Consider the following 144,179-nt stretch of genomic DNA (forward strand, 5'->3'; position numbering starts at 1 on the left):
CTTTTAATTCCTTTTCACTGTTTTGAAACTATTAACGTGAATTATAATTATTTGTAATATATTGTTTACACACCATGTATTCATAGTAAACATACAAGTGCAAAAAAATTTAAATAAAAAAATCAGGAAGTAAGAATGGGAGTACTAAAAAGTAAGAGAACAAGGTAGGGGTGGGCGAGATAAATTTCAATACTTAGTGTGTTTTTTTATACGGTTCAACCTCAAATTGGGTGTTACCATCATTCCATCCATTCCTACTTCATGTGTTTTTGTAACTTGGTAAGTGCCCAAAAGAGATAATTTCTCTGTTGTAAGCTTTGTTTCAGCAATCAAGTAGGTATACATGAATATAATCAAATTACATGACTCTAACAATGCATGACATCATAAAGACTTTTTAATGTATTTAATGTCGGAAGTGAGACAGAAAGTTTCAATAGTAATACTTTGCTTATGAGAGACATTTTAGCTATCTGACTGGCAAGGCATGGGTCAAAAGAATAGAATAAAAATTACTGAATTTTGAAATTTCTTGAGTATTTAGAAATGATTAGTTACTGTTGAAAGTCAATTAAAGTCTGTAATTGGAATAAAGTTAACATAAAACACGAAGTAGGAGTAGGTGGAATGATGCCATACCCACTTTGAGGTTGATCCTGTCTTAAACCACCAAGTGTTATAATGTTTTTCCATCCTTTCCTATCTTGTTTGTTTTTATTTTACATTTTGGTACTCCCACTTCTACTTCCCAGTTTTTTTATTTAAAATTATTTTTACGCTTGTCTCATAGCTTTTTTGGTACCATGGATACTGACGTCTGAATTGCTTTGTTCAACACAAAACTCTCAAACAGATATATAGAAATGTAAACTTTACTTTTAAACATAAAAATCATAGTTATAACCTAGATCTTGATAATATACTTAGTCCACATTTCTTTATTTAGTTCACATAGCTGTAGAAACATCAAAGAGCTCATATGCATAAGCAATCTTGAACCCACGTAAGATATGAGGACAGGTTGTTACTTGGCAACTCACAGAGTATGCTCGTAATGATTGAATATGGCTAATGGTGTATTGTTAACTTGTTAATAGTGATGCAAAATGTGTGTTGGTATATTGTTACTTTGTAGTTTATTTGTTTATTACTTAACATTGCGTATAAAGTGCTTAAAAAGCTTTGTTTACGTGCTGTTTGCACTGTGTTTGAGATTTTAATTTGTATTGCACATATTACACATCTGATCTGTTTCTAGTCTAAATACTGCTGTATTAATGACACTTTCAGACTTTTGTACACTTAGAAAGGAAATGTTGTTGAGTGTAAATCGTAGTAAAACACTTTAATTGATATATCGAACAAATCTATCCAACAGTTCTAATGATAATTCAGTTCATCTGAATATACAATCTATGTAAATAAATGTTAATATGTGTATATGTATCTGCTTCTTATACGTTTTAAGATTTTTTGATCAATTTGCATCAAACTTTACAGAGTGATACATGATAACATGAAAAAGGTAATAAGGGGCTGGACTGCCCATCCCCCATCTAATTTCATATTGTTAAACTTTTTGAAAACAGCATAGTTTTTTTTTTTAGTATTGGTACTTTTATGTATTTTTGTTGAACTTTTAATATTTATTATGTTGAGAAAAAACTATAAATGTAGTTTCCTATCCTTTGTTACAAACGAGTTTTCATTTCACCCATCTAACTGACAGTTGCTCAAGTTATCTATGTAAATAAACGTCAGTATGCGCGTGTATATCTGTTTCTTATGTGTTTCCACATTTCTTGATCAATCCGAACCAAACGTAACTTAGTGGTACAAGATAACATGAGAAAGTTCATGAAGAGGAGGAAGTGGATCCTCCGTCTAATTTCATATTGGTAGAATTCTTGAGAACATCTTTTTCTTTTCAATATTGGCACCTTAATGTATTTTATTGTACTTTGCATGTTTATTGATAATGTTAAGAAAAAAATAGAAGTACATATTCTTATCTTTTGTTACAAGTAATGTTTATCTATATAAATAAAGATCAATGTATGTGTGTGTGTACGTGTATCTGTTCCTTATACATTTCCACATATCTTGACTAATCAGCACCAAAATTAACGTAGTGATATAGAATGACACGAGAAAGATCATGGGAGGTTGGACACCTAATTAATTTCATAAATCTACCAGTGGTATATGCCCCTCTTTTCAGTATTGGCATTTTTAATCGTTTGTATTGCATTTCCAATGCTTATTATGTCAAGAAGAAAGTAGAAGTACAGTTTTCTATTCTTTGTTACAAACGAATTTTTATTGCATCTGCCTAATGAACGGGTATTCCAGATAGTACGCAATACTGTGCAAAAGTGTTAGGACTAGAGAACATTTTGGCACTATTTCCATTTTATGGAACTAATTCTTCCATGGCATCACAGAATGTAAATTTCAACATTATGGTAACCCTTCACTGATCTCGTTGAACAATTGAATGAGGCAGGGTGAGAATACTTATCATTCTTTAGAGTTACCATATACTTTTACCAAAGGCATGCTATAAGGGTTCTACCTGAATGAACATACTTCTCAAATCTGAATCTGAAATATGGTACCTTATGCAGTGTCTTAACTATGTAGATGGTTTGTTTGTTTTTGAATTTCGTGCAAAGCTACTCGAGGGCTATCTGCACTAGCCGTCTCTAATTTACAAGCGTAAGACTAGGGGGAAGGTAGCTAGTCATCACCACCCACCGCCAACTCTTGGGTTACTCTTTTACCAACGAATAGTGGGATTGACCGTGACATTATAACGCTCCCACGGCTGAAAAGGCGAGCATTTTTGGTACGACAGGGATGCAAACCCGTGACCCTCAGATTACGAGTCGCACGCCTTAACCCACCTGACCATACCGGACCCATTATGTAGATGGAAGTTTACAAGGAACTAGCATATGGTACCGTTATATACTAGAAGAAATCAGTTTAACAGCACTTCACAAATACACTTTAATAAAAAGAATGTTTAACACTGTGTATTAATTGTCGTCATTCCACGGCCAGATAAACATAGAGCATTGTCAGTAGACCAGAGAGTTCGCATGAAAGCTTTACGTGATGCTGGTTGGACTTCTGACAAATCGCTGCAGACTTAAAATGACCCACGAACACTGTCAAGTACCTCGTAGATTGTGTGACAAGAGACAGGTAAATTTGAAAATATGAAGAGAAGAGGGAGGACACCTAAATTTAATGACACTGAATTTAAGTATCTTCGTTCATGTGGCATCGAGACAGAAGGAAGACTGTCTCTGATCTCATGCATGAGATAAACCACCATGTACCAAATGACAGAAAAGTGTTCAGATCTACAGTATCAAGAAGACTTGACGAAAATAGAATAGTTCATTGTGCAGTATTTACAAAACTTTTCTTTTATCTCTAAATATTGTCAAGAGACTGAAATTTGTTTAAAAGTACAAAAACGGGATTGTTGATGATTGAAAAAGGGTGTAAACGGGTGAATCCAAGTTTGAAATCGGTCCAAAACGCAGGTTGTACGACCAGAGGAAGAAAGGTGAAAAATTCTTACGTCAGTGCATAGCACCTACCATGTAACATGGTGGTGGCAGTGAGGTAGTTTAGATGAAATAATGGACTAGCGCAGCGCAAGTACTTTCAGATACAGATCCGTCATGATATACCCAATGGTTTGCGCATTATTGATAAAGAATTCCATTACCAATAAGATAATGACTCCAAACCCTCATCCAACCTATGCAAAAATTAATTAGGTAGGAAAGAAGCTGCTGGAATCATTTAAACGATCTAATCACCTCCACAGAGACCCAATCTCAACCCAGTTGAACAAATCTGGGACTTGATAGATCAAAAAGTTGAAAAATCAAAAATTAATTAACCAAAGAAACTTTAAGAGTGTGTTAGAGACCTTTGGAGAAAAATTCCAGAGGACACTTTGAGTAAATATATTGCAAAAATAACTGAAAGATATTTGCATTTATTAAAACAAAAGGGGGACACAAAATATTAACCGCTGAACTCAAGCACTTTAGAGAGTTTCTATTATACTAAATAGGAAGATCAATAAACTCTAGATGTTTCACTTGTGATTTACCTTCCTTTGTTCTTTGAAAAAAGCCTGAAATATATATATATTACTTTTTCCTGACAGTTTTGCACGACACAGATTACAGTAATAAAAATAAAATTTAAACAAATTAGTAATAACACTGGTAAATGTGACAAATAAGTAATTAATATAAATGTATCTGAAGTAATGACCTATTTTATATCTCTATAGGAAATTACTACACAATTTGCATTAATTAGAAAATTTTTAAATGAACAGGAAGTAAAGCTACTGGAGGGCACCATACGACAGTGGTTCATTATTTACTAACTCAAAACATTAGTTAGGAAACTAAGGTGCAGAGTAAAAGTTTTGGAAATATTGTAATATTTAAACCAATATCCATAACAAAAAGATTGTTGAAGTTCCTGCAGGACTGAATGAATCTTGCACACGTAGGACAACTACAGTCTCAGCATAACTAGACCTCAAACAAATTCAGAGTTAAGTCCTCATTTGCAGATTGAAAGCTATGGTTATGAAAGGTAGTCTTGCAACTGAAGAAGCCATTTTGATGAAATTGAACATGTCTCTTAGTTCTATTAATAACGTAATAAATAAAGATTTTAAGTTCTCAAGAACTCAAATTATTCTCAAAATCAACGTCTGTTTTCATGAGATACATTGTTGGAAAACTGGAAACAGCGATTTAACGTGATTGTTGCTTGTTTTTGAATTCTGTGCAAAGCTACACGAGGGATATATTTGCTAGCCGTCCCTAACTTAGCAGTGAAGATAGCTAGTCTTTATCACCCACCGCCAACTTTTGCGTTATTCTTTTACCAACAAATAGTGGTATTGATTATAACGCCCCCAAGGCTGAAATGGCTACCAAGTTTTATGTGACAAGGATTTGAATCCGCGACTATCAGATTACGAGTCAAGCGCTCTAATCCTCTGGTCATGCCGGGTTTTTATTGTAATTAGATACCTGTTAAGTCTCTAATGGAATTTGGCCAGGTGGTTAAGGCACTCGACTCGTAATCTGAAGGTCGCGGGTAAGAGTCTCCGTAACACTAAACTAAAAACTAAACTAACGTGGCAGAGGTTCAGTTTAGAGAGAGAGAAATCAGAAGAGTTCTCTCTCCAACTGGGGTGTTCAGGAACTTTGTAGTTCCTCTTCGTCCCCTTACGTGAGAAATGTTTTAAAATATCCATGGAATTTTTACTTTATTTATAACATTTCAAAAATATTTGTGAGTGAGAGGAAGGACGGGAGAACTGGATGAAAGCAGCGAAAGTGAAGTGAGCCAGACTTTGGCTCGAGGATGGAGAACCCTGGCGGCTGGCGAATTGGTTTTTAAAATTTATTGTAATTGATTAGATACCCTTGACTGGGTAAACGGCCCTTTTCAGAATGAGGCTGGGACCTACAGATCCGATGCCAGAGATTTTGCTGTGGGGGGAAACGGGAGTACCCCGAGAAAACCCACTTTCACGGCCTGGGCGCCGAATAATCTACCCAGACCGTGCCCGGAAGTAGCTAGAAAAAAACAAAAAAAAAACAAACAAAAAAACACGATGAACTATGTTGGTGGTATACTTTGAAACTGTTAGCTGCAGTCTTGTAGATCGGGTGGTAACTTCATCATGAACTTGTTTCAACACTTGAAGCCCATTGGTGCAACTGAGAAACGTGGTCTTGGTGGTGGAACTACTGGCTGTTCTTCGGTGAGTTGTTCTTCGCTGGTCTGTGATGCTTTGTTTCTTCTCGAGATTTTGGTTTGAGTTTTCTGCGTGGAGGTAGATTGTTTTTCAGTTTGTGCTGTCGCGTCGATGGTTATCTTCGTAATGGTTTGAGTCTGGCTGGTTGTTAAATTCTGTGGAACTAGGATTGAAGTCTGGCAGGAACTGTCCTTTTTCTTTCTTGAACTACTGGAACTTGGCGTGTTGCTAACAATGGGTGTTGTCGTCTTCTGAGTTGGGTTGTCTGAATCCGTCTTCATGTTTCTTTTAATACGGTCTTGACTCGGCGGAATTTTGGTATTTTCCTGTTGGAAGATTTCCGTTGGTTGTTTGCGATATCTGGGTGCTTGGTTTGAACCATTGTTGAGTGGTCGTCGATGTGGGCGTTCGGCTCTAAAATGAAATATATGATAATAACAGCCATCTCGTAAAATACAGTCGGCACTGTACTTCGATGTTGTCACTATCTTCATGAAGTGTGTGGGATGATTACTGTTCTTAGAATAAATTCGATGAACTGCGTATACCTTGGCTTGTATTTGGGGTTCTATGGTTTGTCTAATTTCTTCTGGTTGAATTGATGGGTCGACGCCCCCTGAGGAATACAGTATAAAGATTGACTGGACTTTTAGTAGGGGAACAACTTACTTTCAATTCAGTGTTCCATGGCTGGCACAGATAGGTTTGGTCTGCAGTAGTGGCTGGTTGGATGAGGATTCCTCCCCGGCGTAAAATACGGGTCCTGGACGGTTCGATGGTTGCCCCAGGCTTGGCTCGGACGATAAACGTGGCGACTTGGTACGGCGTGAGGTTCGGCGGTAAGCCGTCGACGATTACAGGCGGAACTAACGGCCTGACTGGCGAGGATGAACGTTTCGTTCTGAATAGCATATCGGCACGTCTGACTTGCTCGGTGACTAGCTCTGGACTCCCCGTAACACTAAACATGCTCCTCCTTTTAGCCGTGAGGGCGTTATAAAATTATGGTCAATTCCACTATTCGTTGGTAAAAGAGGTAGCCCAAGAGTTTGCGGTGGGTGGTGATGACTAGCTGCCTTCTCTCTAGTCTTACAATGCTAACTTAGGGACGGATAGCGCAGATAGCTCTTGAGTAGCTTTGCGCGAAATTTCAAACAAACAAGCCTAATGGAATTTTATGCTTTAACATATTCACATATGTTTTGATTTTCCGGACTTCAGTTCATTTATCTTTAGCAAAAACACGAAACCTTAACTCATCTGTAATTGTTCGCCAAAAACATAGTTGAATATTCTTGAAACATCATAAAAAATGTAAATCTGCTGTGTTCATAACTGTCTGTTATTGTAACCAAATCTAAAGTTAGGATCTCTTTCTTCACTATTAGGTGACTGACAGTCGCTTTAATTGCTGTGGAACGATGACTCCTAATAAGGTTTAGTTGAGCTTCCATACCATGATATTATCTAACCATTCTTCATGATTGGGATGATACTTTATATCTTAAGTATTTCTTAGGTTGCTGATGAATTCGGACTCGTCTATCTGTAATAAGCAGTCAAGGTCAGGATTAATCACTTTTTATAATTGCTCCATTCTTATCTACATCAGGTTTTAGGCTTAAGTTTCTATGAGCATTGACATTTTGCATTCATGACTGCGATACCCACTTTATGACCGACTCTGTTTTAAACACGAAACAGCAAACTGGAGTATCAGCATCGTGTCTTTTACAGGGATTGAATTACAAATGTTAGCATAAAAACCCTCAAACGTACCATTCAGCTACTGTGCAACATTTTAGGTTATGTCCAACTATCAAAATCCAGGAGCATGAAACTTCTTGAAATAATTCATTATTGTTCTTATTTGAAAAAAAAAGAAACAACAACCATGAAAAATACCATAAACTCATGATTTGATGCTGCCCAGTGTAATAAAGGAGCATTAACGAAAATGACCAGTTCTTCAGTTGTCTGTAGCTGAATAATATTGTATTGCTATGGTTATAAACCAGTAATAACTAACACGTTTAATCAGAAGGCTGCGAGGTGTACCGATCTCTTATTGGAAAAGAAATGTTCACTATAATTTCGAAATCGGTATTTGTATCTATACGAAATGTGGCAAGCCTTTACTAAAATACACAAAAAACAACAAAAACCGAATGTGTTACAAAAGTATTTGTACTCAGAATTTATGTGTGGATTGATGATGTTATTGTGACTCAAGGTCTGACAAGTCAAGGTGCAAGATGATGTTCGTGAGATGAATAAAAAACTTTTGTTCATAATGTTTCTGGAAATTAAATGAATGAGGAAACATTTGATTATATTAATAAAACTTTGATTGTAACTTGTTTCACGTAAGTATTGAATGATCTGACAAGCATTAATGTTATTTATTTTTAAGGTTTACTATTATTTCTCTAATCATTGAACTTTAAGTTTAATGTTCCATTGCTTACTGTGAAATACAATTGTTCAAAAAGGAAGTGGGTAATTTTATGGATTATATTTTAATTTAGGCTTTTGTTTGACTAGAGAAAGGTTTGAGGTAGTATGGTGGGTGTGGCGTAATTATTTGATCTTTCTTGAAAGCTTAGAAAACCTATGAGAGCATAAAATAAAACTCTACCTTTGTATCCTGTCGGAAAAATCTTTGTAAGTTGTATATTTTGTATTATGTGACGAAGCAGACAATATTTTTTCACCCGGCGGATTGGATGATGTATACAATTTACAATCTCTTTTTATTATTAATGGGAAGGATAAATAGTTTACATGGAAGATGCTAGTCTCCGTGGAAAAGTATAACTTTTTGGCTTATAAATATAATGTGTAAATTGACACACACTATTGATTTTTGATTATAACTAAACTATTGTTTATTGTTTTTATTGGTATAGTGACCAGTTACTTTCTTTTACAAACTCACTCTGTTTCAAAAAATTAAAAATTATTGTGTGACGTAACTTATGGTATAATCTTCTATTATTCTACTGGCTTAATTTGTAACTCTTTGAATAAATGAGTTTCAATCTCAGAATGCTACACAAATATCTCCTGTGTAGTTTTAAGTAAAATTCTGAAACAAACATTTCTTCGTCTGTACCAGAGGTGTACAGTTTGTTTGTTTGTATATATATTTAACTTGACGTACAAAGCCAAACAATGGACCATCTGCGTTGTTTCTACCACAAATGTGGAAAATAGATTTTTCGCGTCATAAATCCCTAGGACGCTGCTGAGCTAATGGGGAGCAAAATAAAAGAGAATCTCATGTGACGTTGTATCTTTCTATTCCAGTCGTTTGGATTCAGTAAGTTAAATGGCTGTAGTTTTTAACGTTTAACAGTGCCAGGTGCTTTGCGACTTGTTGCAACGGTAGTGTGCTCTGTAAGACTGTGAATATGTGACAAGAATGATTATCAGATCTCAATATTTGATTAGTGGAACCCAATAATTGGTGGTGACTGTTGCTAATTGTCTTTCCTCTGATCTACCAGTTCAAAATTAGGCTCGGCTAGAGCATACATCTCTTCCCACAAATATCCAAAGTAACTAACGAATCATAATTTGACATTAATTACACTAAACTTGAAGAACAATATTTAAATAAGGAAAATACACTTATATGAATAAAAATACTGATACCTAGTTTTTTAGAAAGTTTAAAGGTGTACATTTTATTTAATGCAAGTTTATTTTGATGAAGAATATTGTCAGCAGCTTAACAAATATAATGGTCTCCCATTTTGAGAAAGTAAATGATAATGCCTTATGATATTTTGGATTGTTTTCTTTGGTCGATTGTAGGATTCACCACTTCCAGCAACTATACCTTGAAGTAAAACAACGAGAGTACGAAGAAGTCGGATATATTTCTCCAAGCCCACATGAGAGTGGCATAAGATCTGTACAGAATGTCCCAAATTAATATGGAATGTTTAAGCAAACGTTAACTGCTCCTTTAATGACTTACATGCGTATGTAACTTCGTTCTAAAGTGGCCTGGCACAGCCAAGCGCGTAATGCGTGCGACTCGTAATCCGTGGGTTCGCGCCCGCGTCGCGCTAAACATGCTCACCCTGTCAGCCGTGGGAGCGTTATAATGTTAGGTCAATCTCACTATTCGTTGGTAAAAGAGTAGCCCAAGAGTTGGTGGTGATAACTAGCTGCCTTCCCTCTAGTCTTACACTGCTAAATTAGGGACGGCTAGCACAGATAGCCCTCGAGTAGCTTTGTGCGAAACTCAAAAAACAAACAAACGTTCTAAAGACTATTTGGAGATATATGCTCTTTCTTGGGGTTCATAATGGCTCTCGACATCCATTATCGGAATCCATAAAATAAACTTTTGTATTAAATATGTTCTATGTATCTTTCTCGGGAAATATCATCAAATTTAAATTTCATTTGATTTCACCTCACGTTTTTATCACCAGTAGAAAGAAGAGTGGCTACTGTCTCTGATCGTTGTCGGATTACTCCTAACTACATACTATATTTTTGTTATTATTTTTATAATTCAGGTGACCCTATCACAACATGGTTGTTGTTTTCTTCAAGACCTTTGTTATTTCATCTTGTCAATGATTTAATTGTACTTATTTCAGCAACCTATGGTTTTGTATTACTTATATTTTTAAGAACATTGACTCATTTAGAAAACTCTATAGTTCACCATCAAGAGGAACTTGAGCAGCTAAAGAATTTTATAGCTATAAGTAATGACAAAATGTTAGCGATCATTCACGAGAAGTGGAAGATACACTACTTTATTGGAACTTCCTTGATGAGATGTTTAAATTTCTAGTGACAATGTCTCACAGTTGCACTAACTATAACATATTTTATGTTAAACTATGTGCGCCATTTTCATAACCATTTTAAAACCGCCTCAACTAATTTATTGTATTACGTTCAGACAAAACATAGTTTCGCCCAATTAGCTTAAATCGTCTTAATTCTAAAATAACTTAAGACTAACTCTGCTTCGGGATTATCTATTACTGAGATGTCCTATACATTTGTTTCTTTTCAAATCATTACTTTCACTTGTTCCCACAATTTTTACCACTTTTAATTTTTTTAAATACAACTAGGCCTTTTCATGATTACCCCTTATCTAATTTCTTTTGTTTGTTTTCTCTGCTTTATTTGTATTTTTCTTCATACGATTCTTCTCAGGAAAAAATGTGAAAGTGGCCATTCTTTTCCCTCAAAAATCTTCGTCGTCTGCCAGGTAATAAAGTTCCTCAATACTGGAAAGAAAGTTTTATAAAATTCAAAAGGCAATCTAGCTTTTGATACCACTAATAATGACATACAATTTAGCATAAGTTATGAAGAATTTACCTCTTGTATTACATTATTATTATTATCCAATCATCTGTAGAAGAATTTCACAGTAGCCATGGGCCGCGAATCCCTCCTTACTCGATAAGGACAAAAATCTTGTCGAATATATTAACTTGTTAAATATATAATAATTTTTCATCATTATCCATTCAAAATCACTCCAGACTTTATTTTTTTTATTAGTGAGTTTTTGATCTCAGACCTGGCATGGCCAGGTGATCAGGACGCTTGTCTTTTTTGGATGCAAACTCCGTCCCACCAAACATGCTCGCCCATTTATACTTGATGGTGCTATAACGTTACAATAGATCCCATTGTTCGTTTGTAACACAGTAACCCAAGAGCTGGTGGTGATGACTAGCTGCCTTCCTTCTAGCCTTTCACTGCTAAATTAGGGGTAACTAGTACAGCAATTCAAAACAAACCAAACCTTGTCACCGGATTATTATATAAACTATCGTAGCACTAGTGACAGGAAACAATGTTTTCAACCTGCATAAACTTAGCTGAGACAACTACCTTCTTTATTTTAGTTGTGAATAGATAAATATTCATTTTGAAATTATGCCACTTTAATGGTGAATGAGAAATAACGTCGGCTAATAAAAACAATTGTTACCCTCCTTCCGTTCATCCAGTCACTTTTATTGTCAGAACTCATTCCGCATGGCTTAGAACAAAAGTGCCACCTGATGCCATTGATTCTTGTGGCTCTTCCTCACACTTTGTCATCATTAAATATATAACACTTTCAAGTCCCATGTGATCTATTATATAATATGTGTAATAATACTAATGCCATGGTTTGCTTTTTGATTCCCCTTCAAATGTCTAGATAAATAATGATGCACTGAAAAACTAATGATTAAGAACATTTATCCTTTATTAAAGAGTTCCAAGATTTATTTTTGTTATTTTTCTTCTACATTGCTTTTAAATTTTCAATATGTTACAGCCTCAACGTCTAGCACAAAGCATCAGTTCCTGATGTTACTGCCATAGTGGCTACCTGCTTGAACATCAGAGCTCTACTAACAGCAATCAATTATTTCCTTGTTTAGAGCATACACTGCAAGCGTACGCCAAGTCCCCTATAAGATAAAAGTTATTTATCATGTTTGGTGTAAGCAAAAAATGAATGTGGACTATGTTGAAACCCTGTAACTGTAGCTATAATTCTAAACGCAGTGTTGTTACAGGTAGTTTAAGGTTGAATCAATATCCCACAGAGAAAGGATGCTAGTAAAGTAAGATAAGATCATTTAATGGTTTAGTGTCAAATAACACAACATTTAAAAAAAAGGGAGTTTTCCATATTCTCCACTGAAGTAGAAAAGCTTCGAAAACAAACTCTTAGAAAGCAAATGGATCCGAAACAAAAACACAAGTTAGATGGAAATAAAAATCTAAGCCATCTTCTTCAAAATGAAGTTTACTCTTACAAAATAAGACTCATAACCAAAGTCATTTTCGTGAAGAAGGACATATCTTCTGGTAAGAAACGAAGAAGGATTTAAAATCGATGAAGGTTCACAAACGTCTGGACACAAAACGAAATTAATGAATGTTTCATGAGTAATGTGGATGAAGAAGAAACTGGAATCAAAGCAATATAATTCGATGACATTTACATATTCATAAGACTTTTGTGCCTGTAGTTTGCTAAAACGTGTTCCTGAAGTCGACACGAGCGGAAAGATTTTCAAGATGTGGAGTGTAATGCTAGTCTTTTCTCGCATCACATAATCTGTTACAAGGGAAACTACTTTTTCAAGCAATGTTGCTTAATTACGTCTGGCGGAACAAGTACAATGAACGGCGGACGAAATAGTTCCTAGGTCAGCACAGGATTAGGGACATTGTTCTAATAAATTGTATTAACCTTAAATTGTAGTGTAACGTTATACAAGCGGGGTACACTGCTGGCCAAAATTTTAAGGCCAATGAACATAAGAAGAAAATATGCATTTTGCATTGTTAGACTCAAAGACTTATTTGAATAGAGCTTTGAAAGACGAAAATAAGGAAAGGGAAAATAAAAATAAAAACCTTTTAGTATTTAATAGGGAAAATGTGAACAGTATGAAATTAGCCTAAATACTAGCTGGCCAAAAGTTTAATACCATACTGGGATGAAGCATTAATCGGTAAACACATAATAAAATTTATTCATTTTTGTTCAAGCATTAGCGTTGTCAACATCTCCCACTGACATCTTCTGTGCTACATTGGGTAAAAAACATGGCAAAGGCTAAAAAGTTGACAGAGTTTGAACGTGGCAGAATTGCCGAGCTGCAAAAGCAAGGTCTCTCTCAACGTGCCATCGCTGGTGATATTGAGCGTAGTAAAACTAGTGTTTCAAATTTCTTAAAAGATCCTGAGGGATACGGAACGAGAATTTCAAGTAGTCGGCCCAAGAATATTTCGCCGGCTTTAAGCAGGAGGATTCGATGGGTTGTCTAGCAAGACACCAGCCGATCGTTGAACCAGATTAAGGCCTTTACGGACGCAGAATGCAGCTCAAAAACCGTAAGACGGCATCTACGAGAGAAAGGCTTTAAAAACCGTAAACGTCTTCAAAGGCCACGCCTGCTTCCACATCACGAAACAGTTTGGTTAAACTTTGCTGAGAAGCACCAAATGTGGGACGTAGAAAAGTGGAAGAAGGTTTTGTTCTCTGATGAGAAAAAATTTAACCTGGATGGTCCAAATGGCTTCCAACGTTACTGGCACGATAAGGATATCCCACCGGAGACATTTTCTACACGACACAGTGGAGGAGGTTCCGTCATGAAGTGGGGTGCTTTCTCCTTCCATGGAACAATGAAGCTTCAGGTTATACAGGGGCGTCAAACAGCAGCTGGCTACATTGGCATGTTGAAGAGAGTATCCTTATTGACTGAACGCCCTCGCTTGTGTAGAAATGACTGGATCTTTCAACAGGACAACGCTGAAATGCCCGCACGACAAAGGACTTTTTCATGACGAATAACGTGATACATTTGGACCATCCAGCGTGTTCGCCCGAACTGAACTCCATTGAAAATGTTTGGGGTGGATGGCAAGGGAAGTCTGTAGAAATGACGTCAATTCCAATCAGTGCATGATCTTCGTGAAGCTATCTTCACCACTTGGAATAACACTCCAGCCAGCCTTCTGCATACGCTTATATCAACAATGCCAAATCGAACGTTTGCAGTTATTCGCAATGACGGCCGTGCAACTCACTACCGAGACCTCTTGTTGGACATTTCCTACCCTGTTTAGGTCTTCTTTTTGGTATGGTCTTAAATGTTTGACCAGCTAGTATTTAGGATAATTTCATCATGTTCACATTTTCCCTATTAAATGCTAAAAAAAATTTTATTTTTATTTTTCCTTTTCTTATTTTCATCTTTCGAAGCTCTACTCAAATAAGTGGTTTAGTCTAACAACGCAAAATGCATGTTTTTTCTTTATGTTCGTTGGCCTTAAGATATTGGCCAGCAGTGTATTTGCGGTCTCTACACTGAAGGAATTTTCACCCAGAATTTAACACTGTATGTCCATAAACTTATTGTTGGTACACGGGGAGTGGGGTGAAATGACCCACAGGAGAAAAGAAACATGTAAAGCTAGTCAGATAATGAAACATAATTTTAACCGAAGATTATGCATGCTATTTTTGAGATAACAGTTAAAAAATCAAACTAATACTTCTGGGTCTATGCATAAGTTATTTTACATATTTGTTTTGTAGCAATAATGTTGTTAACCTTCTACAGTAAAATCGATGTTAATGTAATAACACTTATGACTTGACTGAAGTAGTAACAGAATTTTTCTATTATTTTTATTTGAAACAAAAGCTTCCACTCTATGAAATTGTTAAGCATACACATAATAAAGATAATTTTGTAACTATAATACTAACTCAAGGCTGAGTAAATCTGATAAGTTTTGTTATGTGTAATTACAAAAAAGAAACCGTTTTATAGATAATATTAATTTGTACGTTTGCTAATCAACGTATGTTGTATACTTTGTCGACCAAGCATGTAATTACATGATGTGAAATTAGGCAATAATGATGCTTTCAGAAAGGTAAGTTGTTTTTTAATACTTGTGCTAGCCACTTTCGGCTGGATTTTACTAACTTGTTCAAGCTATGCAATGACTTTTAGAACAAAAAGTTTCACTTCTTTTGTACATTCTTTTTAAAATTAATAACATACCCTAATATCTAAGAGTCAGGATTTCCCCATTTTGTATTGTTCGTTTATCTGAAAACGTAAGAGAAAATGCAAGTAGTTTTCCTGTTAACATAATCCCTTTCTTTAAATAATATCTTAGATACGTGTCCTGTATTCGTAGTTAATAACTGGAAATGTGAATTTCTTCACTTTTTACAAGGTTCCCATACTTTTCTACTAAGAATCGTGTTTATAGGCGCTGTGTTTTTTATTCATATACTAAAATCCGGGTTTCGACTCCGGTGATAGACACGGGACAGACAACCAATTGTGTAATTTATGCCTAACTCCAAACAAACTAAATCTTTATTCGAGTGCGAGTATATGCTTTACGACAGAGACACATCTACCCTGGATGTTTTCGCAGTTTTCACTAAAGTGTGTTAAAAATGTTGGTTGCCATTATAACAGTGAGAAAAGTAACATTATAGATGTTTTTATAAAGGTATAGAGCATTGATAAATATGTGGAATGATCTGGACTGAACGTCTTCATTACTGTATTGCTTCTGAGGTTGGGCATTTTTAGCACTTTCTTTAAATTTCATAGACATTCAGAGAATGACAACAAACTTTTATGGCCTTTTAAGCACTGGGCATTTATTAGGAAAGTTCTGAAAAAACTGTTTTATACATAGAAGTGCAAAACAATAAAGTAAAACATGCAGATGTTACTATGACTTTAGAGGATACCTAACATTAATGGTTCTTTATAATATTTAGGATCACAAAGTTAGATAAATGACAATTCGGAAACATGAGGTTATTGGGATGGGGTGGGGTTGGACCAGTTTAGCTTTCCATTCAATAAACACCCTGGCTATCGAGTTGCTTTACGTTTTAAATATGATATCTAAGGGATATAAAATAATTTTTACATATTCCAGGCTAAATAGATTTAACCAATGCAAATTTATTCATGATAATTGTTAATGGGGCTCAATGATTACCTTTGGTGAACTCAGCAGACAGCCTGATGTGGCTTTGCTATAAGAAATCACACACACATAATTGTTAACTCTCAAGGAAAGCTTGTATTCATCTAACAGTTAGTTAGTAGTGATTTGAAACACTAATTGTGTAACTTCGGGCTCTACATTATAAATAGTTTTTATTTCATTGTAGCGTAAGATTGTTTCTAGTTGAAAATAAATTTTATGTGGATTTCACACACATTCATCAGTCAAACTCTAATGAATACAATTATTTAAATCAATAAATGTTTATGATAAGAGCTGTTAGTTTTATCTTCAATTAAAACACGTTATGTAAATATATATTACGTACACAAATATTTAACAAATTAATATATATATATATATATATCTGTTTTTAAATGTATTTGCGAAGCCTAACCTACAGTTAGGGGTATGCAGGAAGTCTGTCGGTTTGTAAAATCTAAGAATGATATTACCCTCTTTCACAGAAACTAATTCGAGGGTCGCGGGTTCGAATCCCCGTCACACCAAACATGTTCGCCCTTTCAGCTGTGGAAGCGTTATAATGTTTTGGTCAATCCCACTGTTCGTTGGTAAAAGAATAACCCAAGAGTTGGCGGTGAGTGGTGATGACTAGCTGCCTTCCCTCTAGTCTTACACTGCTAAATTAGGGACGGCTAGTGCAGATAGCCCTCGAGTAGCTTTGCGCGAAATTCTAAAACAAACAAATAAACACAGAAACTTGTTACAGCAGAAACTATTAAAAACAATTCCTAACATTTTATAACTACGTGCTTCAACGATTGGTAACTCAATGACCTCTGATAAGTACACGTTCAGAGAGTTTACTTATTATTTCGGCCACCCATAGTTGCTTACAGTTTGCGCAATTCTTGTTATTCCGTCGCACTAGATATTATCTTGTCAAGTCACGTTTCCATCAGGGACGAGCCGGTACACTTGGAGGTCCAATACCGGCTTAACGTAACACTTGTTATCAGATTTGTAAAAGTATAGATTGTATCTCGAGACATTACAGCAAAAACGTAAATCATTAATTGTTGAACATTCGTCTGTATCTCAATCGCTTCTTTTTTCCGCATTTTTGTTGGTGTAATTGAAGGAAACTGTTTAATTGAAACTTGTTTAGTTGAAGACTCATATTTCCCCGTTCTTAAGGTGACATTTTCAACAAAGAGGAATACAAATGTAATGTTTCTGCATATACAAAATTTTGTTGCATATAAATACACTGCTTAGAAAAAAGAAGAAAAACCAAACATAATTTTTTATTACCTGAAACTATTTATAATTTTATTTAGTTTTACAAAAGGATGGGGTGACAGTTCGGTCCTACCATACTCACGGACCTCTAAGAAATACCCTATTGATTTAGCTTCAAGATTCAATGAATGCTGCTGTTGATGGTGAAATAACACAAATAACAAAATTATGAGCAGTTTGTGTTATCTATTTGTGTTGCCAACTAGAAGTGAAAAATATTTTAATTCTGAGAAACAGTGCAATAAAACATTAAGGCTCAACACAGCATGCACCAGACGCAAGAAAAGACAGAGGTTTGTTTGCTTGTTTGTTTTGAATTTCGCACAAAGCTACATGAGGATTACCTGCGCTCGCCGTCCCTAATTTAGCAGTGTAAGACTAGAGGGAAGGCAGCTAATCATCACCACCCACCGCCAACTCTTGGGCTACTCTTTTACCAACGAATAGTGGGATTGACCGTAACATTATAACGCCTCTACGGCTGAAAGGGCGAGCATGTTTGGTGCGACGGGGATTCGAACCCGCGACCCTTGGATTACGAGTCGAACGCCTTAACGCGCTTGACCATGTCGGGCCCAAAATAGCCTGTACATTAAAGGTAACCTTTCAGTAGTTATGTTCAAATTAAATCAAGTTCCTATAGTGAGTGCCCGGCATGGCCAGGTAGTTAAGGCACTAGACTCGTAATCTAAGGTTGCGGGTTCGAATCCTTGTCACACCAAACATACTCGCCTTTTAAGCCGTGGGGGCGTTATAGTGTGATGGTCAATCCCACTATTCGTCGCTAAAAGAGTAGCCCAAGAGTTGGCGATGGATGATGATGACTAGCTGCCTTCCCTTTAGTCTTACACTGCTAAATTAGGGACGGCTAGCGAAGATAGTTCTCGTGTAGCTTTGCGCGAAATTCAAAAACAAACAAACAAACAAACGTTGATTATTTAACATATATAAGTCGCATTTTGTATAATCGATAATTATTTACATTTCCAACGATAGATTTGCAAGCTACAGTCTAGGGCAAAATGCTTGAATGCTGTTCTGTATTAATGGTATTGGCTACATGCATGGAGTAGTGTATGAGTAAGTGTCCGAGTAGCAGCAGAGAAGGTAACGTATGATGCGTTATGGAATTGTTATTCTGGTTTGTGTAAGTTCTTTTGAGAATTTAATAATCAGTGATGTCGAGAAAACGCACTTGCAGAAAAAATATATATGTAGAAATGGCTCGTTTGCGTTGAGAAAATTTTTTTACGTAGAGGAGCGAACAACGTTTCGATCTTCTTCGGTCATCGTCAGGTTCAGCTAAGCACGCCCTCTACATTTCGACACTCAGTTACAGAGCCCCTTTCAAACATATTGTCAGCTTCCGGTCAGTTACCTCTTCCTTTCTTTGTGAACCTGACGATGACCGAAGACGGTCGAAACGTTGTTCGCTCCTCTACGTAAAAAAAAATTTTCTCAACCCAAACGAGCCGTTTTTACATATATATCTTTTGAGAATTTGTTTGTCAAATCACACGGACGCATCTGTATAGTTTCAAAAGAACAGCCAACAGAAAACTGACCAAATAAGGTTATATTACAAGAAAACCTATTTATAAAGCAATATTAACCATAATTCACCGTATTACTTGGTCAAGATAGCACGCCGAGCTGCAGTTAGAACACTAGCAACATGCCATCTTTTCAGATCAGTCCTGTTTCCGAGTTGTTAAAGGTGATGGTATGATTCGTGTTCCTCGTTTGCTTGGGGCACTGATGTGGAGTGACTGTATTTTCTACAGAGGACAAACAGGAGGTATGCTGTGCATCATTAGGAAGCTATTAACAATTGTGGAAAATCTGCTCTTCATATCCTCCATGTAAACGTCAATGGCGCCCCCTACAGACATAACATTGAAAAACTATTTCTACTATATGCTAGAGTAAGGTTTGGTAATTACTTTGTGTTCCAGAATGACAATGTCACAAACCAGAATGTGCGTATTTTACAGGATTATGTCGACCGGGAGGAAGTTACAATATTACCACGGACAACAAAGTCTCCAGATTTTAATTCAATTGATAACTGCTGGGTGGAGCCGAGCCTGAAAGTTGCTAACCACGACTCTAAACCAGCTACTCTAGCTGAGTTGCATTGTTTTCTAGTGACAAGCTGGGATTAAATTATGGCGAATTACATCAATAACCTTATAGACAGTATGCCACGTTGCCTTGCTGAGGTTATTAGAATACAAGAAGAACCAACCGAGTACTGAATGTTTAAGATAAAGTGGTATAAGATTACAGACGATATTTATTATAATTTCATGTTATATGTTTTGGTAAGGTTTTGTTGTGATCGGTAAAATGCTGAATTACAGATTTTTCTACAGGTGTCTAATAAAATGGTTTACTGTTCTAATAAATTGTTCATGTTGTCCATATAACCTGTATCATTATACAAATTACAAATGAAGATCTTTAATATAAAATACTTTTTTCAGTTTGACAGCGCTGAGTGTATTCACGTTCCATCTTTATAATAATGATTTTCTTTGTTACAAATATAAAAATATTTTGGTCATGACTTTATGATTATGAAAAACCTGGAGAGGATATTTTAAAAACTATTAAATACTGGGGTGGGTGTTTTCTACTAGCAAAGCCACATCGGTGTATCTGCTATGTCTACGTAGAGAAATAAAACCCATAATTGTAGCATTGTAACTCTGTAGACTTACCGCTGTCCCAGCAGGTGACAATATTCAGGCATTTTGTTTTATATTTTGAATAGGTTTTCTCTTTCGATATCTTATAAGGATATGACTAGGTGTCACAGGTGGAGGTCTAGTCGGAAATGTTAATAATTTTAATTTGAAATTTTCATACTTGACGCAATGTGGGTGTATATTTTTCTTATAGCAAAAGCACAAAGACAATCGAACTCCTGATTCTAGAGTTGTAAATCTGAAGATTTAGCGCCGTACCAGCGGGGAACTTAACGTAGTGTAGTTACACTAGACAGTTTGAATGCTTGTTTGTTTGTTTTGTGAATTTCGCGCAAAGCTACTCGAGGGCTATCTGCACTAGCCGTCCCTAATTTAGCAGTGTAAGACTAGAGGGAAGGCAGCTAGTCATCACCACCCACCGCCAACACTTGGGCTACTCTTTTACCAACAAATAGTGGGGTTGACCGTCACATTATAAAGCCCCTACGGCTGAAAGGGCAAGCATGTTTGGTGTGACTGGGATTCGAACCCGCGACAGTCGGATTACGAGTCGAATGCCTTAACACACTTGGCCATGCCCGGCCATTTGAATGCTAAATAATAAGGTTGTTTTTAATACAAATCTGATTAATAATATATATAGAAAAATAATCCAAACAAATTAATCTTTTATATCTTGATACCATTCATCACTTTTATAAATTTCGAGTATTTCAGCTATCACGTATAAAATTAACTTTATAATTTCGTCATCTTTACAAACGCACCTGTATCAAAAGATAAGATAATTTTAACGTCAAAGGGCGTATTTTAAAAGTGGAATTTATTACTGCTTACTTATGAGCTTTATAATAAGATAAAGGAAATAGTAATATTCTTATACAATATAAAATGTATTAGAAATGCCGACTTAAGAATGGACAAAAGAAATATATGTGTATATATATATATTAATTTGTATATGTGCATGTTCTTTAATGGTATCTCGGTATTTATATGTATAAATCTCTGCGTTTCACTTGTCTTAATCTTAATTGTTTTGTTTATGAATTCGTAATAAGAGCTGTTAAGGAAACTTTCTGTTCCATTTCGTAATTCATTTAATCCTGTCCTTGAGTGTCGTACAAATATAATTTGTAAATAATATTTCGCATAAGCTTATTTTAAATATGTTTCAGTCTTGGTTTTGAAATTTATTATTCAGAAGTCGAAATTATAAGATTGTGTATCTGTTTTAGAATCTTGATAGTGTATGTCCTTGAAAACAGGTTAAGTTTGTAGGTATTTTGTGTTCAGGTTTTCTTAAAATTCGGAAGCAAAAAAGTGCTTTCCTGGATTTTAACATTTATTTAACATCGGTTTTTGTTCCCACTCCATTCATTTTCTAAAGACACTCAGAACATTTTTTTTTCCATTATTGATGAAATTACTCGTATTTTATTCTTGCGAAATTAGATAATTCTCTGAGTATTCAGGTTTAGAAAATATTGTGTGTCGTAAATACTGATTGAAAGTGTACAACTGATTAGCTTGGAAACAAATGTATCTGTATGAAGATATTTTACTATATCTGCTATTTTTGTTTTTATGGTTTCTATTGAAGTTATATAAACAAATTTTCTTTCTCAATTGTAATAACGATATTTGCTCCAAAATATTCTTTACATACAATGAACAGAATTACATTGAAATAAGAAAGCCCACGCTGACGTTATCATAAACTCAGTTTTCACTAATGTCCCTAAAATAAATATGATGTGATAATAAAATGATATCTACTGATCCTGACATTTGGAGCTCGTTCATTTAAAATGAAAGTTCATAAATATGTATCAAAAATAATAAAAACTTTTCATGATCTAACACAACTAAACCGGCAGAGTAATATTGCTTAAGAACGAAAACATGAAACACATTTCGACTTTTTAAGACTCATATCCTTTCAGATAACTTATAAATTAGTTATTTTTTTATACATCAATACGATTTTATAATAAAACGTATTCAATGCTTTCAATTTTGGTTTTATTACTCATATTTTCTCCATGTTTCGACTTTATAAACTGATATAAGAATTAATGTAAAGCTGTTTTTGATAGGATTTTAATCATTGATCTAATATGAGTTATAATTCAAAATTATATTGTTCAGTGATGTCGGGAAAGGTTAAACACTGTAATCAATTTGTATAACAATGTGTGAAAACAGCTGTTGAATTTATTACAAATAACATTATAATACAGACAATGTGTCACCTCATCTGTTTTGTTATATTGTTTTTTTGTTATCATTTAATCACTTGGTGTTTCTTTCATATACATATAACTACAAATGCTTAATCCTAAAATTAAACATTTTTTTTTTCAATTTAACACAAAGTGTTCAATTTCTATATAATTTTCTTGTAATCACTACAACTTTCAAGCTATATACCTTCTGTCATCCAGATAATAGAATTAATTTGTAAGATTTACGTACACATGTTTTAATTCTTACGTCTAATTTTACCCACAAGTTAATAAACTTGATGTGTTTCTTTTTCTCACCTGAACATAGCAACTGCAAAAAATATACTGTAAGGCAAAACCCCGTCATTTAAGTTAACTTTCCAATATAGTAAATTAAAATATTCTCACATTTGGCAACATTCAAATCATTAGAATTGGTGAAGTATTTAGTAATCATATAACAACAATTCTGTTTGCTGTTTTTTATTTACACATACAAGTCTAACATATATTTTCCTTTTAACTGAATATTAACCGATTGAACAAGAAGCACTATGAATTACAGCACAGTAAAACTCAGTTACAGAAATCTACAACAAAGTCGAGAGTGGTTAGATCTTTATAATGAGAACTTAGGATTTAATACGTTTTTGGAGAGTCAAATCTCATATATATATTCCAGTAATATCAGTTAAATTGTTACAAGTGTTCTAATCGTGACAGACATTTTGTTTGTGTAGATAAATATTTAAAGGCTTTTGTTTTAAACGACTTTGCAAGTGCGCCTAATCGTTTGCAAATTCAATATGTACAAAATAAAGCACACAATCCAAACTTCATTTATTTATATAAACATAATTAACACTACTCCAAAGACTGCATAAATGTGTTTTTTTTTTATAGTAAAGGCACATTAGGCTATTTGCTGTGCCAACCGAGGGAATTCGAGCCCCTGATTTTTTAGCATTGTAAATCACAAGACTTACCTTTGTCCCATCAGTGGACAACTGATTGGATTATTTTGTACGGGTGCTTTTTATTTAAGTTTTCTTCTTTGAAATCAAAATCACAAAATACAAAATAAGAACACTTCTCAATATCATTGGATATTTTTCACGTATAAAGTTTACTTTCAAAAACACATCCCAAAGAAAGACATTAATTCGTGTAACTGAATTGGCAAAAATAGTGTATACTGAATTTAAAACTTCCGATTAAATAATATTAAACGGTATATTAGATATCAATTAAAAATCAGAAAAATAGAAATAATTACATACAAACAAAAAGGGTAGTGGAATTTCAATTTATTTATATGCAACTCTGAAAGAGTATTTTTATGTTAAGCAAATTATATATGCTTCAATGATACAGATTTACACCGTATGTGCCAATACATTACATTCATTTCAAAACATCAAAGTCTCAAGCTTAATTTTACTAGGCAAATACCAACTAACGTCAATGATAAAATAAACAGAATCATAAATAAATATGAGCAAAACAAATTTATCTTTTATTTTATTTAAACCCTAACAATTTCCAAAACTTTGCAATGAAAATAAAAAGATATATATATACAGCCGTGTTAAAAGTTATATTGCAAAAGGTAGAAGCTATTTAAATTACGAATGGGTTATTTGAAATATTACTACTAAGAATAAAACAAAACAAAACTTCATTTTAAACTAACACATCTTATAATACTGTAGCGCGTACATAATATTGTATCACAAAGCCCTATTGAAATAACATTTGTGTAAATAATGAGGCTCTGTTTACAATAGTTATGTGTAATTAGTAATTGTTTTATATTATACGATTTAAATTTATCGGGTAAGCAAAGATCACACGTCGTAACATGGAAACATGTATCTTACATTAAATATGGTTTATCACACATCAGCTTCGATGGGATTTTGTTTGCCACACCTGTGTTGCACATAATACCTGTTATTCGTACTTTAAAGACGAGAAAATCTTGTAAGCAATGACTCTGAAATGAATACTTACGAGTGGAAGGTATTACCACATCTCTTGGTCGACATGTTGTGGCATCCGAAGGCCGAACAGCGAGAAATCTTGATCAGATTACTATAAAATAATTATCATATAATTACATATCAGTATTGACTTTGTATAGCTGTAACAAGATGGCCGTGAGTGGTCTAACAAGTGATCTAACTCCATACCATATCCAAACAGTAGCATGCGTTGTCATGTATACATGGCCCGGCATGGCCAAGCGTGTTAAGGTGTGCGACTCGTAATCTGAGGGTCGCGAGTTCGCATCCCGTCGCGCTAAACATGCTCGCCCTTTAAGCCGTGGGGGGTTATAATGTGACGGTCAATCCTACTATTCGTTGGTAAAAGAGTAGTCCAAGAGTTGGCGGTGGGTGGTGATGACTAGCCGCCTTCCCTCTAGTTTTACACTGCTAAATTAGGGACGGCTAGCACAGATAGCCCAAGAGTAGCTTTGTGCGAAATTCAAAAACACACAAACAATGTATACATGTCAGAAACGCTACGGGATGAAACCACGGTCAAACAAGATTAAATTGGCGAAATGTTAATTTGTTATCAATTTACATAAATAATCTATAAATAAGAACTGGCATAAGGATTAACAAAACAGTATTATTTATCTATATTTTTATCTTCCTTCTGGTTTTGTTATGAACTTAGATGTTTACTTTCATTACTACAACAAACGGCACAATCTAACGGCACATTGGCCTTAATATTTTGGCCAATGAACATAATGAAAAAAATTGCATTTTGCGTTGTTAGACTCAAACACTTATTTGTGTAGAGCTTCGAAAGATGAAAATAAGAAAAGGGAAAATAAAAAACCTTTTTTAGTATTTAATAGGGAAAATGTGAACAGTATGAAATTAATAAATACTAGCTGGCCAAAAGGTTAAGACTATACTGGGATAAAGCATTAATCGGTAAACACATAATGAAATTTATTCATTTGTGTTCAAGCATTAGCGTTGTCAACATCTCCCACTGACGTCTCCTGTGCTACATTGGGTAAAAAACTATGACAAAGGCTAAAAAGTTGACAGAGTTTGAATGTGGCAGAATTGCCGAGCTGCAAAAGCAAGGTCTCTTTCTCAACGTGCCATCGCTGGTGAGATTGGGCGTAGTAAAACTAGTGTTTCAAATTTCTTAAAAGACCCTGAGGGATACGGAACGAGAATTTCAGGTGGTCGGCCCAAGAATATTTCGCCGGCTTTAAGCAGGAGGACTCGACGGGTTTTCCAGCAAGACACCAGCCGATCATCGAACCAGATTAAGGCCTTTACGGATGCAGAATGCAGCTCAAGAACCATAAGACGGCATCTACGAGAGAAAGGCTTTAAACACCGTAAACGTCTTTAAAGGCCATGCCTGCTTCCATATCACGAAACAGCTCGGTTAAACTTTGCTGAGAAGTACCAAATGTGGGACGTAGAAAAGTGGAAGAAGGTTTTGTTCTCTGATGAGAAAAAATTTAACCTGGATGGTCCAAATGGCTTTCAACGTTACTGGCACGATAAGGATATCCCACCGGAGACATTTTCTACACGACACAGTGGAGGAGGTTCCGTCATGAAGTGGGGTGCTTTCTCCTTCCATGGAACAATGAAGCTTCAGGTTATACAGGGGCGTCAAACAGCAGCTGGCTACATTGGCATGTTAAAGAGAGCATCCTTATTGACTGAAGGCCCTCGCTTGTGTGGAAATGACTGGATCTTTCAGCAGGACAACGCTGCAATCCACACTGCTCGCATGACAAAGGACTTTTTCATGACGAATAACGTGATTCATTTGGACCATCCAGCGTGTTCGCCCGAACTAAACTCTATTGAAAATGTTTGGGGGTGGATGGCAAGGGAAGTCTGTAGAAATGACGTCAATTCCAATCAGTGCATGATCTTCGTGAAGCTATCTTCACCACTTAGAATAACACTCCAGCCAGCCTTCTGCAAACGCTTATATCAACCATGCCAAATCGAATGTTTGCAGTTATTCGCAATGAGGGCCGTGCAACACACTACTGAGACCTCTTGTTGGATATTTCCTACCTTGTTTAGGGCTTCTTTTTGGTAAGGCCTTAAACTTTTGACCAGCTAGTATTTAGGCTAATTTCATACTGTTTACATTTTTCCTATTAAATGCTAAACACGTTTTTAATTTTTATTTTCCCTTTTCTTATTTTCATCTTTCGAAGCTCTACTCAAATCAGTGGTTGAGTCTAACAACGCAAAATGCATATTTTTTCTTTATGTTCATTGACCTTAAGATTTTGGCCAGCAGTGTATGCCATTTTTTTTTATTCAAGTTTAATGTCATCAAAGTTGGTATAACATCTTTTGGTTGAATTAAAATAGATCTAAAAGTAACAAAAATATGTTTTTTTTTTTTGTAGAATTGAACTGTAGTTGTGTTCCTAAGTATCTGTCTTAGTAATAACGTGTTAATGTTGTGGAAAAGAACGTGAGTTCCAAGTGAATTAACTGGCAACATTAAATAGCAGTAGAATATACGAAATGTACTTCAAGAAACAATGACTATTTCATCATTCTGTTTTGATGTCATTACGCTTTTATGTAGCATAAGTTATTAAAATGAATTTTATTGACGTTTATTTGCCTAATGGCAATATTAATTTTCTTATATTTCTATCTAAGTTGTTTATCAGCAAATATTTCACCATATCCTTAAGGGCGCGGCAAGAGGATACGTATATAAATCTTTTAAAGTTATTAATATCTTTAGGAGAATATTTTTTAGAAAAATAACCATTAACATATTCTCAACTAATTAACTTACGGATTGTTTTGTTTAAATTAAAGCTTACAACGTTTCATGAATTAATTTACATGTGGTAAAATACTGAACGATAAATCTAAAAGTGGTCTAAGTGACAAGAAAAATACAGTTACATTTGTTGAAAAGCATACAGAAGAGATGAAGACATAATTAATAAATATCTTCATATATAATATATATTACAATGGAATTGTTCTTTATATGATGGATAATGCTTTAATATCAAGCAGAATGTATTGAGTCATACCCTTTCTAGCTTGATCTCAGAAATATCGGAATAATAATCAAGTCAAGACATATCCTTACATTAAAAAAAAACAGTCTAGAACGTTAGAACTTCCCTACTGCTATTTAAGAACATGCGTGGGTATTCTAGGCCACAGAATCATATCTCTGTCAACTTTCGTTATCTGCACGCAGAAATTAGAAGGTGGATGCTCAAATAATAAAATAAAAACAGTACTAAGAAAGATAATAATTAGAATACAACACATCAATGGGATTTATGGCAAAACTATCCTCGAAGTTAGCATTCGACCCTTCACTATAATATCTGGATATAAAACCAGGATATTAAGATACTTATATACTAAGCCCAAGCTTTTATTATTAGTGCTGTATATTATATTAGTATAATATATGCATATAACCAAAGCATCAATAAGATTCACTTGAGGATAATGATAAGAAAACACTGGAATATCAGACTTTTTCCTTCTTTTGTTAATGTCTTCTACCGGTTTCGTGACTTTAAAGGTCACTTTTTAGGAAATTGTTTCATTGATATTCCGTATCAAAAACCATACAAATACCACTTTTCAACTAAATATAAATAATAGAAATTAATTATATATACTTTCCAAATGTACAGATATATAATAAACTCTAGGCATAAATTAAGTGCATTACGAATCCTCAGAAATAAATAGAATTAGTCAATATTCTTTCCGTTTTGAATTAAAATATTATTATAATTTCTATAATTACTATTAGAGAAATGCAACTTATTTATTTTATAATTTCATGTTGTTGTATGTTTGCTTTTAACTTTGCGTAAAGCTACACGAGGACTATCTGCGCTAGCCGTCCCTAATTTAGCAGTTAAAGCTAGAGGGTAGAAAACTAGTAATTACCACCCACTGTCAACTACTGGGATACTTTGTTACCAACGAATAGTAGGATTCACCGTCACATTGTAACGCCTCCACGGCTGAAAGGGCCAACATGTTTGGTGCGACCGGGATTGGAATCCGCGTCCCTCGGATTACGAGTAGAGTACCTTAATCACCTAGCTATTCCGAGCCTAAAGACAGAGGAAGATATCAGGCAGTGTCTATTCTTTATTTTCTATAAATTTCCAATCTTCTAAGAATTACTGTTTCCTTACTCGCAGGAAGAAATATTTTGACTGCACAGTTCAAAGCAATGCGAAAAACTTGAGGTTTGGAATTTTTAACTTTCTCTAAGTGAGCAGCACTGACATAATTTATTAAAGGGTATAGCATACATTCAGACAAGTCAACAGACCGTTAATAACTTTGAACCCATGCCAATAACTAGTCTTTATACTTGCGTAATAACTGCATGACAAACCCGTTTAATTATGCATTACGTAGGGTATCAGATGTACAACAATATCTTGTTATTTTACTATTTTTGTTCATTGCGAACAATAAGTTTTGGGCCAGGTGATACAAAGTTTAAACCCGTAGGTGTTATGTTAAACAGAGGCAGTAAAGGTTGTAAATATGTTTGTGGTATGTAATTACAGTGTTGAAAAAAACTTGTAACTCTATATCAATGTCTTGTTTTATCGTATTTCGTTTTCTTGTGTTTCTTTGAACCGATTTCTATCTGAATAAATTAAGTTTTCTTCCGCATGTCACATTCGATTATTAAGTTTTTTTTTTATTTTCAATTTACTTTTCTTATGATCCTGCAAACATATCCTATAGTGTGAGAACTACGTTCAAGTAACGTTAAACTTGTTCCATCAACTACTGATAAAAATAATTTCGTAAAACAACCTATATAATAAAGGTAACCTTTTCAAAGTTACGTTCAAATATTGTATATTATATTAGTATGACATATGCATGAAACCAAAGCATCAGTAAGATTCACTTACGGATGATGATAGAAAACACTGGAATATCAGACTTTTTCCTCTTTTATATCTTCTACCGGATTCGTTACTTGAAAGGTCACTCTTTTGGAAATTGTTTTATTGAGAATCCATAACAAATACCATATAAATACCGCTTTTCAGCTAAACATAAAAATATAGAAATTAATTACATATACTTTCCAAATGTATAGATACATAATAAATATGCATAAATTAAGTACATTACGAATCCTCAAAAATAAATATAATTAGTCAATATTCTTTCCGTTTTAAATTAAAATGTTATTATGATTTCTATAATTAATATTAGAGAAATGCAATTTATTTATCATATAATATCATGTTCTTGTTTGTTTGTTTTGAATTTCGCGCTTAGCTACACTAGGACTATCTGCGCTAACCGTCCCTAATTTAGCAGTGATCTGAAAACTAGTAATTCCCACTCATCGTCAACTACTGGGATACTTTGTTACCAACGAATAGTGAGATTGACCGTAACATTATAACGTCTCTACGGCTGAAAGCGCTCGCACCTTTGGTGTAATGGGGATTCGAACCCGCTACCATCAGATTACACGTCGAGCGCCCTAACCACCAGGCCATGCAGGGCCTTTCACGCTCTTACTTACCTTTGCTTTTCTGTCACTTAGCAACTGTTTTCACGGTTTCATAATTCCTACTTACTAATATATACATGTACGTGTAATAATGTTGATATAACAAAGGCTTCCAAGAAAACTAAATTTATACAATTGGGAAATCTGGAAAACGATGAACAAACGCTTGTGTTATTTTAAAATGAACAAACCTTTGGGACATTTCAACTCACAAAGATGTCTTGTTTGAATACTCAAAAACTTACGTCACAGTTCACGTTCATTCTGTAACTGGCTAGTTTTACATATTCATGGTAAAAGAGGACACGATACAGTAAGACAGTTCTATGCTTGATCCCTGTTACAGAAGGTAATACCTAAATCTGAGTAGTACATGATTTAATTACTTTTAGTATGTTATAAATAAAAAGTAAAAAAGATGTAAATATTTGATAACACGAAATGTGAACGTTAGTGGAATAGTATTTACTGTGTATGTACATCACAGCCTGATTTCTTATTTTTGGATTGTTTTCAAGTCGACTGAGGTTAATGTAAATTCAATACCGCTTACAATGTATAATGACTTTTGGCACAACAATCAAAAGTAGAATATAGCCTCATGGCACACAGTACATAAAAATAACGATTTATACTAAAAATGGGCACACATATAAAAATTCCTTCAATGTATATAAAATCCCTTTGATATAAAAGTATAAAATGAAAATACAGTACTTTATTAAACACTTATATATGAATAAAGTAAAACTACAATAACAAGAAACATGTACTAGGAGAGGTGTGTAAATAGGAAGGACACATGCAACATTGAGAAAACATAAAAGAAGGTTGATCGTTGACTTTAAAAAATAATGAAAAACTAATTTCAGTCAGTAAATCAACAAAATCTGAAACAAAGTTAGTGGAATTTTAAGAAACGTTAAAAACAAAACAAAAACAAATAAAAAACCGGAAAAAATAACAATAGTAAATTCCTTAGAGGTAAAATATTACATTGCATAATTGAAACCACTCGAGTACCTAACAAAACAATATAATTAACCACTTAAACACAATTATTATACTCAAAATAACATACTTAATAAGCACATCTTAACATGGAAACGTAAAACGGATATATATATATATTTTTTTTTTCATATTTGCATACTTACATAACATCATAGAAATGGGTAACGCCAGCCACGCAAAACAACTATAAATGACAGTAACAAAAGATGAAAATAAAAAAGTAAATAAACAGAATATAGATATTTACAGCTCTGGCATATTTACTTAGTGATAGCTCAGAGCTATGATAGAGCGATATTCTTCTCAGAAGGGTTTACATACAAGTTCCATTACCTTGTAAGTTCTTATTTGACTCGCCAAAGTTTGTCAGCATCCCTGGGGACTTCCGTTTCCTGTTCCTGGTGGCGAGCCTCCTCTGAAAGCAAGTAACCTTAGTTAATGTTACAGTTTATTATCTTTGATTTACAATGATTTCGCTCTCCATGAATCATACTCTGTTGAGGTGTTGGTTGGAGGTTTGTCGTGAGATTCTAAGCTAGGACAGACTGTAGTCTTATGAAGGATATTGACGAGACTGTTGGAATAGGTCAGCGGTTGTTCACTCCTTTCCGCTTTGTCAGATGTGTGTTTCTACGGAACGTTTGGGAAGTTTCCAGATTACTCTTTCACATATCATCTCATTGAAATGTTTTTTGAACCTTGATTTACTAACTGTGAGCTTAGGTCTGAATTTCTTAATTTTTGGCATATTTTAAAAAGAATGTACAGTATACCTTCAAGTTTTAAAATATTTGTGTGTTCACTCAGTACTTGTAGTTGTTGTAACTGGTGAAGAAGGTGACATCCAAACTGCTGAAGGTACAATATCTACCATTGTGACTTTGGACGGTCAAGCTTCCATCAATTTCTGACATATCGTGGTCATCTTCAAACTTGAATAAGTTCAGAAAACTTAACTGATCAGTAGTAGGACTAAAAGTATCAGTTTGATAAACACAATTATAGCTAGCAGACTATAGTTGAATCACAGCAACAAAGGTTTTTCTGAAGGAAGTGTACTATACATGTAAACTGCAATATCACCTGTAATTTTTGTAGGTAACATCTCTATTGATTTTCGAGGGATGTGGTTTACTAACTGTGAGGTTAGGTTTCAATTTTTTTATTTTTGTCATATTTGGAGAAGAGTGTACAGTACGCTACATGGCCAGAAGTATGTAAACAGCCCTTCTTATTAGTGGATTCGGCTATATCATCCACACCCACTACTAACAGATGCATAAAATCAAGCATACAGCCATGCCACCTCCATAGATAAACACTGGCAAAAGAATGGGTCATACTGAAGATCTCAGTGACTCTCAACGTGGCACTGCCATAAGATGTTACCTTTCCAGCAAGTCAGCTCGTCAAATTTCCGCCCTGCTAGAGCTGCCCCGGTCAACTGTAAGTGCTGTTATTTTGAAATGGGAACATCTAGGACTAATAACAGCTCAGCCACGAAGCGGTAAGCCACACAAGCTCACAGAAAGGGATCGCCGAGTACTGAAGCGCGTCAAAATCGTCTGTGCATAATTGCAACACACATTACCGAGTTCCAAACTGTTTCTGGAAGCAATGTCAGCACAAGAACTGTTTGTCTGGAACTTCATAAAATGGCCTTCTATGGCCGAGCAGCTGCACGTAAACCTAAAATTACAATGCACAATGCCAAGTGTCGGCTGGAATAGTGTAAAGCATACTGCCATTGGACTCTGGAGCAGTGGAAACGCGTTCTCTGGAGTGATGAATCACGCTTCATCATCTGGCAGTCTGACAGACAAATCTGGGTTTGGCGGATGCCAGCAGAACGTTACCTGCCTGAATGTATGTTGCCAACTGTAAAGTTTTGTGGTGGAGGAATAATGGTAAGAGCTGTTTTTGTGGTTTGCTCTGGGCTCTTTAGTTCCAGTAAAGAGAAATATAATGCTACAGCACACAATGACATTCTAGAGAATTGTGTGTTTCCAACAATGTGGCAACATCTTAGGAAAGGCCCTTTTTTGTTTCAGCATGACAATGCCCATGCACAAAGAGAGGTCTGTAAAGACACGGTTTGCTGAGGTTGGTGTGGAATAACTTGACTGGCTTGCACAGAGCCCTGACCCCAACCCTATCGAACACATTTGGGATGAATTGGTACGCCAATTGCGAACCAGGCCTTCTCGTCCGACATCAGTGCCCGACCTCACTCATGCTCTTGTGGCTGATAAGGAGGTAATCCCCGCAGCCATCTCCCAAAATCTAGCGAAAAGCCTCTACAGAAGAGTGGAGGCTGTTATAGCAGCAAAGGAGGGACCAACTCCATACTAATGCATATGGTTTTGGAATGAGATGTTCAACAAGCACATATGGGTGTGATGGTAGGGTGTCCATATTCTTTTGGACATGTAGTGGTATTTCTTCAAGTTTCAAAATACTTGTCTGTCCACATAGTGCTCTCAGTTGTCGTAACTGGTGAAGAAGGTGACATTCAAACTGCTGACGGTACAATATTCATCATTGTGACTTTGGACGTTTAAGCTTTTATCGATTTCTGATATATCGTGGTCATCTTCATCCTTGAATGGATTTAGAAAACTTAACTGGTCAGTAGTAGGATCAAAAGAACCAATTTGATAAACACAATTATAGCTAGCTGATTATAGTTGAATCACAGCAACAAAGGCTTTTTTGAAGGAAGTGTACATATATATGTAAACTGCAGTATCACCTATAATTTTTGTAGGTGACCTTACAACTTACAGACTTCTCTATTGATTTTCGAGGATGTAGCACTGATCAGTAGTAAAATGACTTTGTTTGTTTTTCACCCATATCTGTGCGGCAATACGTGAAAGAGAATATGTTAAACTAAGTAACATAATATGTTTTTGTCGTCACACAGTACAAGACTCTATACTTGTTTTCTAACTTTGAAAATACTCCTGACTTAAATTGTTTATGTAAACTAAAAATCGAACATGTCAAATATGACTATTTCTGCATGATATATTTTGTAACTTCTGTAGTCATTTTTCGTGCTCAGAACTATGACTATTTATTTTATATTTCATTTAAATTATATTTTCTTGAGCATCGATTCTGTAATCAACTTAGCCGTTTTTGAATTATACTTATGTTTATATGTATACAGCTCATACCCATAGGTTTTGGTCAGTCGGAAATCTAAATGCAGTAGGAGAATGGTTTCAATGTTACACGTTTTCGTTGCCAGACATTAGTTTATTTTCGTTATTAACAACATTATGTCGTCATCTTTCGATATATGCCACAAAGATATAAACGAAACATAAAAGTACAGTTCAACACATTGAGCACTTTTGAAAAAAAAAAAAAACAAGTATCTAAATACTGTCTCTCTCTCCATTCTTCCAGCAGAAACCAGAATGAGTACAATGAGTACACAATGTGATTATGAAAGATACAAATATTATTCAATAGCTACTTTCTCTACCTCTTCCTATATCCCTATATCTTTCTTTACTCTGTAGATTTAATGTGATTATGAAAAATGCAAATGTTATTCAATAACTACTCTCTACCTTTTCCTATATCCCTATATTTTTCTTCACTCTATAGATTTGATGTGATTATGAAAGATGCAAATGTTATTCAATAACTACTCTATCTTTTCCTATATCCCTATATTTTTCTTCACTCTGTAGATTTAATGTGATTATGAAAGATGCAAATGTTATTCAATATACTCTTTTTTTTCCTATATCTTTTTTCTTCACTCTATAGATTTGATGTGATTATAAAAGATGCAAATGTTATTCAATTACTACTTTCTCTATCTCTTCCTATATCCCTATATCCTTTTTCACTTTACAGATTTGGTGTGGAATGATGTGTCATATCCAAATATTTTTGGATTCTTCACTGTTAATATTTTTGGATAACTAGTTTTGATTTTCTACTTAATATCTTTAATGACGTTTCCTGTATCATTTTCAGTATATGTAAAGGCTTTTTATCCTTATTTCTACCAGTAGAATGACCAATGACGTGGGTAATTCATATGATCTGACATGGATAAATTAAACATTTCTTTCATTAATCTAGAAGTACTTTCAACAATTCGTTTATTTTGTGTTGTTGTGGTTCAATGTGTAAAGATAAATTTTACTTGTTAGCTTCATATTCAATAATTGTGGTATTACTCTTAACTATAAGGTAATCAGTTCCCTAAGAACACCATAAACTGAAAAGGTAAGGTTAAAGTTTCACGATGATCCCAGGATTTTTTTTGTGGAGTCTGTCTATTTACACTGCACAACAAAGTTTTTGCTTCATTAACACTGTTGGGTGTTCCTTATAGATTTTTGGCTGCTGATTGCAAAAATCACATCCAAATTTGTCCATCACGTACCGTTTCATCGAAATCTTCAGTTTTGCTACAATGGAAAAACTTGGAAAAAAATGGAAATGCTTTTTTGTATTGTTGTGGAGTATAAGTTTCATACTTTAGTAAAACTTAAAATGGCATGTTCCAGACGAAAGATATGTGTATAAGGAAATGATGTTGATGTAGAAAATACAAAGATCTGGTAAAAAAGACCCTTCTTAAGCGTTAGAAGTTTTAAACTTCTAGTTTGAATGTTGGGGACCCTTGTGAATCAATCCTACTCTATACTCTTGACACTGCGTTTTTCTTAGCCTGTTGTTGTCTGAGGTGCTGCTAGAGATCTCTTCACAGCCACAAGATCTATGGGTGATGGAAACAGATTTATCTTACAAAATATGGTGATTAAACTGAGGAAGACTTGAGGCACTTCCTTAAATGTTTCAAGGAGGCAGAATCAAGAACAGATGGCGCCCTACCTGATATCGAGTCTCTTAATAAATCAATTATTTACATGATTTATGATTAAGCATCTGGATGAGGAGAACCTATAATATAGTTATAACTGAGTTGAGATGATGTTTCAATGCAGTGGAGAACTGACCTATCCATTAGGCTGACCTAAAGGCTTCAAGAGGGAATGTTCATAGAAATTGACCACATATATAATTGGATTGTGTCATCTGTTTGGAAAGATATATTGTACATTAGTATCAACAGACTGAAGGAATGTCCTCATGGATAAGTTTGTGACTGGACTGCCATATGAACTTATTCAGTGTCACATGGTTCTTAGAAACATCTACACATTGCACTGGTCAATTGCACACGTCACGAAGTTTCACAGAGTTACATTCAAAAATTTTTTTTGCTTATTTCATATGGCAGGGAGTTTGTTATTTGGGTTGGACAAGAATAAATTGTTACTATATACATACAGGCGACAAACATGTGAGAAAATAACTGCTGTACAAACGTTTCTAGAACTCTGAGCATGTAGCTTGATACTGAAAAACAGTAAATGATGAACGGATGTAATCATACAGTTTTGAAAAGGTATTTAGTCATTATTTAACAAAGTTCTGATTTGTGACTTGAATTTAGGTTTTTCTGTTTCCAAAGAATTATGAATGTTTTAATGGATTTGTAGGTTCACATTGGTCAACACTTAAGATTTGTCATCCAAGTACTTACAAGTCAATTTTCATAATGAAAGGAGATATGAAACTATTTTAACCACAATAACTTATGTGTTCAAGTTCTGTATCATGGAGTCAGAACTGGATTTTGCTGTCTTTCTCTTTTTAAAGACTGGTAGAGCTTGCATTGAAAGAGTTCCAATAGAGTGATGCCTGAGTTGTATCACTGACATCTTATTGTTTGGTTACGTGTTTTATTTTACTGAAGAGAACCTTGGTATGGTCATTCAGTGGATAGTAAAAGTAAGAAGTAGAATGAAACCAAACAATTTTATTTACGCATAAACAAATATAGTTCTTCAGTCAAAAAGTGAGAAAAGATTGAGTCTTGATGAATCCTATACATATTAGTACTAACCCATGATTAAACAAGACAATCACAGTGTCCTTGGCTTCACATTTTATTACAAATAGTTCAAGGTCAATTTATCCTAGATTTCTGCGCCATTGTCTCGCCTGAATAAAATAAAAATGCAAGTTAGGTGAACTGAGAACTGTGACTGTGCATTGTGGTTAATAAAAATTTGTTCTACTGGATACTCCTTTAGCAACATAGTAAATACAATATTGTTCATTTGTGCTGGATGCTGATGACAGTTATAGTTGAAATGAAATAATATTACCATAGGTCCAGGAAGACATAGTACGTATATTTGTCTATGATTATGGCTACTGAATATAGATACTATAGAAGAATTAATAAACTGCTTGAAGTTGAAATATTTGTCAAACACTGGTGATTTTTACTTGTAAAGTAAAAGTTCATTGTTCTTATGAACCATGAATCAGTGAAATAGGTTATGAGCATTAAAATCTAGATAGGATATTTGGATGTTGGAACAAAACATTGGAAGAGTTTAATTTCTTAAACATCATTTACTAAGTACTCACTACTGAAACTGTTGGATTGTCTCATCAACTGGTGAAGGCTATCCTGTTCATTGAATATGTTGATCCAGCACATTATGTAACAGTGAACTTTACTTACTGTAAGCGCATCAGTAACGTCGAAAAACAATAAAATAGCTTAGTACAAAGTTTCGTCAAGAAACAATTAAAATAAGATACATTTTGAGAGAGCGTTGTTGATTTTCTATGAAAAATAATTCTGTATATAGTTTTTATTGTTGTTTAGGATGGAAAAGTGCAAAGAAACAGGTCTCTGTGCACCAAACAACTGTTTTTATTTTTAAAAAATTAAGATTAGGTAAAATAACATTTCATAGCTCATGTATGGAGAATCTTTTGTAGGAATACTTTTAAAAAGGCCTAAAAACAATAAATATTAGATACATTAGTAAGCTGGGCAATTTCGTCATTACCTAAAACACTATTCAATACTATTTGGACGCTATGAGTAAAAGTATTTTAAATATTGATCTATTGTTGATTGTTATGGCAATAACGTAAAAGTAAAAGATGAGCAGTTTTTTTACTTGGATGACATAATGTTTACATACATATGAAAGAGTTTACTGTTAATCAAAATGACATATAATAAAACTGTGGCTTTGCAAGAACGACTTCCTCTCACTCTGATTTTCTCCAAACTAGATGACCAATCAGCATTAGTCGATTGTATTTGGAAGAGCATATTATGTTATTGCTCACCCCAAGACGCTTACCAAATGACACAACTTTGATAACAAGTTTGAAATCCAAAAATGAAACAGAGAAACAGGCAATGCTGTTCAGTCACAAATGAAGGTCAATTTGGTTTCATTGTCAACAAGTCAATTCCATCTAACTCTTACATAGCCAGGAATCCAAGAAAACAATGGATGGGAATAGAAAATAAAGAAAAATTTTAATTTTGTCTAGATATTCAAAAGTGAAAACTAACATTAAGTGATTGCAGAGCTTGAAAGATCTACGTGAGTTAGTACAGGTAGTACAATCAGAATTCTGCTAATCTTCTGTATGGCCTAAAATAAGTTATATTGCATGGAACTCAATGAGAAGTCGATGTTATCAGTTAGGAGTATCAGAACTCTTTTGGAGACATGATAACAGATCTTAGTACAGTATGGTAACAAGCCATGGTGGTATGCACTGAACATTGGATTCGGTGATATCGTCCAACTTCAGACCATCAAATTAAATTTGGTCTTATAATAAGGTGAACCACAGAAATAACAGACTATATGTTTGCTAAAAATTTAGCCCACTAAGAAATGAGACATATTGCCATGTGGTATGCTGTGGCAGGGATGAGTTTTGAAAACTACAGCAAAGAAAGCTAAGAACATACGAAGTAAAATATAGATTCATAATACTCTGTGTACAAACTGTAGATTTGAGAAGTGAAAAAAAAAATCTTTAGCACAGAGTCAGAACTATCAATGATGCACTAGGTTCAACATTTAAAATGTTGAGCCTGTGACCAAGGCATAGATCAAATACGTGTAGAACAGTTTTGTTCAAATGAGAGATAAGACCTAAAACTCCTTTTTACGAAACATTATTATCTATTAAGGTTGTAGACGGTCGTACAACCCATATGATTTAAAGTAACGTAAAATGTTAAATCTTCGTGTGATAACACAAGACGTATCAAAATCTAAAAGGCTAAAGAAAGGCTTCCCTGATTAATGTTTCTGGTTGAATAATGTGCTTTATCATGGAGTGTTGACTGCATAAGCTATACTAAGTTGTGTAAAAAAGTTTCTTGATTCGAGGAACCGAACAAAATTAACATCAACCACCGTATTCAGAACTTAACATATACGGATAGTCAAAGCAATAGACCTACAATTAGAAGAAATTTTGAGATACCTCTTGGGCTTCGAATTAAAAAAAACGGAATGACAGTTACACAATACTATAAATATGAAACTTTTTACTATAAAATCTGGATAAAATGAACCAGAAAAAAATCAAAAGATATAAGCGAAAGATGGTATGGCATCGCAAATGTCAGCTGGTCCAACTGAAGTATTGCCAGACAGGCAAGTTAATGTCAATTACAGTCCAATAGACAATTAAGTAAAAAAAGAAGGTGGTGTTCTGTCAGTCCATACGTTCATAGCTAAGCAGGCTGGGTAGGAGAGAAAAGTGCTGGAAGTGTGGAAGAAATACTCTCAAAGGATGTTAGAAATGTAATAAATCACAACTTTTAATTAATCTTTGGGTTGTAAAATGGAAATGGGATAGGATATGTACTTTCCGTTCACCTTTTGAATATTGTATCAAATGACCTCGTAACTAGTGGAAGAAGAAATGCTAGAAGTGAGTTCAATCTAATATTCTATCCGACTTTGATATCTGACCTGCCATGTATCAGTTTGGGCTAATTTCACATGCCTGCCTGTCCCTTGATAGTCTTGATATCAAGATAATAGTTGTTACTGATGGCTTCAAGGTTAACTTTAAAGTGTATAATGTTCATCACTGAATTTAGGTATCTGGAACCATTTGATAATGTGTTATGATTTCAAGTTATTTCTGTTTCCACAGTGAACTTTACTAAAGTTTCGTAAATCTTATAACAACTTCATTTAAATTTAAGATGTAAAAACTATATTATTATGTTATATAGCAAAAATAATACTAGCTTAAGCATGGTCTTTGAACGATGGTTTTTAGAAAAAAAGTAATCATGTTGGTTAATGGTATTTTATTTGAATCTAATGGGAACACTCTTTATAAAGTGATTTCATGTATATGATAGATATGTCTATTCTTATAGATCATACCCCTTACCTTACAAAACTCAGAAATGTATTACTATATTGAGAAATGTTTACTTTAATATTAGTTATACTTATTGTTTCAATGATAGTTTGGCGTAAGAAAACATTTTCTTCCTTATATCATACAAGAGCCACAGCCAATGTTACGTATCGTTATACATCAGATGAAATATAACAGTTTAATGAATTAAAGATTGGTAAGAGTCTTAAACGAATAGAAAGTGTAACTAGAATTGTACACTAGAATAATTTTACCATGTTTTTACGAAAGTAAATTCAACCTTGATAATTCATAGATAATTTGTAAGTTTCAAATGGTATCATGCTGTCAATTTGTTAGAAGAAATTTTCACACAGAAAAAACTGCAGAACTCAGCTTAAATTATAAGATGGACTATACTGTTATTTATTTACGTGCATGAATGATTACACCTTCAAAAGTTAGACTATGTATAGATCTTTGTGAGTTATATCTGTAAAGTTATATTTAAACAACAAATATGTGAGTTTGAAATCAAAACAAAAAAGTAACAGTTTAAAGGCAGCACATCATTTTCCAATATTGAGAAGTTCATGAATGTACATTGATATTTTTATAATATTATATAAAGTGTATAAAAAGATAAATTTCTTTTGCTGACTGTTAAGTTCAGTGACTTATAAAGTCCGTTCTTACCAAAGTTAATGTATAGTAGATGTAACAGTTTATTTGAATTGTAAACACATTAGATTTATAGAACGTAAAATGAAAGATATGTATTAACTTGCCTTATTCTGTAAGAAAACTGAAAGATACTTAAGTAGAATTTTTTGGTTGTTTGTCCATTTTGTTTTAGTTGTTTTTATCAATCAAAGTATTAGTCAAAACACTATATCGGTTAGTAGCATTACATAGTTTTTTAATGTATTTAACTTTAAATACTATATTTCTACCTGACCTACAAGCTCGGGTATTGACCAACATGCGATTAAGGGTCAAAGCATTGGTCAGTCTTTGGCATTTCTTCTTAGAAGGTTACTTTGTTTTGGATATATATATGTGTATAAAGTGATCGTATCCTAAACACAGAATATCAAAAAATATCTTGGATATGCCCATTTGGAGGTTGTAATAAAATTCGTTTTTAACACGGGATCTCCTTTCTGCATATATAGCTAGTGTATATACTCAAATTATGTCATTTTGTTATATTATTATGCACAAAAGCCAAGACGTGTTGTTATCAATAACAGAAAGGAAAAGAGTAAATAACATTATTCAACAAAGATAACGGAATGCGAAATTATGTAAGCTCCTTTACATGTTGTCCTTTACTTTCGTTTTGCTTTAGACGGGAATATATAGAGTACATAATGCTATTCTCGCCATATTTAGCTTCCACTATGTGCAGACGATTAGGGTAGGGTGGATTTAAATTGTATTAATCATAGATTAACTATTTTTTTTTTACAAAATCCTTAAAAATTGAATTACATAATATGTGTGTATCTCTTTAACTGCGTAACTAACATTCGAATGGTAAGAGTAGTGGTAGTTTGTAGGTCTAAATGACTGATAAAGTACAGAACTATATCTGTGAGAGAAAACTATGAGTCTATTTATAAAAACAGATAATTGAGGGAATGGTGAGGTACATATAAAGTAGCTCACAGAATTAGTAAAGCAGATCACCGTTTTACTCCAGTTCTATCTACAAGCTTTATACTTATTATAATCCCATATTATAATAAAAGCTTACAAGTATGATCTGTAGAAGTATTTTAATATAAAATAACTATTCTTATTAGCTTGCTATAGCTGGATGTACCGGAGAAATGTAAAGAAGGTCACATTGATTTCTGCATCTGTCTTTGCTAATATACAGAAGTGGTATGCATTTCAGTGATGGGTTTCATATTTATATATTTAGAATGGGTGATAGACAAAATACCACAAAATATTACCACAGGAAAAAAAGGCAACAGAAGGAAAAAACCTTCTTACGACTTGTTGCCTTTTTTGCCTTTTTATTCTAAATACAATATAATCTGGTAAAGGAGAATACATGTGAAAAATAGTAGTAATCTTCATCAGGGCAGAAAGAATATAACAGAATGTAAAATGAGTGCTAGATTTTTGGCAAAAGATTTTCAAAAATCGTATAAATCATACTTATAGGAAAATATTTTATAACATTTCCTAGTTGAAAAATGAACATCAAGAAAGCCTGGTATATAAAGTCAAACTATTAAAGTTTAAGTTTAATTATTATTATTGCATAATATTTAATAAACGTTTTATTGATGACACATGTTGAGACACATAAAAAATAACTTGCTTTAGTAACTTAATGTATATGATATGTATAATATTACTCACCTCTGTAAAACATGTTCAAATGAATTATTTTGTCAAGTTATAGCATTAGTCAAACTAATGAAAGTGTAAGTTTTAATTAATGCATAATGTTGTCCGTTTTTGAGACATACAAATAGTAAGTAAATATATGGAATTAATGAATTAACGTACTTTTTAGGGCGATTTAAATGGTCAGGAAAATTATTTAACTAATAAGTTAATGATTTGAAATGATTAAATATAGTCATGCTGAGACTTATTATATTGGTTCAACAGAACCATGAACTGTGATCACCTGTTATAGTGATCTATGTTCTATCTAGTGACAAGTTGTAGAACTATGATGAGTTCGGCACACGAGGTGACCTCTAGTGGCGTGTTGTCCTGGTGGTTTCCTAACTACTTATATATATAGTGTGGGAGTGAAATACATTGTTGCACGAGAGATGTCTAACTGTACAGTATGTGATAATTCCATTAGTTGGTAGACTCCAGAAACGATGCTTCAGGAGCAATATAGAGTATAGCCATCACAGATCCCAAAACATATCATGGATGCTAGTAATATGTGATTTTCAATCTGCTACACATCCAATGGTTCTCAGAGCTAAAGACGGGCTGTATACATAAGTAAGAACTAAAGATCACACTGTTACTCCCACGTATTTTAACGTGTGAAAGTTCTTTTTTCTGGCAGCTTTTGTTCTGGTATATTAGGTGATGGTGTAAATAACCACATAAGTATTTTTCAGGGGAACTGTTAACTGAAACACAATAAAGCATTACTTGTGGAGTGACTAAGTAACACGAGTGGCAAGTGAACTCTAAGAGAGATGACCTATTGTAATTTCTAGGTACTGGTGGTCAACTTTTTTAGTTTAATTTATATTTCCTTCCATATTTACCTACTTCCCGTTGTCTTATGTCTTTATACATTCACTATTTTATTTTTTGTGTGGAAACAAACAAATATTATTTTCATTTATTTTCACATTGTGTTCAGTCTCTTTATCTTTAAACTCAGAACAATCAGAAATTCAGTTTTAATTTCATATAAAATATTCCTAATATCCTCTGCTACTAAGCTTACTATTCTTCTTGTAAAGATACCCGAGAACTTGAGGGTATCTTCACTGGTAAATTAAAATACATTACATTTGTATGCATGAAACAGCTAATTGTTTCTGTGAAATAACCATTCTGCGGAAAAGTAACACCTAAAACTGATTATATACTTGCCTTCAATTTTATTTACTATGTTCTCAATTAGAATATCAGAAACGTTTGTAATTATTAAATAGGGCACGACATGGCCGGGTGGTTAAGGCACTTAGCTAGTAATCCGAGGGTCACAGTTTCGAATCCCCGTCGCACCAAACATGCTCGCTCTTTCAGCCGTGGGGGCGTTATAGTGTGACGGTCAATCCCACTATTCGTTGGTAAAAGAGTAGCCCAAGAGTTGGCGGTGGGTGGTGATGACTAGCTGCCTTTCCTCTAGTCTTACACTGCTAAATTAGGGACGGCTAGCGCGGATAAACCTCATGTAACTTTGCGTAAAATTTCAAAAACAAAAGGAAAACAAACAATATTAAATACCAACAAAAACTCGTACTCTCCAGGCAGGTATAACTACTTGTTTCTGTGGAAGGCTACAAGGCCTTCGGGCTTTCATACAACTATCTGAAATTGCTACAACAGTGTACTTATACTTGACATTCAATAATGTTTACTATCCATGACAAGAAGGATTTTACAGAACTTTTAGCTTAAATATGAGCTATTATCGATCGCAGTATTACATTACAGAGTAGATTCTCTTGAAGTATTTCTTTACATACACAATTATCAGTGAAAGTGCCTTGCTTTTCAGTTGTATCACTCATGAGATTTTCACTAAAGAAAAATAAATATTTTTAAAGTTTGTTTTTTATTGCTTTATATTTGAACTGTACTCGTTTTTCCATCACCTTTACTGGTTAGATCTGAAACATATAATTTTTTTGTAAAAAATTCAATTGTTTTATTTATTACTCAACTATAAAAATACTGTCTTGTTATACAAAGTATTACCAAGATATGATTGCTGATGATCAGTGCGATTGTTTCCGGTATCCGAGTTTTAGACGAATACGTCACAAATTCCATTATGATAAGATTCACTGTAGGACAATGATATGTCAGATAATGTATTTTACCACATTACCTGTGATACTTCTAATAACAAAGTACAATAATGTACAAATTTTATTCTAAATCCTTCCTCATCTCTTTTGCAGATTGAAACATGTGTATTTTTCTAATTATAATTAATAAACTTCAAATATAAGTACTCGTGATTTTTGTGAAGATCTAATGATTATTTGAGAACTTTCGGATGTTAATGTGTTCTCAAGATGGCTGGTATGGGTATCAAAGCTTTAATTAAAATAAAGGTCAACAAAGAGAGTTTGTAACTGGTTTGGTTTGGTTTGAATTTCTCGCAAAGCTACCCGAGGTCTATCTGCGCTAGCCTTCCATAATTTTGCAGTGTAAGACTATAGGAAAGGCAGCTAGTCATCACCACCCACCGCCAACTCTTGAGCTACTCTTTTACCAACGAATAGTGGGATTGACCGTCACATTATATGCTCCCACGGCTGAAAGGGTGAGCATGTTTGATGTGACGGGGATTTGAACCCGCAACCCTCAGATTACGAGTCGAGTATCCTAACCACCTGGCCATGCCGGCCGAGTTCGTTGCTGGGCGCATGTCTCAGGGACGAGATGTAAACGGGTACAGGATTGTAGGTGGCGTAACAGTGTGGTGTTAGGTTGTTAAATAGTATTGGTATAAAGGCGTTCCTTTATATTGGTTTAATTTTTGTTTGAGTTGTTGTATAAGTAAGGCTTTTTTTTTTTATTTTGAGTTTGTTTGTATTCGTTTCCCTACTTAGTGTATGGGTGTTTTCTGTGGTTGTGTTGTGTTTATTTGACACGCAGTGCTCAAAAACGTATGAGAGTTTTTTTTTAAATATAATTTCCATTTTTCTGCTTCTTTTTCCAGAACAGAAGTCATGGCAGTTATTAGATTGTATTTATAAATAATGTCGATGTTGTATTTGTCAGTGTAGTTTTTATATAGTATGGACTTTAGTTTTGTAACTGATTTTTAAATAAATTTGGTGTTTACTGGAATGTTGTTTTGTTGTAAGTGTTTTTCCAAATGTTGGTTATTATTTCGCTGATGTTGAAAACATATTGTATGCAGCAGTATAAGGTTTTGTAGTTTGTTGTAACTTGGGATTTATTGTTGTTTGTTTGTTGTTGGTCTAGGTGTGTGTGTATAATTTTTTCTACGGGGTTTTGGTGGAAATTTTTTAATGAAGTGTTGTTTTATTTTGTTGATTTTATCGTTAATTTTATCAGGTGAACATAGTTGAAAAATATTATACACACACACATATCTAGATCATAAAAACTACGCTGACAAACACAACATTGAGGTTATTTATAAAATACAATTCAATAACTACCACGGCTTCTATATTGGAGAAACAAGCAGAAAAATGGAAATCAGATTAAAAAAACAACACACCTTTACACGTGTTTGAACACTGCAAATAAAATAAACCCAACAGAACCTTAGGAAACATCCAGATACTAAGTAAGGAAACAAATATAAACACATGCAAAATCAAAGAAGCCCTAAGTTTTAAAAAACGAAAAACTAAATTGAACAAATATAAAGGAACACCTTTATACCTGTACTAATTAACAACCTAACACCTAACTGCTACGCCCCCTACGATCCCGTACCCGTTTACACTCTCGCCCCTAAGACTTGTGCCCGGCAACGGTCAGTTATAAGCTCTCTTTGTTAACCTGAAGATGACCAAAGAAGGTTGAAACGTTATTCTGTACTTTATTTTAATTAAAGTTTTAATAGCCACACCAACCGTCTTGAGAATACATTTTTACTTCAAGTGAGTTTCTAGTCATCACGAATTTAGTACCTTTAGTTAAGTAAAAAACCACAAAATTATTATAATCTTAAAAATATCCCAACATTTTAAATTAGACAACTTAGCAACGCTTTAAGGTAACACGAATTTTTCAATAAACTACTAATATTAGTTATAACATATCTAATATTGCAAAGAAGGCATAAACAAATACTAGGGTAGGCAATTCCTATCACTGGCACTCATTAGTCACAGGTGTCGCCACTTATGCACAGCAATTAACAGATTTCGAAAGATTTCTTAAGAGACTGACAAAACTATTTTGTTTTAACGTAACTTCTGTTCATTATACATGCATTATACCTCTTAATCAGGCGTCTTTCGTTTTTACTTTCCTCGATGTTTTCTTTTTAATTCAAGAGCTATTTGTCTGTTTAATATTACTATTTCTCATACAATTCTATTTTCAACTATTACTTCTTTTATTTAGTTACGCTTTGTGCCACATTTATTTTATTTTCTTTGAATCTTTGTTTTCTCCAAGATTTTGATTCTTTACTAATAAACTTGTTGTTATATGCCAATAATGGACTTACGATAATTTTATTTACTCAAATTTTGTAAGTAATAAACGTTTTTTTTTGTACGTTTTTCTTTGACCCATTTTAGCTTTCATCTATTCCGAATATTGATTACGCAACGAATTTTTGCGAGTATCATTTAATTGTTAATGTTTTTCTTTTCTTTGGAATTTCCTGCTTTTCTTATCAAAGTTAACCCATGTAACCAGTACACAGCCTCAATATGTTCGATGTGATAAAATCATTTGGTAAATTATTATCCTGTTTCATTTTCCTTGGCATAACCAATCACTCATAACGTAGTATTTAAGCAATTGCCATCAGATAACTGATTGTTTCAAAACGGCGAAGGGTATAACTATAACTTTTCTCAAATATTTCAAAACTTTAAAGGAGCAGTACGAGCTATAAAACACAACCAGATCTCATGAAATCAGATAAAAATGATTTTCTTCTTCTGTTCATTCATTAAAGTGACCCATTATACTAACGGTGCTACTTATTCTGATATAGTTTCTTAATTTACAAGATTAACATATTTGATATTTTTTCCTGGATTTTTAGGAATAATTTTAAGTAATCGAATACTATATCTTTACTGTATATTAAACACTTGCGAAAGCGCTCGGGTTGTAGAGTTTTTATTCATTTATATCAAGATTTCTTGAACCTACGTGTTTTCTTAATTTCGAGATAATAGACTAACATTCACTGACAACTTTTAGGCTACATTTAATCGAATAGTATATTTTACCTCGGGTTTACAATTTACCTCACAGTCCCAAATCTCAGAGCATAATTTAGTGACAATGGCGCATGACCCGTGGACCCTCGGATTCACATTTCAACATTGATCATTACTAACTTATGTTCATAAATGGAACTTGCTTTAATTTCTTATCTGTGTGTGGTTTGATTCTAATCTCTCAATTTCACTATTTCCAAAGTTAACATTTATACGTATTTTGAAATTACGATACCACATACAGTAATCACTTACTTATCTTCATAAAAAATCGGGTTTTGACAATTGCAGTGGGCAGAACAAAGAAATTTCATTTTTTGCTTAATTACATACCATTCTAATTCCTTTTAGTGAGAAGCGAGTTATAAGTCATCAGATAACTTTTAAAAATTCCCCTAGATACTTTCAATATTAGCAAATTGTGTATTCTTCTTCTAAAAGGTCTGCTCAAAATACGGTTTGGAATTTTACTGTGCTCGTATAAACTATGATGTGAATTATGTGTAGACAGGATAACTTTAAAACTTTTTTCTCAGACATACATCTGGGGTGTGGAAGGATATCAATTGAAAAACACATTACATTTAAACAAAACAATTTTATGCAAGTCAAAAGCTAGCCCTTAACACAGATAATAGCCAGAGTAAAAAGAAAATGCAGGTCAACATTAATTTTTGGTTCTAAACATGTTTGTGACAAGTGTGTTGGGGAAATGATTTTGGTATAGAGTAGGTTTATGATTTGTTTATAATTTACGTATTTTTGTTTTATTTTGAATTAAGCTTACAATTGTTCTGCTTTATATATATTTATTTAGAACCTAACAGTTGGCTAGTTTGCTTTATTTAGTTTTAGTTAAAAGAAAGTTAATAAATATTGTCGTTACATTTACGGGTTGTTGAATAAATCATTACATAAAATTATCTTTGTAATGACAATTACCGAATTGTTGAATATAGATACAAAGGTATGTAAGAATTGCAAACGAAGAAATTTGATTATCTGCACAAAAATATTGCTTTATTTAATTTTGGATACATGACAAATAATCATACACGCTTATGTTATAAGTTCAACGCTAGAAACCGAGTTTCATTAACCGTGGTTGGAAGAGCACATTGTGTAGCTTTGTGCTTAACTACAAACAAAACTTATTCACAAATATTTGGTAAAAGACATAATGTCTGAAAGCTGAAATATTCAGGTATCGTTTAGAAATGAAAGTTGCAACGGTTTAATGTATGATTAAATTTTAAGTCATCGGGTATCACGGATGTAACTGCAGAGATACCATTCACTATTATAGTTGTTAAGTCTGATGTACAGTCCATTAATATACGCATAATAGACAACAGCCACTTCATTAATAATGTATTAGCATCAATTCCAAGGTGAAAAAGTGAGAACATTTATTATAGCATGTACGTTTTAGCTTATACCTGGACAAAACTACAATAAGGTATGCGTCAGTGCAAGCTTTCTACAAGCATACATCATTCTGTTTGTAATATAAAGTGATGAAAATGACTCATCCATAAAGCACACGTTTAAATAACGTATAACTAAATGTTTTTCCTTACCGACAACATGGCAGTCATTCATCAATATGGCAGCCATCTACCAACATATACACGATTTGTTGTGGTTTCTTGTACTGTGCCACATATGTTAAATTATAGCTAGAACGGTATGTTTTCTTTCTAAATAATCTGAGCGTTCAGACGTTAAAAAACCAATATGTCTACGCTCACGGAATCATATGTTTAGTTAATTCTATGGTTTTAACTACGACAAAGAAAAATCGATAAACTTCGTGTCTCCGTAGTAGACAAAGATAGTTTTGGGATTGGGATGATTTTAATGATAAACATTACATATTTACTAACTTCTCGTCAACAAAGCCATACATGTATTAAGAAGCTGAAATGACAATAATAACATTTAAACTATTTTAATTAATGTAAATGCAATTCACGTACTGCAGTAGCAGATTTACACAATGTGCTATTTTTCATAATTTTAACGAACCTTAATTCGTTATAAGTATTTGGATAAAATTGGCAGTGTCAATGTTGAGGTGAAGTTACTCATAAGATGGTAATTTTAATTTTGCTGACTGTAACAGTAACTTTGCAAAATCTGTTGCTTTCCCAAGATTTGAGCTACTGACTAGAAGAAAGTCACCAGTTAGCAGCGTCCAACCACACGTTATTCATGCTAATGGATTAACTGACTTATTTATTATGTTGTACCAAGTTTGAAGTTTAGAACTGTACCACAGATACCATCCAGGACCATATAGTATGTTAAAGCACGCTGACCCATCAAGTGAAAATAAGACAATAAAAATAACACAATTGCCGCAGTGGATCAGCTCATGTAACTGAAAACCTAAACTGTTCTAATATCTATTGTTGAAATTACAACAGTGTCCATTGTTGGAACTATGAGGGATATAGTCCTTCATTATAATTAGCACTTATTTAAATTCCAGAAACGCATAAAGTGGTTTTCAACACAGATGGAAGAGGTTTACAAGATAATATAAAATGAATCAGAGGTTTTTAAGTTACATAAGTACATTCGCTACACCAGTAAGAATTATACAATATACATTCGCCAGAATTTACATCAGCAACAAACATTTTTAAACTTTGTACTTTCATGCAGTTAAGATGGATACCGAAAAGAAACATTTTGCCACCATCTAGCCGCTCTGAGCTTTGTACATTCAAATGTTTAAGTTGAATGCTACAAAAAACTCCTTTAACTTGCCGATAGTGGCTTGGATACAAAATTAAAACTATATTCACGTGGAATTTATTGGTGAAGACGACGACACAACTAACTATTGGCTATTCTCTAGTGCAGACTAGCAACTTGGAAGAGACTGCCTCACTATAGATTCAGCTTCCTTTTCTCTTGTTTATCGCTTCCAAATTAGGCACGGTTTGTGCAGATAACTCTTGTGTAGCTGTACAGAAACGAATAATAATCTTATAACTCGAGCGCTTTCGAAAGATGACCTTTTCTTCTTCAAGAGAAATCTTCTTTAGCTTTGCAGTGGCCCGAGATGGCCAGGTGGTTAAGGCACTCTACTCGTAATCTGAGAGTTGCGGGTTTGAATCCCCTCACACCAAACATGCTAGTGCTTTCAGCCATATGGGCGTTATAATGTGACAGTCAATCTCACTGTTCGTTAGTAAAAGAGTAGTTAAATTAGGGTCGGTAAGCGCAGATAGCCCTCGAGTAGCTTTACGTGAAATTCAAAACAAACCAATTAAAATTTAGTGTATGTTTAAGGAATTTAAAAATAACACCTGAACCATGACTAAAGATCCTGTATTACATAACCTTTAGAGTATTCTAGTGTATGCTTTCATCTTTGGTCGATTTTCAAATTTCCATATAATTTCCCCAGCATTGTGTCTTCTTGCTCTATTTAACCGAAATATTTAGTTTGTTTAGAGTTTCAGGCAAAGCTACATGAGGACTATCTGCTCTAGTAATTCCTAATTTAGCAGTGAAAGCTACTCTTTTACCAACGATTTATGGGATTAATCATCATATTAATAACGCCACCCCAAGAAGACAAGGACTATTTCGACCATTGCAGGGGATATTCCTGTATTAGATCGTGCAGGAAACGCTGTCTCTTGTGAAATTAAGGAATAATTTTCTAAATTTAAAGGTAGAGTTTCATGCTAAAAACATACACGTCATTCATTCATACCACAAGCTACTTTCAGCAGTTGCAAAAAAATAAGTAAAACATTCTTGAAGAAATATAAACATGTTTAATATTGCTGTTCTTCGGTCTTGAATATCGTTTCAGTTTCGATTTTGGTTTTAGACAAATTTTATTTAGTACATTTGGTTCTTTGTGACATCTGTCCTTTTAACATAAAAAAATTCTTTTTTTTTTTCAGAAGATAAAAGTGAACAAAAATTGTGACAGTGTAGAAGAGGTAAACAGTAATAAGAATAACGTTATTTAACACTCCTACGAAAAGTGGGGCCTAATAGGCCCCAGAGCAACTTGAAAGGTTATTAATATTAGGCTAATAATTTTGTATTTAAATGAAATTGCCATTTAAATCCATTAATGAATGGATTAACGAGATTCCCACTGTCCCTATCTACTATCTAGCGAAACCACAGCCAGGGGAACGGGCTTGGAGAAATCAGGACTAGAAACGTCTTTTCGTAGGAGTGTTAAACTTTCAGTTTATATTCGTTAGTTGTATGATAACTATCAGATTAATTATTTACTGTTTGACATCGAACATACATTTTATGGAGCAGTACTGAAAGTAATTAAATATATGATATGGAGTTTAATTAATAATTAATTAGTTTATTGATAAATATGGAGACGGCTAAACGGCTAATTTAGCTGGTTAGTCAAGTAGCAATGTTTTGGCAGCACAAAAAAGTAAATTATTTTGCTATTTGAGAAATATGTGTCCATTATTCTGTGTTATCACCCAAAATTCATAAGGTGTATTAATGTTCTTTACTTAACATGTGTTACATGTTTTTAGTTATGTCACGTAGGATAGAGAACTTTATTATTGGCTTGTTTAGGCTATATGCACTATTCATGTCACTATAATGCGTCTGGCAATCAAGGAGATAATCTGTGATGTCAAGAAAACCCACTTGTAGAGAAATATATAGAGAAACAACGTTTCGACCTTCTTCGGTCATCGTCAGGTTCACAAATAAAGAAAGAGGTAACTGACCGGAAGCTGATCACATGTTTGGAAGGGGTTGTGTAACTGAGTGTCGGAATGTAGAGGGCGGTGTTAGATGTTTGAATATATAATTTTATTTTATTATTTTTAATATAGGTATAAAGGTGTTCCTTTGTATTGATTTATTTTGGGCTTGAGTTGTTGTATAAGTAAGGCTTCTTTAATTTTGCGTTTGTTTATGTTTGTTTCTTTATTTAGTATTTGAGTGTTTTCTATGGTTATGTTGTGTTTATTTGACTTGCAGTGTTCGAAAACGTGTGAAGATGACTTTTTATGTTCTTTGAATCTGGTTTCCATTTTTCTACTTGTTTCTCCAATATAGAAGTCGTGGCAATTATCACATTGTATTTTATAAATAATGTTGGTGTGGTGTTTGTCAGTGTAGTTTTTACATGGTATAGACCTCAGTTTTGTGCCTGGTTTTTAAATAAATTTGGTATTAACTGGAATGTCATATTTTGTTACTAATTTTTGCCAAATGTTGGTTATTTGTTTGCTGATGTCGGGAATATATGGTATGCAGCAGTATATGGTTTCGTGATTTTTTGATTCGTGAGATATATTTACTTTTGTTGGTTGATGCAAATTTCACCATTTTATAAAAGTGTCTCATGAGCTGGCAGTGGTTGTTACTGACTGGCTGCCTTATAGTTTATCAGCTCAAAAATTGGGAATGGCTATCCACAAACATCCATCTGTTTAGCTTTGTGTGAAAATTCTAAAATTTAACAAACTTGTTTTGTTTTTGTTTATGTTTTATGCAGATTAATTTCTTCTTTGTTAAGTTATATAAACCCAAATATTTGTTGTTACGCTTTAATACAAGGCTACATAAAGACCAGTCTGTGATTTGTTCCGCCACGGCCAACGAAACATGATTTTTTTAGCGTTATAAGTTCCAGGACTTCCCGTTTTAAACTGGGGAATAACCTGGATTTATATTAGCTATATTATCATCCACTGTCCCACTTTCGATCATGTCACTTCCATTTGCCGTAAATTTTATGTTACCAGACCCTGAACTACTTATCTAATTTCTAAGAGAACTTATCACTCAGACACATAATCCTGTAGGCAGTACAGTACAAAAAGTTAAAAATAATAAAACGTCCTTCAGTGGCAAAGCGGTACGTTTACGGACGTACATAGCTAAAAACCGGGTTTCGATACCTGTAATTGATAGAGCACAGATGTGCTTAACTTAAAAAAACAGTAAAAATGATAAACAAAATTATTATATACTTGCATAAATACGATATCTAAGGGACACAAATTTAAATTCACAATTATAAAAGATGTATATGTGAATATAAAAGTTTACTAATTTCGATCTATCTTGTTTCAGTTCTTGTATTCCCACAGGAAATACCTAAAATATTATTCTTTTGGGTGTAGAAAAAACTTTATTAAAGTCCCTGAGAAAACAGTGTAAACGAAATAGGAGTCTTCTCAGAGAATGTTGTATTAGTTTATCCTCGGCTGATTTATTTAATACTTGGTTATCACACTTCCCACCTTTCTTCCGGTGAGTCAGCGGTGAATTTATGGACGTACAGCACTACAGCCTAGGATTCAATTCCTTTGGGTGTGCAGAGTATAAAGAGCTAGTTACGTAGTTAATATAACAAAAAACATACTTTGCTCCACAAATGATATATGTTTCATTCGTATATTGAATAGATTTCCGCTGACTTCAAAAACAAGATAGCTTTTATACTGGTTTGAATTGATCCCGTAGTAGAGTTCTAACTTTTGAAGATGGTGAACCAAATTATAATTATTGTGATGGCACTAAATAATATCAACACTTTAAACTATGGGTGAGTTATAAGAATGACATCTTATCCTTTAGTGTGGCTAGTGGTTGATAGGATGACACTAAATTACTGCTTTTCTCTGCTCAGGAGTTCTAAATTAGAGATGGTGGCAGACAGACTTAGCGGTCTTACCATAACGTATAAATTTTGGCGTTATAAGCAATAATGTATATAAAACTCTGAATTAGGGTAATGAACCCAACAAATCGTGAAATCTAAGTCAATTCCGGATGGAACATCGCAAGATAAGAAACCTTACAAGTATTAATTCTATATAAAAGAGCATCAGAAATAGTCACTTAGAAACAAGGTGTAGAAAGTATTGAGTCAAATATTTATTGAAAAGGAGTTTATTATCTTGTTTATAGGAGCTGAATGACCAAAGCTGTGAAGTTTTTAAGACTAATCAGTACCATGAATAACCCTACTTACTAGTATCCTAATAATTTAGACTATAAAAAAACCTTAAAACATTGATACTTGAGATGCAATCACTATAAGTAAGCTAGCCAGCCCATTCAGGCTTGGCATGGTCAGGTCGTTAGGGTGCTCGAAATTTAAAAATAAAGCAACAACAAATTAGGTATTTGTGGGTGAAATGGCCTTACATTATGCTTCTAATCAGCTAGGAAAAGTACATGGTTAGTTGAATGAAGAAAACCTTGAAGTGATTTCCAAGAAGTGTGAACTGTTTATCAAAGTAGAGTTTTCTATACCGAGTAGTCAGTTGAAAGAGTTTTTTTCATATATCTAACGAACATTGGATGTTTCAATTATATTGCATCACTTTTATATGTACTATATTTCACAATATTAAGAAAAACAATCATTTTAATTTTAGAGACTTGTTTACTCAAAAATGTCTAGGAATTAATATTTTACAACGTTTGCAAAACTAATTTAACGTCATTTGCAATGGAACTGTTTAAAAGTTGAGTTTTGATTTCTGTACACCTTCAATGGGTATCTCCTGTAAACAACATCCTATATAGAATTTTTTAGAATTATCCTGCACATCCCAAAGTTTAGGTTTATATTCAACCGGACCTTGATGTTCCTTATAAATAGACTTATTAAAGGTTTGTTTTTTATATAACTTTCCTTTCCTTTCAATGATTATTTCAAGAATCTTGTGTTGAAAGGGTTTTACGATGTCACGGCAAATCGGTTAGTCATAACTAATCCATCTTAGACTCCAGACAAAATAGAATGTATTGATTATAATTTTATCTGTCCGCAGCCGTATAAAGTAAAGTGAATTGTTGTTGTTATGCTATGTTCTTCACACAGAGTAATAAAGGAAATAAAGAGATGTTGGTGGTGATGGATAGTTTCACCAAATTGCTACAAACATACACTAGCTTTAACCACAAAACAGAAAATTTAGCAAAGAAACGTGCCAATAAGTTTGTTCAAAGTCCTGTAGTCCCATGGAACCTCACTGAGACTTGTGACAGAACTTTGAATAAGTTTTGTCTACTGAGATGTGTTACATTTTGGGAATTAAAAAAGTCCAGGGCAATAATTCTTCATTCCTCTTCTGGTAAAATGATGGAAATATGGAGGCAAGATATTCCATTCCTACCCATGGATTATTGAACAGCGATAAATGAATCTGCAAGCAACACGCCATCATATCTGAGAACTGGAAGAGAAATTAAATTATGATTGAACCTTCTTTTCTCTCACCTTGAAAATAATCACTCAGCATAGTCTTAGGCTGAATAATAGACAATGAAATTAATGAAAATAATGATGTTATGCACAACGTTACTTAAGAATGAGATAAATCAGCTAGAGGTGAGATGGAAAGTTGCAATGATGCAAACAGTAATAAGAATGGCTTTTATCGTAGTGACGTAGTTTGAGACGTAGAGAGTTTGTTTTGTCTTGTTTTGTTTTTGAATTTCGTACAAAGCTACCCGAGGGCTATCTGTGCTAGCCGTCCCTAATTTAGCAGTGTAATACTAGAGGGAAGGCAGCTAGTCATCACCACCCACCGCCAACTCTTGGGCTACTATTTTACCAACGAATAGTGGGATTGACCGTCACATTATAACGCCCCCACGGCTGAAAGGGCGAGCATGTTTGGCGCGACGGGGATGCGACCCTGCGAACCTCAGATTACGAGTCGCACGCCTTAACACGCTTGGCCATGCCGGGCCGACGTACTTTCAAACGTACATGCATGTTTAGAAGAGCACTACGTTGCAGTAAGAACAATCAATTGTATAGTTTATAAGATTCCGAAAGACAGGTAGTCAAGGCCAAATCTTCGTTAATTGTAAATGGCTTTGCTAACATGACAGTTGCAAGCCACGTTACTATCTTTACCACAGTTGCCCTGCTAAAAATTTAATGTTCCTTTCGAGACAACTTCCACTATATCACAAATACGGAGATAACAGTGGATTTCATCGATCATTCAGCTCAAGAAAACTTTTCAAATGGCGGGTTATCGAGTGTTAATAAGGAGGAAAAAATAATTTCAACTTCGTTCCATAAGTCGCGAAAAATAAACCGTGAACAAAATTATCAGACAGTTTAGGGAAATTACATGGGTAAAGAAAGACAATTTTGTTTTGCCATTAAATATACTATTTGTTTACGACTTAGATATTTCAATAATGGTTTAATGATTATAATGCTATATTTATGAATATTAATGTTGCTAATCACCATGAGTTACTGTATTGTATATAATAAAAATTTAATTCCATCGTACCAGTAACATTGTTTTCTTGTTATTGTTCCTGCGTAATAAGGTTGTTTAAGGACTTCATCATACATGGAACTTGAATTGTTGTGCGCTGTAAATTTTTCTTCTAATATAGACACCTGTAGTTTGTTTTTAGACGGTGTTTTAACGTCACGTCTTGAATATGTAGTTTGATTACCAGGATTTTCTTGAAAGCTTAGGAAACTTTATACGCAATCAGTTGGTTTTTGACTGTTTTAGCAAGTCTCTTACGATTGTTGAGTCAGTCAGTTTTTTTAGCGTTTAAGCTTTTGTATTTGTGTTTTATTGAAGTTCTGGAGATAATGGACAACTTAAAAATTAAATAAAATTTATGTTGGGACGTTATTTATTTTTGAAATTTGGCCTCTGAGTAAACATTGGTAAAGGTAACTTGTAGAACCCGAAGCAGAAGAAATAACACACTAAGTGGACTGTATTTTACATTATTCTAGGAAATAAGTCACAAGCATCCAACTATCAATAGGATTACTTTTAATATTATATATTTTGATATAAAAATGTATACAAAGAAAACAAAACATATGAATAACAGTAAACGTAATACCCCCCCCCCAAAGAAAAAGAAAACGAATAAGGAAAAACAAGTTAAAAGCATCAGTGATGTCGAGAAAACCCACTTGTAGAGAAATATATATGCAAAAATGGCTCGTTTGGGTTGAGAAAATATTTTACATAGAAGAGCGAACAACGTTTCGACCTTCTTTGAACCTGACGATGACCAAAGAAGGTCGAAACGTTGTTCGCTCTTCTATGTAAAATATTTTCTCAACCCAAACGAACTGTTTTTGCATATATAAGTTAAAAGCATGCTTGTAATTACTATAGAAATGTCACAAGAAACTGGTATTATGATACCTTTCTTCATCTAAAGGATGACAACAATACTCGATACTGTACCAGCTTCCTATCGAAAAGCGAGCAGCAGCAACAACAATAACCATATACCTGTGTTGATATATCAATTGTATTATGTTTAGTATCACTTATTGTACTGTTTGGCATTAGAACAGCCTGATAAATGATTGGTTGGTTGATTGTTTAGCGTTTATTGGCGCAAATTTACTGGACTATCAGCGCCGAAAAAAAAAAGAAGATAAAAGTAAAATCGTTATAAAATGTAAAAATTAATACATTAAGACGAAACTAAAGAAACTTTCAAAAGCAGGTAAAACTTAAATAGAGTTAAAAAGGTCAATGGTCCTTAAACATTTAAAAACACAAGGTGGACAGTGTCACCATCGCCAGTGACATTGTCTAGTGTCAGGGGTAAATCCATGGGAAAACCATATCTAAAATGGTGCCGCTGTTCTAGTGTAGAAATGATCTTGACCTACTTTTAAAGTTCCGTTAATATACTTCTCAAAAATCCCATTTCCGTTTATTGTAACCAGATGAATACGATCTTTCAAATGTTACTGCTGTGATGACCCTGATGTTTCTTGGCTTCCAAATCATACTTTGCTTATAATTACTATTCAAAAGTTGTAGTTTGTTTGTAGCGTATAGCTACTCCATAGGCTGTCTGCGTTTTTCTTTTCTTTTATATTTCTTTGGAGAGCAGTTACCTTTCCACAACTGTCTGTAGGCAGTGAAGGATGAAACCGATGGCCGTTGTGGCCTTTAACACCCACATTTTGCTCTTTTAACTTATTCTTATTTTTCTTACTTATTTTATGTTTATTAGTTTTTCTTTAACACGTGAGGCTAGCGAACAGAGATTAAAACTGGTAGACAGTGTAACCTCACTACAGTCGCCTTCAAAACTCAAAGCACAATTCATATCTCACATTATAACCTACACTCTGATGATTTTTTTGCTAATATTTGCAACATTTATGTTGTAGTTGTTAAAGTTTATTTTGATAATTGAAATTAATTTTTCATCACGTGTTTTTATCGCAGTCCTTTCTTTTGATATTAATATTTACTTAACTGCTAAGATAACGATTGTAAATTTGCACGTACATATATGTATTCATACAAATGCATACATAAACAACTAAGGGATGAGCCTAGTCTATAACCAAGGACGTTTAGCTAGAAGCCGTAAAACAAGTTGTTAATTTGAATTAATTATTCTTTGCAACATATAAAATATATTAATATAAGGGGCAAACACACTGGAACAAAAAGATCGCCTCAAATTTTTTGCTCTAGCGTTGCCAGATCGTCACTCTTTTATATATATCTTTGATTTCATCAAATACACATGAATATATGCATTTGTGAATTACAATAAATACCGTTGTTTGTTTTCTTACGTTATTTTAAAAAACAACAAAAACTTAAGCTTGTTTGGGTAATATTGATGTCACAGGACAATAGTCGTTATACATTAGAATAAAGATAGACTATTGCAAGGCTCAAAGCTCTTACAGGCTCATTCTGTCTTGTTTTATCTTTTTGTTTGACATTGTTTCAAACTGGAACAATTCATAGCAGTCCTGCCTTATAATGTTGTCTTGTTTGTAACAGAAAAATAAAGACACAATTTAATGACCACAAATAACATTATTGTGTTATAATTATGATGGTTACATAGTTTCAGTTTAACTTCAAACTGCATTTATTATTATTTTATGTAATGAAATGTTATTTTAGGTTATATTTAGCACATAATAATGATAGAGTGTGTGTTTGTTTTTAGTGCAAAGCTACACAATATTCTACTCTGTGCAATGTCCATTATGAGGACTTACCTTCGAATTTTAGTGTTGTAAGTCTCAAAATTTGTTATTGAATCACTGAGGACATGGAAAGAGATTGTTAATCTTTTTAGATTACCGTTTGTGAGAGTGATAACTATTATGTTTGATCAAACTCTTTTCTTTTCTTAATACTAGACTTAACTTCAGTTATGTGTCTTAACTCTTTAAATATTAAATATAATTTTAATGTGAAATTAACATGCAAAGAAGAAGATGATATGAGTATAAAAATATGTTGATATTGTGCATGTTATTCATTGTTATTGTTTTTGTAATACTGTAAAACCATATTAAAGGAATAGTAATCTATACTATATTACATCACTTTCACCTAAATAGGGTTAAATCAGCTTTAGCTGGGCAATGACCACCATTAGAATAATTTCCAAGAAAATGTATTATTCTTGCTTAAACCGACACAAATACATTTATATATCTGTTTTTCATGTTATATTATGAATGCAAAATATTAATACTTTTTAGTTCCTCATGACTGGGTCAATAAAGTGTCATGTGGAGAAAAAACCAATCAGAAGTTGATAAACAGCATTCTTGAAAGTTCAACATAATTTCAGGAAAAGGAAACGTATGAAAAACTGTATAGTCACTATAGTGCAATATATAAAACAATAAGACCCTTACACTGTGTATTATACAATACTCTATAAGTGTTGTTTAATTTCCTAAGTATGTGTAAAACTAACTTTTTGTGTCCTTGTATTTACAAATAGTCTCAAATCCCGAGGCATATCTAAATACAATATAAATATCCAAGCTTCTTAATGAATATGTTACAAAGGCGATAATGATACTTAATTTTTTCGATACATGGACTGAAGAATACTAAAGTCCATTGAGAGTTCCTTTTATTTACAAATACAGTTGTTTAGTTGTTGTGAGCCACCTGTTTGTTTTTTGCTTGTTTTTGAATTTCGCACAAAGCTACTCCAGGAATAGCTTGGGTTACTCTTTTACCAACGAATAGTGGGATTGACCGTCACATTATAAAACCCTCACGGCTGAAAGGACGAGCATGTTTGGTGCGACCGGGATTCGAACCCGCGATCCTCAGATTACGAGTCGAATGCCTTAACCCACCTGGCCGTGCCAGGCCGAGCCGTCTGTTCCAGGATAAAATTATATTTAGGTTTTTCTATTCACACACAAATATTTGCACTACCAATGCTGAGTTAAGCCTCCACATCTGTAGCACAATTTCAGCAAACTAGTTTACAGTTTAATACTTTTCAACATAAATAATTCTTTTAAATATTCAAATAAAACTTATTTATCTGATTAAAAAGCCAGAGTGTTATTTTCGTCACTGGAATTCGTAGTGAGTGAAACGTACAAGCACATATACGTCTATAAGAATGGAATTTTCTTACGTCATCCAGATTTATAGCTTTGAAACAGTAACTAGGACTTCAACAAATATACACACACAACTTTTGCATTATAACCGAAAATCTTAGAAAAAATAGAATTCAGCTATTATAGTTATTATATTAAAAATAGGTCATGTCAGTTATTTCATTATTTAAGGAAGAATAAAAAAAACGAATTATATTGATGTACAAATATTACCTTGACGTTTCATCTTACCATCTCAGCAATTATGTTTTGGAAAAAATTCTTTCGTTTCGATCCACTGGATATGTTTGCATGAAAGTTAGAACTTTTATGCATATTGTTAATACATTTTTAAACATATATAATATTCTGAATTTTACTTCCTGAACTCTTAGTACAAAAGCTGTTTCCAACAGTTTAACAATTTATCGACTAATACGAAGGTACAGCATTTGAGATGTTCAGCTCTCGTGACGTGCACGCTCGGTACATATACACACCCACTATGAACGTAAAAACCTGATACAATGTATAATTAAGTAAATAAAACGTGTTGTAGCTTAGTTGCAGCCTCATTTCCCTAACACACCGAGCCACAACACAGTAATGTCTGAAACCGGCTACAATGTTTCGAACTCTTCATTGATAAGTTCAGAAAATGCAACTGAGTTTGAAACTGCTGAAAGTCCTCCTCTGAAACTTGCTCATGACATTCTTATCGTATTTATTCTTGTTTCAATTATGTTTGGAATGGGTTGTCACATCACTTGGCTAGAGGTTAGTTTCTTTTATATCTTTTATTTTACTAATGCAATGAATATGAATATTGAAGTTAATCATCTTTTCAATCAACTGTATTATCAGTGATGTCGAGAAAACCCACTTGTAGAGAAATATATATGTAAAATATTTTCTCAACCCAAACGAGTCGTTTTTGCATATATACAACTGTATTATATGTTTCATTATCTATATATATAAACAAATCAAAAAAATTTATGGAAATTTAAATTTGTCATTAATGTTAAGGCTCAAAATGCATTACAAGTAGTTTGATAAAATGATATTTTAAATAAGGGTAAATTATTTAAGTAAACATTTTTATTATTACTTGTGGTTGAGTTTACAAAAGAAAATATAATGCAAAGCAAAAAATATATACTTTTTAAAAGTCTGAAATAACTGTCTGCATATATATATATATATATATATATGTATATATCTGGAAAAAGAAAAAACTGTGAACGAATTATCTCTAATTTTAAAACATCACATACATCCTAAAATTATAAAAAGTAAGTGCCTGTCAGCTATCCTTGGGAAGGTTTTAGCCATTTCTAATTTAATAGAGAAATACTAGAGTAACGTAGCTAGTCAATATCACCCACCACTAACTCTTTCACTAACGAATAAGAGGACGGGAATTCGAAATCATTATTCACAGATTGTGGGTCGATCACCTTAACAACCAGTCTACGTCCGGCCTATTTTCGCTGAAATACAAAATACATTAATAACTTTTGTATCAGCTTAAATTACAAAAATAAAGTTTAATAGAAAATCAATAAATGCAATTATTCAACTGAGAGAGACTTTAGTTCATTATTTAATACTTAAAGAAAAGAAGAGATATTTCAACAAGTCAAAACATTACTCATTGTTTTGCCACTTCCTTCACTACTTGTTGCTATGTAAAACTACAAAGAACTCCAAAGGCTCAAACTAACTTACCTGTATTTTGTAACATATTCTTCACGAGTCTTTCAGATATCATTTTATCTTTACATCCGGATAAAATTCTGGAAAGTTTGTTAATATGAATTGCTATATTCAACCTTTAAATATAATAATGAGTCCCAGAGAGCAAACGTCGTTCCTTGTTCGTCTTTCAAGCAATCTATAATATATATATATATTAGCTTTATGAATATATTATAACTTATATTTTGGAGAAATTAGGAGACTGTTCAGTTTGCGCTGGGAGGTGGGGTGGGGTGCTGTACGCGACCAAGAGTTCAGTATGCCCAACTGTCGATTCAAGAGTCTATGGTTCGCGTCCCCTACTGCTGCAAGAAAAGGAAGACAAAGAATGCGATTCGCATGTGGGAATGTTTGTTAGTTTGTTTGTTGAGTTTTTTTCAAAGTTTCATGTGAGGTTTTAAATTATTAACATTCTGAGTGTCTGTCAAATTCTCTGTTCCATTAAAATAGCCCAAGAAAGTGTTGTTTACTATTTTATTTCTCTCTGAGTCTAACAGTCAGCATGCCAGACTGAGGATCTATGACTCAGGCTTCTTTACAGCCAGAAACAAACAAACGAAAACGCGTTCCGCACTTTAAGGCTGTTTCTGTCTGATAAGAACGATAGTCAGATCCTACTATTCAATCTTAAAAGAGTAGTCCGAAAGCTGGCGGAACGTAGGGTTAACAACCTTCCCTGTGGTCTATGAATTCAAAGGAGTTAGGGACGCCTTGGGCAGATATCTTGAACAAACACATTTCCGCTGAGTGAAACACAATGGAAGTAATTTGACAGTGAAAAACAATATCTGATCGATGATTATGGGTTATCACGTTGTAACCATTCATTAACTACTAAGATAAAAAAGATAAGCAGATCCTCCTCATGAAAATTATTATAATCTGCAACTTTTGATTAGAGCAATCTACCCAATTAGAAGGAAACTAAAAATCAATCTGGTAATGAGTGTAACTAAATAAACATTTTGGTTACAAAAAAGTGGGATTCGTTTCTCAATTTTTTTTCTTATTCAGTCTCAAACGTTTCATCATTCATCTCCGAAAAAATAAAAGTTTTTTATGTTTATATGGAGTTGAAATTTACATTTATTATCTATTTGCTCCGGGGAAGCCTGGTTGAGTAGCTTTACTTCTTGGAAACTTAGATGAACAGTTGCGAGTTAGAAGCTACTGTGCAGTAGTGAACTTACACAATACCATTTATGTATTTGTTCCTTTTTAACCGACTGTAGGACAGTTTACTAGCCTCATCCACTGTACTAATAAAGTCGTAATTAAGTCCAGATCCCTAAGTGCCATGTTCGCACACATAATTTTATTTTTTTCAACTAGTTACTTCGTCTACGTATACAGGTGTTTGTGATTGCATTTTCCAGTTCGTGTATATCTTTATGCTTGAAAGTTTGAATTATTTCCATACTGAAAACGTTGGTATAAATATTTTTATGGTTTTCAAACTTCCGAATTCCATATTAGTTAATTTTAGAAAGCTACAGATTACCGTCAAAGTTTTAAAATCAGAAGGATATAGATGTGCAAAAGTTTTAGAAAATATATAATTATATATATTTATTAATTTCGCGCAAAGATACTCTAGGGCTATCTGCGCTAGCCGTCCCTAATTTGGCAATTAAAGAAGGTTTTGTTAGTTAAATATTATCATTATTTTTTACAAGCAGCTTTACAACGCTAGAATCAGTGGTTGGAGTTCCCGCGATGGACAGCGCGGATATCCCAACATGTCTTTGCTCTAAACTAAGCAAACAGCAAATTTCAAAATTATTTTATTCATATATCCCAGAAAAAAAGATTGTTTTGAAAAATAATATTAATTAGAATTTTGTTTTGATAAGTTTACATACATTAGTTACATGATATGTGATAACTAGTGTTGGTAAACTGCATCCAACAGTCTTACCTTATTCGTATATAAATATTCGTATTTATAAATAATGCTTAAATTAATTTTGTGTGTGTTTCTTTTCACCAATAGTTATTTTGGAAATCATAGTAATCATATACGATTAGAAATGTTTATGCTATAATTAAAATTCGTGTTCAACAAATTTTATTTATAAGTATTATTTCAAATGGAAAATGAAGAATAAACATTTTTTGAAACAAACTACACATATATTCAAACTTACACTAACTACAATTAATATTGAAAGTAATAACATTATCTACAATTATATGTTATATACTTTCAATATTAACAATATTATGTAAATGAGGCCTGCCATGGCCAAGCGTGTTAAGGAGTGTGACTCGTAATCTGATTGTCGCGGGTTCGCATCCCCGTCGCGCTAAACATGCTCGCCCTTTCAGCCGTGGGGGCGTTATAATGTGACGGTCAATCCCATTATTCGTTGGTAAAAGAGTAGCCCAAGAGTTGGCGGTGGGTGGTGATGACTAGCTGCCTTCCCTCTAGTCCTACACTGCTAAATTAGGGACGGCTAGCACATATAGCCCTCGAGTAGCTTTGTGCGAAATTCCAAAACAAACAAACAAAACAATTATGTAAATGTTTCTATTTAACTGTAAAGCTACATTGTTCTATCTGCACTTATGTCCAAAATAGTTATCAAACTCTAGAAAAAAACCCTAGACACTGAGGAAGAGGGCAGTCTGATTTATATTCACCTGTAGAAAATTACTGGACAAAAAGCAATTAATTAATCGGTGTCGTGGGGAATCCAATTGATAAAAAAGACATAATGTGCTAGACATTTCCTAATAAATTAAAAATAATTAAAACAATATTTATAGATAACGTCTCCTTCTTGTTTAAAAATTAATTGTGTATTTTTTTAGAATGTCATTTTAGTAATATTCATACCTAAAGTACTTAGGTTCAGAAATATAACGTTGTTGTTTTGAATTAAGCACAAAGCAACTCACTGGGCTATCTGTGCTCTGCCCACAACGGGTATCGAAACCCGGTTTTTAGCGTTGTATGTTCGCAGCATACCGCTGAGGCACTGGGGTACTAGAAATATACATATTTTAAAAGAAGCACTTTCAACAGGCCACCAACTGAGATATTGTCTCTGTTTTCTTCATGTTGTTTTGAATTAAGCACAAAGCTACTCAATAGGCTCTCTATGCTCTGCCCACCACGGGTATTGAAACCCGATTTTTAGCGTTGTTAATCCACAGACATACCACTGAGCCACTGGGGTCGTTTTCTTCATGATTACTGGACTATTAATATTTTCTCTAAACAAGACTAGTTCTTCTTTGGACTTGTGAAGCGTATAAGTCCTCAATAAAACGTACTTATCTGTTGCCCTGACATGGCCCCGTGGGTAGGATGCCCGACTTACAATATGCAGGCCACGAGTGTGAATCCCGTCACTGAATATGGTCGTTTTTTAGTCAAGAAGGCGTTATAAAGTAACGATCAATACCACTTTTTGTTATTAAAGAGTGACCGGTAAGTTATGTTGTGACTAGCTGCTTTCCCTCTAATCTATCTCTTCTAAATTAGGGACGGCTAGCACAGTTACACGTTAAGTTGCTTTGCGTGAAATTCAACAAACAGAACACATGTTTGTTGCGTATTTTTAATAGCTTTTTCTGATCTATATTATGTAAAAATAATGTACTGTTTCTGTAACTACTTCTTCCTTGGTCGATGTGTTCAGTCTAATGTTCATTGTTATCCGACACCACAGTTTGTACCATATCAAGTTTATGTAAAGAACGACAAGGTGCTGCACAAATTCATACTTTTTTCCATAATTTTTCCACTGTTTTGTCGGTGGGTCTAAGGTTAGTTTCCGGCTTTACAACAAGGTCTCGATTCTTCCTAGAATACACTATCACCTCTTTGACTGTACGTGATAGTCAGCTCCTAAGGCCAAGTTTAAGTAGACCAAAAAATATAAGATCATTACAACGAGCTTATCCAGGTATATAACAAGTATGTAGTAAAATAGAAAAGTTGTGATTCCAGTTTCTTCAGCCATCTTTATCACGAAGCCGTGAATTTCTAGGTGTGCCTGTAACCTTGGAAGTCAAAGATTTCTCTTGATGAATGAGGCTGTTTTCTCAAACATTTTGTTTAAACAAGTTTTTGTAACTAGTCAAAGTGTTTGTTTATAATCCATCTTCTTATGTTTTCCTTAGTTAAAGTTATCGTAGAAAATAAAATTTGCAAGTGCAAATTCGAAGTTATCGAATCTTTTGATACGAAATAAGCTGGAAAACACTAGGAGTAGGTATGTACTTAAGTTGTCACAGGCCTTTTTCTGTATTGTCGAATGGTCATATGTTTAACCTCTACAAAGTATATAAATGGCGCTTTTGCACTTTTCGCGCAAAGTTATCTGTGCTCTTTCTGCCGTGGCCCGGCATGGCCAAGCGTGTTAAGGCGTGCGACGCGTAATCTGAGGGTCGCGGGTTCGCATCCCCGTCGCGCCAAACATGCTCGCCCGTTCAGCCGTGGGGGCGTTATAATGTGACGGCCAATCCCATTATTCGTTGATAAAAGAGTAGCCCAAGAGTTGGCGGTGGGTGGTGATGATTAGCTGCCTTCCCTCTAGTATTACACTGCTAATTTAGGGACGGCTAGCACAGATAGCCCTCGAGTAGCTTTGTGCGAAATTCAAAAAAGAAACAAACAAACAAACTTTCTGAGAAATCGAAAACCGGATTTTAGCGTTGTACGTCCGAAACCTTTACGATGACTCTCCAGATGATGTGTGTTGTATATAATATATACACATGTATTTACGTGGCTTCTCGACTGGCAGTTGTTGGGACATGACATTTCGTTAACATGTGCAAATGTTCGAATAAAGTACAATTAACCATCTGTACAAAAGATATATATTGCTTTACTGTCAGATTAATTCAGTTTATCAAAGTTGACTTCGAATATTTTTTTAATATTTTGTTGTTTGCTATTAATCATAAAATTACAATAAGCTATCTGTTCTTTGTCCACCACGAGTATCAAAACTCGGTGTTTCCTTTAGCGTTACAAAGCTCCTCTACTAATGCTTTCTCTACCCATACCAGCCGTTTTTAAATATGTAATGTCTTTGTCAATTATGTCGCATGTTTTAATCTACAAGTGTTTATAAGGAAGCAACTTTGAACATAAGAATATACAAAAGCTATAATATATTCAAGGTTTTTAATTCATAAGGGACATACAGTTTGTGTGTATGTGTGTAGTCGTGTAATAAAACTCTAGTATACTCAAGGATTTTACGTCATTAAAGGCATACATTATTTTCTGTGGCTATGTAATATCAATTTTTATGCCACCCCCTAGTTTTGTGACTTAAACAGCACATAAAAGCGTGAGAAATTAAGCTAACTGTAGCCAAGAGACAATTGGATAGAAATAAAACACTTAATAATAAACTATAGATGAAAAGTGGTGGATAATACTAACACTTAAGCAAACGCGGCCTAATAATTGCTAAACTCTATAATCATGCAAATTATTAATTGTGATGGTAAAAGCAGTGAACTTTATTATGAATTTTTGAGCCTTCACTTTGAACTGTTTTCCTAGTTTTGGCTTTATTAGCCTGCTGAGGTGAAAAAGCACGCTTTAATTTGCGAACTTCTAATACTGAAATGTGCTGCAGGTAAAACATGTGGGTTATTATAAAGTTGTACCTGGGGGTTACGATTGGACAAAATTTTATAATGTTGCGTCAATGTGACTGTTTGACAACCAAGTAAACGTAAGGGATCATTTCAGACAGAGATTATGATAATTGTCCGCTAGCAGTACCAAGTGTGGGGCGCGAGTACACCCGGTTCATTTTTATTACTCATCACGATATCTACTGACGTTTCCTCAAATATAATTATATGCCCAAAGTAGAGCGTCGTTTATTTAACATTGGAAGAACTGTATAAATTCAAAATTTCGCCGTTGCGGTTTTCTTTAACACAAGTAATAACGTGCTAAAGAACTAATTGTCCTTCAAAAATTGAAAAGAAACTATATATTTTCGTAATTGTGATTGTAGATCAGGTACCAAAATTTATTAAAAAAGCAGCAATTATACAGAAAAACAAGACAATGTTTAGGGGCAGTCCTTGGGCACTCAAGATAGTTAGCGGACTTGAGTCAGAAATATCGAAGCGCTACTAAATTACTCTATCAACGTTGTACTCTAAACAAGTCCATCAGTAAATCAGTGGGTAAGTATATAATGCTAACAAACCGAGTTTCAATACCTGTGTTGTGTTTCTTTGTGTTTTACACCTACGGCAGACACACTTTTCTAAACAATGAGCAAACATGTTTAACTCACGATTACCAAACATGAAAAAGAACTCTGAGAAATAATAATGCTGTGAATAAAAGAAAGGCCTGGCATGGCCATGTGGGTTAAGGCGTTCAATTCGTAAAGTGAGGGTCGCGGGTTCGAATCTCTGTTACATTAAACATGCTCGGACTTTCAGTCGTGAGGGTGTTATAAAGTGACGGTCAATCCCACTATTCATTGGTAAAAGAGGTAGCCCAAGAGTTGACGATGGGTGGTGATGACTTGCTGCTTTCCTTCTAACCTTACACTGCTAAATTAGGGACGGCTAGCACAGATAGCCCTCATGTAGCTTTGTGCAAAATTCAGAAACAAACAAACAAGAAAATTTGACAAAAATGAATAAACCCTATAACGCAAGTCCTTTGGAAAGCGCTTGGGTTATAAGTTTTTATTCATTTCTGTCATAGGTCAATGTTATTAGTATAGTTCATAAGTTTCTGATCAAAATACGTATAAATATTGGAGTGCTTAAGTCATCGACCCAACATAAAATTTTTTTTTTAGTTTAGTAGATACATATATATATTGTTTTGCTGAAGATATATAATAGCTGAATTACATCACTTGTTAGTGGATATGTGTATAATAGTTTGGTTTTGTCTTAAGTATAACCTCTTGGAAGGTTACAACCCAAAAATGTAAATTATGTGTGTGTATATATATATATATATATGTCCAAATTAATGTAAAAATAAATATTAGGAAAAATCGTAAAACAAAAAATTGTTACAATGTGTTCGTAAATGAAATGAAAGTGTCTGTCAATTTCTCAAACTTTTTAAGGTACTTCAGAACACATGATATTACTAACTGTCTCTTCCCGTTACTTTATTATTATTATTTCTTCTAATATATTTTTCTTCTCATTTATTTTCTTCTTTCTGAACGCTTATCCATTTTTTCTTAATTTTTTTCACTTTTAGTATTTGCTTTATCTTTTTACCACCCAAACATTTATTTACTTTCTAATCCATTTTGTTTTTCGATAAATCAGGTTTATTAATTAATGTGGACGGTAGTATATACTTTTGTTGATCTAATCCTACATTTAAATCTATCTTATGTGTTTTTGGTTCTTTAATAGTTGTTGATTATAACTGAAATTTTGAATTGTAGTAATGTTATTAATTGTATCTTCCAATGCTTTCAATTCTCTTCGCAGCTCTTAAACATCTTCTAGAGAAATATTTAATAATTTCTGAATTGCTAGCTTACAAACCTGTTATTAATTCTTTATATCTTACTTTACCTTAAGATTGTTCTTCTTTCTTCATCGTTTGTTTAATTTTGACGGTCATTTTAATTAATTTGTAACCTCTTTATCTTATTGAGCTTACAGTTAAAAGTAGCTAACATATAATTGTATAAATGATAGAGATTAGCTATTACACAGAACCAGAAGAGTTTGAAATCCCTAATCAATTTCCTTTACTTGTTGGAGAAAAAACTTTTTTTTGTTAAACCTAATCTATTATACATTAAATTGTGATAAACAATAATCACGTGTAAGAGATGGAGAACTTAATGTTTGATGAACTAGATGAAGACGTTTTACATGCTATTAGAAAACAAAATAAAAAGTATGGAATTATATAAACAATGCAAGAAAGAAATATTATTCTCCAATAGCTTAAAAGATATGATAGATGTTAATAGTTTATATTTAGTGAATGAAAACATTGTTGTTTTGGAAGGTTGCATAACAGAAAGAAAACAAGATGAAGTAGTTGACTTTTTTAAGAGAAAGAAAGAAAAATTAATCAATAATTTATCTATAACAGTTTTACTTACCATTCAATTAAATTAATATCAAAAGGAGCTGTAGTTATTTTATCTTTTTCAAACTTACAGATAGAAAAATAAAATCGACTCGTAATCTGAAAGTCACGGGTTCGAATCCGCGTCACACCAAACATGCTCGCCCTTTCAGCCGTGTGGGCATTATAAAGTGACCGTCAATCCCACTATTCGTTGGCAAAAGAGTAGCCCAATAGTTGGCGGTGGGTGGTGATAACTAACTGCTTTCCCTCTAGTCTTGCACTACTAAATTAGAAACGGCTAGCACAGATAACCTTCATGTAGCTTCGCGCGAAATTAAAAAACAAAACAAACAAAATAGAGAAATAAAACAGATGGATCCAAAACTGTCAGAAAATTTAAACATATATATATAAAGATATTGGTAGAAAAAATATTACTTCTTAGTGTGAGATCTTAATCTTTTGAATTTAGAAATAAAAAGTTGTTTGGTTTAGTTGGTTTAGAACAAAGCCACATTAGGCAATCTGTTGTGTCCACTTCGTGGAATGAAACCCAATATTATAGCATTGTAAGACACTGGCTGATAGATATAGAAAGTATTTCACTCCCATTGTAGATTATGGAGAAGAAAATGCGTGTATATCGAAGACGTTACAAATTACATTCTGATATTACAGTGATTGTGATAGGTTCTAAATTATTATTCATGGTTGCTGGTTTAGCAGGGATTACTCTTATTCTGTTATTAGCATTAAATCAGTGTCACTGAAGTAACTGATGGGTATCTAAATATATATGTTACGAGAAAACTGAAAGGTCTTGTAACTTTTATAAGTTTATTTAAATGTTAACTTATTACTGAAGAAGAAACTAACTTAAAGTAGGAACGTTCATACAAACATGCATGTTATCTCAAAGAGAAGGGTACATTAAGCAAGAAGCGTAGATAGATACAAGTGATAAAAACAAAGAAAGGAAGTAATCTTGTTGATTAGGTGCAAGATAAACTAACACCTTCGAAATGGGTTTACCTGAATTTTAGTACTTTGATCCCTTTATCAAGCTTCAAAAGCATCTAGCTAGATGTGATCCTGAAACATAATATTGCTTATAACAAATCAAAAACTATGACTGACAGAAATGTTTCACATCAATAATTGTTAGAAAATATGATTGCAATTCAAGAATTCCTAACGTCAAACGATAAAAAGTCTATAACTCAAATGTTATTGGAAGGTGGATCTTTCTTTCTCAGAGGAAAACGGATAATGGTGGTACAAATGTATGAGTGATCAAAAGGGAAGTTGAGTGACGTCATGTAGGTCACACAGGCTTCCTTGAAACGTTACTGAATATTTATCAATATGCTGTTGAAAGTGTGTCTCAATTCTGGTGCAACATAACCGGAAGCGAGAGCAATATGTGAAAAACTGTTAGAGGTTTTGCTTTAGAAATGGTCAAGAAGAAACTATATCTAAGTGTTGTTAACTAAAGTAAAACAAAGATGACATATGAAGATTTACTAAAAAAGAAATGGTAAGGAGACTAATTAAAAAAAACAGGAATCTAAGGTTATCACAAATGGATAGTAAGTATTAAAATAGGAATCTAAGGTTATCACAAATTGATATTAAGTATTAAAAATGTTAGGTGTAAACATTGAGAGTTCACACTGCGTGAAAATAAATGAAAAAAAAAAATTTTTTTCTGATATAAAACAAACCAATGATCAGAGATCACTGATTCCAGGATTTAGAGAATAGACCAATGATCAGATCTCACTGATTTCAGGGGTCTGGATCTACTCCGAAAGGTTGAACAGTATTTAGATCAGAGATTCAATAAACTTCTTTTATCTCCCTATCAGCTTTAGTTTTAAAGTTGGTTTCAGTGCTAGTGAGAGTAACATAGTTAATAGAATGACCAGGTTGGTTGAGGCGTTGAGCAGCGTGCCGAGCCATTCGTACTTTAGGATAAGGTTCGTTGTTTAAGTTAGTACAATAATGACATATATTATTGTTTGTTTTCGAATTTCGTGCAAAGCTACATGAGGGTTATCTGCGGTAGCCGTCCCTAATCTAGCAGTTTAAAATTAGAAATTTTATCACCAATTTTTAGGCTACTATTTTACTAAAGAATAGTGGTATTGACTGACACATTATAACACCCCCGCGGTAAAAAAGCGATCATTTTTGGTTTGAGAGGGATTCGAACCCCCAACGCTCAGCTTAGGAGTTGAGTGCCTTAACCACCTGGCCTCCTATATCATTGGAAAGTGCTATACTTTTACATTTACAATATATATCCGGTGTAAAATATTTCGATTCCTAATTTTCACTTTGACATTATGCATTATTACCACTTTCACATATTTCGAAACGCTGTTTATAAATCTGAAATCAGTGAGATCTGATCATTGGTCTATTCTCTAAATCCTGGAATCAGTGATCTTTGATCGTTGGTTTGTTTTATATCAGAAAAAAATATTTTTGTTCATTTGGATTTTTTTATTATTAACAAATGGAGGTGTATGATTTCTAAAGTTAATAAATCTCAATAAATTTAATACAAATAATAAAACCGAAGATGATCTTAGACCTTGATGCAAAAAATGTGAGTGATTATTATAAAACTGAAAATGAAAAAGACCAATCTGAATATGGTGAAAACGTGTTAAAATGCATTTTGAAACAGACTGAATACAATAAAAAAGAGTTCTATATGTAAAGAAAACAAGTTATTTAATAAATTCTATAGAAACATAAATAAAGGCAGTGTTTATAATTTTGTTTAATAAATGTGTTATTGATCATCATGTCAAGTTGAAAATGAAAAATATTAAAAGGTGGAACGTTAATGTGAATTAAAAGTTGTTAAACCATATCTCGAAGAACAGTCGATTTGCAGAGATAAAAATAATACAGTAAAAAATACCTTCATATTGATATATTTGTTACTAATAAATTTAATCCATAATAAATGAAGAGAGCACTCCAGTCTGAACTATAACTATAACATAGTTGAAAGAGTTTGCTAGACGAAGATGATATAGTTGCTATTTATTTAAAATTAAGCATAAATCTACACAATTGACTATCTGTGCTTTGCCGACTATAAATATCGAAACCTGATTTCTTGTGGTGCGACCTGTGCTGGGGAGCATAACTGTTGTCCTAATCTTACGAAAGATGTTTTAATAGAGTTTCTTATAGATAAAATTTAATAATAAATATTTACTATAATTGATAAGTTTCAAAAAAGATCTAATTGTTAAATCTGAGAAGCCTCGACAGAAAGAACTAATATATGATGTATCTGTCAAATGCTAAAACGTTTTATATAAGAAAACTCATGTGAGAGTTAAACAGCGTAAGAAAGCATTGCATTAAAAAAATGAATCTTTTCAAAAGATAAACACAGCTTACGGAGGATATTTGAAAATGTACTTAACAGATAATGTTAACAATTGTATTAAAATTCAAGATTTTTCTTTGATGTGGAAAATATTGTTTTTCCTAAAGTTGGTGAGCTTATGAGTGAAAATAATTTAATAGTGAACTTTAAATTGTATTGAATTTATTACTGGCGAGAAGAAATATAAAAAAAAATCATTTAAATTAGCCAAAAACAATTCTAAAGTAGTCTTGTTTAGAAGATTGTTATGGAGGTGAGGTTGAGAAACTTTCAATAAAAATGACTGACTTTGAAGCAAAAGGATAGGTCTTAGATAACATAGATAGTTTAAAACTTCAAATCAATAAACATAATACATTGAAAAGTTCATCATATATTGAATTACCCAAAAAGGCAAAAGAAAAAAGAAAACCTGGGATAAAAGTTTTAAAAAATATCAAGAATGTTTTATGTATGGTATATCAGCATATTTACACCCAATAGATGGAAAAAATATCCAGGATGAGTTATTAATTCTAATAAATCAGTTGAACGATATTAAAAAAAGCTCTCAAAGGATTTAATTTCTTTGTTGCTACAAGCGATATTTCAAAATGAGAACTGAAGATGAATATATTAGTAAATAGCTACAGTTGTGATGAAGAATGTATTATTTATTCTTCAAATACAATTATACATAGCAAAATCAGCATCTTAATATTTTATGTACAAAAGATAAAATTAATGAACATTATTATCTTATTAGATTTATCTCCATCAAGTAATAAAGTGTAATTTATAAATATGTTATGTGATATATATCTACAATGGTTCCATTCAGAAGTTAAATTGAAAAACATGGAGAAGAGTGTAAGACAATAAATGTGTGAGGACTAGAATGCTCTTAAATTTAAAAATATAAATAATTCAATAAAATTCGTTTCTTATATATGCTGATTTTTAATGCTTATCAAAAAATGAACCTATTCTTTTTTTGTTATTATATCAATCATGTTCACAGAAATTATTAAACTTCTGTAGTGTATAGTGAAGTTGATGAAATAGGAAAGTTATATAGCGTTAATAAGAAAATTGATGATTAAACCAATAAAGGAAAAGGAGAATTTAAAAACAATGATATTTGTTGTATATGTGATAAAGTAATCATAACGAAATATAATAAATATGATAAATATCAAAGCCCCATCAATGACACAGTCTCGATACACGTTGTCAGCAGAATACAAATACTTTGTGTAGCTTTGTGTTTAATTACGAAAGACAAACAATAAATACGGAAATAAACCAATAGGTGTTGAAAAGAAAGTTCACGACTATGATTATTTAACTGGGAAACATAGAGAACCTGTACACGAAAGCCCTAGTCTACTGTATCTAAATCTTTAATCATACCACTGTTTACTCATAATACAGGCAGATACGATGGTTATTTGTTTATCAAAGAATTAAGTTGTGACAACAAAGAAAGCAATCTAATTCCAAATACTGAAGAGAGGAATAATTCATTTTGTAAAGAAAGTCGGTAACCTGAGCTTCTTAGATTCGTTTAAGTTGATGGCTAATAGTTCAGATAAACGTTTAAATAACCTCAAATAGGGTATTTTAAAGTCATATTTTTAAGAAGATAATCTCGTTCTTGTGATAAGGGTGTTTTTCTTATGATTGTATTGACGCTTTTGATAAATCAAATGAAACACAATTACCACTAAAAGAAAGAATTTATAGTTTACTGTATGAATGTGATATATTCTCATTCTGCCAACATTCTCAAAACGCTTAGAAAGAGTTTGAGATACAGAACCTGGAAGAATATCTTTAAGTGAAGACTGAAGTACATATATTAACTAATGTTTTGGAGGATTTTGGAAACGTTTGTTTTAAAATATACATGTTAGACACCAGTTGGTATTACACAGCACTTATCATGGGGCGAAATGCTAAAAATGGCCAATGTTGACTAGAATTATTCACTGAATGTGATATAATCTTAATTATGAGAAATGTATACGCAGAGGTATATCTCGGTGTTGTAATATATATAGCAAAGCAAATAATAAGTACATGAAAGATTATGAAAATAACAAAGAATCTGTTTACTTAGCTTACCTAGATAATGATAAATATATCGATAGACAATGAGTCAATATTTATCCTATAAAGTATTCTGTATTTGAAAATTCATGGAAAATATTAAAAGAGAGTGGATAAAATTGTGTTATAATGCAGAAAAGTTGAAAAATTAGTAGCTAACCTAAACTTTAAAGAGAAATCGATATTTATTTTTATATTTACCAGACAAAACCAGACGATCTTTATAAGGATATAAAATAACATAATAATTTATTCGGTGCTTCAGATTATCCAATAGATAACCTGTACGTTGTTCCGTTAGTAATAAAAAAAGGTTTTGAATAAAATGAAAGTCTAGAACAATGGAGAAAATATTCTGTGTGTATTTTCTTATAACAAAGCCACATCAGGCTATCTGCTGAGTTCACCGAGGGGAATCAAATCACTGACTTAACCTTGTACATCTGTAGACTTAACGCTGTACCAGCGGGAGAGAGAAAAACAGTGACTGAATTTGTAGGACCTAGGCCTAAAAATGAATGTTTTAAAATTCAAGATAATGAAATTTGTTAGAAGTTTAAAATTATTAAAAAGTATTTTTTATAAAACAGATTTATATTCGATAAATATATAGAATGATTACTCAATTATTTAATAAATATATAAAACTAAGAATATACAGAAAGAAGTAAAACAACATGAAACGTATTATTTTAAAATTAGTATAGAAACATTAATCTCGAATGATGACAAAAGATTTATATAACTAAATAGCATTACTGCTTTAGCGTGGGGTCGTTTTTCTCACGTTTGTTTGTTTTTGAATTTCGCACAAAGCTACTCGAGGGCTATCTGTGCTAGCCGTCCCTAATTTAGCAGTGTAAGACTAGAGGGAAGGCAGCTAGTCATCACCACCCACCGCCAACTCTTGGGCTACTCTTTTACCAACAAATAGTGGAATTGACCGTAACATCATAATGCCCCCACGGCTAGTAGGACGAGCATGTTTGGCGCGACGGGGATACGAACCCGCGATCCTCAGATTACGAGTCGCACGTCTTAACACGCTTGGTCATGCCGGTTTTTCTCACGTATAAATGGAAGCTGTCAGAAACGTTAACGCTATAGGAACGCTTGAATATATCGAAATTTATAACGTGAGTGAACTTAATTCAGGAGATAAATTCTCAGTCTCTGAACTAAAAATAATTAAAACTCGTCTTCCGCTGGGACAGCAGTAAGTGTTCGGATTTACAATGGTAAAATCAGGAGTTCAATTCCCATCGGTGGACTCAGCAAATAGCCCGATGTGATTTTGATATAAGAAAAAGACACAAAGACACATAATTAAAACTCAGTTTGATGATCTATTTCTAGGTGTGCTAATGGACTATAACTGGTATGGCATTCAAGGATTGTTACCTAATCGATTTATTTCAAATTTTTGTAAGAAGAATATTAAAATAATGAATAAAATAAAATAGTTTACTCTTGTCTGTAACAGAATGAAAGATTTTGATAATTATAATAAGTCTCATATCAATGAACTACAGATGTAATAATAAGCTGCATCAGCATTTTTGAATACATTTTGGGTTTTCTTTAGTTGTGTTTTAAAGAGGTTCTATTCTGTTAATTTTTCATTCTTGAATTTTAATTATTTTTCAATCTGAAGTTGATATTGCAAATAACAAAGAACCCTATTTCAGGGAGGTTATGTTTTAAAGGGACAAGTTATCTTTTTAAAACATTTTCTGTTTGAATTCTTTTGAATCCAACTGGTGTAGAAGCCTCATACCATCTATGTGGCACAAAATTCCCATACCTTCAAGCTGAGGCAAAAAAAACCGACAATCCTCCATACCTTTAATGAGGCAAAATTGAAAGATCTGGAGTGTAGGGCAAAGAAAATTAGTTTTAAATCCTTTTATTTTGCAATCTTTAATAGCAATTTCGAGCAATTTTTTATTGTTTTTCGTTTTTTTTGTGTTTTGGCTACTTCTTGGTGTTTTTTAACATTTGGTATTTTAAATATATGTCGACTTTTAAGTGGCACTAAAACCCTTTATATATATATATTTATATACTACTTGAATCCTACCTGATCTTGACTCGGTGTATACGCAAACACTGTTCTATGTAATAAGAGTTTCGCCTGTGTTTTTATATTCTTAATGGGTTATGCTTTGTGTTCAGTCCATTTATTCCTAGACTTAAAGTTAACCACCATATATTTAGAATTGTTGTGTAAGGCATTGCCTTGTCAAACTTCCTGTTTAATCGACTTATCTAATATAGCTCTCAAGTTAATTTATTTCACCTAAATATATTACAGAGTGGATAACAAACATAACCTTTCAGGACTGTAATAATAAGGAATGGGTTTATTCTGAATTTTTCTGTTTCATTACTAGAGTGTCTTTAACTTGAGCTCTTTTATTCAAACGTTTATAACCGACTTATTAGTCTGTAAAGGAAGTTTCTACAACAGTAAGGAAATAATGTCAAGAAAGAAAGAGAGTCAAGTTAAAAAGAATTACTCTTTAGGATGCTGAACTTTTGATGCTGTTCGAAGGTTTACGACTGCAGTATCATTGCAGATTATGGTTGATGGAAAAATTGCAGCATCTGGTGCACCCAGATCACGTTTTGTGAAAGTTTTTCCAATAATAGTTGGCCTTTGAGTGAAGTGTGACACAGTCTGAGATTTGCCGTAGAGTCATGACATCTGGTTAGTCAGAAACCTCTTGAGTTGCCTGTAGAGAATTTCCAGATTAATCAGATATACTAGAGCCCCAACTTTGGTTCCAACACCACGAGAAAGTACTGAAAACATCTTTTTGGAAAACATCCTTTATTCAGAGCCATCATCCAGCGAATAAGATAGCAGATACCAAGTGAATCATGGAGGAGTGATGAGTCTTCCCAGCTAGAAGATATACTACTAGTTTCAGTGCAGTCGACAGAGGAGCTTAGAATACTAAAGCAAGCTTCACACCTTGTTGCTTTGCTCTGTACATTTACGAGACATTATGCATCAGATCTAAGGGCACCTACATTTTTTTTTATCATAGACAACTAGCAACATTATGAATCTTAATCAACAATCAAACGATGATTGAGGAATTAGAAAGGGGGCTGTTTTGTCATGCCCACCCCATGAATGAAGCTAAGCAAATCACTTCTCTAGTGTTCGTAAATTTGGCAAAAATGATCTGGACTTGTTTCTGAAATGTTATGGGCAGTTAATTGTTTGGAAAAAAAAAACACAAAACAGATGATTAAAAACCTTGTGTAGATCTGGATGATCCAGCTGTTGCCTCTTTCCAGCATTTAGATTAGGAGGGAAATAGCTGAGAAAACTCGTCTGACTGTTCACTGCGAGCCATAAAATAGTTGAGAACACTCGTATGGCTCTTTACTGCAAACAAACAAACAGTTGATAGTACTTCTCTGGTTATTCACTGCAAGCCAGGAAATAGATGAGAGTGCTCATCTGGCTCTGTGCTGCAAGCTAGGAAATAGTTCAGAGTATTCGTCTGGCTGTTTACTGCAAGCCAGATAGACGAGGAAGCGCTGAATTTAGAAGTGAGAAACAGCTCTGATGGTAGGCTTAATACAGTTATACTAGATAAATGCGAGGTTTCGTTTTATACATAAACCTGTCATTTAGATAGTTACACTTAAGTCTTACTCCAAGTCTACTGACCCTCATTTGATCTTGACTCAGTGTAGAAGTGACCACTATTGTAAGTAGCAAGTAAACGCACTTTGTTCTTGTCTTTCAAAGATCTGATAAAGATTGTGTTCTTAGTGTATTAACAGATTTATATGATATTGTTGTTAAGTTAATCAAGTTCACCTGAATATGCCAGAAATAGGATACTAAGCCTTTGGTGAGTATTTGTTATGTAACATCATAAAATATTAAATATAAAGGTCATAAGTAATGCTTGAAAACATTAAGGTATCAAAATGTACTTAGTGAGTTAATAACACACATAAGCATACATACTTGTAATTGCATTGCTATGAACTAAATAATTCAGTTAAATGAACACTGAATCTATTTTAGCATGTACGTGTGTGTTTTTCATATAGCATCAGGCTATCTGCTGTAACCACGAAGGATAATCAAACCCCTGATTTTGGCAGTGTAAATCCAAAAGACTTACTGCTGTTTCAGCCAGGGACATCTATCTTGGAATCACTGCGAGAGAAATATTTCGTGAGTTGGATATCTGCCCTTGAAACCATGGAAGTTCAACTAGTAGAGTTTCGATTTTAAAATATTGGCGTAATTCGTGGAGGCTTTGGGATTCAAATCCCACTCTAAGAAAAATGTTTTTGGCATCTATTCTTACTTATAATATATTTGTTATTAAACAAATATACAATATTTTGGGATTAAACTTCATGTTTTACCATATATGTTGAGTATTAAAGTGTTTTTAATGAAGGCAACATCAACGATATCACCCTAAAATAAGCCTAACCAAACTAACCAGAGTCACTGGTTAGAAACACATTTCTTGCGCTAAATATTTCGCGTTATGTTTATAATATGACTTTTTTTTAGTTTGCGTTACTAGCTTGCACTTCGTAAGTTCGTGCTCGTAGTAGTGGATTAATGTTTTAAAATATAATTATGTACGAATAACATTTTGGGCCAAAATACTTGATATAAACTCTGTTAATGTATGGGTTTATTGATATTAGAGTCATAAAGGTTTCTCAGCACCTCTCATTTTAAATAAGAAATCATTATACGGTTAGTTTAATTTTATCGTGTATTTGTATGTATTTAATACTCCAAGACCAAAAATTTTAAGGAAAATTAAAGCTTTTAGTTAATTGTCTAAGAGCGAGTTTTATTTTTATCTGGTTTGAAATAAAGTACTATTCTACAAAATATTTAAAGAGATTAAATAATTTTCATTGTATTTTGTAGATTTAAACAATTGGTGTTGCTCTTTTATTCTTTCTCGGACTTGTCTCTAGTCATAATCTGTGTTTGCACGAACCAACAATGAATTTAGACTTTTCGAAGAGCTCTTTTGTTTGTTTCGGAATTTTTCGCGCAAAGCTATAAGAGGGCTAGCTGCAAATAGTCTTTTTAATTTTTTAAATGCTAAACCAGAAGGAAAACACCTAATTAGTAACACACACCGCCAATTCTTTGGCTATTCTTGTCTAACCGAACAACGAGATTAAACTGTCACCTTTCATAGCGCACCCATTGTCTCAAAGTGTGGAAAGCGTTTTTGCAACAACCAACCAAGAACTGTAAACACAATGATGCTAAGTCGTGCTAATCACTCGTCCACCCAGTTCAATTTTCAAGAATTATACACAGTAACTTCTACGAAAAGCTCATTTCCGTAATTCTTAACCTAGTCAAAGAAGGTAGGGTGTGTTATATTTTTTGTGGATAAGAAAAACTTCTCTAACTAGGTGTAATAAGTCATAACTACAACAGGTATTTTTGTAGCATCATCTTTATCTCATTAGCTCTTAATAGTTTCATGTTTCCAATCTTGGATATTTCTTACGTTAATTATAATTAGAATATTTATTTTATTTATTTCCGTGAGGGTTTGTGTGTATGTGTGCTTTCTTATAACAAAGCTACATCGGGTTATCTGCTGAGTCTACCGAGAGGAATCAAACCCCTAATTTTAACGTCGTAAATCCGTAGACTCACCGGTGTACCAGATAAGGGGACTCTGTGAGGTTAACTGTTTGTTACCTGAGTTTGGTTTGATGTGAAATCCAGCAGGTTTTATAAATGATATACACTGTTATATACTGTAAGCTTCTATAGTGTATGGATAGTGGCTCATTTGTTAGTTTTCATTACAACTCCGTGTAGAAAGTTGTCTTTAGAGGTGTTGTTGCATCAAAAGAGTTGGGTGGTGTAGCAGAGTTTTTAGAAATAAACATGATAGACTATATAAAGAGTTATTGTACTTGTAGAAGAAAATAAAACTCGTTATTTCTTGTATAAATAACGGAGAAGTCATCTATGAAGCAGATCTGGAACAACTATTTAACGTTTATCTGTCCAAACGAACTGGCGGAGTTTACAAACATTTGGGGCCGTACAATTGAACTGTTTGGCTAAATGAAAACCAGGTTAAAATCGGCTTCCATCCTATTACTGTTATCTAGTTTTAATTAAAAAAGTTGAGTGAGGTAATATCTCTGTTGTTTATTAGATGTTTGTTTGTTCGTAGCTATACACAAAACTACACAATGGCATTGAGGGCTTAGATTTTCGAAAAGAGCTGAGACACTGGTCCAATATGCAAAAATAACTGTTTGACGGCAGACTTTTGCTAACCAATGAACCCTAAATCCTTCGCTTTATGTGGATGTTGAAATCTAGACTATATATAAACAGGCAAAAAACACCTTCGCCTTTACTTTGTTTGTCTTACTTTTAATGAAAACGCTTGACTTTTTAGTTATAATTTTATTATATTCACCTCGTGTATGTTTGTAAGTACAAGTCTTCACAATTGGTTATCTGCACTATGTCCACCGTGGGTATCGAAATCCTATTTTTAGCGTTATAGTCTCTTAAACGTACCTGCGAGTCACCCAACTGGGTTTTGAACACAAAGAGGTACTTATTTTGATATATATGTTATGCAAATAGCATTAGACTGCCCAAAGAATGATTGTTTGACTAAGATAATTACATAATAAGTGTTCTCACATTCGACTACTAAAGTCAGAAATTAAATTCTATAATAAACAAACTTAACTTCTGATACTTCTGGTAGTAGAAACTTAAGTCTCATTCATCAGAGAGAAACAGCACGGCTAAAGCTTAATACATGTTTTAAATGTAACCATTTTGGATTTATGAAAAGTAAGTTTGGAAAAATGCTGGTAGTCGACCTGGTTCAACATTTTTATCCGCTTCCAAGATTTTCTTAAAACTTTGGTCTGATTTCAAGATATTTCTTGCAATAAACTTATAAAACCATAGTTTTAAAGAAAGATGTATGCTTTCGAGGCACTTAGGTGTTATTCCGAAAGTGTATACCAAAATTCTACATCAATGTCTACAGTAAGAAACAACTGATCCCATCACAGTCGTGTACCTAAGTTTTACAGTCTTCCTAAGTACCATAAATACAACATGCTAGTTCAACAAATAGTTCGAGCGTATGATTCTTCATAAAGCTTTCTGCCTATACGAGAAATGGTTTAACATAATTTTATAAAGCCCGGCATGGCCAGGTGGTTAAGGCACTCAACTCATAATCTGATGGTTACGGGTTCGAATCCCCGTCCCACCAAACATGCTCGCTCTTTCAGCCGTGGGGGCGTTATAATGCAACGCTCAATCCCACTATTTGTTGGTAAAAAAGTAGCCCAAGAGTTGGCGGTGGGTGGTGATGACTAGCTATCTTCCATTACACTGCTGAATTAGGGACGACTAGCGCAGATAGCCCTCGTGCAGCTTTGCGCGAAATTGAAAATAAACATAATTTTGTATTTTGTTCAGTACATTTACTAGAAATATAACATTTCTAATATTCAGAACAATATGCAATAATTGACATTTTTTTAAAATATCTCTACACCAATAGGATAAAGTACAAAGGGTTGAGTACCTTATATTAAAATGATTTTGAATATTCAAGTCAGCAAATTACGTGACATTTACAGCCGATATAAAGTCACGGTGTAACGATATGTAAAACATGTAACAGAATTATATTTTGACGTTGTTTGGGATTATGTAGGTAACATCGCCAAAAACGATCGCTTTTGAGAAGAACATGTAACAGGATTTTCCGACGTAAAATATTCGTACTCTCAAAGCATAAAAATGTGTTAATTTTGGCGATTTAGAATTTTCAAAGAAAGGATAACTTTGAACTCGATGAAATAGGAAAACAAAGAAATGTGGGTTAACATGGTGTTTGGGAGTCATCTCCAGAAAGAGACATGCAGCAAGTCGTACCCCAGCTGTAATAAGCAAGGTATGGCGTCTTGTGACGGGTTGGAACCAACGGAAATGAAGGTCAGTGGCAAAAGCAAAGTACTTAACATAAAAAAAAAAGAATCTTCGTCTGGAAAGCGACAAGTTACAGACACGTAACTTACTTCTTCGTCATGTCCGTTCAATCATCGCAAACCTTAAACAGATAGAGAATTAAAGAATATTTTAACTACTCAAAAGCCAATTACTTTATCTCGGAATTTAATATAACATGATGTTGTCAGATGTTATAGAGGCAGTATATTTGAGTGAGCTTTAAAGAAAGCATGATAGATATATGAATGATAAGGGCTGGCTTTAATTTTTTATTCCATATTTTTAGTTTGGCTCAGAAGATGGGACAGTCGAGATGAACCAACGGTTCCCTTGTTGTATCTAAACATTAAATATTATGTTCTTTTATTGTAAAGTGAATTGTTTTAAAACATGGCCCTAAGGAATCCCAACTTTATGAAAGCTAGCAGTAGTAGTGAAGGATTATTAAAAATTATCAACTGGTGGCCATTATCATATGAAAGAGTTAAAATTAGTTTTTTTAATAATGAAATATTACATAACCCTGACATAGTCACATATAATAATAGGAGTAAAAACAACGTACAAAAAAGATAGTAAAGGAACTATAGTAAAGGAACAAAATAGTTTATTTTGAATATTGTTGAATTTTAGTATTTTGCTAACTTTATCATATAACCATTTCTGAAGTTGATAAGTGCATTATTAGAAATCTGGCTTATTGTTGTACAGTTGTAAGATTGCAGAAATTATATAATACAGTGCAGTAAATGAACCAAAGAATAGAAAACAAAACTTGTGCTTGACTATTTTAAATACGTTTATTCTGAATATTCCATAGGCCAGCCACTCTATTTGAAAAATGAAATTATCTTAGCTAAAGACAGCTTATAAATTGCTTAAATCCATACTTGTGTCTTCTAGTTCAGAATTCTCGCTGTTAAGTATGAACATTGTTTATGCATTAACATTATCAATTTTTTTACCATCTTAAACACTTCAATCAGATCCTCTCTAACTGTTCTTTTATCAAGAGAAAACAATTTCAACGATCTTAATATATCCTCATATGACAAAACGTCCTTTCCAGGTACCATTTTAGTAATCCTACTCTGAACCATATTTAACAGTTCAAAGTATTTCCTGAGGTAAGGATTTTAAGACTGAACACTATACTCCAAATGTAGCCTAACCAATGACTTTTGCAGTGTAATTATAACCAATTTAGACTTGTATTCAATTTTTTTGTAGATACAGCCTAAAACCCTGTTTGCTCTAATACTAAATGGCTTAAGAGGCTGATTCGCCAGTACACCAAGATACGTTTCTTTCATGACACTCTTAAAGTTATTCCCATTTTAATTATAAATATAATTTGATCATTGCTAATTTTGATTCACATAAAATGTTATAGATGAAAGAATGATCAATAAATTATTTAAATTTACTGATACTTTTAAGATCTTGGCTGTGATGAAGACTAAGCCCTTACAACATTAATCCAGTTTGACTGAATTTCTTTTATTACAACTTATTGCTTTATTCTATCAAATCACTTTCTATACAAGTCTTTTATGTGGCACTTTGTCAAATGCTTTTTGAAAATCCAGGTACACCAAATCTACACCATTACTTTCCTCTACATATGCAGTAACATTTCCACAGCATGTCAAAACATCTGTAAGGTAGGATTTTGCCTTAGTGAAACCATGTTGACTATCTGATAAAATTCTAAAGTTTGTTAGAAGACTTTGCAAATTATCTTTTCTAAGACTTTCCAAAACTGTTCCGACATTTCATGTAAGACTAATAGGCCTATAATACAATATAACAAAATTTTTACTTGAGCAGAAAGTGTTATTTCCCATTTGCTTATGTCTAAAGTAAATGAATAAAACCTATTTTCCTCTTCAAACTTTACTTTTGTGACCTGGAACCGTATAACAAAAACATGATTGGATATTATATTTGGGGGTTAATACGTGAAAGTTATTTACATTACAGTTGTAAATCTTGAAAAATTACTCACTTCTAAATAATTTTGTTTATTTTTGTATAACTTTAGTATAAATACATATAAGTATTCATTCATATGTTGTTTTATTCAGATCTTATGTAGATGAAAATAGGTTAATTTCTAAGTTTCATTATCCAGGTCACAAAAGCAAAGTTTGAAGGGAATAATGGCCATTTTCTGTACATTTATAACATAAGCACTTAAGAAATAACACATACTATCCAGGAACAAAATTTGTGTTACACAGAGTAATTACTGGGGCAACTTCTGTTATATCTCTTGAAGATAGGAGTGACATTAGGTAATTTCTATTATGTTGATAATTGTCCACTATTCAAGGATTTACAAAAATAATTATAGCAAGTGGTTCACTTATCTAATCCTTGACCTCCTTTAAAACCCTCGGAAACATTATCTGGCACTGGAGCATTATCATACCACACAATTTGCAATTTTATTTTAACAAACTCAGAATTTATGCAATTGCCTTGTTGAAATTTATTTATTTTTATAAATAACTCTTTAATTTAAAAGCTTAAGTTTTTATTAATAAAGAGTGAAGAAAAAACAGAAATTAACAGCTTAACCATTACATAATCATCACATACAAACTTTCCTTTATCATTTAACCTTATCATAACATTTTGTTCACCCCTAATGATTTTTATAATTGTACGTTTTTCAACAATAATACTAGTTTGCTTCGTTAATTTTCTCTGCAGTTACGTTTATATACAACGTTATTGTATAGAATGAACCAAATTTAATGTTATCGTTTAAAACACATTTGTTGGCGAGCCAGTACAATAGATTTCGTATCCTCAAAACGTTTCACACTCTGCTGCTCAAGATTCAAAATTTGACTAAATTTCTACAGGAATGCTGACCAAAAGAATGATGTTTTATTTATTGTTTTATTCTTGTAGGCTTATGGATCAGAGGTATGGTTTAGTTGTTTCATTGTTTTCTTTATTTTTTAACCTGACTACAAAATACGTAGCAATCATCTTAGAGGTATCAAAATCGAGCTCCCCGCTAGTACAGCGGTAAGTCTACGGATTTGCAACACTAAAATTAAAGGTTCGATTCCCATCGGTGGGCTCAGCAGATAGTTCAATGTGGCTTTGCAGTTAGAAAACACAAACACACACTGTCCACATCGAATAATGATCTATAATCTGAAAGCCAAGCCGGAACTCGGAATAGTTTTAAATAAGAATGGTATTCAACCACATATGAATATTAGCTAATACATAAATAACAAATAAAAAGAGCTCATATTATGGAAGATAAATGATGACTCAAGTAAGTACAGTTGAGATCAAAACTATTGTACATAAGAAATTTTGTGTCGCGTTTGGTATTATCGGTATGGATAGCAAACAGGTGTTGCTACAGCATAATAAAACCTTTAAACTATAAATAATTTAACATTCTTTCGCCGAAACGTTGAAAGTATAAGTAATCATTTTTTAATCAAAACGGTTAAGCCATTTCTGAATATTTTTAGTTGGTGATAAGAATCATTGAACAACGACAGCCTCCTGAGAAACACTTGATAAGATCTTTTGTGTGAAATAAATATCAAACGTTAATGAAGATCGCTCTGTGTCAAGATCAGTCTGAACAATCTCTGCCAAGAAGAAAATGAAAGTAATTTAAGCTTATTTTGAATATACCAAACAGGATATGCCTAAAAAACAGAGAGAGAACAATGTGTAATGCGAATCTCGCATGGGCAGTTAAGATAAGAGTACAAAGGCAAAACATTTTCTAAATGAACTTAATTTTCAAAAACGTGTTTAGATAAAAAAAAAATACAATGCCTGCTAACCAAAATAATTAACAGGGGTTTGTTTTAGAGTAAAGTGCACTCTATGTTGTCTGCTCTGAATCAGTCGCGTGACTCAAGTCTCCTAATTCTAACATCATAGGTCCTAAAGCCTGCCGTTAAGCAAGCAAGTGACATAACTAAATAAAACCTTTATTTTTACAAGTATAAGAATAATAGATATGAATAAAAACGAGGGTTGAAAATCACAGGCAGAATAATAAAAGTTCTAAATTATTAACTTTTAAGCTCTGAACTGGTTGAGAATCTTAGATACGTATTTTATAAATGTAAATAAAATAATGATATGTATTTCCAGAATGTAACTTTATTAGTTGTAACAGCAAAATATTGAACTAATAAAGTTACATTTTAGAGATATTTTCGTTATTTTATTTATGTTTATAGAAATGTCTCGTAATAATTTCCAATTTGCGTTAAACAGAGTCAAGAATCTTAGATACGCTTAACATATAAGTTCGTTTTGAGTTTACTTACTGATGAAGTATAATTTATTGTAATTTACAGCTTTAAAATTAAGTAAAATTACTTTTTCGATCACTGGTGCAATCATTATCGAGTACATTAGTTTTTACTGTAAAAACTTGTATACTGAACGAAACGACGTACCTGTTCGAAAAAGTATTCTTACTTACTGTAAAAGCTGCAAATTGTAATAATATATATTAAAATATAATTAAGTATATTTTAAGATTTTATTGCATTAACATGTATTACACTATTGTTGGTATTGTTACATGGATTTTTATTGTTTTGGTTTCCTCTTTCGTTATTGTATTATTGTATTCTGATTTATGAACTTACTGTAATAATGCTCAATATCGTTAAGCGATAATACGCCAGCCTAAGGTTCCTGTAAATTACGTCATGTTACTTTTATATATATATATATATTCTAATAATTTATATGTCCACCTTTGGTACAGCAGTAAGTCTTCGGATTTACATCGCTAAAATCAGAGGTTCGATTCCTCTCAGTGGACTCAGCAGATATCCCATTGTGGCTTTGCTATAAAAAAAACACACACACAATAATTTATAAGCTGCTACGTAAGCAGCATCATAAATATAAAACATCAACACATTGGTAAAATTCTAAAATTTAATACTAGTCTAAAAACATATATTTTAGTGAACAAAATATGTAGTCTGTAATGAATTCTACACGAATTAGAAAGTAAAATTCCTAAAGGATTATTAGTGGAAGAACAACTCATCAATCCACTCTAAGGATGTAACGAATAAACACTGAATGAACAGGACAACCTTTTAACTAACCCTAAGTGCCATAGAATATCCACAGAATACTTAATTATGGCCATCTTACAATAGAAAAGGCTATTAATATAATTTATTTTATTTCTTTGTGTTTTCAGTTAAACCTACGACAACTCTGAATAAAATACTATGCAACAAAACTGTGTTCCTGGATAGTATATGTTATTTTTTAATTGCTTATGTTGTAAAAGTACAGAAAATGGCATTTACTCCCTTCAAATTTAGCTTTAGTGACCCGGATAATGAAACGTAGAAATTAACCTATTTTCTATGTAAAAACAGGCAAATTTGCACATTTTCATTTACATGGGTCTGAATAAAACAACATATGAATCAATATTTATATGTATTTATACTAAAGTTATACAAAAATGTTTTGAAGTGAGTAGTTTTTCGAGATTTGCGACAGTAATGTAAATCACTTTCACATATCAGCCCCCAAATATAGTCTCTCATCATGTTTTCACTATACTCTCCCAGGTCACAAAAGCAAAGTTTGAAGAGAAAAATATGTTCTTTTTCCATTTGCTTTAAGCATAAGCAATTGGGAAATAACACTTTCTGCCCAGGAACAAGAAAAAGTAAAAATTTTGTTACATAGTGTAATTTATCGCTAGGCAGCTTCCCTTAATACATGAATTATATTATTTTTCTTAAGACACGCACTGAACCACCTATTTGTACGTGGTATTTACGTTCATAAATAACATTAATTTATATCTTTAAGCTTATTCATTGTGCTATATATTTTTTGTTATGTAGTGTACAATAATTTACCTTCAGGTAAAATATTTTACCTAATGGTAAAAACTGATATTATGAGCTTTTCTGTTGTTAATTATTTATAATGGTAATATAAGAGGCTCCTGTGTTAATTTCTATTCTAAATATTGGTTAGGAAAGCTTTCCTTCAATTAGATATATCGCCAATAGGCGTCTTTAAAGCTACTTGGTAATTGATTAAGATACTTAAAACATAGCTAGGTATTTCTGTTATATTAGCAAAGTTTTTCGTAAAAGTGGATCACTAAATAAATAAATAAATAAATAAAACGAACCCGCAAGTTCACTTGGCAGTTATTTACGTTTCGTAAAATGTTTTCATCCCACAAACTTTCAAAGAGTTGCTACACTGCATACGAGTTATAACTTGGCTAACAATCCTTGCACATTTTTGAAATTTCATAGACTGAGGAAAAATGTATTGTGTTTGTGTATGTTTGGTTAACAAAAACACGTTGTATTTAAACAAACAAGTCGAATCGTACGTGATTACATTACACTAACGAAACTGATATTCGATGTCCATATTTATTAGAAAGCGCATTAAGTCACGTTCTAGTAACTGATCAAAGTATTACAGGCTAGTATACCAGGCTGGTTAATTCATAAACACACCTGCAAACAGTTTTTTGTCCCATTAAAACATTTCACCACGAAGTTCGTCGATTTTCTGAAATGTTCTGAAGATATGCTTCTATTCTATGAGTTAGAACAAAATTGAAATTATGTAAAGACACAGTTTTACGAATAGTATGGAAGTATGAATAGCAAGAATGACATGCCAGTAATGTGATAAAATATGAATGTTCTTTTTTAAGATTGTGAACAGAATATCAGCGCATTTTCAGTTTTCATTAGCTGTTACTGAACGAGCTTTGAACAAACCAAATGAATAATTTTTGTGTTATTCGTTTATCAGAACATTGGTATGCAGAAATTTATATTGCATAATCTTCTTTAATAGCTTATACAGCACGTGACAGTACAAATGTTATTATCGAATAACAACCCTGCATATAAGCTGTTTGGTCAAAATCGAAAAAACAATTCATAAACAAGCTAACGGCAAAGTACTACTGTGCCTTTAGGCTTCTCATGATAACACGTGTTACAAAGGTATACAAATAAAATACAATCCATCCAGAACACGGTTTCACGTCCAGAAAATTGAGTACGTAAGGACTAATAAATTAAAACAGGAAATGCCAGAGGGTTTACAACAACAACACAAACACAACCTGACTTGTTGTTATGATAACTTCTACAGATTAAATAGAAGTGTCTGTTTGTTCTTGTACAAGTTAATATTAGTGCAAACATGTATTATGTGCCTTAGTTAAAGGCAGTTAGAAATATATCGTTTTTAGTATTTTGGTTTTGAAAATAAAAATATTATGATATTATTCGAATGAAAAGGTCAAACAGTAAATATTTAGGACTAGTGAATAATTTATTTTTTTATAAAAAACTAAAACAAATATTTTACCAAGCCTCTTATCAGATGAATAAACGTTGTCTACAACACAGTTGTTTTTATGTACGACTGTAAACCAAATACTTTTTATATCTTAGTTTAAACATAAACGCACTCGATTTACGAGAGAATAAAATAGTCCAAGCTCATCTATAAATTTGTTACTATAATTAATATTAGCTACTTGTGTCTTATATTTCTACAGTTGAGCCTTTCGTGTTTTGCAAGTTACATATTTCCACAAATACAATTTTCTCTGGATTTATATTTTGTGACTGACTGAAATCAGAGATTAAAGTTGGACCAAGTATGCCTAAAAAGCATATAATATAATAAACATGCTCCAGTATGCAATCAAATATTAATTTTCAGTCAGTAAATGCAAACTTTATAATTAATGGTATTTTAATTTTTTTCCAGAGTCTATTGCAATTTTAATAAACTTGTAGCTAAAACGAAACAGAAACCTACTCATACTTGAATAAAGCATGTTTGACTTAATACAGTCATAGTATAGTTTTTAATTTAGTATCCAATCAAAATGATGCGTTCATTACATAATAGTTATTCATTAGCCAATTGGATTGAGTTTTTCATGATGTAGTAATCTATTCAATGCTCACAGACGGTTCTTGCTTGTTACATCTGAGGGTGATTTAAATGAAAAGTCATCTAAAGTTTCTTCATCGAATGACAACTAGAGGATTTTTCAAACACCACTCCGGTAACTAAGAACGAATATGAAACTTCAAGTAACAAGGTATCGTTTTCGACCCTGACGTCTGAAGCTGACAGTGAATGAGCATCTGATTGTTATAAGGTTTTTGTCAGCTGTTCTTCTAAGTTTTTTTTACCGGAGCTTTCAAACACATACACTTAGTTTTAAGGTTGTAATTCCAAATTTCTTAACAATTGGTTTCAAGAGGTTATATTTCAAAATGGATTTTAGTTTATGAGAGCTATCGAAACAGAAAAAACAAAATAAACCTGTTATTTATAGTTTACTAGTCCTCAGTTGTCATTAATATCGATTTAAAACAAGATATTGATTATCATATATCTACCAAAAACTTTCATAAGCTAAATATATATATATATATACGTATATAACAAAGTACATTGGTAATTTTTTCATTATATGATTTTCAAAAATAAAACTGTTTTTGATATACAACAATGTTCTTTCTTTACAGATATGGAGTCATCTGAAGAAACCTATAGGTTTAGTTATTGGTATGGCGAGCCAGTTTTTTCTTATTCCTCTTCTCGCCTTTTCTTTGATCAAGATCTGTGGTTTACAATCTTTTTATGCCACGGGAATGATGATTCTGTCTTGTTGTCCTGGAGGGTCTACGTCTAACGTGATAACTTACTTCTGTGATGGAGATGTTTCTTTAAGGTAAGCATACAATATTTTGATGTATCATACCAGTTTAAAGCACATGTCAGTGCTACAGTGGATAAAATAAAACTAAAACTTTCAAATTTAATTTTTTTCTGTTACATGACTACAAGGCACTTTTTCTTCTTGTTCATAGAAAAAAAACATGATTTTTTTACTGTAAATAAACTTATGTATAACATCAATTATGATGATTTTATTTACGATGTAAGGCTTCGCAAAGACATGATAAGTGTGCTAATATTTCAAGTTGATTTCATACAGGCACACAAGACATCGGCAAATGAAATAAGCTACTAAACTGGTTTATTACCTTTTAAGATAAAATTTATTAATTATTCAGTGTTTTATTCTTAAGAGAAGAAAAGAGTCTGTAGCCTGTGTGTGTGTTAGGTGTATCGTTTGAGGTTTCCCTTTATCTTACAACTTACTCTTGTGTTTCAGATGTGAGTTTGACGATCTGAAATAAGCCATCTTCCTTGCTATGTTGATTGTAACATAACCTATTTAGACATGAAAATGGCCTTAAAATTAATGTTTGAAACCGTTCAGTGTTGTAAGAAGGAAAAACAATTTGTTATTATACACCATATAATGTTTAGAAGAAAGCTGTTTGAGTTTGTAATTTTTCTGACTAAGCGAAAAGTTGAAATTGAAAGAAGTTGAAAATCATGCCTCCTAGTTACAAAGTAATGCCATGAATAAGGACCTCTGATAAGACGCCCTGTTGTTGTTTTCACGCTCGATTCTTTTTAGTTATGCAAATTTAGTACGTGAGAAAGTTATTATACCAGTCGTTAACGTTTTTAATACAGTTAAAGCTTTAATATGTTACATAGCTAGAAAGGATAAATATAGTAAGTCCAATGATCTTTCACACACTGTTTTGTACAATAAACGAGTGGCAACCTCAATCTGTCTAACACAGTTAAGAGTATTATAATTTTGAGAATGCTTTCTCTCTTTAGGTATTCGATTAAACTAACAAAAGTAACCAACATTTCTTTCTTATGTATATGATATAGAAGTCTCGTTTAATAGTTTGTTTGTTTTTTCAACGTAGCCGTCTTTAATTTTGAATTTATAGCGTAACAATGGCCTCAAAGTGCAAAATACGTTTTTGTGGCAACGAGACACAAGATATGAACTGTGTTGTGACGATTCTAAACTACTACTTAAAGATTAAGAAAGTTACCTGGTAATGGTTAGTTGTTCAACATAAAGATACACAATAAACTATATGTGCTTTACCTACCATGGGTAAGCCAATAGAGTTAACGCTGAGCCACAGAGAGAAAGGGGAGCTTATATGACAAATTAAAAACTAAACGGTTGTTACGACATCACTACCATGGGCACAAACAATGTGTTACCTTTCTATAGAAGGAAAGATGTAACATTAATTTCAGAAAACGGTAAAGAACTTTTAAACAAATTTTGTTAAGTTTGTGAAATACCTATTACATCAGTTGGCGCCCAGATGAACATACCAAAATCAGGTCAGATTATCTTTTGTTTATTCTTCGCCCAGCATTGCATTACCTGTTCCACCTTAAGAGTTCTAAAAATACTTTTACACTTTAAAAACATAATTAAATAAGGCACTCCTCTATTGTGAGATCACTGCTCCACAAGCTCTCTCAGAAAAGTCTAGGTAAATGCTTTTTCTTTTCTTATGTGAAAAATCTCATAAATTATGACAACAATGTTAGATTCATATCTTACATGAATGTTTGATACTATTCATTGACTTGTTAGGTTTAGGCTATAATAATAATTAATACGAAAATTAATTTATTAAAGACGGCGTCTGGAAAAAGCAACAACTCGTTAATGTTATGACAATCTGATTAATTTATTAAGCTACTAATGAGAGTGCAAATAACTATGAGTCATGCTGAATAAAACTGTATCCGATTACGATGTATACATATCGTGCTTTAGAAATTCATTTGTAAGTTCACTATTCCCAGAAATCTTAACATTGGAAGTCTTGGGAGTCAGTAATCCCAGAAATCTCAACTTTGGAGGACCTAAGAATCATAAATACCTAGAAATATTACCACTAAAAAGCCTGGGAGTCAGTAATCCTGAAAGTCTATCACTGGATGGCGGTTATGAAGCTATAACTTATTATATTATAATAATGGTTTTGAATACGTCACCTTTCCATAAATCATTTAGACTATATGAAGACGATGTTTTCTTAGCTTTTGTTTCAACGCCCTCTGATAGCTCGGGGGTAAGTCTGAAGGGTTATAACAATGTTTCGACATGGTGGCACATGCATCTGTATGTATCTTGTACATGAGAGCACTCCCCTGGAAAATGAGACACATAATTATTTCTTTGTTCATTTAGCATATGTACATGGATTTTGTTTTATTCAATCTACACTACTTTTCTCCGAACCCCAGGGAAACTTTGTCTATCTCTAGAAACATTTCTGCGGATGCTTATGCATGGCGAATAGTCCTTTTTGTAGCCTTGCGTCTAAGAACAAACAAACAAAGCTCGTTGAAATAGGCTAATCAAAATCGTACGAAATAGCATAAATACACGTTTTATTTTTCAGTTGCTTAAATTATGCGATGGTGAATCGTATATGTTGGGGATGTAACTTATGTGCACGTGAATTGTGTCACTCTTTCAGATGAATATTCTTCCTGATTATTCAGCATACTTTTATCCAGGACACGTAGACGGCTTTTGTCACAAACTACAATGTTTGAGAATACTCTTCAGTTACAAGAAATGGCTGGATGTTTCTGATTTTCTAGTTAGATTTGGCACTGAGATTTACTTTACCTTCTTGTCATATAGAACACGTTGAACGGTTCAGAAATGTGAGTTTAAGCTTTATAAACTCTCATCAAGCCAGTTAATTGAATGTTAAATAATGAATATTTATATACTTTTAGATTTGAAAGAGAGTTTGATTTAGATAATGCTGTGAAAAGGTAGAACATTTCTTTATGGCGCGGCATGGCCAGGTGGTTAGGACCATCGACTCGGAATCCGAGGGTCGCGGATTCAGATATTTTCTCGGGGGGCATTATAATGTGACGGTTAATCCGACTAGTTGTTGGTAAAAGAGCAGCCCAAGAGGTAGTTATGGGTGATGATGACTAGCTTCCTTCTCTCTAGTCTTAAATCGGGGACGACCAGCGCAGATAGCCCTTGTGTAGCTGTGCGCGAAATTTAATACAAACCAAACTTTTTTTTTTACGAATACAAACATTGATGTTACATATAAAACGTAGCAAAGTTGTTAACAAACATTGATGTTACATATAAAACGTAGCAAAGTTGTTAACAAGAAAATTACTTTTATACGAATACTAATTTTATTTTATTTCAGTGTTGCTATGACAACTTGGTCAACGATTATCGCCCTTGGGATGATGCCATTTAACTTATGGGTTTATGGACATGGAATTGATACAGGAGAAGTTACAGTTCCTTACTGGAAGCTGGCGCTGTCTTTGATTATGATTACCTTGCCTCTTGGTATTGGAATGGTAGTTAAGATGAAGTTACCAAAAGTGGCTCCGTACTTCACAAAGGTAGAAATCTCCAGGATAATAATCACATATGGTAGCCATATACAGACCTAGAAGTTTTCCGCGTATTTATTTATGTGGACGAGTCAAAAAGTGAAGGTATATCGGTAGTTTTATCAACAAGTTAAATGTTTTTAAAATATATATATACGTTACTAAATAATTTTAGCTTAAATACAAAAGCTCTTCTTTAAATTCTTCAAAAATTGGTTCCAAATAATATTAATATTTGGAGAGGTAAATCAACAATTTTGTAAAAGTTTGAAAGTGATATACTTATAAACTACGACTCAAAGCTTTAAAGAATGTAACATGAAGATGAAAATTAAACATCTGAACAATAACAACAGTGATTAAGTCAAAAAAATAAAGCTAAATGTTTGAAACAACGTTCAGTTTATTGGTTAAATAATATAGTGCAAACTTAGCGCAAATTTAAACATTTCCTTTCCTCAAACATACATTTCATAAACAGAACAGCAGTTAGTAAGGCTGTTGCCCGGCATGCTACCAGAGGCGATACAAATAGAACACATTTGGCACATTTAATGATCAAATCTTTTTAAACGTGGTTGTATTCAATACACTCATAATAAATTGTTTCAACAGTAGAAATTTCTCGAACATAACTTTTACGCTGCATGTCATTGTTATTTTACCACAGAGCTAAATCGCTTTTTAGGTGTTCTAAAATCATGTTTTTATAATGATATACCTATTGCGGAATGTCTACAAGATAAATGATCTCATACATCTAACTTTATTGTTCAGCATATTATAGACTTAAAATATTTCTTTAATAATGAGCAATAAGTGGAAGTATATATCTTCTTTACGACCTTTATCTATTCTCTAAACCTTTTTCTTTACCTTATTAGTTAAATTTGCAGTGATGTTTTAAAATAGCTGTCAGTTACTTCGTAACTGTTATTATAACTTTCTCGAGTGTAAAGGCCTTGTATCTTATTAACTACAATATTGTATATGCTTTCATTTTGAAAACATCATATTTTTTTTTATCTTGCTAGATTGGAAGTTACAGCGGATTTGCTGTCATTCTTGTCGTTCAGATAATGGAAGTCTTCATTTTTCCTGACATTTTTGAAAGCGTGCCCTTTACTCTTTATATAGCTGAAGTGATAATGCCAAGTACAGGAATAGCACTGGGAGTCGTTTTTGGATGGATATTCCGCCAAACGTGGCCTGTTTCTAGAACCATTGGGATTGAATCTGGATTTCAGAATGTCGGAACAGCCCTAACTGTGATATCTTTATCATTCCCTTTCGAAGTGAGATTCTATTTCTCATGGATCAGATTTTTATTATAATTTTAAATAATATTTCAGCGAATTACCTTATAGTTCTGATTTTCTCATTATTGTGAAATAGATGTAGAAATCGGCTGACTTTAGGTGTTTAGGTATATTACGAACCTTTTATTAGGTGACATAATTTCATCCAAATGAATATATTTTAGTATTTTTATAACACACACCATGTTTAACAAAAAAAAATATTTTGATTTAAAACCTCATACACACTTATCTGAAACCCATATGGAAAACAACTTTATTTGGGTAATATTTTTGTGTGCTACAACTATACTCTTCAAAAAAAGAAACGCAAAAGGGATATTTTTGTTATTTTAAAGAGAAATATATGTAATAACGTTACAAGCTCAGAGTATGTGATGTTACACGTGTTAAGGCACTGATTGTCAGACCAAAATGACAATAAAAGCTGTGCACTTTGAAAACGGAGGAAAACATCGGGTTTTTCGCCAAAACGCATGCGTGTCCAATAAATTTGTTTGAGAGATCTGCATGTTCTGCAAGTGCAACATGTGCAAAATCCCTATAAAAGTGACGGGTTCTCGGTTTCCATAGCTCAGTGTTAAGCCACCGACACGCAATACAGTTACGCCAAGACTGACTGAAGCACAACGCAACAACGTCATTGGTCGCTTGGAAGCAGGCAAATCTCGATCAGATGTTGCCAGAGCTGTGAATGTCCACCGAAGCACCATCACAAGGCTATGGAATGATCCACAACATGGATCAACTCGTGACCGTCCACGATCTGGCAGACCTCGTGTGACCACGCCCGCACAAGATCGCTACATCCGGTTACGACACCTTCGGAATAGGACCACCACTGCGACGTCTACTGCCTCAACCATACCAGGGCTGCGTAGGATTTCCGATCAGACCGTACGCAACCGTCTACGAGATGCAGGAATCCGACCTCGACGTCCAGTCAGAGTCGTCATCCTCACCTAGCAACATCGTCAAGCACGGCTGCAGTGGACTCGGGCACATGGGGTATGGCCTCATCGACGATGGAGGCATGTTTGGTTCAGCGATGAATCACGTTTTATGCTTTGTAGGCAGGATGGATGGACCCGTGTTTACTGTCGCCGAGGTGAACGTTTTGCAGCAAACTGTGCACAGGATGTTGACAGATTTGGTGGTGGCAGCGTCATGATGTGGGCTGCCATCGCCTACAATGCCAGAACAGACCTTTTGCACATTCGAGGGAATCTTACGGCTCAACGATACGTCGACGAGATTCTTAGGCCCCATGTGCAACCCATCATGGTGAACGTCAACGACGTTTTTCAACATGACAACAGCCCGAATCACCACTGTCTTCTTGAGACACCACAACATCAACGTTCTTCCCTGGCCCTCCAGATCACCAGATTTAAACCCCATCGAACATCTTTGGGACGAGTTGGACCGACCTCTGCGACGGCGACAACCTCAACCGCAGACTCTACCTCAGCTTGCAGCAGCTTTGCAGTCTGAGTGGACAGCCATTCCACAGGATGTGATTCGTCATCTCATCGCTTCCATGGGCAGGAGATGCCAAGCAGTTATTGAAGCTCACGGGGGGCATACTCGTTATTGACGTTGAGTGACGTTAAACTTCACCTAGTGAGCGTGGACTTCGCCTTTGCAGACTTTGGATGTTCGGCAGTGAATGTGCAAAGTTTCACACATGTCATACAGAACTACCCGGAATAAACTTGTTAACAATTTGTCTCATATTTTCCCTTTTGCGTTTCTTTTTTTGAAGAGTATATTTCATTGACACATTTTCCCTCAAACAAATACTTTCAAAATAGCACTTAAGGGATTTTGATCAAATTACATTCTTCCTAAACGAAGTTGCTATAATCCCAAGATAAGTTGTTATAAAATATATTTGTTTGGTTTGAATTTTGCGCAAAGCTACACAAGGGCTATTTGCGCTAGCCGTCCCTAATTTAACAGTGTAAGACTAGAGGGAAGGCAGCTAGTCATCATCACCCACCGCTAGCTCTTGGGCTACTCTTTTACCAACGAATAGTGGAATTGACCGTCACATTATAATGCCCCCACGGCTGAAAGGGTGATCATGTTTGGTGCGACGGGGATTCCAACCCGCGACCCTCAGATTACGAGACGAGTGCCTTAACTATCTGCCCATGCCGGGCCTATAAAATATATTTAAAACAAATTTATTCCTCGATAGGTTGTAGGGAAACGTAGAAGTAAACATGTTTATCGAATGCAAACAAAACATTTAAAAAATGTAATACTATTGTTTTACTTCTACACTTTTCTTTATATAACTGTGTTTGTAAGTATGTCCAAAATAAAAATTAAATTGCATCTTTTAAATTAATCACATAATGTACTTGCATAGAATTAAATATTACTTCTTAGTATGGAAGCATAAAACATGAATAGCGCATTCATATTATTTTGAATAGGCCGGTTATGGTACAGCAGTTAACCTGGCGGATTGTGGGTCAAATGGCATAAGATATGAGTCGTAATTCCTTTGAACATGCTACACACTTTCAAGCGTAGCCACCTTAAAACGTAACAATACATTCTTTCAGTCAGTTAAAGAGTCAGACAAAGCCCTTTTGGTGGTGGATGCTACGGGCTGACTGCCGTTCGGGTTTAGAATTAAATGTCTTTCGAATTGTGACAATTTTCTGGAAAATAGCACTTATGCTTTTGTTATTTGAAATCATTAGTGTAAAAGGTTATAACATGAGCTATGTCTTGTTCTTAACAAATACATTTAGTTTTACTACATTACTGTTAAGAGCGTGATTTTAAAGTGTGATGTAACAGGTTTAAGCTATATGTGTGTGTGTGTATTGGGTTAAACATACATTGTTAGCTATTTATAAACCTATGAATTTATAATAGTAATTAGGGTGTATGTAGTCACATGTTTAAGTTTAAGCACAGAGCTAGATAATGGACTAGTTGTGCTCTGCTCTCTACGGATATCAAAACCCGGTTTCTAGTGTTGTAAAACCACAGACATATCTCCGTGCCACTGCAGTAGTCAAATATTGAATTATAAAACTATTTGTATCAATAAACAACACTAACACAAGAAATATAAATATTTATTTTATTTCTGAACGCCTCTATAAAAAAGTCAGTAAGACTTCATGAATATTTTTCACAAGGCCACCCACACTGTATTCTATATACCTAGGAATTCAGCTCAACTCTCTTTCAAAAAACAGACTTTTTAAAACAATTGATTTCTAATACTACAGTCGTTATATTTAACAAGGCATTTTGAGTTCAAACATCAGACATCTAAAACTCAGATTTTTCACCTCAGCAAAGATCCTAAAATTATAATCAAAAACACAAGTTAAAAACCTATAACCATGATCGAATTTATATCTCTGATATCTCCAACTTAATGAAAGACATCATTACCTGCTATTCACTCTAAATTCTCGCACGTTGTTATGCTCTTAAGGTAGATCGTAAACTTAATTTCACTCCAAGTCGAAATCAGGCACTATTATATCAAGAGAATTAAAAGACAACCATATTAATAGTGTTATTTATAAATACAAAAAGTAGAGTTATAGAAACATAGGTGAAACAGGAAGATAAACTTATTTAGAAGCTCAATCGTGCAAATTCTCATATTTTTAACATAAATAAAACTCTGGTCACAAGATTTCATCTCATTAAATTCACGTAATTTAAAAGAAAAACAGCAACTACAAACCTTATCTTACCACCACCAAACATGCTCGGCTTCTTAGCTCTTGGGGTATTAAAATGTGACTGACTGTCAATCTCACTATTCGTTGCTAAAGAATGGCTCAACAACTGGCGGTGGGTATTACCGGTCAGTTGCTTTTCTTTTCATATGCGTAATAGTCTTGTCATAAACAAACAAAGATTTATGTAGAAATAATATTCAAAATCAGGCGACTTCATGGAGAAGTAATTTGAATATTTATTTATCTGTAGGTTCAAAAAGAGGTTCTTCTGTTTCCTGCGTTATATGGTTTTTGCATGCTGTCTGTTGGATTTCTCATGGCCTTGTTATTTAACATATACAAACGGTTCTTTCAAAAGAAGTCCGGTGTTGTCACAGACGAAACTATAGATAAATCTCAACAATCAGGTAAGTTTATGGTAGAATCATAATTTATCACCAAGTGCTTTTGTAGGATATATTAAGTTAAAGATATTCATTATCTTCGCAGCTTTCACTATAAATGTTTGTCCACCACACCTGTATTTTTAAATATATTCCAGTGGCGGATTTAGGGTGGGTGGTTATGGTGGCATAATATTTTTTTAAATAATGTATAAAGAGGATGGATAGCCATCCTGGCCACGTACCCTAAATCCGCCACTGTATTCTGTTGTTTTGTCTTTTTATTTATACGTGACAAACCCTTGTATTAAAAAAAAAATCCATTAGCCGGAAGATGTATTTCCATTACAAAATAAAACCTTTTTTTTAATATCCTTTTCTGTAGATATTAGGCTTTTCATTTTAAACAAAACTATAAAATCATAAAAGACACCGCGAAATACTCGACTATATAAATATCATACGTTATAAATCTACGTGTATTATTATCTCTATCAGATTTTGTTTTGTAAGATACTTTGCCAGGAAAGTAATTCATAGTCGTATTTCGACAGGATTACATAAATTAATCACAAGTTTGTTATAAAATAGTGTTATTAAGTTATCAGAAGTTTTAGAGAACAACTGAGGAAACGCATAATATCCACTATGCTTACAAACAAGGGAACTTGGAATTCCATTAAAACCTGTAAGCACAAGTTACTTTTACGATTAGCGAAAATTTTAAGCAAATATGTTTATTAATTGGCTAAGTGTACCTTCCATTTTTCTCGAGATTTGTGTTGGAACATTGTTTGTGAAGTTAGGCCTACAAATAAAACTTCTGAAACAAACATTATGGAAGAAGTAAATTATTCGCTATTGTTATCTGGATTGGACTTCGCATTACCTTTGCCAAATTATCCAGAAAAATGACGTTCAATGATAGATCACGTTACAAAAAAGTGTTATGTGAGCATCATCGCACCAGTAAGAAATTTATTGTTCTTATAAGTAAGAAGTGTAGTAACATGAAAACAATATAAAATTCTGAAAAATAAATATTTGTATAATCAGCCATTATTTTATAAAAAAATAATTCCATTTGTAAAACAGTTTTTCTTAACATTCCTATGCTAGAAACAAAGATTATAGCGTAATAAGAAAGTCTGTTAAAAGAAAACTGTGACCACCTCCTATAGTGTACTTTTTTAGTTTTAATTGACTTTAAGAATGTCATAATTTATTTCACATATCATAACATGGGACTTATATAACATTTCGAAATTTCTTTATATTTTTGCCATCGTTCAAATGAAGTATAAAACATCTGTCTGTGAAAATAAAATTCTTCGGAAAATCGAACAGGTGCAGCAGAAAATATGTTAAATGTGATATTTTGTCATCAAACCTAATATATCACTTGCGTTAAGATCATGGCGATTTAATACCATCTTGTCACTTATAGCATATACAAGCATTAAAGTTTAATACCTAATTCATTTATAATTTTTATTGCTATTTTAGTTAACAGTTAGCAATATTTCCTTGAAGACGACAGTAATTAGACGTAAATGATTGCATTGGATACTAACCATGACAATGAAGGCTAATCTATTTTTTCATCAACCACAATAGTGCTTATCATGACTATAATGCCATGTACGTTTATATTTCAAAATAATTGTATATTTTTATTTAATCATCCAACAAGAAATTATTTATGTATCTGTGTTTGTCTTAGAAATGTGGTTTATTTTTTATTTGTAGTAGAAATCACAGAAATGAAGGATAACGATGTCAAAGGGGTGGATAATCCTGAATTCGTATCTGATCCTGAACTTCAACATGATAAAATTTCTCATGTTACTCAGTGATGTTTGTTTGTTACTACGGAGATGAAAAAAATATATGAAAATAGTATATAGAGAGAAAGGAAGAAGTTACGTACGTTATATTAAAATGATTTTGGAGACTCATCACATCGATACAGTACTTGTCTTCACGTTCGATCATAATATCTAACCAGATGGTATTTTGATACCTTATATATAAATATATCTCCGTAGCATAACTTTCTTTGCAAAAAAGTCTGTCACGAGGCTGTCATGTCTAAAACACACAACTGCTTCCTTTGGTTTAATAATCCATTCAGTGTACAAGGAGGACAAGTTCTTGGCGTATGTTTCAACAGTTTCATCACACAGGAATTCGTAAACGCTGTGTTGCGACTTGACCGATATGTCTGTATATGGAATAACATGCATAATCTACTTACATTCATCAGTTGCGACGGTTGTACAGATAAGTCATGGAAGTAACTTGAATACACATTACATGTACTGCTTTTCCAGCCTGAAATCTTTATTGATAACGTTCCTCACTGTTATCTGGAACAGGTACACAGCTCTTGCCACTGACCGACAGCGATACAATTCGGTAGCTTATCATACTACTAAAATATAGTTACTTTACATTTCTATCTGTCCACCAGCAACACAGCGGTATGTCTGCGGACTCATACCGCTAGAAACCGGCAGAGACAGCCATGTTGTAGTCATGTGCATAATTCCAATCAAATAAACAATACGTTATACAGCAAATTTATATTTCTGTCGTTGTCCTGTGACTTGCTGCTTTATATATTTACGTTCATGTTAACTTAACGTGCTTAGCTCTCTGACATATTTTGCTAATGTTGTTAAATCGGAGAAAATTGACACTTTGAGCTTGATTTTGATTCTTAAATTACATTCAAATCAATGTTGAGATTTAAAGTATATTAGAACTATATTTTGAATTTTAAACTAGATTAGAATTGTAGTTGTGGTTTAAATTATGGCAGAAGCGCAGAAATCTCCATTTAGCGAGATTATATCTGTAAATATAATCTACATATATTATATGTAGTGTACTTATAATACACTAAGTACGTGTATTAGAGGATGGATAGCCATCCTGGCCACGTACCCTAAATCCGCCACTGTATTCTGTTGTTTTGTCTTTTTATTTATACGTGACAAACCCTTGTATTAAAAAAAATTCCATTAGCCGGAAGATGTATTTCCATTACAAAATAAAACCTTTTTTTTAATATCCTTTTCTGTAGATATTAGGCTTTTCATTTTAAACAAAACTATAAAATCATAAAAGACACCGCGAAATACATAGATGTTATATGTATATCTAACATATACATATCAGTATAAAGGTATTATAAAGATACCTTTACGCAACACTTATCATCACTATTGTGCCTTACATGTTTATAGATATACTGGTTCAAGATTCTCATGTGGAACTTTGTATACCAAAGCTTTAGTTTAAAACTATTACACGTAATAATGAACACAGCTTGGTTTTCCTGACATTAAGTTATCTTTTATCACATATGCGCCCTATAAATTAAGTTTCTAAACGGATATACGAGCTGTGATATAGTGGTTGTACAGAATTTTATGCAACATGAAGTACTTTTTCTCAAAATAAGCAGGGATACAATTATGTAAACTAAATCTTGTCTTATTTGTTTGTTTTTGTGAGAAAAATGGAACTTATTGCATTATTTTAAATAAGAGACTTGGTGAGCGTGCATTCATGCTGATTTAAAAGACCAAGGAGATTGTACAGAACGGTCTAAAAGAGTGATTCATTAGCATTTGAAATGAAGCAGCACATTATTTTTGTGGGTATGTGTTTTCTTACAGCAAAGCCACATCGAGTTATCTGCTGAGTCTACTGAAGGGAATCGAACCCGTGATTTTAGCGTTGTAAATCCATAGACATGCTACTGTACCAGCAGGAGACTATTTCTGTGTAACACAGCAACGAAGAATTTAATCGTTGTGTGAGGCAAGACAAAATTCTTCTTTAAAAGAAAACGAAGAAATAACAAAACGTGGTGATTAGATGGTCGTATTCAGTTGTTAACAACTGTATAGCTTATTTAACAAACTCTCTTGTTGTTCTCGGTATAACTTTTTCAACCACAAGTTGAGAAGTATTATATTGTGTCGCATCACACAAATGTAACGCTTGTAAATTCATCTGCTGTTTTAAAATATAAAACCAATGTTAAAATCTTAGTTTTTAAGCCCATACCAGTCGACAAAGTAATTCTTGTATGTTTGTTTTAGTATTACTTTGTTCATCCTTACTTACGTTTTTAACATCCCAAGACACATAGAATAGATTGAAAAATAAAGGCTAGACACCACAAGAAAAACACAAAATAAATGACTTATTGGATCCAAAAGAGTTTTGATAAATGAATAAAAGTCTGGCAGTTATTAAAACACTTGTCTGATATTATTAGCTGAGCAACAAGCGTGTTTCTGAATATCTTGTTTGTATCCGACGTTACTACAAATGTAGAGGACCTGGAACTTGTTTAAAACCTATACTTGTTTAATCTGGTTAAATAATTCTCTAGACTGTTTGATGCAAGCTAAAACCTTGTATCACTATTCAATATAGGTTTAAACTTGTGCAGCTATTTTGTAATTACCATAAGAATTAACAAAGAGGCTTCCTGACAGTTAATAAGTTACGTTCCCATTCTAAGAGGTTGTTTACCCTTCATTATTCGTTTGTTTTTTTAAGGTTAACGCCTTTATATATTAAGTAATAAATTGTTTGTGTGTAATTAAACACAAAGCTACATAATGAGATATCTGAGTTCTGTTCACCATGGATATCGAAACCAGGTTTCAAGCAGTATAAGTCCATAAACAGACCACTTTGCCCAGTTTCAAGCAGTTTACGTACACAGACATACCATTTTGCCCGGTTTCAAGCAGTATAAGTCCACAGACATACCACTTTGCCCGGTTTCAAGCAGTATAAGTCCACAAACATACCACTTTGCTCAGTTTCAAGCAGTATAAGTCCACAAACATACCACTTTGCCCGGTTTCAAGCAGTATAAGTCCATAGACATACCACTTTGCCCAGTTTCAAGCAGAAAAAGTCCACAAACATACCACTTTGGCAGTTGAGGTTAAGTAATAAATAACAAATATCTTATGATACCTATATGAAATATATGGGAAACAGTTTTGTGGTGAGAATGCTAAATATATAAGATATGATTTCAAAATTTGTTTTATGAATATCACGTACAGATACTTAATACATATACGTAATAGACTGTTTTATTACTTTCTGGTAGCAGTGCTCCCCTTCCCACACAGCGGTATATCTGATAGTTAGTACATATACATAATAGACTGTTTTATTACTTTCTGGTAGCAGTGCTCCCCTTCCACACAGCGGTATATCTGATAGTTAGTACATATACATAATAGACTGTTTTATTACTTTCTGGTAGCAGTGCTCCCCTTCCCACACAGCGGTATATCTGATAGTTAGTACATATACTGTTTTATACTTTCTGGTAGCAGTGCTCCCCTTCCACACAGCGGTATATCTGATTTAGTATATACATAATAGACTGTTTTATTACTTTCTGGTAGCAGTGCTCCCCTTCCCACACAGCGGTATATCTGATAGTTAGTACATATACATAATAGACTGTTTTATTACTTTCTGGTAGCAGTGCTCCCCTTCCCACACAGCGGTATATCTGATAGTTAGTACATATACATAATAGACTGTTTTATTACTTTCTGGTAGCAGTGCTCCCCCTTCCCACACACTGGTATATCTGCGGATTTACAACGCAAGAAAGCGGGTTTCGATACTCGTGGTGAGCAGAACATAAATATTCCATTGTGTAGCTTTGCACTTAACTTCAAATAATCAAAGTGACACTAAGACACATATATGCTGAGAGTCAGTTGCATTTTAGAAGAACATGCTGCCCTTGGAACCAGTATAAGAAGAGAAATAGAAATACTTACGATTACTTTTGAGCAGTTTTAAAGCCCATATAAAAAATAGTTTAGTACATTCAGAGTGATCAGCTTTTTAGGTTTAATATAAAGTACCATACTTTAGTTTAAAACAGAGCTAGCTTTAGTAACATAGTATTACCATGTGTTCAGTTCTAGGCATAGGTATACAGTTATTGGTGCTAGTTATAAACGTTTTGTTTGATTTTACTTACAATCAGAGTTACTTAAAGTTGAGCTTTAAACTCAAGTATAGAACCATTTATTGATTAATTATAGATATAATTTTAGAATTAGCTTGTGTTAAGTTTGGTATATCACAAGAAGAATCACGTCCGAGACAGGGACTAATATATTGGTAAGATAAGTCCCAAAATCAAGCTAGTTCTTTAAAACATTATGGTGGACAAATGTTTCGAAAAGGGGTCAATGGTTTTGTTTTCAATAACAGCACCATTATTCTAGCCCGATTTCATAGTCCAGTCAGATGTCAGGTGCTAACATGTGCTGAATACTTTCTGGTGAATAGTAAAAAATTCAGTAAAGCTAAAATTGAAAGCAAGACTCAATCCATCAGTCATATGAGCAAGTGAGACAATGAAATGGAAATGTTAATAATAAATCCTGCCTTATACACAGCCATTTTCTGAATACTGAACAACGGACATGTTGATAAGGATGAACCATCGCTATTCGTCACAGGTGAGCCCCTCTGGAACTGTTTATTTGTTTTGAATTTCGCACAAAGCCACTCGAGGGCTATCTATGCTAGCCGTCCCTAATTTAGCAGTGTAAGACTAGAGGGAAGGCAGCTAGTAATCACCATCCACCGCCAACTCTTGGGCTACTCTTTTACCAACGAATAGTGGGATTGACTGTCACATTATAACGCCCCCACGGCTGAAAGGGCGAGCATGTTTGGCGCGACGTGAATGCGAACCCGCGACCCTCAGATTACGAGCGCACGCCTTAACGCGCTTGGCCATGCCGGGCCCCTCTGGAACTGGAATAAATACTAAAGTATCTTGATGTAACCTTTGGCAGACAATTGAACTTTATCAGCCGTTTTACTACTATGATAACCAAAGCTACAAAGTGCATCAAAAAACTGCAAGTTTCAACTTGAGAAACAGCTGATGAGCATGACTTCTGTATGCTTTACCAAAGTCTAATAAATTTCTTTCTGGATTATTTACTACCAGTGACCATTATGAATACTTTGCAACTAGATGAGACCGAAAGATATAAAACATTTGTTAAATAATGCTTTTAATCCAAACAGAAGATCTTCTAAAAGGTGCCTTAAGAGACATTGATCAAGGACAGATGTCATACAGCCACCTTTAAGATAATTGAACAATTCCAGATTTCAGGCCTCCGTATATAATAAACATCTGACATTACTGAGATCTGTGATATTTTGTCCAAACTTAAAATGTGAATATGAGGAATATGATGGTTCTGATGGATCAGAAAATCTTGTTGAAAAAACATGATGAGCAATCACAGGCAATAAGACAACAAGAACATTCTGCATAAGGCTGATAAAGCATCAGACCTCCTATAACCATCAAACGGAGGTAAGTGGAAGCCGTAAACAAGCTCTTCTCTGAAGTGTTGCAAGCAGTAAACAACAAATAAAGAGTGCTTTTAACATTATGTTTCGTAAGAATTAATGAAAATAACACATAAAACTCAGTGTGTTTGATTCCCAGTTAGATTACAGAAAGTGAGAAAACCGCATGGTAAAACAATCTCCTTGATATATGTGTTAGACCTTGTAGGGGCATAGTTAAGCAATGTAGTTGACACGCTCACATAAGAAGTATCTACATGAAATTCTTCGTAACGTTTCTAATAGAATATTGATCTATTTTGCACTAGTAAAGAGAAAATTACATCTATGGTAGATTATCAGTGTTATTAAGAGAGAGTGATGATCCATGAAGCGTATTTAATCCGTTATCAATCATTATTATTCTCAGTAACGTAAATTTCTGACAAAATATATTAATCCGTTTGGGCCAATCCTCCACTACATGAAGAATACCATGCTTACCTTTTGCGTTGTTAGACTTGACGGCTATGTTGAATGAAGTTGGTATGTTTTCACTTTCATTGACATCTTTCTAGAAAACGGTTATTGGTTTTAAAATGTGACGAAGCTTATGGATTTTTGTCTTGTGGTTCCCTTACGACCAAAATACTTGACCAGCACAGTGCTAACAACATCAGGAGATATACATCGTTTCATTGAAATGGCATTTTAGGTTAGAAGATACTTTATCCTAAGAAGAATTTTTACTCTGGAACTTACTCTATACTGGCTTTGGTTGAGATTCAGATCTCATTAGCACCACAAATACTCTACTTTGGTGACTGTCTAACACTCGGAGAAAATATTGAAGGGTTCTTTATTTTTCCAAAAATGTTGTTATTTGGCACTACATCGTACAACAATTTTGTTCTATGAATATCATTCCAGGAAATAAGTGCGGTATTTATTTAACCATAACAGTATCCTGGCACCCCAGTGACTCAGCGGTATGTCTGCGGACTTACAACGCTAAAATCCGGGTTTCGATACCCGTGGTGGGCAGAGCACAAATAGCCCATTGTGTAGCTTTGTGCTTAATTCAAAACGACAACATCAACAATATCTTGGTGGCGTTTCATTGTTGTATCACGGAGTCAAATATATATATATAAATATAAATATATGATTAAACACATTGTGTTATATCTGCAGTAACATGCCATTTCATTAGCTTATGTAAGTCGTTTTCATGAAGCGTATTTAATCCGTTACATTATTATTCGTAAGATAATTTGGTCGTAAATTTCAGTATATTAGTTTGGGGATACTTATCTTTAACGCCCCCCGCTAGTACAGCGGTGAGTTTACGGAATTATAACGCTAAAATAACGGGTTCGATTCCCCTTGTGGGCTCAGCAAATAGCTCGATGTGGCTTTTCTATAAGAAAAACACTAACACACGTACCTACCTTTAAACAAATATATATTATATATCTTAGTTCAAATTCAAGAAATTGAAAATATATTTTATTGCCTTTATAAGACGTGGTGTACTATGTAAGTGTGACTGGCAATGTTTGATACTGGTTTTTAAACATTGCTTAAACTTAAACAACTATTATGCGCTATCAAACAAAAACATAATATATGAATCTGTAATTTTTTAATGAATAATTTGTTGTTGTTGTTTTGGAATTTTGCACAAAGCTACTCGAGGGCTATCTGTGCTAGCCGTCCCTAATTTAGCAGTGTAAGACTAGAGGGAAGGCAGCTAGTCATCACCACCCACCGCCAACTCTTGGGCTACTCTTTTACCAACGAATAGTGGGATTGACCGTCACATTATAACGCCCCTACGGCTGGGAGGGCGAGCATGTTTGGCGCGACTCGGGCGCGAACCCGCGACCCTCAGATTACGAAGCGCACGCCTTTACGCGCTAGGCCATGCCGGGCCTTTAATGAATAATAATTCATATTTTATTATGTTTTACAGTATTACAGACTTTCTATACCTTTTCCTGTACACTGGCGACAATACCCTCTGAGAAAGATTTAGAGTCTGTTGTATGTTTTAATTAAAATTATTGTGTGGTTGAAAAATGTAGATAAACGAGGTAGATGTTTGTTTGTTTTGTTTTAATTTCGCGCAAAGCTACACGAGGGCTATCTGCGTTAGCCATCTCTAATTTAGCAGTGTAAGACTAGAGGGAAGACAGCTAGTCATCACCACCCACCGCCAACTATTGGGCTACTTATTTTAACTTATCTCTATCCTCAGGATACATACCAGTTTCTTGGAAGCATGCTAATATATTAATGTTCCATAAGGAAGAAAAGCCAGGAAATAAACCTAATAGCTTCCGACCAATCAGCCTGACCAGCTGTATAGGCAAAATTCTCGAAAGAATAATCAGTAATAGACTCTCCACATTCTTGAAGATAACATCAAAATTACCAGAAGAACAAAATGTATTCAGGAAATTTAGACAAACAACTGACCAGTTAGTCAGACTAACTGAAGAAATAATAGATAGCTTTGACAAAAAACAATACACTGTCTCCTGCTTTCTTGACATTGAGAAAGCATTCGACACTGTATGACACAATGGTCTTCGGTTCCGTATGAATGAAATGGGACTGCCGCGTGGAATTATTCTGACTTTTTGGAAAACAAAAAATGTAGAGTAAATGTAGATGGAACCTTTTCTGAGTACTTTACTCCAGAAGCTGGTGCCCATCAGGGAGGGGTAGTTACTCTTCATCATGTATATAAACAATATGTCATTGAAGGATCTTAATCATGGATTCTCCTCGCAGTTCGCTGATGATGTGGTAGTCTGGAAACAACACCAACACCAACAATAGCAGCCACAAACATACAATCACAATTAAATAGAATAAGCGAATACTGTCAAAAATACAGAATAAAAATAAATACAGTAAAAACACAACTTGTCTTTACAAAATTGACAAAATACAAAAACCTACAGCCAAGAATATATATGAATGGAACACTACTTCAGACTGCCACATCGGCAAAATTTCTTGGTCTAACCTACGATTCAAAATTAACATGGATTAACCATGTAAACGAAATTAAAAGTAAAAGTAAAGTCTGACAAAGAACCAACTATGCTAGGAGTCTAACTGGCAAGAATAGTGGAGCATCAACAGACAACACACTAAACAATTTACAAAACATACATTAGACCAGTAATCGACTACGCAGCTCCAGCATGGATAACTGTAAGTGACAAAACAATTAAAACCAAACTACAAACAATCCAAAACACACTTCTCACAACAGCATATAGAGTTCCCAGAGCAACATCATCTGAATTTATACATAAATATTCAAACATACCAACCATAGCAGATAGACTCCTACATAGTACAGTAACGTATTTTGATAAAAATTAGATGAAAAATGAATTACTATGCGGACTGGACAGGTACCTCATACATGCTGAAGATAGTCCTAAACACCTCTCCCCGATCAACATATATTTTAAACATAAAAGTAAATAAATGAAAAAAATATATATCATAACAATAATATAAATAAAAAGTAATAAAGATATAAAAATGGCCACTAAGAAATTGGACATCTTACTGATAGGGCAAAAGAATATATATATATATATATATATACCAGTACATGGTCATTGCCCTAAAAAGGGTCAGAGTAATTCAGCCCACTCTGACCCAAAATGCAGTAACTAACACCATCAAACACTGCATAACTACATAAGTAAAGGAAAGAGAAAGAGGTCAAAGAGCACCTGAACCTCCAGGGTGTATATGATACCCAAACCCGAGAGAGAGGAAATGACAATCGCGCAACATTGTGCATAAAGATTCATTGTTTGGTACGTGATTGAAATAATACGTTTTGTATAATCAAGCTCTATAACCAAGAATTATGTTCGACAAAAGTGTATTTACTTCCTTCCTTCTTTGAAGCATCATTAAGCCTAAAATAACTTATATTAATTTAAATTAAAAATTGGTAAGTTTACGGTCTTATAACACAAGAATTCAGGATTCCATTCCCCGAGGTGGGCAGAACAAATATCCCGATGAGGCTTCTCTCTGAACATCAACTGAGAGCTGTTACTTACATTAAAACACAATAGACTTGTGTTGATTACTAATGTTACTACATTCCAAACAGTTCTTCATATAATTCTATACGTGCTGAAACAACGAAGTAACAGCTAAAAAGTATCTATAATTTCCAACTGAGAGATAATACTCATTACAGTAGTTACAGATGTCAAGTGTTTGCTTGTTTATTGTTAAGCACGAAGCTATACAATAGGCTGTCTGTGCACACCACGGAGATCAGAACTTAGGTTTTAGAATAACTGTTTCGGTCTGCTTATTTTGAGCTACACCACCCAGAACGTAAAAAAGAAAACGATCACTTATCCGTATCGTGTAATAATTACAGAAATTTGTTTCTGTATATAATATATACATTGACAAATTCCGTGATCTTCACAAACACAACAGTTACATGTACAGGTAATATAGATATCATAAGTTGCATGAAGATTTTCGCAAGTTGAAATAAAATAAACTTGAATATTTTTACCCACCAGACGTAGGGCCTGGCATGGCCAAGCGCGTAAGGCGTGCGACTCGTAATTCGAGGGTCACGGGTTCGGGCCCGCGTCGCGCTAAACATGCTCGCCCTCCCAGCCGTGGGGGCGTAATAATGTGACGGTCAATCCCACTTTTTGTTGGTAAAAGAGTAGCCCAAGAGTTGGCGGTGGATGGTGATGATTAGCTGCCTTCCCTCTAGTATTACACTGCTAATTTAGGGACGGCTAGCACAGATAGCCCTCGAGTAGCTTTGTGCGAAATTTCAAAAAACAAACAAACAAACCCTCCAGACGAAACAAACGAATTACTGTGTGTGTGTGTGTGTGTGTGTAAGGGGGGGTGATATGTCATTTAATATTTACTGGTTCTGTAATTTTTTGAAGACGAACCAGGTATTATATGGCAATAACAGCTGAGAGTTGGAGAGGGCTCTAATCATTAAAGATGTTTTTGTGAAAAACAGTAATAACAGTAGTGTAAAAGAATTACATTCTTCTCAAGCAAATAATTAAAATATATGACTACAATAACAATAATCTAACTAAAACTAAAATACACTGGAAATGGAATCTGTAAAATTCTCCTTCGCAGTAAAAGTTATCTTAAATCAATGTACTTTATAAATTTAAAAACTTAACATTGTTTACTAAGATATAACACTTCCGTTGTCGAAGAAAGTTTATTTCGTAGCTTACTTGTCCATTCTCTGACAGAATAGTTGATACTCTAAATGAGTTGTTCATTCTCTAACGGAGTGATTCATTCTCGAGCAAAATTGTTCATTCTCTAATATAATTGGTCATTTTCTAATGAAGTTGTTAGTCTCTAATAGAATTGTTCATTCTCTAACGCTAAATTCACACATTGATCATAAGTCAATCTCATAATGTGATGTATGAACCTAATTTTTCAATAATTACCCCTACTTCAGACTCACGAAGTTCTAATAGAAGGCTGATTACTTTCTTGAAGTTACCTAATGACTTTTGAACTTTCCCTTTTTGTTTTTAACGATTAATGTTTTTGTTGCGTTGTGCACTACGACACGATGTCTATGTGTACAGAATAAAGTCATGACGAACAGACACACACATGTATTAGTGTTTATTTATGTAGATTTGAAAAAAAACGAAATAATAATTCAACAAGATGGCTGAAATGGTAAGGTTAAAAAAATAATAAAATATAATAACAAGTATATTTTTATTTCATTCAAACCGCCCCCAAGTGGCTCAGCGGTATGCCTGCGGACTAACAACCCTAAAAACCGGGTTTCGATACCCGTAATGGGCAGAGCACAAATAGCCCATTGTGTAGCTTTGTGCTTAATGCAAAACAACAACCATTCGAACCATTTTGACACATTATTTTACCGTATTATTTGTTATACCTCTTAACTAAGTGACTAGGATAAAGTTTTTTTTCCAATTTTTGTATTTATTTTTCTGGATAATTCTGGGTGTTCTCCAATATACACTACTTTACTTCTATGGTTGTATATTGCTATTCAGCAACAATAAACTTGAACAAAAGAGGGTGGGATCAACTGTGGTTTTACTAATGCAAGAGATTACCCCGTCAAAACAGTGAATGCGGAAAAACCCAAAATTTATCTCAAAATGTGTTTTGAATACTGAATGCCCGTAAAGTGTGGGCTGCATGTAGATATGTAAAGATTAACAAATTTAATAACAGAAAACAGCAGACACGAATATGAATATGACATGTAAGTTAATTTTTAATTATTACTTGTAGAGGAATAAATTTGACTTCACAAAAAAGGATTTTACCGTAAAACCATAAAAAAACCTGTTTCGGTAGTTTAAAAACTACGTTGGAAAACCAAGACATCACTTCAAAATTATCATCAATAGAAAATGTTCCTTACTAGGAATAAATACTGCTATTGTTGTGAAAGGCTTCTTGAGCGAAAACGAAGATATCATATATTAATTAATGTCTTGAAATTGTTTGTATTTATTGTCTGTAAATTCCTTCCATAGTTTTGGAATTAACAAGACCAAGCTCTTCAGGTGGTCTCGAGGTGATTCAAGAGTGTCTTTATCTATATGATGCAGTAGGATGACCAAGGGGGACTAAAACATGTCCGGGAGGTTATTCAGACATGATAGGAGTCTAAGGTTAAGTTTCATGGTCGCTGAACTGCGATATAACATTGAATTTGTGTTCTGGTGCCCGGATCCGAAACTGTCTGCTTTTGAAACTATGCTCATATCCCCTCTCATAAGTTAATGGATTCAAACTCCTCACACGTGTTCAGGTACCAAGGAATTTGTTTCGTGTACGTACCCTCCTTAAGAAAAGTATTTCCCAAAGTTTTCCAATCAAGGACGGGTTTATTTTTTGAATTTTTTATGAGGCCTGGCTTCTTCAAATACATAATTAGAAACTCGCTAAGACATGGCTAAGTCTTAACATTAAGCTAGAAGCAATAGTTCTATCAATACATTATCGTATATAGAATATACGCATGTTTTATAATACTACTGTGTAAAAAGAAATTATACTTCATTGTTATTTAATCTTTACATTTACTGTGTAGTTATTAACTCTCTTGTAGAAATTAACTTACCTAAAGAGAAGGATGATGCTGTTTTTCATCACACAGTTGCTTTAAATCAGGAGGAAAAGAAGTTAGTTTGATCTTCAACTCTGCCTCGCCATTTAATCTGTTCCTATATTTTTAAAAAGAAAACTAGCCTTGAAAAGCCTGATTCGCATTTACAAGTCGTGACAAAGAGCATAAGTAATCTCATTGCTCTTTCTGATAAATTTGGACTAAGTACGACAACTCACCCAAAATTGATTAACGAGACCTCACTGAAACGGTCTTTCAGTGCAGTGTCACAGGAACAGTTCAATAATAGAATCACTTTCTGATTCACTGAGTTGTAATCCTTCCACATTTTCGTGTCAACAGTAAAAGGATTCCTGATCCATATTTTACTGCTGTCAATTGGAGGAAAATATTCCTTAAATCATGATTTTAGCCCCAAAAGATGGTCTTTGATTGATTACGAAATTTAATCTGGAATATTACTGTCTTTATCTCTGTTAAAGTAGAGGAAGACTCATAATTTCTTTTTCGAACTCGATATATACACAAGTTAATCTTTATAGGCCCTTCTATATTTTCCTGGAATTTAAAAATATTTATGTTAGCTCCTTGTAAATGTAGATTTAACGCATTTAAAAAAACATATAAATAGGCCACCTTAATTAATCAATGCAAATTATGAAACTTGTCTCTAACTTTAAATATTGCATCCTTTCCTGATGGGGGATTTTGTTAAAAAACAAGCTTGCTTCATTCTTCATTTCGATTAGACTTTTTAAGACATTTCCTTTAGGTAACCACCAAACTTTACGGTGTAATAGGAGATGCTCGTGTTCACTTCCTGATTCTTTGCACAAAGCAGTAAAGATTCTGAAATTATATAGTCTGTGAATTTAACACATTATTGCATAGTTGAATTCAAACGTAAGGGCATTTTCTTCATACCTTACGTCCCTCTATGAATGCTACAATACACGCATTCACAGTTTGGTGCCACTGCTCGGATCCTTTGTAAAAATCCTGATTGAGAACCTGCCATTGAGTGAGCACCATTGGTACTTAATCCATCACATATTTTCCATTGAATACCACTCTGAATTATAAAATTATTGATTAAATTAAAAAGTTCTTCAGTCGTTGTTCTTGTTGGAAGTGGTTTATAAAACAATAAATCTTAATAAATTGTGTCCTTATAATCATAACTTACAAAGCACATTAAATTGGTATTATCTGCTATGTCTATGCTTTCATCCACTTGTAATGAAAAAACTACTACAGTGAGCTCGACGTATAAGAGTTTCTTCAATATTTTTCACCATATCCACAATTCTACCTTCATTGTATTATTAGACAGGGTAAGTAAATTCAACTGATTTTCTTGTTGTTTTTTTATAAACACGAGACGTAATTACTTATTACTACAGGAAGTATTGCCGTTTTATCAATAGCATTCAGATAACCTGTCTCAGCAGTTAGTTTTGAAATTTCAGTTTTGAGGCCATAGCTCAGTTTTCATTGGAAGATCTCATAGCAAAAGTGTGGGAAATTATTTGTTTGGAAAACTATCTCATTTTTCTTATATGTGAAAAACAATCTATTGGTTTACTCGAGTATTCTGGATATCTGGTATCCAAGTTGCGTTTCAGTTTCGATGGTTTCGTACACTCATTTGATAATGTTGAACAACAAAGAACACATAGTAGCAAGTCACTTCAAATATTCATCACAATACCGTCTAGTCCAATAGGTTTTTCTTTGCTACCAAAATGCATATCACTTAGGCGTTTATAATTCATAATATTGTTTTCACTAACTTTTTTTTTCATGAACCGGTATCGGGTCGCAGACCATACTTTAGAAAACGCTGCTATAGAAGAGTTTGGAGGTAATGGAAGAGTTTCATCGGTACAATGGAGAATCTATAAATCATGAGTGAGTTTTTGAGTATCACGTCTAAGCGTTGGTATTTTATGCTAGTTAAAGACATTTTTAAACTTGTTTCTAAATTATATCAATATTTCAACTGGAAAGAAAAACTAAATCATTTTCAGGAGACAACATGTGATTACTTAACCTCTAAGCTTAAAAGAAGCGAAAGCTTAATAAATGAGATAAAAATATAGTAAGTACGTTAACTTTTTATCAATAAAAAGAAAATATTCACGATGCGTTATCAGTTTCAGGACATTGCATTAATATGACAATCGTAATCTGAAGGTCTCGGGTTCGAATTCCCGTCCAACCCTTTCAGCCGTGGGAGCGTATTAATGTGACGGTCAATCCCACTATTCGTTGGTAAAAGAGTGACCCAAAACTTGGCAGTGGGTAGCGATGACAAGCTGCCTTCCCTCTAGTCTTACACTACTAAATTTGGGTCGGCTAACGCAAAACAAACAGACAAACATATGACAATAATTTTCTGAATGCTCACGGGCACAAGTAGGTTTCATTTGTGGGCAATTTATATTTTCTTTATGGAATCACAAGCCAAAGTGAAACTACTTTGATCATTGCATGTGGCCAGGATATCACAAAAGTAATTTGTGTTAAGAGTAAAAAACACAACAACACACACACATTTGTACACATTCACAGTTACCCCTATGATTTGAACTAAATGTTCTTGATGAATCTATTAAACCCGACAAAATGTTGGCATCACCTTCAATTTTTGATTATTAAAAATTATCATGTAAAGAAGAAAATTTACTATTTTTTGATTTATAAAATGATTATAGCTGGGATTTACAAAGAGGTGGGACTTTTTTGTGTGTGATATCCTTTTTGGTATATATTCAGTCTTCGACGACGGTATTAGGCATTTCTAAATATTTTCTTTGAATATACTTTTTTCTATTGGTCTTTGTCGACAACGTAGCTACCACGTGTAGCTGTAACTTATCTGTTTTCCACTGTTCAACGATTGTTGTTGGTCTTTCTCTTTCAATCAGAGGACCAGTACTGCTGATGGTCTGAATAGAAATGAGGCGAAAAGCCGTTTCGGACCAGTTTAATGTCTGTCTGTATAAAAGTGGGTTCCACACAAGTAATCAAATTCTGATAGCTGCTAGTTTTCTCGCTGAATGGCCAGATTCATTACTGTCTCCTTTTCAATTCCTTTGGAATTCTGTAAAAACAAATTTAAAGTCTGTCGCTTGTCACTTTGCACTTGAAGGCGCATCAAGATTTAACCACTACTTAATCGTTTGTGTAAAGCAGATAAACTCAGGTTTTATCACAAAAACAATAAGGTCCACTTCATTTCAACGACACATGCGGTTGAACATGGCGGAAACCAACAAATATTAGAAGGTTACCAATGGTGATATCAGCCTATATCTTGGTTTGTTCTTTTCCGAAGAATATGGATTACACGATGAGATGATAGTGGAAAACTACAGCAAATGGAACAACTGTCAGAGATTTTGATATTTGAGAAACTAATTGCATGCATTTGTGATCATCTTAAGTCTCACGATGTCAAATTATCTTTTCATTAACCGCTACATACGAAATTGTGTTTTCTTATTACAACGTTCTTAATTCACTTCACATTCTTTGTACAGTAGCAAACTAAGTCCAAGAAGACCCAGAGTCACTTTGTGTATGAATGCGTCTGACCAGGGATATCGACAACTAAAACGCTCTCTATTATTTGTTTTTAGAGTGGAATAGAAAAAAAAAAAAGCTGATTTCCATTAATCTGAAATACGTAAAGAAGTATTTAACTTACTGGGAGAGCATTACCAGAAATTATTATGCTAAAGTACAGAACTTTTAGTAATCAGTACAAAAATGTGAACAAGTTGTTCATCTAATAAATGCATGAAATGAGTCACTACGGATAAAACCTCTTGGCCTATTGAAATAAAAAACAATCTTTCACATTAACGTAATGAACTACGAGAAAAAGTAGGTTTATCCTTAATTAAAAGAGAAGTATTTTTCAGTTGTATCACTTTATTTTCTGCAGTTGTGACATCTTTTTATCGTGATTTCATCAGAGATACGGAGAGTTTGATTCTTCTTTGTGGGTATTTGGGTATGTCTAATTTTTAAATACCCAGGAGTCTCAGGTGCACAAGAAAAGTTTCATTTTGTTTATTTTGTTTTGAATTTCGCGCAAAACTACACGAGGGCAATCTGCGCTAGCCGTCCCTAATTTAGCAGTGTAAGACTAGAGGGAAGGCAGCTAGTCACCACCACCCACCGCTAACTCTTGAAATACTTTTTTACCAAAGAATAGTAGAATTGATAGTTACATTATAACCTCCCCACGCCTGAAAGGGTGAGCATGTTTGGTGTGAAGGGAGGGACAGGGAAATGAAAGTCCAGTTAAAATGTTTTTACGGAATCGAAAACACTGGGAAAAGTTTGAAAATAAACCAAAATATCCAAGTTCATGTTGCAATACATGTTAAGCAATAGTGTTGTTGCCTAAAATACTATGATACGCTTGCAGTTAGTGAAACTCGCAAGAGATAAACTTGTTTGCAGAATTCTAATTTCTAATCTATATGAGCTTCTTCAAATTCGTTGTGAAATATCGTTTATTTGCAACTGATATTGTTTCGATGCCAATGATGCTACATTCCCACGGAATGAAAACACCTGTTGGACTGCATGAACCATCTAACTGTAATAAGATAACTCCACATACCGAGTTTCGTATGTTATTGCATTTTGTTATTGTTACTTTGACGTCTATATAAAACAACATCATCTTCTCACAATAATTATTCAACTTATTTCTTCCATAACACCAATGATGTACCTGATCGCTGTTGCAGTTGGCATTCTCTCCACAACTCACGCTGTTTGGTAAATTACCCTGATTTTTGTTTAACTTGTTTAACGTACCTTAGTTAGAGTAATGAAATGTAGGTTCAAACTTTTAACTCTGTTTTGAAATAATGTCATCCATAATTCTTTAGCAGGAATAAAGCAAAAATGCTAGTTTTGAAGCTCTAATCCTCGTATCACCAAACGTTTTTTAAACAAAAGTTTTGTTTAGATGCATTATTAAGATTTCGAAGCGTACCACAACTCAGTTTTAAAATCGCCATCTAATTATGATCTGAAAAACGAAAATTAATTGCCTAATGTAAGTTGAGCACCTTATTTTAACTAAATTAGGTCTCCGAAATTTAGTGGGCACATCTCAATAAAAAATATGATAATTTTGATTTTTTATAGAATGTTGTATGATCTTGTGTGGGTAGAAGTTTAAATTTATTATCACGTGAATAAAGGAACGTAAACTGTAAAAAACTTGCAATTATGTCTTTTGTTTGGAATTGAGCACAAAGCTACACAATGGGCTATCTGTGCTCTGTCCACAATGTGTTTCATGCAAGTATGTCAGCAGTAGTTGCCCAGGATTAGAAAAACTATGTTTAGAATTAGAAGTGTCATGTAATTAATGTCGTATATATTTAAAACACTATTTTATTTAAATTGATAACATTTAGAATTTAAGAGAACATTTATGTTTCATGTGCATGATACAATTAGGCTTAACAATTCTCAGAGATAATTTTTGAAGGAATGGTAGGTCGATGAAGTAAGTGAGTAAGAATAAGAAATATAACATACTACTTTTTAAATATAACATACTACTGTCTACTGATATATGATGACAATGTACAGCTTGGCTGTATCGTGATATTTGAAACTTATTTTAGTTTGTGGAAACACATCATGTAAAGGTCAGTCGTTGAATAAAATATCATTGTTACATAAGCGAAGCGAAGTTAAATATTTCCAGAAACCAAATCTAAACCATTTATTTAGTAGCCTATACGTATGACTTTTTTCTATATTTCGAGTGTGTGTGATGATGTAACTAGATACTCACAAAATAATAGAAACACTTTTGAGCTATCCGATATTTTTGTTTAGATAAAATTATATATTTTTTTATTTTTCCTTTTCAGGTTAAAGGAAATCGTTCGCGAGAATTTTCTTCCGACGATACCTGACGGTCCGCCATATTTGGTAAGCTGAAAAAGTTAAATTTTCATGTTGGAAGATATTATTAGATAAAAAAAGATGTCCATTTAAAGGTTAGCTTCAGCTGTCACAGAAATTGGAAAGAGTAGAAAATGCAAAGAACATAACTGATCTAAACAAATATTGATCTAATATTGCAAAACTTAAATTTTATCTGATGATACCCGGCATGGCCAGGTGGTTAAAGCACTCGATTCATAATCTGAGGATCGCCTATTCGTTGGTAAAAGAATAGCTCAAGAGTTAACGATTGGTATCAATGACTAGCTTCCTTCCATCTAGTCTTACACTGCTAAATTAGGGACGGCTATCGCAGTTAGCCCTCGAGTAGCTTTGCGCAAAATTCAAAACCAAACCAATTTATCTGATGTTGAAAAAACTATTTTCTTCGTTATCTAAGATATAAATTATACCTCATTTTACGGCACTGCATGGCTAGGTGGTTAAGGCGCTCGACACGTAATATGAGGATTGTGAGTTGAATTACAGTCACATCAAACATGTTTGCCCTTTCAGCTGTGGGGGCGTTATAATGTGACGGTTTATTCCACTATTCGTTGGCAAAAGAGTAACCCAAGAGTTGGTGGTGGGTGGTGATGACTAGCTGCTTTCCTTTTAGTCTTACAGCACTAAATTATGGACGGCTAGCGGAGATAACCTTTGTATAGCGTTGCGCGAAATTCAAAATTAGCAAACAAACCTCATTTTATATGAATATTTTAAGTAAAGAAGACATGCCCAAACAGGAACAAGGAACTATGTACTTAAGTTAGTTTTTCCATAATTTTCATTGGATAGAAACATTAATACGACAACAAAAAAATCAGAATGATATGTACCTAGTTTGGACCAGATTCTTACCAACTTCTCGAAAAACTCTTAATCTTTTCTACGATTATTTGCATTTAAGCGCAAAACTACGCAGTTGGCTACCTGCTCTCTGCCCACTACGGATGGCTAACCTTAAAGTTTAGCGTTAAAACCTTCAAGCTGGTTCAACGGAAGACAAGATGTAGCTGTAGAAATGTAACAAGGAAATATTTTAAGTTTTTAATAACATATCTGAAAGGTTTTGGTTTTTCTGAAAACATATTTTGTATGAAAAGCACAACTTCTCAGATGGTTTAGGGGCGAGTCTGAGGAACGCTGAAAATCGAATTTCGCAGTGAAAAATGTACAGATAATCTATTGTATAGCTTAGCACTTAGCACTAAACAAAGATAATAATATAATCTATACTTTTATGGTTTGAGATAAAATATATAAACTGTGCAGATTAGTATTGTTCAAAATATAATTAATTATCAATGCTCCTTTCAGCTATAATAATTTTACGAATTGAAAAACGACAACATTTAAACGTATTTTTACTGGATTAGAATTTTCGGAAAGTACAAAAAGAGAGTAACTTCAAACACAAATCGACTTTTTACTGTCTCAACATTCAAATTCCAGAATTTTTCAATGTCACAGGAAAGAAAACGTATTTTGGCCTTAACCATGAAAAGCCAGGGAAAATACTGAAATTTTGTCCTTACTCAAATTTCAAGATAGTTGTGCCTCTGAGAAGTTTACTTACAATTATGAAACTATGAAAGTATTACTTTGTTTAAAAACACTCTAACTTTGAATATCAACTTTCTTACTCCTTTAAAGACGAAAAATTGCAATAACATACTCATGAGAAAACAACGACAACAACAATTACTGATGTACTATTAACGATTTTTTTTAAAACAAAGATCTTCCAAACAGTTTGGTAATTCTTTGTGTTCCACCTGTAATTATTAAAAGCCGTGTAAGTAAACATAAAATGAAAAGATAACCCAATGAATTTGAGCCAAACATATGAACCGATATGAAGTGACTTACCAGCTATTTGGCACTTTCTGAGAAACTCCTCTATTTTTCTGGGAGACAGGTATGAATAAAACTTTCACATTATGCTAAAAGAAATGTGTGTCGATACTTGTGGTGGGCATACCACAGATAGTCCATTAAGTAACTTTGTGCTTCACAACATACAAATAACAAATATATTTCGCTATTATTTTGGATTTCTTTATAATTTTTTTCTACAGATTTATTAACAAGTTTAAAGATAAATGGACGTGATTTTTTACAAAATTTGTATTAGTATATATAAAAGGAACAGTTTTGTTAGTATTTTTTTTAACTCTAGGAACAAGTAACGTGCAAAAACAACCCTTGTAAAAATAAAGGATTTTGTAGAGATACACCAGAGAACGCGCTACAAACACGAAGGTTCTACGAGTGTTTGTGTCAGCGTAACACGTGCGGTCTACACTGTGATATTGGTATGTAGTTAATCGTTACTTCTTTCTCTCTCTTTAGTTTTTATTTTCTTTCTGCATTCAAATACGTCCTACTTGTATAGAAAAGATATATATATATGTATACAATGATCATTTTCATTATTTTTTTAACTTTAACCTTACAATGCCTTTGAATTCAAGAAAATTAAACACTATTTGCTGTGTCCATCGCAAGTTAGCACATAACAATCTATTTTTAGCATAGGTTGGTCATCATATACTTTTTGAGGAGTGTTTTAAGCGAAAAATATTTCATTTTATATTTATCTCTTATAAGTATAGCTTCTAACTGGTCAGCGTTAAGTTTCATGCTTGTATCGCTATAACTAAGGATTCGATTCTTACGGTGGACAGACCGTAGATAACCCGTTGTGTAACAAAGCGCTTAAACCATAAAAACTACAAAAATGTTATAAGAATAAGTAAAATAACCAGAAGAAGAAATGCTGAAGTTTGTCACTTCCAGCCAAGTAAGACTTCAATACGAATACCATAAGTGTAATCCAAAAACACCATAACTGAGAAGCAATTAGGTAAGAACTCACTATTCTTACCATGTTATAACAGGTGCACGAATTTATTCTTTATTTAATTACAACAATTCACAACTTTTTTGAAACAACAATACTATGTTTTGTATATGTTTATCTTATATTAATGTTATAGTAATTGTTCAGTTGAAATAAGATCGACCCTTCTTAATCGACAGCTGTGATTTGTCTATAGCAGATTTTGGAATGTCATCCCTTTCTTTGTTTAATGTTATTTCCAACTGAACAAACGATATTTCTCGAACAACTATCCAAAATTCATATGTAAAATTCAACAACTTTTAAGATAGTTATGTCTTTCGCATGTAATTTAAATGTTGTAACATTTACCGAAGTTACAAATTAACAGTGACTCAACAATAAGAAAAGCCTGTTTATGACCATAGAAAATTACAGTAGTTTGCTGGTTAGGTAGAGTTACAACCAATTGAATAAAATCATAAATAATGTACAGAGACCGCAGACGCCATCTGCTGAACGTGTTATTGCAGTTGGAAAGATTGAACGCTGTAATGGTGAAGAATTGTACAGTACCAAAATAGGGCAGCTGTAGACAAAGATGACTAGTCAGTCCAAGTCAACAGATATTTACTGCCTATCATCCTTCTTCACGATCCTCTTTTCTCGATTAGAAAACTCTTCAGGAATATAATTGAAAATATTTGGTTGGCTAGTGAATGTTATTCTTTTAATCTGAAGTTCACTTGCATCGCCACCTTTGTTAGAGATAAACTTTCTTTAATATTTTTTACGCCTTACTTTTCGGTTGCGGTTATTCTGTCATAATTACGTCCACATTTACTACACTTCTAACATTCAGAAAAATTTGCTACCTTGCACTTATAGGTCAACTTCTAAATTGACGTTTCATAATTCTGTCATAATTACGTCCACATTTGCTACACTTCTAACATTCAGAAAAATTTGCTACCTTGCACTTATAGGTCAACTTCTAAATTGACGTTTCGCCATTCCTACAGACTTTGGAAAGAATGACATAAACCTTTTCGAACAAAAACAGTGTTTTCAATGAATGTATATAAAGACACCTTATAGACCAAAGCCACTTTATAAAGAAATATCGCTTTTACTTACCTTAAAAAGTCACTGTATCTTTTATAAGTGCTTCTCTATTTCATGATTGCTCTTCATTGTTCGATTTGTCATTAAATAACTTGTATTATGACAAAATTGCAGGGAGTACAACAAAGTCACGAATTAACTGGTTTAGCGAACACACCCTGGTTAAGTTATAGATCACTTTTTAAATGGATTTACAACGCTAAAATCAAGAGTTCAATTTCACTCGGTCGACTCAGCAGATACCCCGATGTGGCTCTCCTATAAGAAAAACAAACTCACACACTTATTAAATATTTTCCTTGAGAATCATGAACGGAATATTGAAAATAATAACACTGATTCCCTCGAAATAGCAGAGTAAGAATGTAGTGTTGGTTGTAAGCTTATTTTCATTTATATTGTTTATCCTTTGTGAGTGACTGCATATATTTGATTTTTGTATGTTTGTGTTCCTTGAAGGTAGGAGTTTTGTGTCAAGTTAACTACTTTATGTTTCAAGAAGGATGTGGTCCGTGCATTCTGTTCACTTTCGTGTTTGTTATTTGTTCTTCTCTTGTTAATATATATTTTTATTTCTTTTCGCTCAAAGGAACATTTGAGCTTCATGCCAGTATTCAACTTAGGTGTAGTCCAGATGAAGGCATTATTGATACTTGGGATGCAGATTCATATTTAGTGACAGGATGTCGTAATCTGTGTAATAAATATGCAGATTGTAAGGGTATAAACATAAAACAGTATCAAGACGGTTCTGGGTATTGTTCTATCCTGAAGTATGATCTGAACGATGAAACATGTGTAATGGATCCAATGTCCGAAGTTGGAACTGAATACTGGTTTGAGAGACGTACAGAAAACTGTTAATTTACAATAATAGATAGGAACTGTTAGCGTGTGAAAGTGTTCTTGTTTGAGTGATATTTATAAATAAATAATTACGTAATATTAGTATATGCTATGAATTTGAAGAAATAAAGTATATCTTGTCATATTGTTTATACATTGTCCTATTGTTTATCTAACTAATATTTTTAATGCATGACTTACTTCAATATATTCTGCATCATTAATATTTCCCTTTAGTACAATAGAATATATGTGATTATTCTCAAGTACAATCTCTTAAAACCACAATGAATTAAACAATTTCGTATAAATGCTTAGTTTTAGTTATTGTGAACTCCATTTTGCTCGTTCAAAAATATACATTAGAAAATTTTGCATCTAATATTACAAGACCAGTTAATACCATTACAACTGCCATATTTCCAACCCAGAAGGTTTCGCTCAAACTCAAAAAATGAAAGATAATCCCAATAATTCAATGTATTAGTACACGTGATCGTCAAATCGAAACATCCGTTAATAAAATAGTAACACCATCAAAACTTTAATTAAACAGCAACAGAATAACAACTGGGATAACTTGTGCCAATTAACAGATGAACGTAATGCAAATCCTCCCACCTTTTGGAGAAAAAAATCAAATCTATATGCAATACCTCAAACATAGAACAACAACACTATCAAATACCATATTTTACAGGTAATACAGACAGAAGTAAAGCGATTCTGTTTGCTATTTACCTTGAAATTATTCAATATCCAACCTACATGATCATTTTCTACGGCTTAAATAATTTTATCTCTTCTAATTGTCATACATTCAAACCGCGTTTATTTATGTCCGCAAACATACATGCAAACTTCGACGTTTCTTCCAGTGACATCACTCGACCAATTACCTGCTCGGAAGTGAAAACCCATGTCGAAACTCTTAAAAACTCAGCCCCAGATGACACAATTACTAACCTTGTCCTAAAATAATCTTCCAGATAAATGCATTTCCTCTCTCACCGCCTTATATAACTTCTCAATTTTTTTTTTGAATTTCACGCAAAGCTACACAAGGGCTATCTGCACTAGCCGTCCCTAATTTAGCAGTGTAAGATTAGAGGAAAGGCAGCTAATCATCACCACCCACCGCCAACTCTTGGGCTACTCTTTTACCAACGAATAGTGGGATTGATCGTCACATTATAACGCCACCACTGCTGAAAGGGCGAGCATGTTTGGTGCGGCCGGAATTCGAACCCGCAACCCTCGGGTCGAACGCCTTAACACACCTGGCCATATCGGGCCTATCTTCTCACAAAAAGTAAGGTATTACTCTAAATCAGTGGTTCCCAAACTTTTCTCTCTGGGTCGCACTTTCGGAATGAAAATTTGCTCGCGACACATCGAATTTTTCTATTGATAAAATACCTTCAAAAACGAAAATTCAACCCCTAGCAGTGCTTTATTCATAACATAGAACACAGTTACATTATAATATGATCGTGAGACATCCAGAAAGTATAAAACAATGCAACTACATAAAAACATGATTCATTCACAAAGTATACAAATTCAATGAGAAGTGTGAGCTCGTTTTTGTGCGGTAGTCTCATTTATATTAGGTCTAATTTGAGACAAACAAGTTCTCATACCCTCATCAACACAAATAAGCCTTTATCTTTTATTGTCTTTGATATTTGTCAGACCTAAAAAAATCACTGTTCACAACAATATATCGTGGAGAATTGTAAAATAATGGATAATGCTGTTAAAAAGATGTGTGAATATTGTTTCTAGTCGTATATCCCAAAAGAGTCCAGTGGTATACTCTCATGTTTCATTTTCAAGGTGCGATTACTCAAAATGCATGCCATATCCTTCTCCAAACATAATTCCGGATCTCGTGTAGCTTTGCGCGAAATTTAAAACGAAATCAATTTATCTTATGTTGAAGAAACTATTTTCTTCGTTATCTAAGTTATAAATTATACCTCATTGTTTGGCACAGCATGGTTAGGTGGTTAGGGCACTCGACTCGTAATATGAAGGTCGTGGATTTTTATTCCCGTCACATCAAACATATTTGCCCTTTCAGCCGTGGGTGTGTTATAATGTGACGATTATTTCCACTATCCTTTGGTAAAAGAGTAGCGCAGGAGTTGGCGGTGGGTGGCGATGACCAGCTGCCTTACCTCTAGTCTTACACTGTTAAATTAGCGACGGCTAGCGGCAACAGCCCTTGCGTAGCTTTGCGAGAAATAACAACAAGAAATACCCATTCTCTTCGCGCATATTCTTAATTAAAAATCTTGAGCGTACGTTTTTCAAACATTCCTTATTTCGATTATAAGATAAACTAAGATTTTGCTCAGTAATTCTGCTTTATTTGGCAGTTTTGTGTTATTGGTGACTGTCTAAATGTACTGATTATCAGGTATTTTTTCTGGAATTTCGTTTCTCAAACGGTGGGTTGCGACCCCCTTAGGGTCAAGAGCAGTTTCCAAAGACTCAACATTTTATTTAAGTAAATAAAACTTCGGTAATTTTTTTCATTCTTGTGGAGGTAATGGAGGTCGCAAAGATCAGAACCCGAACACGGGGGTCGTCTAACAAATCCGGCTCATGAACACTGTTGTGAATGCTATTTAAGGTACTTTGTTAATCACAAATCAAAGAACAGGATGCATTATAATACCCAGAGCTTTTGAGAGGTAGACACTTCATGGATGCATCATGAATTATAAATAGCTATTGTCTGCTCCACTGCTTATTAAATATATTCTATAATATCTCATTTGACTGCCTGTTTAAAAGTGTTTCACTGTGAGAGTTGGATGTCGCTATATGCTGATTAGGAGAATTTTGATTTTCTCCTTACTGTCTTTAATTTATCTTCTGGTGATGATAATTCGTTACATTTTGAATTCAGTAATTTAACTTTATTAATTCACTCTTATGGCAAAAAATAAACAAAATGTTTTTATTTTGGCAGCACTAAGAAGAGAAGGAGAAGGCAAAAGTAATAGACATAATATCAAATACGTATGACGAACTTTTTCTTTTGTTTGTTTGAACTTAAGCACAAAAATACAATGAACCATCTGTGCTCTGAACATCACGGTCATCGAACCACAGTTTCTAGCATTGTGATTCCGCAGAGAAAACACTTACTCGAGGGCTATCTGCGATAACCGTCCCTGAGTTTGAAATAGTAATTAACAAACACTTTCTGGACTGGTAATCGTGAGCTCTAAACACCAGGACATGTCAGATCACGACGAACTGAGTTTAAAAATAACATACACAAAGGGTCAAACTAACAAAAGTCATTTATTCCATAACAGAAAAAAAATTGGTTTTATTTTCAAAAAGATTTGTTTCCTTAACATTGCAAATTCTTCAAATCAGCAACATAAGAAATCCTATTGGATGGCGTAACATTAATTTTCTGAAACTCACACGTATCAGGTGCTTTTTGGTAAAGATAACAAATGCCGACACCTGTTGGTCCTGTGATGTAGTTAATACTTTCACATTCAGGTGTTTGCCAGCAAATTTGATGGCAGTATTCATAAATTTCATCTATAGTTCCCGATATTGACATCAAGGCTGGAAAGTCTTCCAGGCACTTCAACTGGTAACCATGGTATCGAATAAACTGTTCTATATATTAAAATAATAATAATAATATTAATAATATTCTCTACAAGTAAGATATAGTCATGTTTTACTTCTTATCTATAAGGTTGACCTAGTTAATGGTACCAAATAAAAAAATCGATGCAAGAGATTTAATATTTTAGTAAAAATAATCTTACATTTATTATTAAATTTTTGTTTGTATAAATGGTTATTCATATAAGTTTGTTATTTAAACATTAGAATTTGGATAACTTGTTCATGGATGAGTCATGAGGGATTAGAATAAAAATTTCTAACAAATTTACGAGTTTGACGTTTGCAATTTTTAGAGACGTTAGTTTCAATTATCTTACCGTTTTCACAATTTTTTCCACAGAACCCTGACGGACAGAAGCAATAGTACGTCTGTGAATGTTCTGGTGGTCGGTATGCTCTAAGACATTTAGCACCATTCTTACAGGGTTGATCAGAGCATGTCAGCTTATCCTAAAAACAAAATCAGAACATATTGCAAACTTCAAAGGGTACAAGTCCATCAAACAGATCGTGTAAAGTAAAGGATAAGTTTATTTTTTTATTTTGTGGAGATTCAAAATTTTAAATAATATTTCACAAAGATTTAACGTGTTTTTAACCAAAGATAAAAGTTTCACGACGGAAGTATACTACCGAGTACGAAGTGAATGTCTTTTCTGGAATATTCTTCACTAACCTAAAATAAAGAAAATTTTATTTCAGTTATAAATGTTCTTGTAAGGATATAAAGTATAATTTTGTTCTTGTATTCAAAAGTAAGTACGAATACCAAGGCAAAATAATACAACTCTAGATATAAGACATTGCTTTTTCTCGTAAACCATGTTCTTCAAAAAATTGAAATCGTTTTCTTGTGTTCTATTTAAAAACTATGCATGATTTAGATTTTCATTATCATAGTAAAGACTGAGGTTTCTTGGTTTCATTCTTTACTACATGAAAGTTTTTTCATACTAATGTGATAAATGTTCTTAAAGAAAGCGAACAACTGGAAGACTACGAAAACTAAACATAACTTTTCGAGCTTCCTCCCAACCAAACTTCAATTAATTTTATTTAATCATTCTCGGTGGCGAATAATGATTAGTATATTTGCTCTATAGTAGATGGTTTACATAATTCAGCTTCCCAGTGGCACAGCAGTATGTCTGCGGGTTTAGCTACCCCATGGTGGGCAATGCACAGATAGCCCATTGCGTAACTTCGTGTTTAATTCAAAACAACAGCGACGTAATTCATAAATTCAAAATTTAGAAAACTTTATGCAAATGCAAAACATTGTCTTGAATCAATAAATTGAAAATTACGTTTACGTGAAACTGTAGCCTGTCTAGTAAAGGAATGAACCAGTACGTCTTACTTTAAACGATTTTCATTTGGCAGGGTTTTATTAAATTAATACGTCTACATATAATATAAAGAAATCTGACCATTAAAAGCAGATGCTAATTAGTAGAAACGATTATTTCATGGTTGTTATTGATTTTTGGCACTTTTAGATTGAGCGTCACCTTGTGAGACATGTGACCAAAGTAGACATCTCTGAGACTCAGGCATAGCATCCCCAATTACGAAGTGTTGACTAAAGAGAGTGGTCAACAGCACATGTGCCTGATATACATAAAATATTAATCAAACGTCAAGATCAAAATATTACATTTTTAATGTTCTCATAACTGAAAGTGTATGACATGTTCAGATGTATACCACAACTTGAACCCTATACGTCGATCAAAAGGTCGTGTCTGTTCACTTTTAAATCCAACATATTCCATTGTAAGAAAAAGGAAACTTGCAATTTTCAACAGATTTAGTTTCGACGAATATTTTTAATTCCAGCGATTCTTTTGTTCCTCTTCTGAAATTGAGTATTTAATATTTCTGAGGAAAGCTCATTAAAAGACTTAACCGTAATAATAATAAAAACATAAAATATGATCTCATTCGTTATTCTATTTCACCTGTTTAATGTTTTTGTTTATTTGCAATATATTATGTGTGCGATAGCGAGGGTTGATTCTTGAAGTTGTAAAATGTTTCATCATGTTTTACATTTTATAATTCCCTCTAAATATGTATAACTTTGGCACAGTTTATTGTACAAAAATTATTCTCAAACTGTATTGTGATACATCTTGTTATACGTAGAGAAGTAAGATTTATTTATCATACTGTGCGAATTACATCTAGATAGCTTTGACAGAATAACAACGACAATGATCATCTGGACTGTAGTAGTGAACTACATCCAGGTTGTTTATCTGTTCATGAAGGCATTTGTTAAAGCAATATCTAAATAACATATGAAAATTTGTATTTAAATATACGAAATATTTTTTTTCCACATTCTCAGGCGATTATTGAAAATTAAACAGCGTAGTAAGTGATCTAATCGGACACATTGAAAGTAAAAATAAATATGTTTGACCGACAGTATACTTACCCTGTGGCCAGTGCGATCCATATCGATAACGCAGACAAAACAACAAGAGATTTCATTTTTTAATGAGTGAAGACAGACAGATAAACAGACGCAGCTCTTGTGTCCGGTACCAACTGATCTTTATGTTATATATGTTCTCTGATGTTATCATTAGCTTATAAAGTCCATATATAAGTGTAAGGAGTTCTCTTGTTTTACATGTCTCAGACATCTGTTTTCTTAGATAATTAACTTCCTTTGGGTGTTCAAACACATGACGAGTACAAACGTACCAGGGAGATATCTCCTAATCGCATGTTACGAAACTCGGCGGTTCCCAATCTTGTGTAATATGAAATGAAATTAATGCTTTAATACTTGTTGACACACGTACACGTCAAGTTTTAATTTTTACTGCCGTCATCAGTCGTTAGTTAGTTTAGCCAAAAGTGCTTCAATAACTTAAAAGAAAAATGCTCATTTAGATCCTGTCTTTACAATTAGAATAACACAACTTCATAAAGAATCAGATCTTACACAACATTTTTAAACATTAAATATTGTATGCTATTTCAGCTTACTCATCTAATTCTGGATCTGAACAGACGAATTCGCAAAGGGGTATCTAACTCAGCCTACTTTTTCTGTACATCACTATGGGAAGTACTGATCAATCTTTTCTATCAGTGTTGCAAGACGTTCCTGTATGAGGCCGTACAATTCAGTGCTCGTTTTAAAATATTTTACCGGTGGGAACATTTCGAGATTATGTTGCATCGATCTTCCGAGCCAGAGCTGAAGCTCTTCTTTTTTTCAATACAGTTAGTTTGTCTGTAGTTGTGAGGATATTGTCATCGCAGCCTAGCATACTGGCGTTGAGCACATTCAACCTGAAAAAGACATCGGCCAAATATGCCAGTTTTGTGCACCAGTCATTCTCATTTAAATGTTGGTACAATGGATTACCTTTTTGTTCCAAAAATGTTCTTAGTTCGTTCTTCAGTTCCAACAACCGATTTAAAACTTTTCCGCGAGACAGCCAGCAAACCTTGGTGTGCAGCTTTAGGCATTGGTGTTCTGATTTCATGTCTTTGCAGAGTTGAGCAAATAGCCGCGCCTTTAGTGGTTTTGCTTTAATGAGGTTCGCGATACGCACAGCCTGATCTGGAACCAACTTCAAATCAACTACAAGGGCCTTGCTGACTAATGCCACTCTGTGTAAAAAAACAATGAGTTGATATTACAACTGGATTTTTCTGTTTGGTTAGTGACAACAAGCCTCTCACATTCCCTATCATAGATGGGGCTCCATTCGTAAAAGTTCCAGCACAAGGATCTCAAGATTTGGAAAATATCTTGTCCTCTGGTATGTTTTTACAAGTTCTTTGCAACATAAAGACTGTGTGATTGTTTCATCATTGGAATTGAATCTGACATATGCAAGCAACTGTGCCTTTCTACTAATGTCGCTCGAATCATCAACTTGAATAGCAAATTCAGAATTCTTCATACTTTCCGAAACACGCTTCTTAATATTAGCTGACATATCAATTATCTTTCTGCGAATTGAATTATCAAACAAAGGAATTTTCATAATTTCTCACTCAGCATCATCAACAGACAAAGTTTTTACAATCAAGCAGCTACCAGACAGAATCAATGTTTCAACTATTGTATGTGGTTTCATCTGTTGATTAATCAATTCAGCCATTTGGTAAGATACAATCTGCATCTTATCTAAGACTGACATTCGTTTTTTAAAATATGATCGTTTGCATTTCTGCTGTTCCAAAAGTCTTTCAAAATATCGAGCATCCTTGTTTGCCAGATTTCCATGTTTTGACGACAGATGTCTTTTCATCTTGCTTGGGACTATCTCCAGCCCATGTGAAACCGAGACTCAGATAGATATCCATATCTTGTAGACAAACTTTCTTTTTCGGAGGTTTGCATGGGCCTGCTACAGGTGTCGAATTCTACGAGCCTTGTTCAGGCACGGTTGTGAAGACAACCATTCTGGATCACAACTTGGACTCAAATCGTCCTCATCCTCACTTAATGTTCTTTTTCTCACTTTGGAAAAATATCTATCCATAATCTGCAAAAAATTAAAATTCAGTTTTTGCAGATGAATTTTTTTAAAATGTCTCTAAATCTTTGATTGTCTTTGAATCTTCCCTTCACACCTGCCATCCTCTCGCGCATCGCTGTTTTGGAACAACAGTTCTAAATTTTCGAAAACAGCTATTATTATTGTAAACCCCAAAACAACGGCGGATTAACAAAATCCAAACAACATATAAGTCTGTTCACTTCGGATTATTGGCGAGAGAAGAGATAAGCAGTGATTTTGTGCACTCTTATGAACATATAGTGGGTTGTGATCGATATTAGACGGTCTCGTTAAGGCTCAGACAGTGGTATAGTGTATTGAAAGGCGATAGAAAAAACAAAACTGAAAAGTAATATCATTCTGTTGCGGGCCATACAGAAGAAGAGAGAAAAACATATAAAGAAAACCCTATCGACATAAAAACTAAAGAAGGATAGGTGCAAGGCTTCTTGAAGCAGACGACATGTCGGCTACAGAAGAAAAACAAGAAATAAGTGAGTCTAGTGTAGATGGCCTAATCCTAAATGAGAGTTTACAACTGAAAACCTTAATGCAGCTTGCTAAAGAAGATCTAAAATTAAAACCTACCCCAGTTAAAGACACAACTAGTAAAGTCAGGAAAAATACGTAAAATAAGCAAAGAGAATGTTAATTTAACAACTGTTGACAGTGAAGCTGAGGCTACACCGATCGCCAATGTAATAGAAAATGAAAACCTAACGATTAGTAGCATAAATAATCACAAATCCACCCTGGATATTGAAACAAACACAAACACACACTCGGAATGTGTGGAAGCTAGTTCTGACGACGAAGGATTTACACTTGTGAAGACTAGAAGTCAGATAAAACAAGAAAAAAAAAGCACTAAGAAATACAAATACAGAAAGACATTCAGAAAGTGAAACTAAACTACCGAAATACGCCATTATTATACAAGGTATTCCAGGAACTTACAACCAGCCTCAACAAGCAAGGAAAATTTACACGTGTAAACCTAAGACAAATATTACTAACATTAAGCGTTTTCCCCGCGGTGTGGTTCTAGTTCAAGGACAGGAACCAGCTGATTAGATTGTTAAAAAATGACCTTCAGACGCTTTTAAAACAGGTAATATTACCATACACTTGCCCGGAGCAAAGTCAACAATCAGATCCTTCGTAATCCGGAGGTTACACCACTCCATCGACATAGAAAACATTAAAGAAGCAATAACAGGACAAAATATAAAATACACTTCAGTTGAACGCATAACTTCAAACATAACAAAATCCAACAAACTTAATTAAAGTAGTTACAGATAACACTCAGGACATAACACAACTAATAAACAATGGTATCACAATGTGGTATCAAAGATACACTGTAGAACAAACTAAAACACCGCCAGTGGTAGTAACACAGTGTTACCAATGCCAAAGGTATGGATGGATATGTAGCACCAGCATGCGAAGCAACTGCGCGTTGTGTAAACTGTGGAGAAAATCACTACACATCGCAATATACTAAACAAAACCCCAAACCTAAATGCTGTAACTGTGGGAAAGAACACATGGCAAACTATAAAGGTTGCCAGAAATACAAATCAATTAAGACACTTATATGAATTTAAAAATCCAAACACGCACAAGCCACAGACACAAACAATCCAAGAACAATCAAAATCAACTACCACTCAGAAACCAGAAAACACAACCTGCACCACAAACTCATATGCTGCAATAGTAAAAAAAAACATCACATAGTCAGGAAAAACCACCAACAGTTAGTGAAGATTTACCGAAAACAACTGAAGTCACACACAAAACCACACCTATGAATATTGAAAATACATTAACCAATGCCATTACTTCCACTTTCTCTGAAATAATGGCCGAATATACAAATCCAAATAATGAAAACAGTTTAATAGACATAATCATTAAAATAATTATGAAGAGCATCCAAAAATACCTACCACAATCTTAACATATATCATGAACTCTGTCAACCATGGATAAATTCACAGTACTACACATCAATATCCATGGTGCTATAACTTCCAAGAAACATGAGATTGAAGATATAACCAACTCCATGAAACCAGATGTCTTTGTAATTAGTGAAACTGCCCTCTATAACTACCATAGATTCAAAATAAAAGGATACTCGATCATAAGACAAGATAGGAAGGATAAGAGAGATCCAAACAGAAGAATATTATTACTGTATAAAACTGAACTTATAGTTCAGGAACTCAGAACACCTTCCTTCTATGAGTCAGTAGTAATAAACGTAAGAACTCAAAATAATACTGAAGTAACAGTGGCGAGCATGTATTGGTCGCCTAGCAAAGTATTAGATACTAATCTATTACATTCCATATATAACCACAATCCCAATATAGTAATTATAGGATATTTAAATAGCAAACATATCACATTCAACTGTAGATGTACAAACCCAAAGGGTAAAACACTTTATAAACTTCTAGCTGAAACTAATATGATCTTGTTAAATAATGCAACACCGACACATATCTTGTACGCATATGGCACCAGTGAAATACTGGACTTATGCCTGTGTTCGTATAATATGAGTAGTAAATTCATAAGCTTCTCTGTTGGTCACGATATAGATAGTGACCAACTTCTAGTCTGGTGTATCTTCAATCTCACCCCCCACTTAAACAAAATTAAAGTAAAAGTTAAACTAAATTATAAAAAGCCAATTGGCCACTATTTCAATCAGTCATAGACCAAATTGTACCAACTGAAGTGCCAAACTTCGTTGCGGACCCATCAGATATAAATGAATATAGTCATACAATCTCTGAGTGCCTGAAACATGCAGCAAACAGCTCAATGTCGAAACAAAAACACTTCACAACACACTTATGGCAACCACATAAAGAAATAATACACTATTAAAAGAAAGAACAAAACAACGCAGACAGTACATACAAAATCGACTGAATTTTGCCAAAGATAATGTAGATAAAGACCAGGACTTCTGGAATAATGTTCTTTGGATAGATGAATCCAAAATTGAATTATTTGGACACCAGAACAGAGAACATGTTTGGTGTAAACCAAATACAGCATTCCAGGAAAAGAACCTCACACCAGCTGTGAAGCATGGAGGTGGAAGTGTCATGGTTTGGGGCTGCTTTGCTGCAGCAGGACCTGGACAGCTCACAATCATAGAAGCCACCATGAATTCTACTGTGTATCAGAAGGTGCTTGAAGATCATGTGAGACCATCTGTACGAAAATTAAAGCTGAAGCGGAACTGGACTCTGCAACACGACAATGACCCAAAACATACCAGTAAATCCATCAAGGACTGGCTGAAAACTAAGAAATGGAGAGTTCTGGAATGGCTGAGTCAAAGCCCAGATCTTAAGCCCATTGAGATGCTGTGGGGTGACTTGAAACGGGCTGTACATGCAAGAAACCCCTCAAACACAAACATCTCACAGCTGAAAGAATTCTGCATTGAGGAGTGGGGCAAACTTTCTTCAAACCGATGTCAGAGACTGGTAGATGGCTGCAAGAAGCGTCTCACTGCAGTTATTTCAGCCAAAGGGGGTGACACTAGCTATTAGGGGGTAGGATGTCCTAACTTTTTCCTCAGTTAGAATATGCATTTTTGTCGAATTACATTTACAGAAGATCTTGAAAAGTCTTATCTTCAGTTTTAATTGTTTAGTTATATTCCTATAATCTCTCAGTGTTGTTGAAATTGAGATTAAATATTTATATATCCAAAAATGTTACAAAAATACACAGGCTTTCATAGGGTGTCCTAACTTTTTCATATGACTGTACATTAGACCGATAATAGAATACGCATTTCCAACTTGGATAAACATAACACAAAAACAATTACACAAACTACAAAAAATACAAAATTCAATCTTAACTTCAGCTTATAAAGTACCAAGTACCACTTCATCCACATTAATGCACAAGTATACAAACATAGAAACAATATCTGAAAGACTCTTGCATAATGCACTAAATTATTTTAATAAAATTGGCATAACAATGATTTATTATGTGATTTCGACAGATACTATGTATATGATGAACATAGTCTTAAGTACCTCTCTACAATGAATATATATTTAAGAAATATAAATCAAGCTGGCCACCATGCACTAGACGTTTAAAACTAGTATTATTTCTTCTTCTTTTTATTACGTTTTTTTTTTCATTTCCTTTCTCTTTCTTTTCTTTTATTTATTTTTATTATTATTATTATTTTATTTTTCCGATAAATTTTATTTGGGAATTTTCGCACAAAGCTACTCGAGGGCTATCTGTGCTAGCCGTCCCTAATTTAGCAGTGTAAGACTAGAGGGAAGGCATCTCCACCCACCGCCAACTCTTGGGCTACTCTTTTACCAACGAATAGTGGGATTGACCGTACATTATACACCCCCACGGCTGGGAGGGCGAGCATGTTTAGCGCGACGCGGGCGCGAACCCGCGACTCTCGGATTACGACTCGCACGCCTTACCCGCTTGGCCATGCCAGGCCCTTTCCGATAAATACATAAGGAAAAAAACGAATATATATATATATATATAAACGAATAAAAGTGAAAAAAATTGAATAAAAGAGGAAAAAAATATATAAATCGATAAAGGGAAAAAAAGGGGCAAATCAAGATAATATATGGACATTGCCCTGAAAAGAGCCGGAGTGCTGTGGGACACTCTGGCCCCAAAAGCACTACAATAACAACATAGTTGTAGCTGAGAATTAAAGTTAGGGATGAAAGAAGAGGTCTTGTGCACCTGACCCTCCTGGGTATTTGAAAATTAAACATAGCTAAATACCCACAAAGAAGAAGCAGATATTCACCCCTTATTATCAGTGGCAGATCGGGAGTTAATGTTGAGAGGAAGGGCAAAGTTTCAGAAAGTTGGTGCCAATGTAAGCGTGGTGTCCAGACGCGATGCCTCAGAAAATTGCACTTTTACGTCACTTGCAATAAAGAAATACGCATGAAATCACTCTAAAATCATCTCGTATACTTTCAAGGCTAATTAATAAACTGACTGTCTGTCAGATAAATTCATAGTGGAAACATTGACACTTATGCCTCCTAGATTCAGATCTTAGCCTGATTAAACTTTCCCACCTGTTGTGTCTCATTCTCCAATTCACATACATACCTTTTGTATGTATAATGTACATATGCACGCATATACATGTTTGATATATATATATGTGTGTGTGTGGTCGTACATACTATCTAATAAGCTAAAAAGTCTCAACAAAAATAAAAAATGCTGTACAAATCAAAAGGATCTCCTTAGTACAGACTATAATGTGGGAAATAAAATATACCCTAGGGTTTAAAGATGAGTAAGAAAGTAGGACCCATATTGCGATAGGGATACACCGTCTATTAGTGTTAACCTCCGTTGGCCAGTCTCGTAAGAAGTTCATAAATATATAATTGTATATTTAACTATTTCATGTCATTATAAGGCACATTTAAAATAGTGTTTTGCATTTTAGGTATAGCTGCATTCTGTAACAAATCTGCTGCAATAGCATATCACATTAAATATTATCTTAATAACTAATCACTGATATGCTATTCACTGTAGCTCTCAGAAATTTACACTCCCCATTTTCTAAACAGGTGCATGATTAACAGGTCAACAGGTATTTGAATTAAATCAGAAGCTGCCTTTATTTGCCCTTGGTATTAATAACAAAGGTGAAATAGAATTCCTCCATTCTCTTTGCGCAAATGCTTAATTAAATCTCTAGTGCGTACGTTTTACAAACGTTCCTTTTTTCAATTATAAGATAGTTGGCAGGTTTGTGTTATTGGTGACTGTTTAAATATATTCATTATCAGATCTTTTTTCTAGAATTGAGTTTTTCAAACGGTGGGTTGGGAACTTCTGAGGGTGAAGAGCAGGTTTCTAAAGACTCAACATTTTATTTAAGTAAATAAAACTCCGGTAATTTTTTCATTCTTGTGGACGTAATGGAGGTCGCGAAGACCAGATCCTGGACACAAGGATCGCCAAACAAACCCGGCTGATGAGCACTGTTGTGGATGCTATTTAAGGTACTTTGTTAATCACAAATGACAAAACAGGATACATTATGATCCCCAGAGCTTTCGAGAGCGAGACACTTCATGGATGCATCATGAATTATAAATAGCTATTGTCTGCTCCACTGCTTATTAAATATATTCTATAATATCTCATTTGACTGCCTGTTTAAAAGTGTTTCACTGTGAGAGTTGGATGTCGCTATATGCTGATTAGGAGAATTTTGATTTTCTCCTTACTGTCTTTAATTTATCTTCTGGTGATGATAATTCGTTGCATTTTGAATTCAGTAATTTAACTTTATTAATTCACTCTTATGGCAAAAAATAAACAAAATGTTTTTATTTTGGCAGCACTAAGAAGAGAAGGAGAAGGCAAAAGTAATAGACATAATATCAAATACGTATGACGAACTTTTTCTTTTGTTTGTTTGAACTTAAGCACAAAAATACAATGAACCATCTGTGCTCTGAACATCACGGTCATCGAGCCACAGTTTCTAGCATTGTGATTCCACAGAGAAAACACTTACTCGAGGGCTATCTGCGATAACCGTCCCTGAGTTTGAAAGAGTAAATAACAAACACTTTCTGGACTGGTAATCGTGAGCTCTAAACACCAGGACATGTCAGATCACGACGAACTAAGTTTAAAAATAACATACACAAAGGGTCAAACTAACAAAAGTCATTTATTCCATAACAGAAAAAAAATTGGTTTTATTTTCAAAAAGATTTGTTTCCTTAACATTGCAAATTCTTCAAATCAGCAACATAAGAAATCCTATTGGACGGCGTTACATTAATTTCTTGAAATTCACACGTATCAGGTGCTTTTTTGAAAAGTTTACAAGTGCCGACACCTGTTGGTCCTGTGATGTAGTTAATACTTTCACATTCAGGTGTTTGCCAGCAAATTTGATGGCAGTATTCATAAATTTCATCTATAGTTCCCGATATTGACATCAAGGCTGGAAAGTCTTCCAGGCACTCCAACTGGTAACCACGGTATCGAATAAACTGTTCTATATATTAAAATAATAATAATAATATTAATAATATTCTCTACAAGTAAGATATAGTCATGTTTTACTTCTTCTCTATAAGGTTGACCTAGTTAATGGTACCAAATAAAAAAATCGGTGCAAGAGATTTAATATTTTAGTAAAAATAATCTTACATTTATTAATAAATTTTTGTTTGTGTAAGTGGTTATTCATATAAGTTTGTTATTTAAACATTAGAATTTGGATAACTTGTTCATGGATGAGTCATGAGGGATTAGAATAAATATTTCTAACAAATTTACGAGTTTGACGTTTGCAATTTTTAGAGACGTTAGTTTCAATTATCTTACCGTTTTCACAATTTTTTCCACAGAACCCTGACGGACAGAAGCAATAGTACGTCTGTGAATGTTCTGGTGGTCGGTATGCTCTAAGACATTTAGCACCATTCTTACAGGGTTGATCAGAGCATGTCAGCTTATCCTAAAAACAAAATCAGAACATATTGCAAACTTCAAAGGGTACAAGTCCATCAAACAAATCGTGTAAAGTAAAGGATAAGTTTATTTTTTTATTTTGTGGAGATTCAAAATTTTAAATAATATTTCACAAAGACTTAACGTGTTTTTAACCAAAGATAAAAGTTTCACGACGGAAGTATACTACCGAGTACGAAGTGAATGTCTTTTCTGGAATATTCTTCACTAACCTAAAATGAAGAAAATTTCATTTCAGTTATAAATGTTCTTGTAAGGATATAAAGTATAATTTTGTTCTTGTATTCAAAAGTCAGTACGAATACCAAGGCAAAATAATACAACTCTAGATATAAGACATTGCTTTTTCTCGTAAACCATGTTCTTCAAAAAATTGAAATCGTTTTCTTGTGTTCTATTTAAAAACTATGCATGATTTAGGTTTTCATTATCATAGTAAAGACTGAGGTTTCTTGGTT

At 33.6% G+C, this 144,179-nt stretch overlaps 4 protein-coding genes and 2 long non-coding RNA genes across 8 annotated transcripts in view; 2 read left to right on the forward strand and 4 right to left on the reverse strand.

Moving 5' to 3' along the window:
- Positions 1-10,609: 10,609 nt before the first annotated feature.
- Positions 10,610-29,658, reverse strand: LOC143250278 (uncharacterized). Its single transcript, XR_013028139.1, has 3 exons — positions 29,524-29,658; positions 24,588-24,668; positions 10,610-11,085 (listed from the first exon to the last, which is right to left on the reverse strand). It is a non-coding gene; the product is annotated as an uncharacterized LOC143250278 (long non-coding RNA).
- A 32,321-nt stretch (positions 29,659-61,979) lies between these two features.
- On the forward strand, positions 61,980-105,149 carry LOC143250270 (ileal sodium/bile acid cotransporter-like). Of its 2 annotated transcripts, none has more exons than XM_076500744.1 (6): positions 61,980-62,210; positions 93,371-93,576; positions 96,941-97,145; positions 98,171-98,431; positions 102,431-102,587; positions 104,316-105,149. In XM_076500744.1, the coding sequence occupies exons 1-6, from the start codon at positions 62,040-62,042 to the stop codon at positions 104,417-104,419; spliced, it is 1,104 nt and encodes a 367-aa protein (XP_076356859.1). In that variant the 5' UTR covers positions 61,980-62,039; the 3' UTR covers positions 104,420-105,149. The 2 variants fall into 2 exon arrangements, with proteins under 2 accessions (XP_076356859.1, XP_076356852.1); XM_076500737.1 differs by having other exon boundaries at positions 61,982-62,210; positions 104,313-105,149.
- LOC143250289 (uncharacterized) lies at positions 62,661-72,450 on the reverse strand. Its single transcript, XR_013028127.1, has 3 exons — positions 72,286-72,450; positions 63,165-63,330; positions 62,661-62,926 (listed from the first exon to the last, which is right to left on the reverse strand). It is a non-coding gene; the product is annotated as an uncharacterized LOC143250289 (long non-coding RNA).
- Positions 105,150-121,785: 16,636 nt separating the features above from the next.
- LOC143250312 (uncharacterized) lies at positions 121,786-128,095 on the forward strand. Of its 2 annotated transcripts, none has more exons than XM_076500768.1 (4): positions 121,786-121,938; positions 123,054-123,114; positions 125,312-125,447; positions 127,689-128,095. In XM_076500768.1, exons 1-4 carry the CDS (start codon positions 121,883-121,885, stop codon positions 127,961-127,963), a joined length of 528 nt encoding a protein of 175 aa, XP_076356883.1. In that variant the 5' UTR covers positions 121,786-121,882; the 3' UTR covers positions 127,964-128,095. The 2 variants fall into 2 exon arrangements, with proteins under 2 accessions (XP_076356883.1, XP_076356888.1); XM_076500773.1 differs by lacking the exon at positions 121,786-121,938 and adding an exon at positions 122,026-122,221.
- Positions 128,096-131,247: 3,152 nt separating this feature from the next.
- Positions 131,248-134,212, reverse strand: LOC143250358 (uncharacterized). Its single transcript, XM_076500806.1, has 4 exons — positions 134,058-134,212; positions 132,248-132,290; positions 131,932-132,064; positions 131,248-131,599 (listed from the first exon to the last, which is right to left on the reverse strand). The coding sequence occupies exons 1-4, from the start codon at positions 134,111-134,113 to the stop codon at positions 131,319-131,321; spliced, it is 513 nt and encodes a 170-aa protein (XP_076356921.1). The 5' UTR covers positions 134,114-134,212; the 3' UTR covers positions 131,248-131,318.
- Positions 134,213-142,890: 8,678 nt separating this feature from the next.
- The window catches only part of LOC143250347 (uncharacterized), a 2,817-nt gene continuing 1,528 nt past the window's right edge, over positions 142,891-144,179 (reverse strand). Inside the window, exons 2-4 of the mRNA XM_076500796.1 lie at positions 143,891-143,933; positions 143,575-143,707; positions 142,891-143,242 (exon numbers count right to left, since the gene is read on the reverse strand). Coding sequence (XP_076356911.1) covers positions 142,962-143,242; positions 143,575-143,707; positions 143,891-143,933 — 457 coding nt within the window. The 3' untranslated portion in view covers positions 142,891-142,961. The remainder of the gene's footprint in view (positions 143,243-143,574; positions 143,708-143,890; positions 143,934-144,179) is intronic.

The sequence above is a fragment of the Tachypleus tridentatus genome, chromosome 1, assembly GCF_004210375.1.
Source record: "Tachypleus tridentatus isolate NWPU-2018 chromosome 1, ASM421037v1, whole genome shotgun sequence".
Lineage (NCBI taxonomy): Eukaryota > Metazoa > Arthropoda > Merostomata > Xiphosura > Limulidae > Tachypleus > Tachypleus tridentatus.

Coding starts and splice junctions, on each gene's coding strand:
- LOC143250270 (XM_076500737.1), top strand. CDS start 62,040: ATGTCTGAAACCGGCTACAATGTTTCGAACTCTTCATTGATAAGTTCA. Junction 62,211..93,370: donor GTCACATCACTTGGCTAGAG/GTTAGTTTCTTT, acceptor CTTTCTTTACAG/ATATGGAGTCATCTGAAGAA. Junction 97,146..98,170: donor TGGCTCCGTACTTCACAAAG/GTAGAAATCTCC, acceptor TTATCTTGCTAG/ATTGGAAGTTACAGCGGATT.
- LOC143250312 (XM_076500768.1), top strand. CDS start 121,883: ATGATGTACCTGATCGCTGTTGCAGTTGGCATTCTCTCCACAACTCAC. Junction 123,115..125,311: donor CTGACGGTCCGCCATATTTG/GTAAGCTGAAAA, acceptor TTTTAACTCTAG/GAACAAGTAACGTGCAAAAA. Junction 125,448..127,688: donor CGGTCTACACTGTGATATTG/GTATGTAGTTAA, acceptor TTTCGCTCAAAG/GAACATTTGAGCTTCATGCC.
- LOC143250358 (XM_076500806.1), bottom strand. CDS start 134,113: ATGAAATCTCTTGTTGTTTTGTCTGCGTTATCGATATGGATCGCACTG. Junction 132,065..132,247: donor AGACATTCACTTCGTACTCG/GTAGTATACTTC, acceptor TTTTGTTTTTAG/GATAAGCTGACATGCTCTGA. Junction 131,600..131,931: donor TGGAAAAAATTGTGAAAACG/GTAAGATAATTG, acceptor TTTAATATATAG/AACAGTTTATTCGATACCAT.